This window comes from Mobula hypostoma, chromosome 28 (genome assembly GCF_963921235.1).
Source record: "Mobula hypostoma chromosome 28, sMobHyp1.1, whole genome shotgun sequence".
Lineage (NCBI taxonomy): Eukaryota > Metazoa > Chordata > Chondrichthyes > Myliobatiformes > Myliobatidae > Mobula > Mobula hypostoma.
This window is the reverse complement of record NC_086124.1, coordinates 19113289-19257467: the sequence shown is the minus strand read 5'-3', so window position 1 is coordinate 19257467 and position 144179 is coordinate 19113289. Positions and strand designations below refer to the sequence as shown.

Below are 144179 nucleotides of genomic sequence, written 5' to 3'. Positions count from 1 at the left end.
GAGCTAAAAGATAAGCTCTCCAATGAGCATTGCACACTCGCAAAATAACACTGAGAAAATGCGGGCCTCATACACATTCACAATTTTTTAAAATCTTCCATGGTGTTCCAGATTAGCTGTCCAAAACTACAGAGGTACGTTGTTCCGAAGATTCAGGGGAAAGTAGTCTTTGCACTTCAGTATTAAATGACTGCCCATTTATTTTGTAACTATATAGGCCTGTGTCTCCCTCCCTATTCGTGAAGTGATCTCATCCTCTATCTTGACAAGGGCACTTGGGCCTGTATATGCATGAATTAGATTATCACTTATACTTCGGAAATCAGATAAAAAGAAATCAAAATATCGAGCTTGATAGAACACACCCCAGATCTCAGAAACTAGTCCGTTAGACTTCTACAGATGCTGCTATATCCTTTTATTTTAGGAAAGGCGCCTTAAATCTGTTTTCGGAATCCCAAATGAGACCTCACCAGCAACCTGCAGAATTGCAACGAAATTCACAACGTGTCGATTCCCTACCTATTATTTGTTAGGAATCTGTATATAATTATATGATACGTGCAGTAGAACACCAGGACCTTCAGAATTTTATTCATTTCCTGTATTTTTACTCAGGGATTCAGAGGTCCCCAGTACCGAGCATATCTACAGAGGCCATTTCTCGAGAAGGCGACATTCATCGTCAGAGACCTGCCATGCCTTCATCTTATTGCTGTTATCAAGCAGGAAGTACTGGAGATTGATGACCTACGCATCAATGTTCAGCAACATATTCATTCATGATTCAAACAGGTTCTCGAAATGATTGAAAAAAGCATAATCATACGTTGGGAAGGATTTAGTGCAGCTTACACTAATGTTATACCTATTTATTTTGTGATGTCAATTATATATAATTTATTTTAATTTATGTTTATGGTGTTCGGCACGTCTGAATCTCGGGTATGTATGAGTTGGGCAATAAACCTGAAATTTAGATAAATACATGCTTTTGGTTTATCTTTTCAGAGTGTGAAACCCCACACTTCTCCGTAATATCACATTGTAGAATCATGATGTCACCACGACACGCTATTCCACTCATCTTTGCATTAACAGGAGACTTGGAACCAATTTAATTCGTCAACGTAATTCATGTAATTTGCTGCGAAGAACAGTCAGAGAGGTACTCCGACAATTAACACCATCCACACAAAAAAAGACGCAATATTCGCACCTTGTGTTTCGCTTCTGTAACCAGCTTTCAATCCTGACCATTTAAAATCCGAGAAGAACTCAAGATTTAATATGGGGTGAAGGTAAATTCGGTGATCAAAATAGTCCAAATTTCAGAAAAGTCCAAAAGGCAAAAAGTCCAATTTTCATGTTTCAAAGTTCAAAGTAAAATAGTGTCACCATACACTACCCTGAGATTAATTTCCTCTGTGCATTCACAGTAGATGCAATGTAAACTTAAAAAATCAATGCAATCTTTCACAAAACTATAAGCCGACAAACAACTAATATTCTACAGAGGCAAACTGTGCAGATAAAAATACTAAAAATAATAATAACAACACTTACCACAAGGATAAATTATAAATTACCTATCCAAATCTCGTCCTATTACTTGTTTACAAGCTATATGTACTTTTGTAACATCATGCATCTCGCAACTCGTCACCAATCACTTAAATACTGTAATCACAATATACTTACAGAATTGCTTACTCATTGCTTACAGAAGAACAGAGAAGATATCAAAAGGTATGAAAAATATGTAAAGAACAACTGAGAATAGATTTTAGGGGGAAAATCAGAAGTTTTTCATATTGTCATATTGACTGCCAACACCATTTGATTTTGTCCCAAACTCGGGGTTACTAGAAGTTCTTAATATATATAAACTACACCCAGTACTTGTGAAATTCCTACATTGTATGAAACATTAGCGTTGTATGATCAGCCTATCGATTAATAATCAAATTAGAAAGACCACCATTAGCAAAGTGAAGAGCGACACTTTTCAGATCAACTCTCTGAGCCCATTATCTTTTTGTCGAACTTTTAGGACTGTTCTTAAATTGACTGAATCGGACGAAATTAGAGTAGGATATGACAAATAACCAAAATAGTTATACGTTGACACACTGTTAGAAAAACTATTTTCGAAAGATATAAGCACGATGTTTGTACTAGATAAGTGCAGGACATGAAACAGAAAGAAAAGCATAGTAGATCAAGTAGAATTTAACATAGAACAGCAGGATACATACAACCGGTGGATGAATATGAAACATATATTTATTTGGGATATCAATAAGCAAAGAAAACAGATCATAGTGCGATAAATGGAAAACGTTTGACTGAATGTAATTCAAAGACTAAGAAAATCTGCCAAACAGAGCTCAATAGTAAAAGTAACGAAAAGTCGATAAACACTTTCATTATAACCAGAAGAGTGTGTTCTTTTGGTCCAATATCTTGGTCCGAAACCGATCCGGAAATTTACAAAGAAAATGAAGGACTGAAATGCACTCAGATTAACACTGCCTAGGAAAGCAGAAAGAACAAGAATAATTGGATTCGAAACCTAGACAAGAATCTGATTTGAATTCTAATTCTCTATTTTCATCAGCGAAAACACGATTCAGGACTCCATCATGATCATGAGGACACGTAGTCCCCTTTTATTGTCATTTAGTAATGCATGCATTAAGAAATGATAAAAACGTTTTTTCCCAGAATGATATCACAAAAACACATCACAAACCGACTTAAAAACTAACAAAAACTACATAATTATAACATATAGTTACAACAGTGCAAAGCAATACCGTAATTTGATAAGAACAGACCATGGCACGGTAAAAGTCTCAGAGTCTCTCGAAAGTCCCATCATCTCACGCAGACAGTAAACCTCCAGCGCCGCCAACTTGCCGATGCACCATCCAGGAAGCATCCGACCACAGTCTGACTCCGAGTCCGTCCGAAAAACTCCGAGCCTCCGACCACCTATTCGACACCGAGCGCAGAGCACCATCACTGCCGAGCGTTTCGACCCCGGCCGAGGATTTGGGGCCTTCGTCTCTGGAGATTCTCAATCGCACAGCAGCAGCGGCAGCGAAGCAGGCATTTCAGAAGTTTCTCCAGATGTTCCTCTGCACTTCACGGCCGTCCCCATCAAATCCGGATTGTGCACGGCACCCCCAGTTACACACATCGATATTCATTCTGAACGGCCGCGCGCGCTGCATCGCGCCGCCATCTTCTCCTCCCTCCTAATGAATGCAAACTTAAATGCAAACACAACAAAGAAATATGAAGTAATTCACATTATAGAAGTTAGCCAATGGAAGGGCACGCCCCTCCATGGAAGACACCCCCACGATGTGAGCAGACTCGATATCGATAAGGAAGTGTCGAAAGCCTGCCTCAGAGTTGAAGATCTCTTCGCAAAAATTGAGTGATTCCTTGTGGCAATGCAGAACCAGGTGATCAACACAAAAATAAATCAAAAGTGCATAAAAAAGAACCAACAAATTCAACACGATAAATGCAGAAAATTCTGCAAGGAACCAGAAACAATCCAGCACATTCCAGGATTCTGTAGCAGTTTAACTCAATGTGACTACTTGCACAGGCACGAAAAAATTTTAAAACGTCACTCGCTAAAAAAAATCCCCTAAAATGCAAACTCATAAAAGACATCAAGCCTTACTATAAATGCAAGTCTGAGCAAGTTTTAAAGTTAGAGCCTAACAAATTAAACTATGACAGATCCATTGTTGAAGATAGGACAATCCATTGTAACAGTCTAGATATGATTTTACAGGACAAACAAACATGAATAACTTACTCAATCGACATTTTGTTTATCCCTTCAATCTGCGGAAGGTAGTGGGAAGCATGTATGCTTGTTTGGATATAGAATAGAAGTTGCATTTATTTGCATTTTCTCTTATTTAGGCAACAACCTGAAAATGGTAAACACATACTTAGCTCCTTTTATCATTCCTCTCTGAATTTCCCCAATGTCCATCCATAGATGGTCGTGTTGCTGTAGGAACTTAGAAACATTAACATCAAACTCACTGTATGCTCGTGATCGGAGTATTCGAATTTCTCAACTACAGAAACCTTTCGATTATCACCGCCTGTACAGAGATTGTTAAATCAGACGCTTAGAGCAACTTGACAATAAAGGAGCTACGATGTTGTCAAACGTTGAAGCAAAAGGACTGCAATGGAAGGTGTAGTGGCCAGATGCCGTATGTGTAATTTACAAGTGGACCCAGCGTATATGAATACGAACGCTTGTCATCCTGAATACTCATCATCCAGAAGAGCGACGTGGTGGTCATGAAGCAGCATGAATATAACTCTGTGCGTATCAGTGTGTCTGTGCTTATGTATGCATCTCTGTGTGTGCATGTGTGTGTTTGTGTGTGTATCTGTGTGTGCATGTCTTGTCTTTGTTATGTAGCTTCTGGGCATTCATTCCACGCATTCGTACTTGTAATTTTGACCGTAAAATGTCAGCCATCTCCTGATTTTGTATTAATCCATAAATGCCCATATGGTCTACCACTCTGGAGAAAACAGTATCATTCTTAGCGTTCTGTCTTACTCACCAGCATACTCTTATCATCTTTGAAATAAGTGATCTCTGTATTTGAAGTCTGAGGATTATCTCGGTAAATGTCTGGACGTGAGTCAAATAGCAGTCCTAGTACTGCAGAGATTACAATGCCTTGCCAAATTCTCCAGCTCCCTGCTTGCTCATGGTGTAAGACTTAAAAGCTCCTGCAAAACTTCCGATTGTTTTACTTGCCATCCGATTGTCCCTCCTTGACAAAATTCGTCAAAGTGATTGTCGAGTTGAATGTCATATGTATTACGAAACTTACGTGCAGCAGAATCACAAGCGCATAGAGTATTGTACAGTATAACCGTAGTACCCGAATTTTGGGCCCCAGTGTTGGGCCAAACTTTTAAGTTACTCCAAGATCAATCTAACCATTACCTGCATCACACCACTCCTGTTTTCCTTCACCCTTGTGCCCAGCTGAAGGTTCCATCAATTTCCACAATGCATCTGCCTCTCACACCAAACGTGTCAAAACGTTACATTCTCCTACAACCCTCTGAATAAAAAAAAAATTCCTCTGATACATTCCCACAGATCCCAATACTTTGCAGCAATAACCCTAAAATTATGCCCCTTCGTGTTAGCCATGGCATCAAATACGTATCATTCGCACGGGAAATAAAACATAAATTACAGAAAAATTTGCAAGAGGGAACATAACTTGAGCAAATTTATGTTTCTTTCCACTGCAGCATTGTCAAAGTAGCTAGCTTATTGCCATAATGCAGTCATGGTTCGCTCAAGGATTAAAAGGGTGAAGGGAAATATCTCTTCTAGAAACGCAATTGCCAAAATTCAGCCTTCTTTACTCCTCTCCCGAAGTCAGCAGCAGATGAATATGTACTGAGAAATTCTACAAAAAAGGCGAAATATTATCGACAGTTGGAGTTGTCCTCTGTGTTTACCAACTAGGGTCATATTCGTAAATATATCCAGAGGAAGAGCAGGGCATCGATGCCCCAGTGCAAGTGTAAAGATCCCCTAACTGTCAGGGTCCGGTCTGTGAAGTCCGCATTCCGGTTCATGGTCCGGTCCGTGGACTCAGGACTCAGGGTCTTCCAGCTGTCCCTTGTTTTGGTTGAGTTAATCATAGGCACCTGATTCCCATCTTGAGGCTTGTAATATAAGTCGCCTTGGGGACGACTGTGGGCTGCTGGTTTTTCTTGTCAAGATTTCCTGGGAGCAACCTGCCAGTGGAAGGCTAGAGCGGCCAATTGCCATCTTTGGGCCGTGTGGGAGAACCATCACTTCATGGAGCCTTGCTGACGGTAGTCGGAGCTGTCTTTGCGGTAGGGATCCGGCTGTTTCCGTAGCCATTCGAGGCTGCTGGCCGTAACTGCAACTTGGAGCAACGCCGATGCAGAGATGAAACTGTCTGTCGTTCTTTTGTGTTTGTCTCTTCTTGTCCTCGCCTCCGTGGGGTAAGTCAGGCCGTTCTCCCGTTGCCCTGCGGGGGGACATGCCTTGTCTTGTCTTGTCTTTGCCTCTGTTGGGTAAGTCCGGCCGTTCTGCTGTTACCCGACGGATGGACGGCTGACTCCCGGCTTGTCTAAGTATAAGTCCCGGCTCTATGATTATGTTCTGTCCAGTCTCATGTTGGTGTCGTGTTAAAGGTGAGTCCCAGCTGTTCGAAGGATAAGTCCCGGCTCTATGTTGATGTACAGTTCCCAGTCTGTCTCCGAGTTATCAGCCTCCGCATTCCGAGCCTCAAGACCCCTCCAAGCTCAAGGTCACGACCCCAGTCTCAAGCCTCAAGACCAAGACCCCAGCCTGTAGCCCCAAGCCTCTAGACCCCAGCCCCGTCCTGTCCTGTAGTCATGTCATATCCTTGTCTGGTTCTGGGACCCGAGCCCGAGGCAAGACCCAGATTCTGGGTCCTTGCCCAGTCTCTAGCTCGGAGCACAAGCCCAGGCTCCTAGTGCATAGTTCCTTGTCCGGGTTCCCTGTCTTGTCCATGTCGAAGCCCAAGTCTGCCTTCTTGTCCCTGCTCCTTATCTGTATCCTGTGACGTCCCTACTTTAGTCAAGTCCTGTTCATAGTACTTCAGTGTTTGTGTCTTGCATTTGGGTCCGCCATCAATGCCCCCCATTGTGTCACTAACATGACAAAACTTTGAAATATAGCATTAAAATACGAGCGCGAGAATTCCTTTCGTGATTTGAGGCATCCGAAATTTTCCGAATCTCCTTCAATGCCATCCCTGAATAAGACAATTTTAACCCAAAGGTACATATGAGTAAAATTTTCTCCTTGTTTATCCAATAATATTATGTATAGACGGTTATTATGGATGCTTCTACCTGAAACAATGGATCTGTCGTAATACAATTTGAAGGACTCTATCTGTAGAAGAGGACTAGGATTGCATTTATAGTAAGGTATGATGTCTTTTATGAACTTGTACATTATAACATGATTTTAGTGAATGAAGTTTGCCACTTGATTGTGCCAGTGTACAAAATCAGATTGAGATAAACTGATTGAGATTGCTAAGGTGAGGCGCGAGCTGATATGCTACAGGTGGAAACAGTAGAGGTGGGGTCGGTATGCAGATTTTTTATAGATTGCTTTACTTATATATTGTGATGTGCAACAAAATTTCAAGACATTTTGCAGTGATAATAATCTTGATTCTCATTCTTATTAAGGGAGAGATCGATTCAATGTTGACTGGTAAGGTTAGGTTTGGGGTTGATGGTATACGTTGGTTATGAACAAAGGAAAATATCCGGACTTCCTGAACATGGATGTCTATTTCATCTGTCAAATATCAAACTTATAAAACGAGTGAAAATAAGGAAAACAAAACTGCCAGTAATTACAAAAATATGTCGACGATAAAGCACAACGAATAGCACCAAACTATTTCGAGTGTGAAATCCTGGCAGCTCGATCTGTCTCTTTCTTTACGTTGAAACCGATCATCCCGATTACCTTCAGGCACCGGAACCTATGATCTTTAATTCCTCACAATGTACACATTAATAGTACATATAAATTAGAATAGGATGCACCCCACAATGTAGTTATAATCATGACACAAAATAAACTGAGGTATCTACCTTAAATACAGTAGACGAACAACATATACACATTTACACATTTACTAAAGAAAATTGAATATTCCGGAAGGCACCATAGTGCCAAACCGATTACGGAATATAACGGGGAGTACATATTGAAGTGAAGCTACTCAGCGCAACGATGATTTGTGTATAAATGCACATGTGCATGGTGTGATTTTACAGCGCGCTCCCGTCGCTGGGGTGATTGGATACAGGACGAAGAGGCGAGAAAGCAGTGGAAGAAACTCAGTCATCATTCCTTGGCGGATATGACTCGATAGGCTTCATAGTCTACATCCGCATGTGTGTATCATTGATCCTTTCTGAGACAATCTACAGTCTCCTCGGCGACTTGTGAAACAATCAATTCTGACTCACAGTCTCTGTCGACTCCACTGTCGTATGCACAATAACATGATTATACAGGAACAATGAAAGACTTACTTGCAACAGGATCTTACAAACGCAGAATCGGAAAAACTGAATTCCGGGGGAAGAAACCTATATAAATTATAAAGAACTTTTACAGGAGCAAAATAGAAGTAGAGCAAGGAAATAACAAAACACATTTTAGTGGAAAAGGATCAAAGTCGTCATGGTTTTACAGCTATGTGGTGATAGTTGGCTTATAGGCCCAATGGTTGGAGCTTTCGGAAAGCATCAAATTGGATAAGTCACCGGGACCGGGTGTGATGTACCCTAGGCTACTGTGCGAAGAGAGGGAGGAGATTGCTGAGCCTATGGCGATGATATTTGCATCATCAATAGGGATGGGAGAGGTTCCGGAGGACCGGAGGGTTGCAGATGTTGTTCCCTTATTCAAGAAAGGGCGTAGACAGAGCCCAGGAAATTATAGACCAGTGAGTCTTACTTCAGTAGTTGGTAACTTGAAGGAGAATTTCCTAAGAGGCAGGATTTATGGACATTTGGAGGGGCATTGTATGATTAGGAATAGTCAGCATGGTTTTGTCAAAGGCAGGTCGTGCCTTACGAGCCTGATTGAATGTTTTGGGGATGTGACTAATCACATTGCTCAAGGCAGAGCAGTAGATGTAGTGTATATGGATTTCAGCAAGGCATTTGATAAGGTACCCCATTCAAGGCTTATTGAGAAAGTAAGGAGGCATGAGATCCAAGAGGACATTGCTCTGAGGATCCATAAATAGCTTGCCCTTAGAAGGCAAAGTGTGGTTGTAGACTTATTCTGCGTGGAGGTCGGTGACTAGTGGTGTGCCTCAGGGATCTGTTCTGGGACCCCTACTCTTCGGGATTTTTATAAGTGACCTGAATGAAGAAGTGGGGGGAGGGGTTAGTAAATTTGCTGATAATACCATGGTTGGGGGTGTTGTGGATAGTGTGTAGTGCTGTTAGGAGCTACAACGGAACATCAAAACGATGCCTTACTGGGCTGAGAAGTGGCAGGTGGAGTTCAACCCAGATAAGCGTAAGGTGGTTCGTTTTGGTAGGTCAAATATGTTGGTAGAATATAGTATTAATGTTAAGACTCTTGACAGTGTGGAAGATCAGAGGGATCTTGGCATCCGAGTCCATAGGACACTCAAAGCTGCTGCTCAGGTTGACTCTATGGTTCAGAAGGCATACGGTGCATTGGCCTTCATTAATCGTGGGGTTGAGTTTAAGAGCCGGGAGTTAATGTTGCAGCTATATAGGACCCTGGTTAGACTCCACTTGGAGTACTGTGCTAACTTCTGGTCGTCTCACACAAGAAGGATGTGGAAACCATAGAAAGGGTGCACACGAGATTTACAAGGTGTTGCCTGCTTTGCCGAGCACGCCTAGTGAGAACAGGTTGAGTGAACTCGACGTTTTCTCCTTGGTGCGACGGAGGATGAGAGGCAACCTGATAGAGGTGTACAAGATGATGAGAGGTATTGATCGTGTGGACAGTCAGCGGCTTTTTCCGAGGGCTGAAATGCCTAGCATGAGGTGCTTGGAAGTAGGTACAGAGGAGACTTTTTTAACGCAGAGAGTGGTGAGTGCGTGGGATGGGCTGCCGGCGACGGTGGTGGAGGCGGAAACTATCTTTTAAGATACTCCTGGATAGGTATATGGAGCTTAGAGAAATAAAGGGCTATGGGTAACCCTAGGTAATTTCTAAGGTAAGGACAAGTTCGGCACAGTTTTGTGGGCCGAATGGCCTATAGTATGCTGCAGGTTTTCTATGTTCTATGTTCGTTAAAGTCTGCTGCTGCAATAGAGACATGATCATATCCCATCTAGTTGGCGCAGGTGTGAAGCGCCTGTGGAGTTACAACATAATAAGCCGTGGGCGCCGGAATCGCCGCACATAGATCGAAAGGTTATGAGATTCCACGATAATCACTGGTCCTCTTTTATTGACATTAATTGTCGGAGCATCCCACACCGGCACTTGAACATAGGCAATAGGGAAAGACTTCGTGTTTTTCGCGACAGCTTGAGTTTGTTAATCTACTTACAAAGCTTAAGGATCACTTTGCTTGCGTACGTCACTACTTTCAGCAACTCCATCCTAAATTTACGCTGAGTCACTACATAAATACATGTGTTTGTACAAGTGTTAAGAAGTTGCAGCATCGTCGATGCGTGCTCCGCGATAAAACTCGGGTCAGATGTGGATGTATAAAAGGAATTGCCCGAAATACGCACATAACACTTATGCCCAAGATATGCTCCCCAGAACAGTATGAAGCTACAACTGATGCCGAAGAGCAAGATGACGGATCTCCTTCGGGTTTTCAGCTCTGCATCCTCGACGTTTTCACCATCTCTCCGGCCCCGGAGTGCCCGTCGCACTTTGCTGGCCGATAGAATGCGCCTGGCTGTCAGAATATTGAGCAATAAAATGAAAACAAAGGGGACACAAGGGGTTAATATGAAGTGCGACATTTCAAACGCGCCCCATGCAATGGAGTGCAAGAAGGTCTCGGAAGGTACACAATGCCAGGGAACGTTGTTAATGATGTAGCCATGTTCAAACAAGAAAAACCAAGGTGCGCTCTCCGCACAGCCCATCACACTCACTATCCCTATTGCCACTGCCGCCGTTCTCTCGGTGCAATATTTTCTCTTGAGTTTCTCACAACAAATGGCCACAAATCGATCTAATGTGAAGGCGACCGTCAGCCACACGGAGGTGAAATTGGTTGCAAATTCCGCCACGGTCAGGAAACTGCAGACCGGGGTAATGGACAGAAATGTATTTTGAAAATGAAACACTCGAGTCCATTTCAACACGGGATTCGATAGAACGACCAGGAGATCGGCCGCTGCCATTCCCATCAGATAGCGAGTGACACATCCTGAGAGACCGCACTTTCCCCGAGACAGGATCACAATCGCCGCCAGGTTCACTGCCAGAAAGAGAAAGGGAGCACATGATTTGCCGATCAGCACTTCAGAATAAGTAAGAGTGAGAAGTCCAGGACTGTTGAAAATGAATGAGAAGTTAAGCAAAACTGTAGACACTGAAAATAGAAAGATATCAACCGGAAATGTTGGAACTATGATGAGAATTTGAAAGAATAGGGGAGAAGAAATTAAATCAGCTGTCTTTAATAGTTATTGGAAGCAATAGTGTTCTGGTGATTCAGTATTACATGACCAACCGTTTATTTTGTAACAATATCGTATTGTTTGACTCCCTCTGACGTGAAATCATTCTATCCTCTATCTTGTCATTTAAGTCTGTATCTGTAGGAATTACATCAACACTTAGTCTTCTGAACTGACACCAAACTATCGAGCTTCCTTGATAGAACCTACCCCTGGTGCCGGAAAATAATTCTTCGGACTCGCACCAATGCTGTTCGATTAGATTAGATTATGAGGACACGCAGTCCTCTTTTATTGTTATTTAATAATACATGCATTAAGAAATGATACAATGTTTCTCCAGAATCATATCACAGAAACACATGACAAACCGACTGAAGAACTGAAAAAAACCGCATACTTATAACATACAGTTACAACAGTGCAAAGCAATACCGTAATTTGATAAGAACAGACCATAGCACGGTAAAAAGTCTCAAAGTCTCTCGGAAGTCCCATCATCTTACGCAGACAGTGAACCTCCAGCGCCGCAAACTTGCCGATGCAGCATCCTGGAAACAGCCGACCACAGTCCGTCTCCGAGTCCGTCCGAAAACTCCAAGCCTCCGACCAGCTCTCCGACACCGAGCACCGAGCACCATCTCTGCTGAGCGCTTCGATCCCGGCCCCAGCAACAGGCAATAGGCAAAGTCGAGGATCTGGGGCCTTCCCCTCCGGAGATTCTCGATCGCACAGTAGCAGCGGCAGCGAAGCTTCTCCAGGTGTTCGTCCGTGCTTCTCACGCCTGTCTCCACCAAATCAGGATTGTGCACGGCCCCTAGTTACACATACTATATCATTGGGAACGGCAGTGCGCGCTGCGTCGCTCCGCCATCTTCTCCTCCCTCCTCATTATATCCTTTGTTTTAAAAAAAAACTGGTGCTACAAAACGCTTAATGATTGACACCGCCGAGAGATTTATCTCCGTTTACCTGACACTCCAACGCAAGCCAGAACAGGATAGTAAATGGCCTCTATCCGGTTTATTAGTGGCAATACCATCCTCGCAAGAGGCAGCGGCTTTTGTGAAATGTAAACTGTAACGCCGACACGCAGTTTGATCGGACACATCATAAGCAGCACTGATTTATACAGAAAATCAAATCTCCCCTGACATGGTGACAAGTTTCATTTACATAATTAGTTGGGGTCTCCAAAACTAATGCATTATGTCAGCATCAGTGACCTAGGTGTAAGCAACATAGCTCTCCCATGCTATGCATATTATGAATATGACTGCACTTTGTAAACATGAAGTAAAGCTCCAACCGTGTTGAAAGATTTCGCTTTTGTTTGTTGAAGTGCTCTGCATATTCTCATCAGATGTTGATCTTTCCGTATGAATGATTTATATCTGTTGCCATAGCTAATAAGCAGGAGCATCGGTTCATAGTGATTGTGGACCGGGTGTGCTCTGCGAGTGATTCACGTGAAGTTGCTTTGTACGCAGAGAGTTTTCAGATAAGTGGAACAGTGTGAGAGATAGATAGATTCTGGAAAATTACATTTCAGAAACCTGCAGCTGAGCACGTGGATGAAGAAAAACGGGGAATGCTTTGGGGGAGATAAAGTTTAGATTGTTCTTGGAGTTGTCTAAAAGGTCGGCAAGCGTTATGGTTTGACAGGCCATAATTGTGCTGTATTGCACCAGGTTCTATGCGCCTGTGATGATGCTGCAAGTAAGTTTCTCATTGCCCCTGTGTATACATGCACATCTGCATATCGCCGTAAAATCGATATTGACTTATATATCGTTAGCAATGGAGGGGCACTTCTGGACATCAGCAAGCAAGGGAAACCCCGCGAGTATTGCAGGGAGTGTTTTTAGTTTTAAACCTTGAGCATATTGTTGGGGCTTTTGATCAGGTACTGCATTCTGTGCACTATCAGGACTGCAACTTGACTCACGTTCAAATATTTTCATAGATAATTTACAGAATTACCAAGGAAAGATATCCGAGCTCATTCATTGAAAGGAGATGAGAGCATAGAGTCAGAGAATAAGACACAGCGTTAAGAATTGCACTGTTTTCTTCAAAATAGGAGTCGACTTGGGAATTATAAGGATTAATAAAAAAAAACGGGGCATGTCTGCAGGTTCGATCAGTATTCATGTTTGCTGAAATTCAGCATTTATTGGTATATATTCCTCAACTTTCTGTCACGTTATTCAAAGATTCAGTGCATATCTTCCACTTTCCCCTCATTTCCCCTTGGCTTCCGGACTGCCATTCTATCGCGAAGAGTAGTCCATGAAATATGCAGAGCTGGCACAAAAGCAATCTTCACCTCACATGCAATCCCTTCAAAATGAGCGGAACCTATCATTCTCTTTCTCTTGACTACGGCGAATGCAAAACGCATCTCTTCCTTACTGAAATCTTCGCGATGAGGAACACTTCGATTCGAGCAACGCTTCGAAACGAGCGTGAGCACTGCGTTTACAGTGGAGTGTCTGGTCACTGTTGGACCTCTCTCACGCCGGTCAATCGACACTTACTGAATACAATTCACTGGCAAACTCATACCTATTTAGAATAACGAATTAGGATCTTGTACAAAGTATAAATCTTCATAAACTAAATTGGTGTGTGTATACACATACATGCATACCCCGTTGAAAGCGAATTTTACCCATACCCTGGCGTGCCACAGCTACCCATTTCGATGTCAGCGAACAATTGTCCCCCGTGTGACTGCTGTAGCAAAAGAAAGAGTTCGGCCGTTGCAACTGTAACTGCACCGAACAGATCATCTCCATCCGTGCCCTTTTTCAATCTCTCTCTGTCTCTCCCTGTCTCTCTCCCACCCCCCACCTCCTCCAATTTCTCTCTCTTTCTCTCTTACACACACACACACACTAACACAAACTTGTATTCTTGCTGTTCCATGAGCACCACTTCTGGGTGATGTGTATTCGAGATGACGTGTGTTCGTGTTCATGAACCACAGCCACTCCGGTATGTTGTCTATTACTACCCTGCGGATGCAGGGAACATGTTTGAAAAATGGTGCAGAATTTTCTGCTGACGTACTGTGCCGCGCTCACTGGGACCATCTTCAAGTTGCAATTATTTCTCCCTGTGAATTATTCAAACCTCTACTTAAATCAGTGGCCAAATAAATGGCAGTAATCATTGAGAGCGGTATAGTGCACAAAGCAAGGATGTAAATCGACGGATTTATAAGGCGTTGCTCCGAACACATTTGATATATTCGTATCGTTTTTGCCCATAGGTCGTATCTTAAAAAAAAGTGGTGTGCAGACAGGGAGATTCTTGTGGAAATACTCATGAATGAAGCCAGACCCGAAAGGCTTGACGTATGAGGAGTGTTTGATGTCTCTAGCCTGTACTCCATAGATTTCAGAATGATAAGGTTGTATCTCATTGCAACTGACCTTATTTACTCATTGTTTACCGGTAGGACTCGAATGGACACGGAGAGAATGTTTCTATTAGTTGGAGAGTCTAATATCGTTGAACCCAACCGCACAATAAGGTAACTTCACTGTCGAACAAAATTGAGTAGAATTCCTTTAGCCAGAAGGAGATGAACCAGTGGAATATGTTGCCAAATACGGTGTGTCGAAGCCAAGTCAGAGAGCTTAGAAAATTTGTGTGCTTGCAAAGACGAGCAAATTTCTAAAAGTGTACCGTGGTGAGCAGTCTGACTGTCATTAAATGGGGGATTAGACAGGATAATCGGTATGGACTAATTCTGCAAGTATACATCACTGATCCTATCAGAGACTATCTACAGTCCCCTGTAAATTCAATGTGGAGTCTATTGTCGGATGTAGAATAACATGTATGCACAGTTGGATTTAAAACTTCACTTGCAGCAGCATCTTAATAACAGAGAAGCGGAGAAGCAGAATTCCGAGAGAAGAAGCGTTATTTATAAATAATGCAAAATAATAACAGCAGAAAATAGAAATACAATAAAGGAAAAATAAACAGAATACATTTTAGTGTGCAAGTGATCAGAGTTGTCAGGTTTTGCTAATCTGCTGTGTTTAAGATTTTGATTTGTTCATGAACCGAATGGTGAAATCTGCTGGGGCAGAGCAACTGCACCCTCAACTCATACAGATTAAAGTCTTTCACGAGCCATGTGGCCCATCAGGCTGGTGCTTATGCCGGTTTCCGTGACTGAGAGTACGAGACTCCCGCCCCCCCCCCGCCCCCACCCTCCGGATAGGATGCTAGTTTATCGCGAGGTTAATCCCCAGCATTTTTTCCGGTACCCATTCTCAGCTGGGTAGACTGGAGCATTGTGTGATTACACGAGGAATTCTGCAGATGCTGGAAATTCAAGCAACACACATCAAATTTGCTGGTGAGCGCAGCAGGCCAGGCAGCATCTCTAGGGAGAGGTACAGTCGACTTTTCGGGCCGAGACCCTTCGTCAGGACTAACTGAAAGAAGAGCTAGTAAGCGATTTGAAAGTGGATCTCCCCCTCCCCCCCACTTTCAAATCTCTTACTATCTCTTCTTTCAGTTAGTCCTGACGAAGGGTCTCGGCCAGAAACGTCGACTGTACCTCTCCCTAGAGATGCTGCATTGTGTGGACGCTGTCCCGGCTGAGGCTCGAACCCACGACCTTCAGATCGCTAGTCCAACGCCCTAACCACTTGGCCATGCGCCACACCAACTCATACACAGTCACTGCATAACTCCGCGTGTTTGTGCAGGTACTGAGGAGTTGCAGCATCGTGGATAAATGTGCCATGATTGAACTCGGGACTGATATGGCCATATAAATGATATTGCCCGAAATGCGTACGTAAAACGTCTGCCCAGCAAGTGCACCCCAGAAATGTATGAAACGACCACTGATGCTGAAGACTAGATTGATGGATTTCCTTCGGTTTTTCAGCTCTACATCCTCGACTTTCACACAATAGCTCCGGCCCCGGAGGGTTCGCCTCAATCGGCTGGCCGATAGAATACACCTAGCTGTTAGAGCGTTGAGAAACAAAATGAGAACAAATAGAGCACAAGGTTTTAATAAGAAGTGCAACATTTCAAATGGTCTCAGACATAACATAATACCAAGGAACATTGTTAATAATATAGATATGTCCAAACAAGATAACCTAAAGTGCCCTCTATGCATTCACCGTTCACTCCGTGCAATATTATCTCCTCAGTTTCTCACAACAAATGGCTACAAATCGATCAAAGGTGAAGACGACCGGCAGCCAGATAGAAAGGAAGATGGCTGCATATTCCGCCACAGTCAAGGGCCTGCAGACAGCAGTAATGGACAGAAACGAATCTTTAAAATGAAACACTCGAGTCCGTTTCAACACGGGTTTTGATATTTTCCAGGAGATCTGCCGCTGCCGTTCCCATTGGGTAACGAGTGACACAGCTGGAGAGGCCGCACTTTCCCCGGGACAGAATCACAAGCGCCGCTAAGTTCATTTCAAGAAAGAGAAAAGGGATCAGAGGATTTCCCGAACAGCACTGAGTCAAAGAAACGTCCTCAGAAGTCCAGCATTGTTGCAAGTGAATAAAAATTTAAACAAAACTACAGAGACTGGAAATAGGAAATATAAACTAGAAGTATTGGAAGCAATCATTAAATCCCCAACACTTGCGGAAAGAGAAATAAAATTAGCCATCTTTAGCTCATCGCAAGTAACAGTAGAAGAAAATTAGAGCAGCAGTAGGCTACCGGAACGCTGCCGATCGTCGCACAATTTATTATGATCTTGGGTAACGCATGCTTTTTTAAAACACTCATTTCTCTGCTATGCAAATACCTTAAGTGTTTGAATGTTAAATATACCTGATCATTATCTTCGGCTCACTAGCAGGAATCACAGAGATTTTGGCAACTCAAACAAAATTAAAAATTTATTACAAAAGAGACAATCATTAAAACTATCCGATTCCTGACGAACTTGAGTCGCACACCATATACAGAAGAATTTCATTAGACAAGGAACCACAATGACCGAGCAAAGAGTGGTTGTAATGCTCCCACCCCGTGAAGTACACCCTGCTGCACGAAGAAATGCAAGACATTGAAAATACCGTGTTAATTAAATTACCTCAAGTTGAATGAAAGTGATAATTTCAAAGTGCTCCTGAAATCCAAATAAGACACCCAGACCCTAAGTCAAATAATTAGTGTTGAAAAATAAGCTCTCCAAAGTACATTGCATACTCGCAAGATAACACTGATAAAACACAGGCCACATACAAACACACAAAAATATCTTTTTTTATATAAAATGACCGCTGATTATTCCAGATTAGCTGTCCAACACCATGTCGGTACGGTGTTCCGAAGACTCAGGGCAAAATATTCTTTGCACTTCAGAATTAAATGACTGATTCGCTGAGAGGAACCAGAAACAGTCCAGCGCCTTCCAGAACCTGCAATAGTTTAAGTCCCACACATCAAAGTTGCTGGTGAACGCAGCAGGCCAGGCAGCATCTCTAGGAAGAGGTACAGTCGACGTTTCGGGCCGAGACCCTTCGTCAGGACCAACTGAAGGAAGAGCTGGTAAGAGATTTGAAAGTGGGAGAGGGAGGGGGAGATCCGAAATGATAGGAGAAGACAGGAGGGGGAGGGATGGAGCCAAGAGCTGGACAGGTGATTGGCAAAAGGGATATGAAAAGATCATGGGACAGGAGGCCCAGGGAGAAAGAAAGGGGGAGGGGTTAAACCCAGAGGATGGGCAAGGGGTATAGTGAGAGGGACAGAGGGGGAAAAAGGAGAGAGGGAAAGAGAAAGAATGTGTGTATATAAATAAATAACAGATGGGGTACAACGGGGAGGTGGGGCATTAGTGGAAGTTTGAGAAGTCAACGTTCATGCCATGAGGTTGGAGGCTACCCAGACGGAATATAAGGTGTTGTTCCTCCAACCTGAGTGTGGCTTCATCTTGACAGTAGAGGAGGCCGTGGATAGACAAATCAGAATGGGAATGGGACGTGGAATTAAAATGTGTGGCCACTGGGAGATCCTGCTTTCTCTGGCGGACAGAGCATAGATGTTCAGCGAAACGATCTCCCAGTCTGCGTCGGGTCTCGCCAATATATAGAAGGCCACATCGGGAGCACCGGACGCAGTATATCACCCCAGCCGACTCACAGGTGAAGTGTCGCCTCACCTGGAAGGACTGTCTGGGGCCCTAAATGGTGGTAAGGAAGGAAGTGTAAGGGCATGTGTACCACTTGTTCTGCTTATAAGGATAAGTCCGTCTGATTACTTACACAGGCACAATAAAGTGTCAATCATCATTCACTAAAATATTGCCTTAAAATGCAAACCAAGCCTTACTAGAAATTCAAGTCTGAGCCAGTTATAAAGTTAGAGCCTCACAAATTAAACTACGACTGATCCATTGTTGAAGATAATGTCTAGACATGATATTACAGGATAAACAAACAAGAACAACTTACACAATCGATAACTTGCTTATTCATTCAGTCTGGGGAAGGTAGTGGGAAATAGTTGGAAAACATCTGGTATGTATGTTTCGATATAGAGAAGAAGCAGAATTCATTTGCACCTTCTCTTATTTGGACAGCAACCTGAGAATGGCAAACACATACTATGCTCCATTTATCAGTTCCTCTCTGAATTTCTCCCGTGTCAGTCCATAGATGCACGTGTTGCTGTGGGAACTTTGAAATATTAGCATCAAACTCAATTTTGCTAGTTATCGGAGTATTCGAATTTCTCAACTACGGAAAGTTTTTGATGGTCACTGCTTGTTCGGAGATTGTTAACTCAGAAACTGAAAGCAAGTTGACTATAAAGAAGTTACAATGTTGCCAAACGTTAAAGCAAAAGGTCTGAAATGGAAGGTGTAGTTGTAAGATGCCGAACGTGTAATCTACAGGATGAGCCAAGATATATGAACACGAACATTTGTCATCTGGAATACCTTTTATCCAGAAGAGCGACATCATGAAGCAGCATGAATATCACTCTGTGCGTGTGAGTGTGTGTGACTGTGTGTGTGACTGTGTGTGAGTGTGTGTGTGTGTGTGTGTCTGTGTTTGTGTGTGTGTGTGTGTGTGTGTGTGTGTGTGTGTGTGTCTGTCTGTCTGTCTGTCTGTGTTTGTGTGTGTGTGTATCTGTGTGTGTTTGTGTGTGTGTGTCTGTGTGTATATGTCTTCTCTCTGCTATGTAGTTTCTGGCCATTCATTCCACGGATACGTACTTGTGCTTTTGACCGTAAACTCTTCCGACATGTCCTGATTTTGTATTAATCCATATAATGCCCATATCGTCTACCACTCTGGAGAAAACAGTATGATTCTTAGCGGTATGTCTTACTCCCTACCATATGTTATCGTCTTTGATATATGTCATCTCTGCTAATTACTTCTGAGCATTATCTCGGTAAACGTCCGAACGTGAGTCAAATAGCCGTCCCAGTACTGCAGCGATTGCAATGCCTTGCCAAGTGCTCCAGCTCCCTGCTTGCCCATAGTGTAAGGCTTACAAGCTCCTGTAATATTTGCGATTCTCTTACTTGCCATCCGATTGGCCTTCCTTGCTAACAATTTGAGTATATTGTCATATGCATTGAGAACTTTACTTACAGCTGTATCACAGGCGCATAGAATATTGTACAATACAACGTAGTGCTTGCATTTCGGACCATAATGTTGTGCCGAACTTTTAAACTACTCCAAGGTCAATCTAACCATTGTCTGCACCATACCACTCCAGTTTTCTTTCATCCGTGTGCCCAGCTGAGGGTTCCATCAATTTCGACGATGCATCTGCCTCTCACGCCAACTATGGCAATTCGTTACATTCACCTACTTCTCTCTGGTTTAAAAGAACTCTGATACACCCCACAGGCCTCCACACTCTGCAGCAAAAACCTTCAAATTATGTCCCTTCGAGTTAGCCGAATACATATCAAATACACATCATTCACACGGGAAATAGAACATAAATTACAGAAAAATATTCAAGAGGGAACATAATTTGAGCAAGGTTATGCTTCTTTCCACTGCGGCATGGTGAAAGTGGCTATCGTATCACAATGCTCATGTATAAAATAGTTGAACGGAAATACCCCTTCTCGAAACGCAATTGCCAAAATCAGCATTATTTACTCCTTTCCCAGAATCAGCAGCAGATGAATATATGCTGAAAAGTTCTACAAACAAAGGTGAAATATTTTGGACGGTTGGAGTTGTCCACTGTATTTACCAACTAGAGTCATATTCGTGAATATGTGTAGCATGTTGAAGATATGCTATTTCCACAAGGGTCACTGATGCTGACATAATCTGTTTGTTTAGGAGACGTAACAAATTAAGTTAATGAATATTATCACCATGTCAGTGAAGATTAGATTTTCTTGTGTATATCAGGGCTGCTTATGATGTATCAAATCAAACTGCATGTCGGGCTACGGTTTACAGTTAACAGAAGTTGTTGCCTCCGATCAGGATGTCATATCTTCTAATGCACCGGATAGAGGCCATTTACTATCCCGTTCTAGCCTGCGTTGGAGTGCCAGGTAAAAGGAGATAAAGCTCTCAGAGGTTTCAATCACTAAGCGCTCTGCAGTTCTGCAACTAGAAATGTTTCCCTCGCTGCTTCATTTCTAAATTCGGCACTTCAAATTCAACCGGAGAATGGCAGAATCTTAAACACCATCTATCGTTCAGTCCAGTAGGATTACAGTGCTGTATCTGATAAATTCAATAGTTTTTGCACATCGGTCTATTTTGATCACCGAATTTACTTTCACCCCGTATCAATTCTTGTTTGTTGAGTTCGTCTAGGATTTAAAATGCTCAGGATTGAAAGCTGGTTACGGAAGCGAAACACTAAGTGGGAAACATGGTAGTTTTTGTGTGGATGGTGCTAATTAGTGGTGTACCTCTCTGACTGTTCTTCGCACCAAATTGTTCAGTGTTTACATGAATTACCTAGACGAATTAAATGGATTCCAAGTGTCCTTATAATGCGAAGATGTATAGAATAATGGTGACGACATCATGATTCTATAATGTGATATTGCGGGGAAGTGTGGGGTTTCGCACTCTGGTAAGATAAACCAAAAGCGGATTGTTATCCAAATTTCGAATTTATTGCCCGTCTCATACATACCCGAGATATAACCGCGATTTTTATTTACACCACAAAATAAATAAAATTAATAGGTATAACATTAGTGTAAGCTGCGGTAAGTACTTTCTAAAGTAAGATTATGCTTTTTCGATCATTTCGAGAACCTGTCTGCATTACGAATGAAGATCTTTCTGAATCATAATGTGTAAATCATCAATCTCCAGTACTGTACTTGCTTGATAATAGCAATAAGATGAAGGCATGGCGGGTCTCTGATGATGAATGTCGCCTTCCTGAGAAATCGCCTCTGCGTGGATATGCTCGATACTGGGGACCTCTGAATCCCTGATGACGAGTAAAAGGAGTAAATAAGTAAAATTCTGAAGCTCCAAGAGCTCTGCCGCGCGCATCATATAATTTTACACGTATTCTTAACAAATAATAGGAAGGGAAACGAAATGTTGTACACGGGTTGTTTATGGGAGATTCTGTTGCAGATGTACGGGCTGCTGGTGAGGATACACTTGGAATCGCGTGAACAATTTTAAGGAGCCTTTTCTAAAATAAAAGGACATAGCAGCATCTGTGGAAGTCTAAAGATCTAGTTTCTGCGATCTGGGGTACGTTATATCAAGGAAGCTCTATAATTTAATCTGTTTTATCTGAGTTCCGAAGTGATGATCTAATTCATGCATATACAGGCGCAAGTGACCTTGACGAGATAGAGGATGAGATGATTTCACCTATGGATACAAAATAAGCGGCCAGTTATTTATTACTAAAGTACAGAGATTATTTTGCCCTGATCTTCCAGAACACCGTACTACTATTGTGTTGGACAGCTAATCTGTAATAAACACGGGTCGATTTTTTTTTAAAGATTTTTGTGTCAGTTTGTAAGTGGCCTGTATTTCTCATTATTTCTTGTGAGTATGCAATGTACAATCTTCTAGCTCTAATTATTTGTCTTCGGACTAGTTTGATTTTTCTCTTTGTTTTGCCGGTATCTTATTTGAATTTTAGGATGTCTTTGAATTCATCAGTTTTATTCCACTAGGGATAATTTAATTAGCAAGTTATGTTCCATGTCTTGCATTCCTTCGTGCAGCAGGGTGTATTTCAGGGGGGTGGGAGCTTTGCTCGGTCGTTGTGATTCCCTTTCTGATGAAGCTCAGACCGAATTCTTCTGTGCATTCTGAGAGATTCAAGTTCGTCTGTTTTCTGTTAGTTTTTATGGTTTTTATGGTAATAAATCTTTAATTTTGTTTCAGTTGCCAAAGTCTCTGCGATCCCTGCCAGGGACCCTTATATATTCATCCCGTATATTTAACGTTCATATCCATAAGTATTTGCATAGCAGAGAAATTAGTGTTTAAAAAAGCAGAGAACAGCGTGCATCAGCCAAGATCATAACGAGTTGCGGGACGATCGCCAGCATTCTGGTAGCCTACTGCTGCTCTAATTCTCTTCTACTGTTGCTTCCGATGAGTGCTAAAGACTGCAAATTTCATTTCTCTTCCACTGGTCTTGGAGATCTAATCTTTGTTTCCCCATACTTCCGGTTTATATTTCCTGTTCCCAGTCTCTACAGTTTTGTTTAAATTGTTATTCATTTGCAACAATGTTGGAATTCGGAGGACGTTGCTTTGGCTCAGTGCTGATCAGCAAATCTCCGATCCTTTTTCTCTTTCTTGTAGTGAACTTGGCGGCGATTGTGATTCTGTCCCGGGGGAAATGCGGCCTCTCCAGCTGTGTCACTCGCTACTTGGTGGGAATGGCAGCGGCCGATCTCCTGGTCGTTATATCGAATCCAGTGCTGAAGTGGACTCGTGTGTTTCATTTTAAAGATTCGTTTCTGTCCATTACTCCCGTCTGCCGGCTCTTGACCGTGGCGGAATATGCAAGCAACTTCCTTTCTGTCTGGCTGACGGTCGCCTTCACCTTTGATCGATTTGTGGCCATTTGTTGTGAGAAACTGAAGAGAAAATATTGCACCGAGAGAACGGCGAATGTGGTCGTAGGGATAGTGTGTGTTCTGGGCTCTGCCGAGAGCGCACCTTGGTTTTACTTGTTTGAACATATCTACATCATTAAGAATGCTCCCTGGCATTGTGCACTGTCTGAGACCTTCTTGGCCTCCATTGCATGGGGCGCATTTGAAATGTTGCATTTTATATTAACCCCTTGTGCTCCATTTGTTTTTATTTTGTTGCTCAACGCTCTAACAGCCAGGCGTATTCTATCGGCCAGCCGACTGAGGCGGGCGCTCCGGGCCCGGAGCCATTGTGAGAATGTCGAGGACGCAGAGCTGAAAAACCGAAGGAAATCCATCATCTTACTCTTCAGCATCAGTGGTAGCTTCATACTGTTCTGGGGGGCGCATGTTGGGCAGAGGTTTTACGTACGCATTTCGGGCAATGTCGTTTATATGGCCACATCAGACCCCCGTTTCATCCCGGCACATTTGTCCACCATGCTGCAACTCCTCAGTACCTGCACAAACACGTGGATTTATGCAGTGACTCAGCGTGAGTTCAGGATGCAGCTGCTCTGCGCAGTGATGTACCCAGGCAAAGTAATCTTTCAGTTATGTAAGTAACTTAACAATATCAAACCGCCGTCACAACCATTGTTCTTGCCTCTGTGTGAAGTCTTCTTAGAAGTAAAGTCAATGCGACAAGACCACTGATTACCGTCGATCGTCTATCCGAGGCAATTCCGGTGCTCCCGGCAGATTATACTGGACTTTACCTCCCACAGTCCGTTCACTCATGCTTCCTCGAGATGGGATCTGATCGTGCCAAAATACCAGCAGCAGATTTTACTCTTCAACCATTCGGTTCATGAATCAATCATCAAAACCGCCAGCACTGCAGATTAGCAAAATTGCCGATCTGATCGCTTGCCAATGAAATGTATTTTGTTTGTTTTTCCTTTGTTCTGTTTCTATTTTGTTCTGGTAAAAGTTTTCCATTATTTATTTGTAACATTTTTCTCCCGGAATTCTGCCTCTCCGCTGCTCTGTTATTAAGATGCTGCTGCAAGTGAAGTTTTAAATCCAACTGTGTATACATGTCATTCTGTATCCGACAATAGCCTCTAGATTGACTGAGAGTCAGTACGGATTATTTCACAGGAGACTGTAGATTTTGTCTCAGATACGGTGACTGATGTATACGTGCAGAATTACTACATGACGGCTATCGAGTCTGATCCGCCATTCAATGATAGTCAGACTACAGTTTTAGAAATTTGCTAGTCTTTGCTGGCACATAAAATTTCCTGAAATTCTCTGACTTGGCTTCGACACCCCGTATTAGGCAACATATTCCACTGATTCATCTCCGTCTGGCTGAAGGAATTCTACTCACTTTTGTTTGACAGTGAAGTCCCTTTATTGTGCGGCTGGGTTCAGGGATATTAAACTCTCCAACTAATAGAAAAATTCTTTCCACGTCCATTCTAGTCCTACCAGTAAACAATGAGTATATCTGGTCAATTGCAATGAGATACATTGTCATACATTATCCAGAACGAGGGGTCACAGTCTGAGGATAAAGGGGAAGCCATTTAGGACCGAGATGAGGAAAAACTTCTTCACACAGAGAGTGGTGAATCTGTGGAATTCTTTGCCACAGGAAACAGCTGAGGCCAGTTCATTGGTTATATTTAAGACGGAGTTAGATATGGCCCTTGTGGCTAAAGGGATCGGGGTTATGGAGAGAAGGCGGGTACAGGGTTCTGAGTTGGATGATCAGCCATGATCGTACTGAATGGCGGTGCAGGCTCGAAGGGCCGAATGGCCTACTCCTGCACCTATTTTCTATGTTTCTATGTTTCTGAAATCTGTGGCGTACAGGCTAGAGACATCAAACGTTCCCTATATGTCAAGCCTTTCGTGGCAGGCTTCATTCATGAGTATTTCTACAAGACTCTCTGGCTGCAGAACATTTTATAAAATAAAGGCGAAAACATTCCAAATGTGGTCGGACCAATGCCTTATAAACCCACAGAAGTACATCCTTGTTTTCTACACTATTCCTCTCTAAATGAGCTCTATCATTTATTTGGCCATTGGTTTAAGTAGAGGTTTGAATAATTCACAGGGAGAAATAATTGTAACCTGGAGATGGTACCACTGAGCACCGTACAGTTTGTTAGCAGAAAGTTCTGCCCCAATTCTCAAGCACGTTCCCTGCTTCAGGACTGAGGATGTAGAATGGAGGCGCCTGTTTCCATCTGCCCATTAACCCCTACCTCTCCTATCCCGCCTCATCTCACCAATCATGTCTTTATACTAGTGATCTCCAAAACTGTAACAAAAGTCAAATGTGTTTAATTCCGATAAAGATACTCCAATTCGGTATCGGCGCCATCGGTTTTAGGCACATCCAAGCAGGCATTTAGCAAATAAACGCTCATCTGGCCTCCACACAACAACGCTGATTTTCGCACAAATTCTCCGATAACATATTTTATCTGTATATCAGTTTTCTGCCTGGCATCATGTGAATATTCCTCCTTTTCAAATCAGAGGCATAAGGCAGAATATACACTAAGTGGACTCTCTATTCCCTTACACCTGTACATTACCTTGTAAAAGCAAATACCTGTGTTCTTTAGCATTGTATCCGTACCTGTGTAGAGATCTACTCACTGTCCACTTTATTAAGTACCATAAGACCATAAGACGATAAGATATAGGGGCAGAAATTTGTTAATTGGCCCATTGAATTTGCTTTGTCATTTCATCACGGCTGATCCATTTCCCTCTTAGTCCCAATCTCTTGCCTTCTCCCCGTATCTCTTCACGCCCTGAGCAGTTAAGAATATAGTCATAGTCATAGTCATACTTTATTGATCCCAGGGGGAAACTGGTTTTCGTTACAGTTGCACCATAAATAATAAATAGAATAGAACCATAAACAGTTAAATAGTAATATGTAAATTATGCCAGTAAATTATGAAATAAGTCCAGGACCAGCCTATTGGCTCAGGGTGTCTGACCCTCCAAGGGAGGAGTTGTAAAGTTTGATGGCCACAGGCAGGAATGACTTCCTATGACGCTCTGTGTTGCATCTCGGTGGAATGAGTCTCTGGCTGAAAATACTCCTGTGCCCACCCAGTACATTATGTAGTGGATGGGAGACATTGACCAAGATGGCATGCAACTTGGACAGCATCCTCTTTTCAGACACCGCCGTGAGAGAGTCTAGTTCCATCCCCACAACATCACTGGCCTTTCGAATAAGTTTGTTGATTCTGTTGGTGTCTGCCACCCTCAGCCTGCTGCCCCAGCACACAACAGCAAGCATGATAGCACTGGCCACCACAGACTCGTAGAACATCCTCAGCATCGTCCGGCAGATGTTAAAGGACCTCAGTCCCCTCAGGAAATAGAGACGGCTCCGACCCTTCTTGTAGAGAGCCTCAGTGTTCTTTGACCAGTCCAGTTTATTGTCAATTCGTATCCCCAGGTATTTGTAATCCTCTACCATGTCCACACTGACCCGCTGGATGGAAACAGGGGTCACCGGTATCTTACCTCTCCTCAGGTCTACCACCAGCTCCTTAGTCTTTTTCACATTAATCTGCAGATAATTCTGCTCACACCATGTGTGAATATCAAATTCTGCCTTAAATATACACAAAGGCTTTGCCTCCACAGCCGCCTGTGACAACAGTTTCCACAGATTCACCAATCCCTGGTTAAAGAAAATCTTCCTCATCTCAATCCTAAAGGACGCTCGTCTTTTCTGGTCCTAGACAATCCCACCATGGGAAATATCATCTCCACGTCCCTCCCATCGCCGCCTTGCAATATCTGATAGGTTTCAATTCGGTCACCCTTTAACCATCTAAATTCTCGAGAATACAGTCCCAGAACCATCCAACACGCTTCCTATCACAAGCCGTACAATCCTTGAATCATTTTCATGAACCTCCTCTCTAGTGTCGGCACATCTTTTCTAGGATAAGGGGCCCAAAACTGCTCATAATAAGACCTCACCAGTGCTTAAAAGGCCCCAACATTACATCCTTGTTTAAATATTCTCGTCCTCTTGAAATGAACGCCAACATCACATTCAGCTTCCGCACCACTGACTCAGCCTGCAAATTAGCCTTTAGGGAATGCTACTCAATGACTCGCTAGATCCTTGGCGCATCACAGTTTTTGAATTTTCCCTCCATTTAGAACATATGACTCCGTTTCATTTATTCTACCAAAGTGCATGACCGTGAACTTCCATCTGCCACTTATTTACCCACTCTCCTAATCTAAGTCCTTCTGTCGCCTCTCCACTTCCTCAAAAGCACTTCCCTCTCCACCTATCTTTGCTACAAACGTTGCAACAAAACTGTTACAGACGAGACCCTCCCAACCATACCCGCTTCCGAGATCTAAGCGCTCTTACTCTCCGGAGTACGGATAGCTGGCGTGGCCACTTTAAGTGCTTAGGACGCTGCCGATAATTAATAGTCATGCTTTGAGCCCCTAGAATTGAGTATTTAAGGAAAACATGAACATATTTTCAGTGCTCAATCGTAGGCCTACCCGTGATTTTCTGTAGCATTTAACCTCTGATCAGTTTCTCAATCCCGTTTGAGAACGTGTCGCGATCCCAGCCTCGAATACTCCAACATTTGGGTCCAGGTCATCCTCGTCCAGGACTCTCGTTACAGCACGATTGAGCCAACTTGCACCTAGCGGGGTATCAGAGTCTATCCTCTGCTGTGATCAGCAGCAGCGAGGATATTTCCAGACAAAGCCTGAAGATTCACGACCTCCAAGTAGCCATCAGTCAACTTTTGCAAGGAGGAAGCGGGAGTCGCTGGGGTGAAACAGTCGGTCCCGGTCTGCAGCCCGCACATTATCTAAACCCGGAGAGATTCGACGGTAACCCGGACTCTTGCCGCGGCTTCCTCATCAGTGCTCGTTGGCATTTGAACTTCAGCCGTCCCGGTTCTCTTCGGAGTGCGGATAAGTGGCCTTCTTTATCTCTCTCCTGAGTGAAAGAGACTTGGCCTGTGCCACCGCGCAGATGGCATCTGCAGATGGAATTCATGCGCGGATTCGGAGGAGTTCACCGACACCATGAGGAAGGTGTTTCATCACGCTGCCGGAGACAGCTGAGCCGCAGACTACCTGATGAAGATTTGACAAGGGACGGTCAGCGGCCGATTACGCGTTCGAAGTTCGGACCTTGGCCCAGGAGAGCGGTTGGAACGGCGAGCCCTTAGACACGCTATACTGCCACGAAGTGAACACGAGACGAAATGAAGGATGCCCTCGCCTTGCACGAGCCAGCAGAGGACGGAGAGATTCTCATTCATCTCGGTAATCGTCTGGCGGGGCGAAAGTGGGACCATTTCAGGAAGTTGAAGGTTTGGAGATCTCTTCCCAGTTACAGAGCCTAGTAACACAGTACGAGACATAATAAAAGACCAACAAATTCAAGGCTCTATTCTCTGCTTTAGAAGACCTTCACTTTACAGATGCCCTCGCATTACTATCACATACATACGAGCACGCGCAAGGGAAAAATGAGCGCCTACTTCCGGGACAGACGCAGAGTCAGCCAGATAAATACTTACAGCATGACCCTCAGTGTAGCCTCTTCCTCCCGCCAAGGCATATGATACCCGCTTACTCAGCACCAGCAGATTCACCAACCTGGGTAGCATCATTCGGTAGTATGGTGAGCCCAAGGATGACATCCAGTGCAGACTCGGCAAAGCTGGAAAAGTCTTTAGATCAATGAGCAGCAAACGGAGGTCGACAGAGTACAGCGCCCACACCAAGGTCAAGCTCTACCAGAGCTGTGTACTGTCCATACACTTGTACGGGTCAGAATACTACCGCATAACAGAGAATGACCTTATTCTGCACCATGAGCCTCCGAAAGATCCTTCTTATTTTCTGGCCAGGAAAGATTTCCAACTATGTCCCGTTCTTCAGTTTCACCAAGAGAACGTGGACACAATCATGCGGGAACGTTGGAGATGGATTGTGCATTTGATGAGAAGAGATGTCAAGTCCATCAGCAAGAAAATATATCATTGGATCCCTGAAAGGCGGAGGAAATACGGGAGACCAAAGACAACTTGGCGACGTAGCAGAGAGTCAGACATGAGTACCCTGAGCCAAATCTGAAGTACAAAAGAGAAGACGGCCAAATACAGACAGAGATGAAGGAACTTTAGAGCTGCCCTGAAATTCCGCAGCATAACAAGCCCGAAATAACTAAGGCGAGCAATGCAGAAAATACCACCAGAAACTAGAAACACACCAGCACTTTACAGGACCCTGAAGCAGTTTAACTCCATCTGATTACTTACACAGGCACAATCAAGTGGCAAACGTAATTGACTAAGGTTCTACTTTAAAATACAAACACATAGAAGATACCAAAGTCATTACCGAACAGTATTAAACAATGAGGCTTACATAACAATATTTATGTATATTTTCGGAGAACCATAATACTAAACACCACTCCGATAGTGCGAAAATTCGTAGCAATTGAGAAATTAGTATGCTCGGCTAAGGCCGCTCCTCAGGTTTTACCAGCTTGAGCCCCTCGATTTTTAGGTTCTGCCTTCTAGTTCTGGATACCGCTACCAAAGGAAATATCCTCTCCATATCCACACTACCAAGTCCTTTCAACATTCGGATAGTCCACTAGAATATTCCGAAAGTTCCTAGCAATTGACAAATGAGCATTGCTATGCCAGAACCCACGTTTTACCAACTTGGGCTGAGGAAATAAGAAGGAGGAGGAGGAGGAGGAAGAGTCGACAGCAGATGGACCAACAGATGATGATAAATGTAGAAAGTGCCAAGAAAGACCAGAAACAATCCCACACTCCACAGCATCCTGTAGCCGTTTAACTCAATCTGATTACTTAGACAGACACAATCTGGCAAGAATCATTTGCCAAAGTCTTCCTTTAAATTACAAACCTATAAAAGATATCATACCTTACTATTAATACAAGCTGATCCAGTTTTACAGTCAGGATCCCTCAGATTATACTACGTCTGATCCATTATTACGAAAGAGCAGACTATAATAACCGTCAGAGAATAATAATACAGGATAAATCAGCAAGGACAACTTACTTCATAGATATAGTCATTCCAAACAACACACATAGCATAAAGAACTCAATGTTCTCGATGTATTCAAACCCGTCAGGGACCATATTTTCCATGTTCCCTTTAAGTCACTAATACTCCCTTCTATTTCCCTTTAAAACTACTGGGGCCATATGTCCCGAGCTTTCTTTAAAATCAGCAGGACCCCGTATCTCCCTCCCTTTAAACTCGCCGGTGGACTTTTCCCACTCCCTTCAAATCCGGTAGTGACCAGTTTCGCGCTCCCTTTAAACTCAATGAGCCCCTGGTTCCCGTTGCCTTTGGAATCGCGGACATTCTGTTTCCCATACAATTTTAACCCACTTGGTGGCCATTTCCTAAACTCCTTTCAAACTCAACACTGATCAGTTTCCCACTTCCTCTGAAGTCACATGGTCCCCGATTCAAACGTTCCCACGGTGTCCACGATTCCCATCATCTTTAACGCAACCGGGTGTCTTGGCAAATATTAGTGTACACTACTACAAGGAGTGATTGATAAGTTCATGGCCTAAGGTGGAAGGAGTCAATTTTAGAAGAACTAGCACATTTATTTTTACCATAGAAACTACAGCACAGAAACAGGCCCTTTGGCTCTTCTTGGCTGTGCCGAACCATTTTCTGCCTAGTCCCGCTGACCTGCACACGGACCATATCCCTCCATACACCTCCCATCCATGTATCTGTCCAATTTATTCTTAAATGTTAAAAAAGATCCCGCATTTACCACCTCGTCTGGCAGCTCATTCCATACTCCCACCACTCTCTGTGTGAAGAAGCCCCCACTAATGTTCCCTTTAAACTTTTCCCCCCTCACCCTTAACCCATGTCCTCTGGTTTTTTTTTCTCCCCTTGCCTCAGTGGAAAAAGCCTGCTTGCATTCACTCTATCTATACCCATCATAATTTTATATACCTCTATCAAATCTCCCCTCATTCTTCTATGCTCCAGGGAATAAAGTCCTAACCTGTTCAACCTTTCTCTGTAACTGAGTTTCTCAAGTCCCGGCAACATCCTTGTAAACCTTCTCTGCACTCTTTCAACCTTATTTATGTACTTCCTGTAATTTGGTGACCAAAACTGAACACAATACTCCAGATTCGGCCTCACCAATGCCTTATATAACCTCATCATAACATTCCAGCTCTTATACTCAATACTTCGATTAATAAAGGCCAATGTACCAAAAGCTCTCTTTACGACCCTATCTACCTGTGACGACACTTTTAGGGAATTTTGTATCTGTATTCCCAGATCCCTCTGTTCCACTACACTCCTCAGTGCCTTACCATTAACCCTGTATGTTCTACCTTGGTTTGTCCTTCCAACGTGCAATACCTCACACTTGTCAGTATTAAACTCCATCTACCATTTTTCAGCCCATTTTTCCAGCTGGTCCAAGTCCCTCTGCAGGCTCTGAAAACCTTCCTCACTGTCTACTACACCTCCAATCTTTGTATCATCAGGAAACTTGCTGATCCAATTTACCACATTATCATCCAGATCATTGATATAGATGACAAATAACAATGGACCTAGCACTGATCCCTGTGGCACACCACTAGTCACAGGCCTCTACTCAGAGAAGCAATTCTCTACCACCATTCTCTGGCTTCTTCCATCGAGCCAATGTCTAATCCAATTTACCACCTCTCCATGTATACCTAGCGACTGAATTTTGCTAACTAACCCCCCATGCGGGACCTTGTCAAAGGCCTTACTGAAGTCCATGTAGACAATATCCACTGCCTTCCCTTCATCCACTTTCCTGTTAACCTCCTCGAAATACTCCAACAGATTGTTCAAACATGACCTACCACGCACAAAGCCATGTTGACTCTCCCTAATAAGCCCCTGTCTATCCAAACGCTTGTAGATTCTGTCTCTTAGTACTCCCTCCAATAACTTACCTACTACTGACGTTAAACTCACCGGCCTATGATTTCCCGGATTACTTTTCGATCCTTTTTTAAACAACGGAACAACATGAGCCACTCTCCAATCCTCCGGCACTTCAGCCGTAGACAGCGACATTTTAAATATTTCTGCCAGGGCCCCCGCAATTTCAACACTAGTCTCCTTCAAGGTCCGAGGGAACACCCTGTCAGGTCCCGGGGATTTATCCAGCGGTCGTGGAGCATACGGAAACCTTCTTTGTAGAAGTCAGCAAGGATGATTGATAGGTTCGTGGCATAAGGTGGAAGGAGATGAGTTATTAGCTTCAAAGTTTCTGCATAATCACTCAAAGAGCTGAACTGCACGTGCATGTAACGAGAGCTGTATAACTCATCTCCTTCCACCTTGGGCCACTAACTTATCAATCACCCCTGCTGTGGACCACTTTCTGGAGGTCCAAGACGCCGACTTCTACAAAGAATGTATCCGTATGCTCCACGAGCGCTGGACTAAGTGTGTAAACGTAGGAGGGGACTATGTTGAAAATTAAATGTGCAAGATTTTCTAAAACTGACTCCTTCTACCTTAAGACACGAACATATCAATCACTCCTCGTATATAAAGTCTCAGTAAAATGAATTCAAATTCCGCCCAGCGATAATCGAGAAATCAGTTCGCCCGGCACTACTAACGTTCTAATGTTATATAATCGGGAGTTTTACTGTTCTGTTATCCGGCTCGTATATTTACTTAAGAAATGCATCTAACGATTACTGAAATGTAGTGTGCTTCCTGGTGATTTTGAACACACTTATATCTTTCGATTCGATTCTGTCCACAATTTCGGAATTAAAATGCTGTGGGACTATATTCTCGTGAAAGTCAACGGCCCCAGTGTCGTGGCACATGGAGGAGCTCAGGTATATGACGGTCCTTTCGTTGCTGAGGTGCAGGAGAGTGTCGATCAGAAATCGGAAGTGTCGCCGGTAGTAGACGACTCCCGAACCCAGGATGACGTCATAGTCCGACGTAAAGTTCCCGTGGTCTTCACCCCACTGGAGGGCGGAGACCTTCGATCGCTGCATCATGGTCGACGGGATGTTCTTCGCAACGTTTTCCTCCACCTGATTCAGAACCATGGGTAGATCTGTCAAGGTCACGTCGCCCCCTGCGGAATGAATCGTCAGACAAAATCACACCTGTGTATTCATTACACCTGCAGAAAAGAAGGAGGCTTTGTTGGTCAAGGCAAGACATCTAGCAAGTGCATGAATTGCTGTGGCCATATTTACCATACATGGCTTTGCATGCCATTCATATACACTCCGTGGCCACTTTATTAGGTACCTCTTGCTGAGTGAAAGTCCGTGGTCTGGGAATCTCATTGAAACCTATTGAATGTTCAAGGGCCCGGACAGAGGTGATGGGAAAGAAGATGACCCTGTGGTGGGGAGTCTAGGACCAGAGGCCTCAGAATACAGGGACGTCCATTTACAACAGTGAAGAGGAGAAGTTTTTTCAGCCAGATCATTGGTTGTATGGCGGAGGATAACTTCTTCATCAGCCGGGAGTGAAAGGTTACGGGAAGGAAGGAGGACTGGGTTAGAGAGAAAAATGGATCTACCATGAAGAATCAGAATCAGGTTTATTATCACCGGCATGCATCGCGAAATTTGTTAACTTAGCAGCAGCAGTTCAATGTAATAATAATAATAATAATAATAATAATAATAACAAATATATAAGTAAATCAATTACAGTATAAGTACATTGAATAGATTTAAATCGTGCAAAAAACGGAAATAAGATATATTAAAAGTGTGAGGTAGTGTCCAAGGGTTCGATGTCCACTGGAGAATCGGATGGCAGAGGGGAAGAAGCTGTTGCTGAATCGCTGCGTATGTGTCTTCAGGCTTCTGATGGCAACAGTGAGAAAAGCGCATGCCCTGGGTGCTGGAGGTCCTTACATAGAACATAGAACAGTACAGCACAGTACAGGCCATTCGGCCCACAATGTTGAGCCGACCCTTAAATCCTGCCTCCCATATAATCCCCCACCTTAAATTCCTCCATATACCTGTCTGGTAGTCTCTTAAATTTCACTAGTGTATCTGCCTCCACCACTGACCCAGGCAGTGCATTCCACGCACCAACACTCTCTGAGTAAAAAACTTTGCTCTAATATCCCCCTTGAACTTCCCAACCCTTACCTTAAAGTCATGTCATCTTGTATTGAGCAGCGGTGCCCTGGGGAAGAGGCGCTGGCTGTCCACTCTATCTATTCCTCTTACTATCTTGTATACCTCTATCATGTCTCCTCTCATTCTCCTTCTTTCCAGAGAGTAAAGCCCTAACTCCCTTCATCTCTGATCATAATTTATACTCTCTAAACCCAGCAGCATCCTGATAAATCTCCACTGTACCCTTTCCAACGCTTCCACATCCTTCCGAAAGTGAGGCGACCAGAACTGGACTCAGTACTCCAAGTGTGGCCGAACCAGAGTTTTATAGAGCTGCATCATTACCCCCGACTCTTAAACTCTATCCCTCGACTTGTGAAAGCTAACACTCCATAAGCTTTCTCAACTACCCTATCTACCTGTGAGGCATCCTTAATAATGGACGCTGCCTTTCTGAGACACCGCTCCTCGAAGATATCCTGGGTACTTTGTAGGCTAATACCAAAGATGGAGCCGACTAAATTTACTGCCCTCTGCAGTTTCTGTTCAGGACCGAAATTCTGAGGCATATCCTATGCGCCAAATGGACTAATGCTACTCTTATGTCTTATGGTTTTAAAGTTTTCTGGATATTAATGATAACTTTCATGAGCCACCGCCACTTGAAGATCTCCTCGATAGCGGATAGTTTCTAGTTCTCATTGAACTGGCTGAATTTACAACTCTGCACAATCTATTGTGAGCCTGTTCATCGGTGCCTTCAGGGCCATGCTGTAATGCACCGGTTAGAATGCTCCCCGGCGTTTTTAAGAGCACGGTGGAGATAATTGCGAGCGTCTTTGCTGACGTACCAAACCTCCTCAACCTCTCAACAACATAGCCTTTGTATCTTCGGTATGATGGGAGAGGGGATAAGGGAGAGTGGTTTTGGATGGGTGGGGTCTTTAATTTTGTTGGCAGCTATATAAAGACAGTGAGAAGTGCAGACAGAATCCACGGAGAAGACGCTGGTTTGCTTGATGTCTGCACATGTCCACAACGCTCTAAGATTTCTTACGGCTTCGTACAGATCATTAGAAATACCCAGCCTCGATCAGACTACATAGGGTGCTTTCTATAGCGCACAGATGAACATTGATGACTGTAAAAGGGACAATCTTTATGAATTATGATGACTCCATATACCAACTTTTTTATGGTGGACTGCGGTAAATGGATGCTAGTTTGAGGGATTATGTTCTTCTCGAAGCAGTGGCATTTAATTCGAGGTGTGATTAGCCTTCTGTGGTGAAGTTGGGAAAACTAACATAGATTGAAGAAACCATCTAAAACACCAGGGCGTTTAATCGCATGTCCCGCCCTGAAACTGAAGTCGCTCCATTCGCGTGCGAATGCTTGCGAATGTTTTACTCACCCAGCAGAACGGCAAGAATCCCCACGAACCCCGTGCCAGATCCCAGCTCGATCACCTTCTTCCCAGAAAAATTCAGCCCCGCTTTTTCAAAATACCTGCAAAGAGCGAGTCCCTGGAAGAGAACAGGAGGTCAAACTTTACTCCTGGAAATGATTTGTCCCAAATCTGAGAAACATAGAATACAGAACGGTAGAGCACGGGAACTTGCTATTCGACCCATAGTATGTGTGCCGACCATAACGCCAAATTAACCTGCACAACTTCTGGGATATGGACCCTATAACGTTCTTACCGCGTCTGTTAATCTGCCTTTTTAAATGCTTCTCAGACGTTGCAAGTTTAAGAAACGTCTGATGGCTCTCAGCCTGTATACGCTAGAAGACTGAGTTGGATTCTCATTGAAATCTACCGAATATTCAAAGGCCTTGTTAGTGTGTACGTGCAGAGGACATTTCTTCTACTAGGGGAGTCTGGGATCAAAGGGCACAGCTTCATAATAAAGGGAATTCCATACAGAGATAAGGAGGAGTTTCCTAAATCGGGGGTGCTGAATCTGTGCAATTCATTGCCAAAGACTGCTGTGGAGACCATAGTTATTTGAAATATTTGGGGCGTAGGTTGATAAGTTCTTGATTACTAAGAGCGTCAAATGTTTCGGGAGAAAGGCAGGAAAATGGGCTGAGAGAGGTAATAAATCAGTCCTGATAGAATGGCTTAATTCTGCTCCTGTGTCTTATGGTCCAAGTTTGTAAGCCCTGAGCTACAGGGAAGGGCAGATCTTAGGTAAATAAGCACCCAAAGGATAACAGGTGCAAGGTGCCAATCCTAAATTGCAAGCAGGATACGGATATTAGTGAAGGACGTTTTTCAGATGAGGGAAAGGAGTTTTAAGCTGGATGCGGGAATTAAGTTTTTTTTCGTGGAGAGAATGGTTGACATATGGATCCCATATGTAATGGATATAATAACTATTTCTTAAACTCTTTTAGACAGAAACGATGTGCAAGGAATGGAAGAATACATACCTATCTGAGAAAATAAGGTTAATGTAGATGCTCAGAAAGGTCCGCATGAAAACGATAGGTTGAATGGCCCATTACGTTTCATTGACTGTGAGGTGGCATAATTCCTGATGCCTTCGGCATTTTGAATATTGGGCGCGTTGCTAAGGCGTTTGCACTTCACCTTTTTTTATCATAGTTAATTTAAGTCTCAAAGCACGGAATCAAGGAGCCCGCCCGCCCTCAACCCACTTCTCAAACTTTTGCTGATTGGAGCATTACCGGTGCTCTGTCTGGGTCCCACCCTAACACCCGTTTGAAACGGAGCCCACTGCCACGGCAAAATGGGGTGAAGGAACGTGAGAGCTCCAAATTGCGCCCGCGCGTCTCGTTGCCAGGATGACGCCAGGTAGAGATCCCACGGTGCAAACGGAAATAATGTGCCATTCATAAGAACATTAAGAAATGGGAGCAGCAGTGGGCCAATTAGTCCCTCGAGTTTGCTCAGCCATACAATAAGTTCATTGCTGACAGACTGTGGACCCAGCTCCACCAGCCGGACTTCTCCCGATAATTCTTAATTCCCCTGCTGTGGAAATGTTTCTTCGTTATACTTAATGAGACGGGGTCTACAGCTTCCGTGGGTAAATATTCCTACAGGTTTACTACAGGTTGTCTGGTAAAAAAGTTTCTCCTCAGCTGCGTCCTAAACGTTTGTTATTTATGTATTTTATGGCGTAATAGTCCTTTCAGTGCATCGATAATATGACTATCTCAGAACAATCGCCCATCAGTCCCGCTGTCCCGGTTATATTGCCCGTAGCCCATTATCTCCGCTGTCGCCCAGATTCTGCTCCGCGCCAGGGACAGCTGACAGTCGCCAAATCACGTCATAAAGTCCATCACTTTGGGTTATGGGGGAAATTTCTTTCCGGGTACGCTACCTTCTGGCAAATATCAGAGTACTGGAGGTACAGAAACCTAAAGTCCCATACTACCAGGTTCAAAAGCATCTACTGCCTTCAACCTTTTGGTTCTTGGACCAAGCGAAACAGCAGCATTCATGACAGTTTAACAACACTCCGGCCACTTTGCATTAAGATTGAATTTCTTTTCTTTTGTTCTAATTCTGTTATTTTTTCTTTAAAGTGTGTATCACTTGTTAATTTGTGCTTTTGTTGTGATTTTTTTATACTATGTTATGTTGCTGAGAAATCAGTGCAAGTAAATTTTCCATTGCACTTTTGGATATGACAATAAATTCGACTTTGACTTTGACTTTGAATATGGGCAGGTGAAAGACAAGGTGCTGTTCACAAAAACTCATGCATGGTATTGTTATAGTAATGCAGACAGATTGTACCCCTTGTGGTCGCTACGGTACAGGAACAATGTGGTCGCAATAAGTTTTAGAGGACATAGTTATGCAGCGAGTTTGGAGAGGCTGAATTTATTCTTAACCGAACGTCGGGAAATGCAAGTTCAACATACAAGGGTTTATAAAATTCTGTGAGGCATAATAAGGGCAGATAAGCAGAATCGTTTATTCGTTTCAGAGATCTTTGAGTTGCAGTGCGCTGAGTTCAGAGGACAGGGAGAAATGCACAGGAGATCTGAATTTTTGTTTGTACAAAGGGTGGAGGTAATTTGGAGCCGGAGGTGGCAGAGGTGTCTGCAATAACGTTTAAAATGTGGTTGAACAAATACTTAGTCGGGAAAGGAGTAGATGGGTGTGGGACTGATTCTCACAAGTGGGATTCGCATGAATCGGAGAAGTGGTCGGCATGGATGGCGTGGGTGATGAAGATAATTTCTGTGCTGTGCGATTCCATCATAGATTCAAAGAGGAGACGGATCCATCATCGTCGTGACGGGCGGCACGATGTGAGCACGCGTGGTCGGTGAAGGGATCAACCAAATGATGAGATATAGAGGAGGCCGCAGCGGTGCGCCATATAGGAAGAATGGCAAGTGAATTCCTGCTTTATCCGGAAACACTGTTCGTGCCCCTAGATGATGACGGCTAGGATGTCAAACGTGTTTGAATATGAGGCGTGATGAACACGGAGAGGCGGGATGGGGCAGAAAGCTTGTCTTCAAAGGCGAGGCATTGAGTTTCGGCAGTGTGACGGTATGCTGCAGTTGTGCACTTGGAGTATTGTTACAAAAAATATATATAAGATTAAACTGGAGAAGTGTAGTGAAGATTTACAGATATGTTGCCTGGACTGAGAGTCTTGCTGTCTAAGGAAAAGCCAGGTGGTTTAACCCAAGCAGAGTCAAAGAGGTTAAAGGGTGATATGGAGGCTTATGGAGACGGGAGATGCTGGGTTTATTCTTAACAGAACGTGGGAATATGAAGGGTAAATTGGCAGGGGTTTATGAGGCGCATAACAAGGGCAGATAAGCGGAATCGTTTATTCCGGGCCGTGTTCTTTCAATTGGAATGCACTAGGTTTAGAAGAGAGGGGAGACATGCAACGAAGATTTCTTAAGTTTTTCGTACAGAGGGTGGACGTTATGGGTTAAGGGTGAGGGGGGGGAGTTTAAAGGGAACATCGGGGGGTGCTTCTTCACACAGAGAGTGGTGGGAGTATGGAATGAGCTGCCAGACGAGGTGGTAAATGCGGGTTCTTTTTTAATATTTAAGAATAAATTGGACAGATACATGGATGGGAGGTGTATGGAGGGATATGGTCCGTGTGCAGGTCAGTGGGACTAGGCAGAAAATGGTTCGGCACAGCCAAGAAGGGCCAAAGGGCCTGTTTCTGTGCTGTAGTTTCTTTGGTTTCTATGGTTTCTATGGTTATCTGGAACAAGTTACCAGAGGAGGTGGTGAATTTACGTTTAAAAGGTGACTGAACAAGAAGTGGAGTAATCGGTATAGGCGGGATTAGTAATCATACTCGGCGTGGATGACTTAGGTGGTGAGAGTTAATTTCTGTGCTGTGCGATAATATGATAGATTCAAAGTGGGAGACGGATCCATTGTCATAGTGACGGGCAAGAGGGTGTGAGCATGCGTGCTCGATGAACCGATCGACCAATTGGCGAGGTGGAGAGTAGGCCGCAGCCTGAAGACGGAATAGTCCGTGCGTGAGATAGGAAGCATTGCTAGTGAACCCCTACTTCGGCCGGAAAGACGGTTTGTGTCCCTACATGGTGACATGGGAACAGCAGACAGGAAAGGTTCGATTGTAAGAGAAAGCGCTGAAAGGCGGAGGTATGGTAGCAGGTATTGGATGGGTGCTGGCGATGGAAGAGAAGACGGTAAGCGGATAAAACGCGGATCAACGGGGTCGACTGCTACGCCGTTTCCCTGTCGGCCAGTGGTTCCACGCGCGACGCCCCGCTATCGAATGCAAGCGTTAGAACTCACGGTCGGCCAGATCACGGCTGGTATGTCGAGGTTTTTCAAGTGCTGAATGATTTTGAGGTCGTGGCCACAAAACGTGAAACGCCTCTCTTGATTTTGGAAGACCACTTCGGTTTCGGGTCCTTTGGTCCCCTCGGTCGTTTGTTCCTCCTGCATTTTGGCCCCGGTTGCACGCGGTTCGATACTTGTCACACTTCCAGTCGGTCCGCTGGTGACTTGTTTCGGCGGCCACTGATATGAGTCTCAGATTCGGCGTTGCATGCAGGTTATCGCTCTGACCTACAGTGCACAGAAAACAATGACAACATATGAGGGAGAAACACTCCAAAGATTCTTTGGGTTCCTCACTTTTCTCCTTCCTACATTATGTCATTTTGAATACTAGGCGCGATGCATACAGAGAGACAGGGTAGGGAAGAAGGTTTGTCTTCAAAGACAAGGGCATTGAGTTTCGGAATTAGGATGTCGTGTTCCAATGTGCAAGCCGTTAGTTAGGGCGCGCTTGGAGTATTGTTTGCTTCTCCTTGTCGCTAGTCTACAGAAGAGATGCGATTAAACTGGAGAGGCTGCAGGAGAGATTTACAGAAATGTTGTCTAGCCTAGGCGCCTTGCGTTCTAGGGGTAGTCCAGGAGGGTCCCCCCACCCCGCACCCTTGGAATCAATAAGGTTGATAGGTTATATTACGGAGGCTTATACAATTATGCTGGGCATGAATGGGGTGATAGTCACAGTCCTTATCCCTGGGTAGGTAACGATAAGAGGGAATTGATGGGAAATTTTCACAGACGGGGACCGATGGGTCCATGGAAAGTGCGGCTAGATTATGTTGTAGACGTTGGGAAAAATGAAGCATTTGAAGGACATTCAGACGTGGATAGAAAAATAATTCTCACAAAATGCTGGAGGAACTCATTAGTTCAGCCAGCATCTTTGGAGAGGAATGAAGAGCCAACGTTTCTTACCGAGACCCTTCATCAGGACTGGAAAGGAATGGAAAAGAAGCCAAAATAAGGAGTTGGCGCGAGGATAGGAAAGGAGTACAAGCTAGCAGGCGACAGGTGAAACGAGGCGAGTTGGAAGGTAGGTGGGTGGGAGCGAGAGGATTAGGAGAGAAGCTGAGAAGGGATAGGTGATAAGGGTGTAGGATGGAAGAAGAGTGAATCGGATAAGTCAGGTGAGCAGAAGGAACCCATACTGGGCAATGGAAGAAGAGAGGAGGGTGGGGAGGGTGGGGGAAGTTGAAGAAATTGTTGCTCATGCCTTCAGTTTGGGTGCCACCCAGTCAGAATATGCCGTGTTGTTCCTCTACCCTTAAAGTGGCAATGGAGGAGGACATGGACCAATATGTCGGAATAGGAATGGCAGTGGAATTAAAATGGTAGGCCACCAGGAATTTCTGCATCTTGCAGAGCTGTTCATGGATATGTAGGAATATGGGCCAAAGAGTAAGTAGACATAGACGAGTTGAATCTCAACCCATTTTTTTTTTCAGTACTGCGCAACTCTTTGAATCAGTGACTATTAGATGGTCTGGCTATCTGTAAAATGAAGGAAAAAAAACACAGTAGGTAAAGTGGCATCTGTGAAAAGCTAAGAACAATTAATTTAATCTTTAAAGACTTCTTTCTGAATCTGGGGTCCAATTGTAAACCAGAATAGAACTCTGGCGAGGAAGAAGGTGAATGGGCAGGTGTAGTACATTCTTGTAAATCGTTTCTGCGCCATCTCTACTCATAATCCTTAGTATAGTTTACCGACCAGAACAGCGTAAAAATAAGTGTAAGCGGAAGAATTAGAGGTAGTTGCTGCCCAGAGGACTCACCGGAATCCTGCGCTGCTCCCTAAGCTTCCGGTGGAGCTCTCCTGAGCTATTGACTTCCAGAGCACTCTCTCCCATTAGAGAGTCGTCTCCAGTTATAACCAGCAGCAATTTCCTCACATTGCAACATCCTAACATTTCTCCTACCAGTACACAGTTGCACGTTCTGCTGCCTGTGCGCTGCTACATGGACGTCCTGTACCTTCTGTATCGAAAGGGGTAGAGATAACAAGGTTAGATACAGTGCGTGACGTACCCGAGCCCTTTCTCAGTCTAATGCCGATTGTGAAATCTGTCGTCCGCAAAGCAAATACACCGAGAGATTTCTTCTATGGAATAAGTTTCATCAGAGCGCATTTTGATCTGACAGTGATTCCTCCTGCTGCCTCAAATTTCTAGCGTTCAGAGTTCGATTCCAAACTCCGGCGCCACCCGCTTAGAAGTTGTGTGGTTTTCCGCAAAAAGGAGCAATAGGTATTCAATGGGCCATAAGACATAGAAGCAGGATTAGACCATTCGGCTCTGCTCCACTATTCAATCATGACGGGCTTAATATCTCTCGCAACTCCTTTCTCCTGTCTTCTCCCCGTAACCTTTGACGCCCTTACTAATCAAGAACCTATTAATCTCTGCTTCAAATATACTCAACGCCTTAACCTCCAAAACCGTCTATGGCAATGGATTCCATAGATTCATCACCAGCTGGTAAAAGAAATTTCTCATCATCTCTGTTCTGAAGGAACGTGTTTCCATTCTAAGGCTGTGCCCTCTGGTACTGGACTCCACCACTGTAGGAAATATCTTCACGTCGACTCTATCTAGGCCATTCAGTATTCCATAGGTTGCAATGACATCACTCTCACCCTCTCATTCTTTTAAGCTCCAGCAAGTATAGGCCCAGAGCCATCAAAAGCTTTCCATAAGTTAATCCTTTGATTGTCTGAATCATTCTTCTGAACCCTCTCCAGACTCTCTACAATGCCAGCTCGTTCTTCCTTAGATAAATGGCTCCAAATTACTCACAATACTCCAAGTACTGTCTCACCAATACCTCGGCATTGATGGTCGAACAGCAGCTGTAAGGGGGAAAGAAGTTGTCGACTTTTCTTATAAAGCCCCTGCATAAGGATTCCTTGCTCCCTCACCCAGCCTATAAATGCGGTTCGACGCGCTAAGTTCCTCCACTAGATTGTTTCTTGCTCCAAATTTCAACATCTGAAGCCTCTTGCTTCTCAACCCGCGATAGATTGCTTAACACAGTTCCCCCTTTCGGTTAAATTCGTCTTACTCACAGTAATTACCTACCTAAGTCCATCACCCCTAAAGGGACAGAGGCCATCGGCAGTAGTTCGTCAGAATCCTCTGTCCTGGGCCAAACATTCACGTTGCCTCCAGGAGTAGCCCGCTTCTAGGCGAAGGTCCTTCATCGCCCGGGGAGGCCCTGTTAGCGTTTACCTAGCACTGAGTTTTTACTTGATGGATTTGTTAGCCCCATGCCCAACCCTCCTCCTTTCGAATCCAATCTTGGGACCGTCCATGGCGGAGTTGATTAAATTCATCAAGAGTGATTAAAAGAAGATGGCGGCGCGACGCAGCGCACGCGGCCTTTCCGAATGAATATCGATATGTGTAATTAGGGGTGCCGTGCACATTCTGGATTTGATGGGGACAGCCGTGAGAAGCGCAGAGGAATATCTGGAGTAACTTCTGAAATGCCTGTTTCGCTGCCGCTGTTACTGTGCGATCGAGAATCACCGGGGACGAAGGCCCCAAATCCTCGGCTTTGCGTATCGCCTGTTGCCGGGGCCAGGGTCGGGGTCGAAACGCTCGGCAGAGATGGTGCTCGGTGCTCGGTGTCGAATAGGTAGTCGGAGGCTCGGAGTTTTTCGGACGGACTCGGAGTCGGACTGTGGTTGGATGCTTCCAGGATGAGTTTTACCGTCTGCGTGAGATGATGGGACTTCCGAGAGACTCTGAGACTTTTACTGTGCCATGGTCTGTTCTTATCAAATTACGGTATTGCTTTGCACTGTTGTAACCATATGTTATAATTATGTGGTCTTTGTTAGTTTTTAGGTCGGTTTGTCATGTGTTTTCGTGATATCATTCTGGAAAAATATTTTTATCATTTCTTAATGCATGCATTACTAAATGACAATAAAAGGGGACTGCGTGTCAAATCATAAATTTATAGAATATTATCGGAGAGGTTTATTAATTTATGAATGACAGATGTCATGTTCTTGAGTCAGAACATTCGATTAATTTTTTCAGTAACCTTAAAGCGTGTTAACGAGTACTACAGTTGACATTCATGTCGGTAGCGGCTGCTGAGGGTGGATAATCACATTCAACAGTCATGTTTTTGTTTTATCTATACACCAGCTCCTTACTTTAATAACATTGTCACACCGCGGAGATAAAGACGTCCTTTAAATATATTCCATCCTACAGTCTGTATAACAAGGGCCCCATAGCGCCATACTATAATAATCTCAAACAAAAATTATCTTGAATTTTTGGTCATTGTTTTCAGCATCTGTAGTCCCATAGTGTCCCCCAGGGTGTTCGTGTTTCCTCTCATATCCCAAAATTTGCAAATCGGGGACGAATTGGCCGTAGTAAGCTTTGTTCGAAGCTTGGAGATATGGATCGACACGAAATACTCTAACTTCTACAGGTGCACTGTCGAAAGCATGCTGTCTGGATGCATCGGGACAGGGTGTGGCAATTTCAACGCACGGGAACGCAACAGGCTGTAAAGGTAGTGGACGCAGCCCGGACAACCAAAGCCCTTGTACGGAAGAGCCTACAAAATGTAGTGGGTACAGCCCAGTCCATCATGGGCAAAGCCCTCCCCACCATTGAGCAGATCTACACTGGACATTATCACAGGACATTATCGATCATCAAAGACCACCAATATTAAGGCGATGCTCTCTTCTCGCTGATGCCATCGGGAAGAAGGATAAGGAGCTTTAGGAACCAGACCAACAGGTTCAGGAGCAGTTATTACCCCTCAACTATCAGAATCTTTAACCGGTGGTGATAACTTCACTCAAATCACTCACTCCATCATTGAACTGGACATACTTTCAAGGACTCTTCATCTCAGGATCTCCAAAATTATGGTTTGCTTTTTGATGATTGATATGCTTTCAGAGAGTTGTGAACTTAGTCAACTCCTCCACCCTGAGTGCGCTCCATCGAGAGCACGCGCCTCCATAGTATCCAGGACATCTTCAAGAAGCGATGGGTCTAAAACGCTGCTTCCATCATTAAGGACTCTCACCAGCCAGGTCATGTCCTGTTCTCTTTGCTACCATCAGGAAGGAGATGCAGAAGCGTGAAGGCACACATTCAACGATTCAGGGACAGTCTCCTCCCCAGTAGGGCTATATTGGCACCGGAAGAGTGGCGACCCCCAGCACAATTATTTGATTTGAGGCAAACAATGCATTTCTCTGTAGGTTTCTATATTTCGACATTGATGAGACAAATCAGGCGAATCTCGCTAATCTATTCTCCATTCTAAGAGCTATCCCTTCTGGCGAATCCCTTCTGCCCTCTCTTTAATACTGCGGACCTGCCCGAAACTTGAGGCCAGGACTGTACACAATATTTCAACTCCAAAGAACTTCAGTGACTGAGCCTCATGGATTTGATACACAATGAGATACGTAAACTAAAACTGTTTTGCACAAGTTACTACGTAGACTTTTCGAGGAAATTGGAAATGTATGTTGTATTGCTCTGGAATTACGGATTTAGATTCTGTGCACGTTTTGTTATGCAACTGCATGTAACTTCCCAGGCAAGTTGCACAACCAAATAACTGATTGCAAAGTATTCAGGACGAAGGCCTACATGAAAGAAAGTTGTTTAGAATATGTAGGATGCTGGAGGGGTAGTATCGGGGAACAAAGAAATGGCGGACGAACTGAATGAGTATTTTGCATCAGTTCTCACTGTGGAAGACACAAGCAGTAGGTTGGAATTTCCAGACCGTCAAGGTCAAAAGTGTGTGAACTTGTCATTTCTCGGGAGAAAGGTCTTGGGAAACTAAAAGGTCTGAATGTGGATAAGTCAACTGGATCAGATTGGACCAGGGTTCTGAAGGAGATGGCTGAAGAGATTGTGGAGGCATTAGTAGTGATCTTTCAAGAATTAGTAGATTCTGAGTTCATAGGAGGTTCATGAAAATGATTCTAGGATTGAATGGCTTATCACATGAAGAACGTGCGATGGTTCTGTCTGTGTTCACTAGCATTCAGAAGAATGCAGGGTAACCTAATTGAAACCTATCGAATGCTGAAAGGCCTTTCCGGAGTAGATGTGGAGAAAATGTTCCCTACACTGGGAGAGTCTAGAACCAGAGGACACAGCCTCATAATAGAGGGGCCTCTATTTAGAACGGAAGTGAGGAGGATTTCCTTCGGCCAGAGAGTGGTGAATCTGCGGAATTCGTTACTACAGACGGCCGTGGAGGTCAAGTCTTTACGTATATTTGAGATTGATCGATTCTTGACTGTCAGGGCAGGAAGGGATACAAGGAGAATGCAGGAGATTGGGACTAAGAGGGGAAATGGATAAACCATGATGAAATGCGGAGCAGAGTCGATGGGCCAAATAGCCTAATTCTGCCCCATACCCTACGGTGTTAAGTTACCACATAGAAGTTTTGAGGAAAGTGGCAATGTATTATTTTCGCTCTGGAAGCACCACGTGTTATTTTTGTTTTACACCTGCAGATAACTTCAAAGAGTTCAGAATCAGAATCAGAACCAGGTTTATTATCACCGGCATGTGCCATGAAATTCGTTAACTTAGCAACAGCAATTCAATGCAATGCATAGTCCAGCAGAGAAAGAGGGGGAAATGATAATAAATAAAATAAAACATAATAAATAAACAAGTAAATCAATTACATATATTGAATAGATTATTTAAAAATGTGCAAAACCTTACGTTAGCAATATTACTGTGTTGATGGGAAGAGCAGTATAAATCATTAGGAGAGTCATCTAAAGTCTGCTCGCATTGGGGTTATATATTCAATCCATTTATTTCCAGATTTTTTTTTTATTTTCTTTTGGAAAATAGAGAATTAACACAAGTAAAGGAAAAAATTTGGGAAAGGGATAAAAAATGATAAAATTAAGTAAATAACTACATAGGGATTGGATAATTATGTCTGGGGGAAGGAGCAAGCATGAACAAATTAGGATATAAACACCTACAATGGTTGTTACATAGGCTTACATACAACATTTTGGAACAGTAGAAATGGTCCAGAAGAGATATATGGAAACTATTATTACTATTTTTCTTAACAACTAATACCATTACTTAGCCTAATAGATTAGAATTACCACTGTACATAATTATCTATTTAAGTGTTTAAATTCCTTTTATATCATCTCAATGTGTACTTAAGAATGTAAAAATAATTATAGTTTTATACATATAAAAAAATGGAAAAGGTTATCCGTGTGAAAAAAGTACATGATACTTGTGAATTCATCCAAATAAAAATAAAATTAAAAAAAAAAGAAAAAAACCAGAAATACTGTATATTTAAAAAGTGAGGTAGTGTCCAAAGCTTCAATGTCCATTTAGGAATCGGATGGCAGAGAGGAAGAAGCTGTTCCCGAATCGCTGAGTGTGTGCCTTCAGGCTTCTGCTGCACATTCGAACAATTGATTCCAAAACACTCGACAGCATGACATACATAAAATAAAACTGTTTCACGCAAATTGCCACATATGTTTTGAGGAAATTAGAAATGTATGATCTTTGTGTTGCTCAGTGACTTAGATCGCCATGCTGATACAATGACAACCGTTCCTGGATCCTCTCGCTGTCGAAATGCCATCTCCCCTGCATCTGACCTTGATAGCAGGCAAGTCAGAGATAATACGTCAAAATAGATCTAGACTGACGCAAGTACTCTCCAAAAATGTAACACTCCTTCTTGAACATCCAGATTCTGAGAGTGCAAGAAGTACTGGGAGTTGTTCCACGACTTCAGAAGCCGGGAAATAGATGTCATGATGTTGCAATGTGAAGGAGTTGCGGCCGGCTGAAAGTGGAGCCGACAATGAGTGGCAGAACGCTGAAGGATTTGGACTATCAGCTTCACTGAGCAACGGCGAGGGCGTAAGTTTACGAACTGCTGTCTTATGTTGGCGGATTCCTTCGGTGCAGATCGCTTGCCAACGCCTCACCCCGAGTGGGGACCCGGCATGAACGCTTCTACTTTCCTGTCTTCTGTATCCTCCCTCCCTTCGTCTGGACAGAAGGTCAGATCGGAAAGACAAAAAGAGAGTGACAGAGGGGTTTAACGTATTTTATTTTTATTTATTTATACATACATACTGAGCAGAGCGCCCTTTCAGTTCAACCAGTCGCATCGCCCAGTAAGCCACCTATTTAACCCTAGACAGGTCACAGGATAATTTTACAATTACCAACTAACCGGTAACTGGCATGTCTTTGAATTGTGGGGAGAAATCAGAGCACCCGGAGAAAACTTACGCGGTTCACGAGGAGAACGTACAAAATCCCCACCGAAGGCGCGGGAATTGAACTCCAACTCAGGAACGCCCCGAGCTGTAAAAGCTTCGAGCTGTCTGCTGCACTGCCATGGCGCCCTTACAGGTGCAAATAGGACTAGTGTAGATCTTCGTTGCAGGGGAAATGGCCAAAGGGCTTGTTTCTGCGCTGCACAGTTCCATATTTCTCTGACTCAGGGCAGAGACATAGTTGTACACTGAGAAGCAAAGAGTGAAAATGAGGTTAATCAATCTCTCTCTCTCTCTCTCTCTCTCTTTCTCTCTCTCTCTCTCTCTCTTTCTCTCTCATACACACACGCATTCGCGCGCTCACACTACCGCTTTCTCACATACACATGCACACGTTCACTCCCTCTCTCACACACACACGCGTGCATTCTTTACTTCGCTCTTGCACCCACGTTGACCAGTTCCAACTCCCTCGATCACCTATTCTCTCGTCATCTCCCACTCTATCCTTTCTTCTCCTTGTATCGCTCGCCCTCACTCATGCTCGCACACACCAAATGTTCTCTCTATTAACTTATCCTGTCTGTCATTCGCTGTTTCTCACAGTCTCTCTCACCCGCACACAACGTACTCACTCACTGTATTTCTCGTACACTCAGTCTCCATTATGTGGCCGTTTCCTGCCACTTCCTCCTGTCGCGTCCGGATTCATCCCAACCTAAGCAACCCCGCCAGAATCATCTCAGCACGGACTGCACAATGTCTATTCCTCTGCCCCTCCAGGACCAAGAAAATCGCGCTGCAATACCGACGAAAAGAGGGGTTGAAAATGTGTGCCAGGAGAGACACCTAGACATTGGAGAATCGTCATCAGGTCAGGAGAAGAATAAGGAAATGGAAACGGGACAGAAGAGGGACGACCCAACCGGATCCAAACACAAGCAAGAAAGCAAAAACCGGACAGAGCATTACCAGTTCTGCGGACACGATTTGGCGATTACCCGGGACCTGACCAACGACATTGGTCTCTCTTCCTACATATGGGATGTCTATGTCCTGGATTTTTCCGGTTGTTTGACAGAGCGCGCCCAAATCCCGAGACCCTCTCTTCTACGGATAGACGGCGCAGTTAGTGCAACGCCAGCAAATCGCAAGCCGGTGTTCAATTCCTGCAGCTGTCTGTAAGGAGACATTCCAAAGTATTGCGCTTAAGCTTAGGGTTAGTGAGTTGTGGGTATGCTATGCTGTCGTCTGATGCGTTCCGACACTTGCAGGATGTTCTCCGTTAGACATTGAACTACAAATATGTTGATTGTTGACGCAAACGACGCATTTCATAGCAGTTGCAACTTTATAAAATTCTGGGTCGGCTACATTTGGAGTAAAGCGAACTGTTCGGAGGCTTCGGAGAAGGTGGGGCAGAGGTTTACTAAGATGCTCTCAGATTCAGTGGGCATGAGGCTGGATGCCTGATTTAGAGGGCATGTGCTATCACGTCAGGCTGGATAAACTTGGATTGTTTTCTCTGTCGCGCCGAAGGCTGAGGGAGTTCTGATATTACAAGATTATGAATATCTGTTTCCCAGGGTTGAAATGTCTAATATCAGGGGCCACGCAGCGAAGGTGATACGGTGTTAGGTTGATGGAGGATGTGAGGGGTATTTTGTTTACGCAGACAGTCGTGGATTCCTGGAATGCGCTGGCTGCTGTGGGGTGGTGGAGGCATATACATTAGAGGCTTTCGTTTCCATAGCACATGGATGTTAGGAAGATGGAGGGATAGGGACATGGTGTAAATAGGAGGGACTAATCTTTGGGTGTTTTTGATTAGCTTTGTAGCTGGTTCGGCACAAAATTGTGGGCCAAATGGCCTGTCCCTGTGCTGAACTGTTCTGTGCTCTATGTTCTACATTCTACAACAAAAACACCACATAGATTCCGGGGGTGGAGGGTATACCTTGACACTTTCTTCAAAGATACTATGTGGAACCATTCTATAAACAGCTTTATTTGGTGTGTTTCATGCTGCTGAGTGTTTCAAATGAGAGTATCTATTTCTGTTCTGCTTTAAGATGGCATTCCCTTTATCCGTGATTTTAACTCCTTCCAATAGGTTGAGCAACCTGTTATTTTTTGCTTGTCCATTTCAGCAGGTCAGGCAGCATCTATGGAAAGAAATGGGCAGTCGACGTTTCGGACCGAAACACGTCATCAGGATTGGAAGGAAGAGGGAAAGGAGCCAGAGGAAGGAAAAAAGGGAAGGGAAAGGAGTACAAGCTGGGATGTGATTGGTGAAGCCAGGAGGGTGGGGCAGGGTGGGTGAAGTCAGAAACTAGGAGGTGACGGTTGAAAAAGATAAAGAGCTGATAGGTGAAGAACGTGTACCATGGGAGAAAGAGAAAGAGGAACTCGGGGGAGGATCGACAGAGGAAGGTAAAAGGTGGGAATTATTACCGGAAATTAGAAAAATCATTGTTCATGCTATCAGGTTGGAAGCTACCTAGAGGGAATAGGAGGTGGCTAAAGAGATTGTGGAGGCGTTGGTAATGATCTTTCAAGAAGCAGTAGATTTTGGCATGGTTCCAGAGGACTGGAAAATTGAAAATGCTACTTCACTATTTAAGAACAGAGGGAGGCAGAGGAAATGAAGTTATAAGCTATTTATTCTGACAATGGTTGGGAAGATGTTGGACTCGATTGTTAAGGATGTGGTACATGGAGGCATGTGATACGATAGGCCGTAATCAGCATGGTTTCCTTATGGGAAAATATTGCCCGATAAATCTGTTGAAATTTTTTGAAGAGGGGTGGCACAGTAGCGTAGTGGTTAGTACAACACTTTACAGTGCAGGCGAGCCGGATTCAATTCCCGCCTCTACCTGTAAGGAGTTTGTATGTTCTCCTCCAGATGCTCTGATTTCCTCCCACAGCCCAAAGACATACCGGTTGACAGGTTAATTGGTCTTTCCAAATTGTCCCGTGATTATGCTGGGAATCAATGTGGAGGTTCCTGGGCGGCATGTTTCGAAGAACTGGAATAGTGTATTCCGCACTGTATCTTAACAAATTAAATAACTAAACAAATAAATAAATAAACGCAGGATAGACAAAGAAAAATCGCTGGATGTTGTGTACTTGGATTTTCACAAGGCCTTTGACAAGTTGTCGCACATGAGACTACATAACAAGATAACAGCCATGGTACTGTATTACAGGAAAGATACTCGCATGGATAGAGCATTGGCTGACTGGCAGAAAGCAAGGAGTGGGAAGAAAGGGAGCCTTTTCTGGTTAGCTGCCGGTGACTAGTACTGTTACACAGGGGTCTGCGTTGAGACAACATCTTACTACATTATATGTTAATAACTTGGATGACGCAATTGATGGTCTTTGGCCAAGTTTGTAGGCGATATGAAGATAGGTGGAGGAACAGATAACGTTGAAGAAGCAAAAGAGCAACAGGAGAACTTAGACAGATTAGGAGAATGAGCAAATAAGGAGCAGATGTAATACAGAGACGGAAAGTGCACCGTCATGCATTCCAGAAGAAGAAATAAAAGCGTAGAGTATTTTCTAAAAGAAGAGAAAATTCAAAAATCGGAGGTGCACAGGGACTCCCAAGTCGTGGTGCTACGGGTACGGATCTCACAGCCCACTTGGGTCGGAGGGGCACTGTACAGACGAGCACTGCACCAGTTGCCGCTATCTCCCACGTTTGCAGGCGAGTGCCCGGGTTGCAGCTTAGCTCTTTCCGGTCCACCCTTCCTATGTGTGGATTCTACAGGATTCTGTAAAGGTTCGGTTACAGGTTGAGTCGGTGGTGATGAAGGCAAATATATTTATTTAGATACAACACAGAGTAAGTCCTTTCGGCGCTTCGAGCCACGCTGTCCTGCAATCCCCGATGCACTGCGAGCCTAATCATGGGACAATTAACAATGACCAATTAACCTACCAACCGGTATGTCTTTAGACTGTGGGAGGAAGCTGGAGGACCCAGAACGTACAAACCTCTTACAGGCAGCGACGGGAATTGAACCCAGATTAACTGTGCTGTGAAGCGTTGTGCTGACCACTACACTACCGTGTGAAGACGTAATGTTGAGTCTTTATCAGGCAGTGGTGAGGCATCACTTGCAGGACTGTAAGCAGTGTTGGACCTATTATCTAAGAAAGGATGTGCTGGTATGCGATAGGGTTCAAAGGAGGTTCACCAAAATGATTCCAGGAATGAAAGGCGTGTCGTGCGAGGAGCGATTAGTGACTCTGGGGCTGTATTCACTGGAATTCAGAAGAATGCGAGGGATCTCATTGAACGCTGTCGAATTTTGAAAGACCCCGATAGAAATGATGTGGAAAGGATGTTTCCCATGGAGAGGAGACTAGCCCGAGAGGATACAGCTTCAGAATGGAGGGGCGTCCTTTTAGAAAGGAGTTGAAAAGGATTTTTTTTTTTGGCCAGAGAGTGGTGAATCTGTGGAAATCGTTGCTACAGGCGATTGTCGAAGCCGTTATTGGGTATACATACAAATATAGAAAAGAAAGAATACTTCCGGCACAATACAGACCCCTTCGGCCCACAAAGCTGTGCCGAACATGTCCTTGCCTTAGAAATTACCCAGGGTTACCCATAGCCCTCTATTTTTCTAAGCTCCATGTACCTAACCAGGAGTCTCTTAAAAGACCCTATCATATCCGCCTCCACCACCGTACCACTCTCTGCGTAAAAGACTTACCCCTGACATCTCCTCTGTACCTGCTTCCTGCTAGCCATTTCAGGACTGGGAAAAAGCCTCTGACTATCCATACGATCAATGCCTCTCATCATCTTATACACCTCTAACAGGTCACCTCTCATCCTCCGCCGCTCCATGAAGAAAAGGCCGAGTTCACTCAACCTATTATCATGAGGCATGCTCCCCAATCCAGGCAACATCTTTGTAAGTCTCCTCTGCACCCGTTCTATGGTTTCCACATCCTTCCTGTAGTGAGCCTACCAGAACTGAACACAGTACTCCGTGGGGTCTGACCAGGGTCCTATATATCTGCAACATTTCCTCTCGGCTCCTAAACTCAATCCCACGATTGATGAAGGGCAATGCACTGTATGCCTTCTTAACCACAGAGTCAACCTGCGCAGCAGCTTCGGGTGTCCTATGGACTCGGACCCCAAAATCCCTCTGATCCTCCACACTGCCAAGAGTCTTGCCATTAATACTATATTCTGTCATCATACTTGAACCAAAATGAACCACCTCATACTTATCTGGGTTGAACTACATCTGCCACTTCTCAGCCCAGTTTTGCATCCTATAAGAGTCTCTCTGTAACCTCTGACAGCCCTCCACACTACCCACAATACCCTCAGCCTTTCTGTCATCAGCAAATTTACTAACCCATCCCTCCACTTCTTCATCCAGGTCATTTATAAAAATCACGAAAAGTAAGGGACCCAAAACAGATCTCTGAGGCACTCCACTGGTCATCGACCTCTATGCAGAATAGGACCCGTCTACAACCACTCTTTGCCTTCTGTGGACAAGCCAGTTCTGGATCCACAAATCAATGCCCCCTTGGAACGTAACTTTCTCAATAAGCCTGGCATGGGGTACCTTATCAAATGCCTCGCTGAAATCCATATACACTGCATCTACTGCTCTACCTTCATCAATGTGTTTAGTCACATCCCCAAAAAATTCAAACAGGCTCGTAAGGCACGACCTGCCCTTGACAAAGCCATGCTGACTATACCTAATCATATTATACCTCTCCAAATGCTCATAAATCGTGCCTCTCAGGATCTTCTCCATCAACTTACCAACCAGTGATCTATAATTTCCTGGGCTATCTCTACTCCCTTTCTTGAATAAGGGAACAACATCCGCAAACCTTCAATCCTCCGGAACCTCTCCTGTCCCCATTGATGATGGTAAAATCATCGCCAGAAGCCCAGCAATCTCCTTCCTCGCCTCCCACAGTAGCCTAGGGTTCATCTCGTCCGGTCCCGGTGACTTAGTCAACTTGATGCTTTCCAAAAGTTCCAGCTCATCCTCTTTCTTAATATCTACATGATCAAGCTTTTCTGTCCACTGTAAGTCATCCCTACAATCACCAAGATCCTTTTCCGTAGTGAATACTGAATCACAGTATTCATTAAGTACTTCCGCTATCTCCTTCGGTTCCATACACACTTTTTCCACTGTCGCACGTGATTGGTCCTATTCTCTCAAGTCTTATCCATTTGGTCTTCAATTGTTTGTAGAATGTCTTGGGGTTTCCCTTAATCCTGTCCTCCAGGGCCCCTTCTGGCTCTCCTAATTTCATTCTTAAACTCCTTCCTCTTAGCCTTATAATCTTCTAGATCTCTACCATTACCTAAGTTTTTGAACCTTTCGTAAGCTTTTCTTTTCTTCTTGACTAGATTCACAACAATCTTTGTACACCACGGTTCCTGTACCCTACCATCTTCTCCCTGTCTCATTGGAAAGTACCTATGCAGAACTCCACGCAAATATCCCCTGAACATTTGCCACATTGCTTCCGTGCATTTCCATGCGAACATCTGTTCCCAGTTTATGCTTTGAAATATGATGCCTGATAGCCTCATATTTCCCCTTATTCCAATTAAACGCTTTCCTAACTTGTCTGCTCCTATCCCTCTCTAATGCTATGGTAAAGGAGTTAGAATTGTGATCGCTATCTCCAAAATGCTTTCCCACTGAGAGATCTGACACCTGACCAGGATCCTTTCCCAATACCATATCAAGTACAGCCTCTCCTCTTGTAGACTTATCTACATATTGTGGCAAGAAACCTTCCTGAACACACCTAGAAAACTCCACCCCATCTAAACCCTTGTTCTAAGGAGATGCCAATCGATATTTGGGAAATTAAAATCTCCCTCCACGACAACCCTGTTATTATCACGCCTTTCCAGAATCTGAATCCCTATCTGTTCCCCGATATCCCTGTTACTATTGGGTGGTCTATAAAAAACACCCAGTAGAGTTATTGACCCCTTCCTGTTCCTAACATCTACCCACAGAGACTCCGTAGTCAATCCCTCCATGACTTCCTCCTTTTCTGCAGCCGTGACACTATCTCTGATCAACAGTGTCACGCCCCCTCCTATTTTGCCTCCTTCCCTGTCCTTCCTGAAACATCCAAAGCCTGGCACTCAAGGTAACCATTCCTGCCCCTGAGCCATCCAAGTCTCTGTAATGGCCACAATATCATAGCCCCAAGTGCTGATCCACGCTCTAAGCTCATCCGCTTTGTTCATAATACACCTTGCATTAAAATAGATACATCTCAAACGATCGGTCTGAGCGCGACCCTTCTCTATCACCTGCCTATCCTCCCTCTCGCACGGTCTCCAAGCTTTCTCTATTTGTGAGCCAACCGCCTCTTCATCTCTTCTGTTCTGTTCCCACTCCCCAGCAATTCTAGTTTAAACTCTCCCCAATAAGGAAGATGATTCATGATTAGTCAGGGCATGAAGGGTTACATGGAGAAGGCAGGAGACCTGGGGCTGAGAGGGAAATAAATCACCTATGACGAAGTGGTAAAGCAGACTCGATGGGCCAGATAACTTAATTCCGCTCTTAGGTCTTATGGTCTTAAGGAGATTCGACACGGATTGACGGATTGAGGGTCGCTTCGTCGAGTACATTCGCTCCATCCGTCACAAAAAAACTGGCTTTTCCGGTGGCCGTCCATTTTAATTCCATCTCCCATTTCCATTCCGACATGTTGGTCCACAGCTTCTTCGGATGCTAGAATAAAGTCTGTTTCAGATTGGTTGAGAAGCGCCTCATATTCCGTTTGTGTAGCCTCCGCCATAACGGCGTAAACATCCGTTTCGCTAACGTCCAGTAATTACTAACTCCCCGCCATCTCATTTTCCATTCTGTGATCTAGCTCCCCTCCTACATTTTCTCTTCTCGTCTGCCTATCACCTCCCTCTTCCTTCACTTTCCTTCATTTTCTGCCATGATCCACTCTCCTCTCCTAGTAGATGTCATCTTCTTCAGCCCTTTAGCTTGTCCCTCTATCACCTCCCAGCGTCTTACTTCATCCCCTCTACCTCAGCCACCCCATCTCCTGTTTTCACCAATCACATGCCACCTTGTGCTCCTCCCCCTCCCACCAACAGCCACATCCTACTACATTCAGGCTGCTTCTTCCTTCTTTGAAGTACTGCGGAAGGGTTTCGGCCTGATACGTTGGCTGTTGATTACCCTCCATAGATGCTGTCTGGCCCGACGTGTTCCTCCAGCGTCTTGTGTCTGCCATTCCTTTTCTCTCCCGCACCTGTTCCGGAGATGTGTCAATGCAGCCAAGCTGATGCTCTGAATTTAATTTAACCGGCCGTCGTCCTCTGTCGGTATTCTGAGAAGGAGAAGCCTAATTTCACTGGAAAGAAGATAATACAACAGGGCTCCTGCACTGGGATGGTGGGAATTCTCGCCATCTTGCTGGGTAGGTACGTTCTCACAAAGTACAAACTCGCAGAATGTGTGAATCGCGAAATTCCGGCAGTCGCGGGACTTTAGCAATTGGATTCACTTTCTCCCGACGCACTTTCCATTCTCTTGTCTTTCAAGTCACTTTCTACATTTTACCTGCCATCATCAGCCGTTCGGTTCCAGGTCAGGGTGCACTGGCCGTTCTTATGAAGGTTTATTTTTTGCATGAAAACATTCTCTCTCTCTCTCTCTCTCTCTCTCTCTCTCTCTCTCTCTCTCTCTCTCTCACTTTCTCTCTCTCTCTCATACATACACACACACTATCGCTCTCATTCTCTCTCTCATACTCTCTGTCACTCACTCTCTCTCTCTTACACACTCACACTCTCTTTCACATACTCTCTCTCTCTCTCTCTCTCTCTCTTACACTCACAGCGACAACCCACAGGGGGCGGTGAAGAACGAATATGTAACGTAAATGCCCTGGTCGGTCGAGACGTGGAATATAAAACCCGAGCCGAGCGGAGACTGCAGATACTGGAGTTCTGGATCTCACGGTGACATGACTGTCCACAGCCTCCTCTCCTGCCAAGTTGTAGCTAGGCGCACATTATAGAAGCAACAGCTCAGATTCCTCCTTGGAAGTCTCTGATTTCACCCTCTGATTCTCCTCCTTCGCTTTACTCCATTTCCCTCTCCGACCAGCTTCATCCTTCAGACATTTGTCTCTTCCATCTACCATCTCCCAGCTAACATTTCCCTTTTATACCCTCCACCCTCCTGCCTGCTGCCTCAGCTGGACTCGCCGATCATCTGCCAGCTCATTCTCCTCCCTTTTCACTCCCTTCCTAAGCCTTTTTTATTCTCTCTTCTGCTTCCTTCTTTTTCAATCCTGATGAAGAATCTCATCCAGAGGTGTCGACGATTCATTTCCCTGCATAGATGCTGCCTGACCTGCTGAGTTTGTCCAACATCTTGTATGTGTTGGCCATTATATTGCATGTTTCCGAAGAACTGATCGGGAGGCACTTCCAGGACTTTCTGTAGTTATGATTGTCACGCTGTAGAAAGACTGGAAAGAGTGCAAAACAGGTCCTTCAAGGTGTTACCTGGTTTGTAAGGCCTTATTTATGGGGAGAGATTAATTACGCTGGTCTTGTCTCAATGGTCCAAGATTTTGGAATGAATGCCCTTTCCGGTAGAAGTGTAAAGAGAACGAAACAGGTGTTGCTCCGGGTCCGATGCAGAATAAAAATAAATAAAAGTAAAAAGAAAACTCACGAAAATAAAGAATACGATAATAGAATAACACTATTAATATAAATACACTAGATAGCTTATATACATAGATTGGTTGTGTGTCCATAAAGTGACGATAGGAACGGTCTGGTGGTCCGGATGCGGATGCTACGTAGCCTCCTCCCTGATGGGAGTTGGGCAAACCGACCGTATGTGGGGTGGGTGGGATCCTTCATGATGCTATTGGCCTTTTTCCCATACCTCTCTGTATTTATATCCATGATGGTGTCAGTGATGCGTCGGGTAGTTTTGACTACCCGTTGTACAGCCTTCCTGTCTGGAGCATGAGGATGAGGGTAACCATAAGACCACAAGACATAGGAGTAGAATTACGCCATTCGACTCATCGAGTCTGCTCCACAATTTCATCATGGCTGATCTATTTCCTTATTAAACCCATTCTCCTGCTTTTTCAATATGAACGTATATAAAATTGGGTGAGGCATTATTTGTGAGTACTGTCAGGATTGGACGTCCTGAATTATATGGAAAGACCGGACAGTCTGGGACTAGTGGCTGTTTTCCAGTCCGAAAGGGGCTGATGCGTGATCTTAAAAAGGTTTAAAATTCATGAGAAGCAAATATGAGATAAATTATCACTGTCTATTTTTTCTACTCGGGGTAAATGAACCTAAAATTAAAGGTCGTGGGTTCAAGATGAGAAAGAAAATATTTCAAGCGGACCTGAGGGACAACTGGTTCGTACAAAGTGTGGTGGATATCAGCAGTATGTTCACGGGGTTGGAGTTGGAGTGTCTAAAATTACAAGGCACACAATTAAGATGAGGAGGGAATAAGTTAAAGGGGACCCGAGGTGACAGGTTTTTCCGGACAGCGGTTGGTGTGTATGTGGAGAGAGCAGAGGAAGTGGTAGAAGTGGATACAATTACAACGTTAAAAACACAGTTGTACGGGTATATGGATAGTAAATTGAAAGGGAGATGGACTAAACGGGAGAACATGGGAGCTAGGGTAGATTGGCACGGCAGTGCAGTGGTTAGCACAACGCTTTACACTACCAGCGACCCGGGTTCAATTCCTGCAGCTGTCTGTAAGGAATTTCTTCCGGATGCTCCGGTTCCTCCTACAATGCAATAACGTGCTGGTTGGTAAGTTAATTGGTCACCGTAAATTGTCCTCTGATTCGGCTAGGATTAAATCAAGGAATTGCTGGGCTCCGAATGACCTATTCGGCGGTGCATCTCAATAAATAACAATTAACAGATAAATATTGGTCTCCGTATCCAATACATGAGGGCACAGGTTGATGGTGAGGGGATATGAGTGATTAACATCTGAAATTCCTTACTAGAGGGGGTGATGGTAAAGGATACAAACTCTATGTTGAGACACTTGAGTAGTCGAGAAAGACTAATGCATACAAATTGCTGGAGGAAATCAGCAGGTCAGGCAGTATCTATGGAGGGGAAGAAACAGTCAATATTTCAGGCTGAGACTTCCTCGGGAAGGAGAAGAAGCCCTCACCTGACTATCACTTCCCTCCGCTGCCTCTCCTCCCCTTTCTCCCATGGTCCACATTCTTCTCCTATCGGATTCCTTCTTCAGTCCTTTGCCTTTTTCACCTATCACCTCGTAGTTTCGCCTTTCATGCCCACCCAACTACCTTCTCCCTCATCTGATTTCACCTATCATGTAGCTTGTACTCTTCCCTCTCCAACCCCGCCCACCTCCCCCCCCCCCCACCTGCCTGCTTTCTTATTCTGGCTTATTCGCCATTCGCCAACGTTACACTGAATCTCCAGAATCTCTTGTATTTAATGTTGGGAGCGTTACGGTCCTCGATGCAGGGAAACAGGGTGAGTGTAGATGTGCAACGCGAACGATACGGTCATGGCGGAGACGTTTCACTGCATTGCCATCCCATCTGCCTTCCGCTTGTCAGGCGGAGATGTCACCCTGACCGACCTCCCTCCTACGCTGAGTCCGATCGAACACAACGTCGCCAGCAACGTGCCCACGCCCGCGCGGCCCCGGTCGAGGGCCGCCGCACTCTCGTAGGGCAAGGACCAGCTTCTGTTCCCCTCCGACTACGACGTCATCCTGGGCTCGGACATCACCTATGCCCACTGTGAATACCAGCTGCTGATCGACACCCTCCTCCACCTGAGCAACCCTGGCATCACCATACACCTCAGCAGCAAGAGGCGCGATCGGCTTCCGCGATGAGCTCGTCCTGGAACATTTCAACTCAGAAGCTGTTTATCGAGTGCCCGAGAAATGCACCAACATGTTCAAACTTACCAAGAAAGATCCTATGGAAGGTTATGTAGGAGGGAAGGGTTAGTTTGATCTTAAAGTAGGTTAAAGGTCGGCACAATATCGTGGGCTGAAGGCCCTGTGCTGTGCTGTAATGTTCCATCTTCTATGTTCTATGATCTATGCTCTATATTCTATCGAGTGAGGGTTGGCGTGCTGTGATAGGTGGGGATGAGGATAGTGAGTGGGGGGGTGGTAGACTGAATTTAGTGTGCATGGTATTATGAACATTATCATTGTGTGAAAAAGAGACCATGGGCTTTTATACAAAAAAAAACCTGGTCACTTTCTGGACGAGAGGCCAGGCCAAATGAGTGCAACAGGGATTGGCGCTAGAGTCCCAAGTGTTTAAAATATGCATCACTCTTTTCGGTGAGGTGATTATGTGCAATGCATAATGTTCATGAATGACAGAACTAGACGCTCATGGAGTGTGAGGAGGATGCTGAGAGCTAAAGGGGAATATGGGAAGGCTGTATGCAAGGGCATATGGCAGAAGGAATATAATGTGAAACCGAGGTCGTTAACGTTGGTTTCAAAGATAAAGCCATTTTTTAAACAATGAGAGATTCAAGGGTAGTATATATTATACATAGTATATACTTGGTATAAGTATATATACCAAATATACATACACTAATGCAGCGGTCCCCAACCACCGGGCCGCGAACCGGTACCGGTCCGCAAAGTTTGTGCTACCGGGCCGCGAGGAAACGATATGATTTGGCGATATGAGTCAGCTGCGCCTTTCCTCATTCCCTGTCAAGCCCACTGTTGAGCTTGAACGCACGCGAGGTCATTACCCACGCATCATCCATGTCAGCGCGGGAAGGAGATCATTCTCCTCGAGCTTGCAAATGACGGTGGGCTGAAAAGCATGTTTGACATAACATCTCTGCCAGCATTCTGGATCAAAGTCAAGGCTAAAGATCCTGAAATAGCCACGAAAGCACTGAAACGTTGCTTCCATTTCCAACATTTTTCTGCGGAGCGGAGTTTTCTGCAATGAATGCAATGGAAACTAATTGCGAAATAGACTGGACATAAGGAACCCCCTTCGAGTATGAGTATCGCTATCTCCCGTCACCCCTCGATAGGACCGTCTTGTTGCAGGAAAACAAGCCCAGGGCTCCCACTGATTCAGCGATATTGGTGGGTTGCAATGATTTTATATGTTCATACGAGGAAAATATGCGCTGTGTGTTTAATATCCAAACGTTACTTAAAATGTTATGATGCTATTGACTTACTTATATAACCATATAACAATTACAGCACGGAAACAGGCTATCTCTGCCCTTCTAGTTCGTGCCGAATGCTACTCTCACCTAGTCCCACTGACCTGCACTCAGCCCACAACCCTCCATTCCTTTCCTGTCCATTTACCTATCCATTTTTTCTTTAAATGTTAAATATCGAACTTGCTTCTGCCACTTCTACTGGAAGTTCGTTCAACACTTAACTCAAGCTCCCCTGATAATTGACTTATCACTATATTCATGCGAGGAAAATATGCGCTGTGTGTTTAATATTAAATTCGTTAGATAATCCCTTTTAGAAACGAAATTGAGTGTATTAGCCACTTATCACTTATATCTCGGTCGTGATTAACACCCCCCCCCCCCGAACAGAATCGCCAAAAACGATTTTCAGGGAGGAAAAAAAATCAGCAAGCACACGCATGCGCTGGTCACTGGTGCCCGCGCAAGGCTTCATGGTCGTGGTAGTCTTTCTACAACGTATTTGACTGCTACTCTTGTCCGTTGGCAACCCTACCCCCACCCGGTCGGCCGGTCCGCAGTGCAAAAAAGGTTGGGGATCCCTGCACTAATATATATAGCATATATACTAAATATAGTCATAGTCATAGAAAAGTACAGCACAGAAGCGGGCCCTTCGGTCCATCTAGCCCGTGCCGAAACATTTAAACTGCCTACTCCCATCAACCTGCACCCCGACCATAGCCCTCCATACCCCATGTACCTATCCAAACTTCTCTTAAACGTTGAAATCGAGCTCCAATGCACCTATTGTGCTGGCAACTCGTTCCACAGCCTCACGACCCTCTCAGTCAAGAAGTTCCCCTTCATTTTCCCTTTAAACTTTTCACCTTTCACCCTTAACCCACGACCTCTTGTTGTAGTCTCAGCCAACCTGATTGCAAAAAGCCTGCTTGCATTTACCCAAGCTATACTGTATATAGTGTGTGCCTTTCTAACTGGTGATATATATATTTTTCAGTGCTGTGTGTACATGTAGATATATACAGTAAATAACGTGTATTTCTGTATTTACATCGTTTTGTCTTCCGTTGGTTGTTTGTCTGTGTTTGTGCGTAGGTTTTCATTTATTTGATTGTATTTCTTTGTTCTACCATGAATGCCTACAAGAAAATGAATCTAAATGCAAACCACTGCATACGTACTTCGATAATAAAGTTACTTTGAACTTTGAACTTTAAAATTCGAATGCATTGCTACCATAGGGTCACACAAGACGGAGAGTTATGTGTGCCGAACATCAAAGCAATCAACAGAAATGGTGGCGGGGGAGGAATTTCGGTTCAACGTGTTTCTCCCAACCAACAAGTAGAGATAGTGTCCTTGGAAATGGGCAGAGACCCGGAGAAGTTGGATTATAGAGTCAGAGATCCATAGGGCACAGAAACAGGTCCTCCGGCCCAAATGGTCCATGTCACTCAAAGTGTCTATCCAAGCCTGTCCTAGATAGGTAGGTAGAGAGATAGATAGATAAAGCGAACATGGAATAGCGAAATAGTGTCCATAGGTCCATGGACAATTTACAAATCTGATGGCCAATGGGAAGAAGCTGTTCCTAAAACTTTGATCCATAGTTCCTAAAACTTTGATCCTTGCAGAGAAATTTAGGCCAGTTAGAAGAGTGGGCTGAAAGATGGCAGATGGAGTTTAATGCTGATAAATGTGAGGTGCTACATTTAAGTAGGACTAATCAAAATAGGACATACATGGTAAATGGTAGGGCATTGAAGAATGCAGTAGAACAGAGGGATCTAGGAATAATGGTGCATAGTTCCCTGAAGGTGGAATCTCATGTGGATAGGGTGGTGAAGAAAGCTTTTGGTATGCTGGCCTTTATAAATCAGAGCATTGAGTATAGGAGTTGGGATGTAATGTTAAAATTGTATAAGGCATTAGTAAGGCCAAATTTGGGGTATTGTGTACAGTTCTGGTCACCGAATTACAGGAAAGATGTCAACAAAATAGAGAGAGTACAGAGAAGATTTACTAGAATGTTACCTGGGTTTCAGCATCTAAGTTACAGAGAAAGGTTGAATAAGTTAAGTCTTTATTCTTTGGAGCGTAGAAGGTTCCGGGGCAGGCGGGGGGAACTTGATAGAGGTATTTAAAATTATGAGGGGGATTGATAGAGTTGACGTGGTTAGACTTTATCCATCGAGTGTAGGGGAGATTCAAACAAGAGGACATGATTTGAGAGTCAGGGGGCAAAAGTTTAGGGGTAACATGAGGGGAAACTTCTTTACTCAGAGAGTGGTAGCTGTGTGGAACGAGCTTCCAGCAGAAGTGGTAGAGGCAAGTTCGATATTGTCATTTAAAGTAAAATTAGATAGCTATATGGACAGGAAAGGAATGGAGGGTTATGGGCTGAGTGCAGGTTGGTGGGACTAGGTGAAAGTAAGCGTTCGGCACGGACTAGAAGGGCCGAGATGGCCCGTTTCCGTGCTGTTATTGTTATATGGTTACAGTCTTCTGCCTTCTCTGCCTCCTCCCTAGTGGTAGTATTGATGTGAGGGCACTCCCAGGGTGGGACCTTCCTAAGACATCGCTTTTAGAAATTGTGGTCCATGGTGGAGAGGGTTGTGCCAGTGATGCAGTGGGCTGCGTTTTCAACCCTCTGCGCCTCGTTTCGATCCTGTCTGTGCGCTGGAGCCTCCATACCAGACGGTGATGCGACAAGTCTCTGCGGTTGCATGCGGAGTTCAGAATTTCATCAATAATTCACTGACTTTTGTATTATTTGATTCTTTTCGTTCATCTCTGCGGGAGTCGTCTCTAATGAGACTGACAAATGAGACTTCCGATTGTTTACTCCCTTCCACGGATACTGCCTGGCTTTATTACGACACGCACCAGACGGTTCTAACCATCCTCGCCTAGGTCTCTAGTAACAGACCTGATGAGTTCGTCCAGCATTGTGTTCGTGTCATATCGTCCGCTCTCCGTGCAACTGTGTATTCCAAGTTACCGTTCATTCTTTTGTCGTAACTTGGGTTATATCGCATTCAGATCCCCTGAGCGTCTGCTATAATCCAATATGCATTCGTTTGTCTCTGCTCCAGTTAACTATAGAGTCTGAACGTAATACAGCGCGGATGTATTGAATGTATGGAATGGACTTGTGACAGCTCGCTCCATATACGCATCAGCATCAACATGAAAAAGTTACCCCTCAAGTCCCTTTTATATCTTGCTCCTCTCACTGTGCGCCCAAGTTTTGGACCACCATAGGCGGGAGAAAATACTGCTACCACACGCCCTATCTAAACATTTAAACACTTCTGTAAGGCTGCCCTTCATCTTCCTACGCTCCCAGGAAACAGATCTATCCTTGCCAATGTCTCCTTATAGGTTATCTGCTTCTCTACCGTAGTAGAATGACCAAAACTGTACAAAGTTCTCTAGGAGCATCTTTGCCAACAATTTGTGCAGATGCAACTGAATGTCCCAACTCCCGTACTCAATGCTCTAATCTAGGAGATGCTTGTACTATAAGTGACCTTTAAGCCACCTCTACTATTGGCCAAACTTGCCCCATTTTCCTGTAATTCCCAGAGATTCCTTCTTCATTATTTGGTGGCGACGGTACGAGGTGAATTACCACTGTCTACCGTGAAGCATGGTCCGATCAGCAATGAACATTTAGGTGTAATAAACATCTCAGGCAGTTCAGCTGGGACACGCTCAAGAAGAACTAGAAATTCCATCTTGAGTCAAACATCGCGTGTTCTCGTTTCTGTATAGCGTTCCTCTGAATGGGAAGCAAAATTTTAAGCTACAAACTTTAAATTGGATGAATGAGCCTGGTGCAAGACTTCGACGAGATCTTTCCCTCCACGATCCTGCTTGAGCAGCTGAGTTTTTGAATTGTCAATGTGAACATAAAAGAGACTGCAGCTGCAGCTGCTCAGCACCCCGTACTTTTCTCATTACTACCATCAGGGAGCCTTAAGACCAACACTAAAAGTTTTAGGAACAGCCTCTACCTATCTGTCTGTCTACCTAGCTAGCTGTCTGTCTACTTTTGCGGAGCTTTGCGGAGCAGGTTCGATGGGCCGAATGGCCTACTTCTGCTGCTATATCTTATCGTTTACTTGGATGGTCGCTGAGCAACAATGGGCCACTTTGAACTATTTATTTGTTTATTCACTTATTTACTTACTTGTCCTCACCAACTACCTCAAGAGCCTTTGCATCAACACATCATTCTCTCCACTTTCCACAGGGCTCACTCCCTCCGTGATTCTCTTGTCCATTGAACCCTCCTCACTAATCTCCCTCCCGGCACTTATCCCTACGAGTGGACTAAAGTGCTATACCGGCCCGTTCACCTCTTCCCTCGCCTTTGATTCAGGGCCCCAAACTCTCGTTCCAGATGAGGCAACGCTTCACCTGCAAATCTGCCCGGGTCGGCTGTTGTGGCGGGCGCTTACGATGCGAACTCCTGTACATTGGTGAGACCCATCATAAATTGGGGGATCCCCTTCGTCGTGCTCCTCTGCTCCAGCTGCCAGAAGCAGAACTTCCCAATTGCCAAATGTTTTAATTCCGATTCCCATTCCAACTTGTCAGTCCATGGCCTCCTCTAATGCCACGCCGAGGCCACGTGTGGTGGTGCAAAGATCTTATCTCCCGTTTAGGTAGCCTCCAACCTGATGGCATGAAAATCGATCTCTCCTTCGCACCCTCTCCCCTTTTCTTCTATTCCCCGCTCTGATCTCTTACCTCTTCTTACCAGCCTATCACGTCCCCCGGTGCCTCTTCTCCTTCCTCTTCTCCTTTGTTCCACTCTCTTCTCTTATCAGATTCCTTCCTCTCCAGTATTTTACCTCTCCTCCCAATCTGGCTTCACCTATCACGTTTCTATCTCCTTCCTCTGCTCCCTCGTCCCCCCCACCCCACGGTATTATGGATGCTGCCTGACCTGAGGCACTGAAGGTCTCAGGTCCTCGTCCCGAAACGTCGACTACTTCTTTTCGTTACCACTGATGCTGCCCGACCTGCGTGTGTTACTTTAGATTTCCAGCATCTGCAGAATTTCTCGTTTTTATTACTTACTTATTTGTCGCTTTGTTAATTTATTTATCCATCCATTTGTTTACTTGTTTTCTTATTTATTCCTTTACTTGTTTATGTATTTATTTACTTACTTCTTACTTATGTATACATTCATTTGTTTATCTGTTTGCTCGTCTATCTACATCTATACCTAGCAAGGAAGATAGATAGATGGATTTATAGATAGGTAGATGAATAGGTGGACAGATAGATAGATGGATTCATGGTAGGCGCTTTGATGGACAGACAGACAGACAGACGGGGTAGATATTTCGACAGATAGATAGATAGGTGCGTAAGTATGTTTATCTACTTTTTAATGAGCAAAGATTCAGAGATTCCAAGATTCCAAAGTGCATTTATGATCAAAGAATGAATGCAGTATACAACCCTGAGATTCGTCTTCCCAGAGACAGCCACGAAACGACACCAAATATGGAACCCGTTCAAAGAAACACATCAAATCTCCATTGCGCAAAAAAAGGACCATAACACGCAAATGGTAAAAAAAAACACGAGCGAAAAACACAATATAAAAGATCAAACCACAAAGTTACTGAAATAGTCCAGGTGTGCTTAGTTTAATTCAGTTCCGTTCAATTTAGCTTTGTGTCGTTCGTTGATTGCAGTCCTGCGGAATCAGTCCGTGCGGATCAAAATCGCACAAAGTGGCAATAAAAAGGTGTGAGCAGAAACACATCATAGCATGAATTACAGCGTTTATTCTTATTTGCTTTTTGTAACATGGTAGTATTTTTGTCTTACTTTGTGACGCTGCCACAAAACTGCAGATTTCACGGCATCTGACTTTGCTAATAATCCTGATTCCGATTCCGATTCGGATTCTGAACTCCAGATTCCGGATCAACATTCCGGAGGAATTTGGCAGATCGTGTATGCGGGTGACGCCAGGAGGCCGCACTGTAGTGTATCCAGCTGCCAGGAGCTGGAACTGCAGTCGGATGCCCAAAAGTGCCGCTGCACTGGAGGTACAAGGCAACACACACAAAACGCTGGAGGAACTCAGCAGTTCAGACAGCATCTATGGAACAGAATAAACAGTCGACTATTCGGGCCGAGACCCTTCATCAGGACATCTTGGATACGGACAGTTGATGCAGCACTGGAATGTGTTGGCGACTGGTGACGCCACGGTGTAGTTATACCCGGCTGCCAGCAGACAGTGATAAAGTCGAATTCGTAGTCGTAAGTACAAATACATGTATATATAGGTGCAATTTTAAAAAACTGACTGGAGTATCACAGGCACATAGCATCAGAGACGCAGAATTCACAAAAAGAACATAAATTTTCAAATATGGACATAATTTTCTCAGTAAAATACAATTGTGATTTCTAAATGGACATTGAATCCATGAACACCACCACAATATTTATTTTTCAACTACCTATTTTAAATTGTATTAGCTAAATAATAGACTATATATATATATTCAGGGTTATTTCTCTATATTTCTTTATCACGTATATCATTACTCTGGGGCTACAAAATTAACGTCACCACATATGCCAGTAATATCAAACTCGAATTAGGACAAAACCAGCGTCCGTTTCTATGCAAAGGGGTCATGGTGTTCCAAAACTTTAGAAATAAGTATTTGGTGAGTTGAAAGGTCTTTGGTCAAATCGTCGACTGTTTTTTTCTCCTCCGTAGATACTGCCGTGATATCTTTGGCAGAGTCCACTGTAACTTCTTATTTTTCTACGCATTCGAATTGCCGTACAGAGCATGGTGCAAATACTCAAGATAGATTTCAACAGTAAATCTGTGGAGTTTTATTGCAGAAAGTGCGTAGAGGTTGTTACCTAATGTAGGACCAGAGAGGGGACTAGGACAGAGTGAGTATGATGGAGGGAGATGGGGTTGAGAGCGATGGGAAATAACAGAGAAAAATGGGGGACGGTGTTAACAGAGGGGCGATGACTGAGGATCGGGGGAGGCAAGGCCAACAAGGGAAGGGATCGCAGGGAGGAAGCGGTGCAAAAGAGATGAGACATGGCGGAGAAGAGCCCAGGCTGAGACGGGATTCGGAAGGTATAACGTGTTTGGTAGAGTTGGAAGAAGGAGTCAGGCACAAAAGATGAGTTAGGGCGCCTTCTTGGGATTACATGAAAGCAACTTCCATCATCAAGAACCTCCACCCTCCAAAATATGCTCCTTCTCGCTGCTGCTTCTTCGGGAAGGGCGTACGGGAGCCTTAGGTCGCACATCACCAGGGTCAGAAACAGTCAGGCTCCTAAACCAGCATGGATAACTTCTCTTAACTCAACATTGATCTGATGCCACAAGCTACGAACATGATTTCGCGGACTCTACAATTCACGTTCACAGTTTGTCACCGCGGTTCGGATATGGCCCAAGTGCGGAGTGAGCGACACTGAAGCAGGTCGATATTTCACGGACTTTAATACGAACAGTGTTAAAGGGAAAATAAAACAATAAACGCTAGGCCAAACGAAGCCGTTGACTAAAACTCTCAAAGGAAAACGAAGCCTACACTGCGGTTGAAAAGAACATCTAAACATTAAACGGATACCGCTAGTCTTCAGAGTCAGTTGATTTGAAAGTCCAATATCTCAGGGAAAGGCCGAATGCAAAACAGCAGCGAAGCGTTGCTGTGCTCTGTCCAAGTCTCGACAAGCACTACGACGGCAAGAATGGAGTTAAATAGTCATAGTCATAGTCATACTTTATTGATCTCGGGGGAAATTGGTTTTCGTTACAGTTGCACCATAAATAATAAATAGTAATAGAACCATAAATACTTAAATAGTAATATGTAAATTATGCCAGTAAATTATGAAATAAGTCCAGGACCAGCCTATTGGCTCAGGGTGTCTGACCCTCCAAGGGAGGAGTTGTAAAGTTTGATGGCCACAGGCAGGAATGACTTCCTATGACGCTCTGTGTTGCATTTCGGTGGAATAAGTCTCTGGCTGAATGTACTCCTGTGCCCACCCAGTACATTATGTAGTGGATGGGAGCCATTGTCCAAGACGGCACGCAACTTAGACAGCATCCTCTTTTCAGACACCACCGTCAGAGAGTCCAGTTCCATCCCCACAACATCACTGGCCTTACGAATGAGTTTGTTGATTCTGTTGGTGTCTGCTACCCTCAGCCTGCTGCCCCAGCACACAACAGCAAACATGATAGCACTGGCCACCGCAGACTACACTATACCACCACACAAATACTATCACGATTAAATAATAATTACCTGACACGTGCAGATTCACAAGCGCAATTTCCGTATCTACTGCGCTGCCGAATCCGTGGTTGTGACGCGGTATTTATTTATTTATCTGTTTGTTTGTTTTTACATTTGCACAGTCTGTCTTCGTTCGAACATAGTTTCTATCGTATTTCTTTGATCTTCTGTGAATGCAAGAAAATGAATCTCTGGGTAGTTTACGTTAACATCTGTGGACTTTGATGATATTCTTTTGAATTTTGAAGTTCAGAATCCTGAGTCAGATAAGGGAAAGTGGGGAAGAGTTCAGAGGTGGTGAGGGAGTGAATATGAGGGGTAAGACAGGGTCCAGGAGCGACAGCGAGGAGCCAAGAGGGGAGAAGGGAGAGGCAGGAGGCAGAAAGGGGTTGGGGCACCACGGTAGCGTACCGGTTAGCGCAACGCTATGACAACTCAGGGCGTCGGTGTTCAGAGTACAATTCCGTTCTCCTCTGAAAGAACTTTTGTACATTCTTCCCGTGTGCGTGTGGATTACATCTGGGTGACCCGGTTTCCCCCCAAAGGCGTTCCGGTTAGTTGGTTAATTGGTCAATGTAAATTGTCCTTTGATTGGGCTGGGTAAAATCGGGGGGTTGCTGAGCTGCGACGCTCGGTGAGCCTGAGGTGCCTGTTCCGCGCTGTGTCTCTAAATTTAAAAAAAAGAGAGCCGGTGAGGTGAAAGACCGACTTAGAAGTGAGAGACGAGGGGGAGTGTTCAGAGGTGACGTAGGGAATTGAAACATAGGAGAGGGAAAGAAAGTAAGATGTGAGAGAGGGCTCAAAAGAGAGGAAGACCAGGGGCCGGACAGTGGAATCAAAGATGAGAGTGGCGACACGGATGAGAGAGACGGGAAGATAGGGTGCAAGAGGCGAGAGGGGGACATGGTGCGAGAGGGGATGCGGGATTCAGAGACTGGTCGGGGTGACAGAAGATCAGGAAAAGAGAGGGCCTGGGTGAGGGGGTCCGGATGGGAAAGTGAGAGGGTATTCGGGGTATGAGGGAGGAGGTCCGGATGGGAGAGTGAGAGGGAATTCGGGGTTGCAAAAGGTGGTCGGGGTGCAAGAGTTGTCGAGGAATAGAGGGAATATTCTGCTGAAAGGCGGGGCAGGGGGGTCAGGGTCCAGAAAGCGCGTCAGGTCTGGGAGAGAGGCTCAGGGGTAAAAGGGAAGGTGTAGGGTGAGAGAGGGTTAGAGTCTGAGATGGATATTTGAACGAGTATATGGATTGGTATGATTTAGAACAGAGAAAAAGTCCAACGACAAAAAAAAACTCAACGATCCAGGGCTTTAATTTCTTTGGAGCCAACAAAATTAAAACCTGACTTCAGAGAGATATATACAAGATGATAAGAAGAATGATTAGAGTGGACGTCCCGTTCCTTGTTCCCAGGGCAGCATTGGCTCACACGGGAGGGCATAATTTTAAGGTAATTCGACGAAAATATAGGGAATAGGAGACGTCAGAGGTACGGTATTGTACAAAAGTTTTAGTCACATACATTTAGCCGCGGTGCCACGGTATTGTATTTGAAAACGTGGAGCGGAGAGCGGGTTTGTAAATCTGGATGGTGGAATTAGCGAGAGATGTGGAACAGGGGACAGAGAAGAGATGCTAGGGGCAGGGGGTGGCGCCGGTGCAGACACACCCGGCCCTAAGACACCGGGCAAGGCTATATGATTCCAAACAAATGGTTTATTGATCATTACAGATACTACTCTGGTGCTTCCCACTCCCTCCTCTGTCCCTTCCCTTCTCCCAAAAAATGATTCCCCCCACCCATGCCTCCTTCGCACTCTCGGTCCACAATAGACACCCATTTATCTGTTTTACCATCGCTCACATATTTCATGAAATGTGTTTCCTCTTTTGCAGCAGCACAGAAAATTTCGATAGTACTGTACTGTGTAAAAGTCTGAGGCTCCCTAGCGATATATATGCGTTTATGACTTGTGAACAGTACTGTGGGTGTTTTACACAAAGTTGTAGGTGGGTGGAACTCGTTGCCAGAGGTGCTCATGGAGGCAAATATATCAGGGACACACACAAAATGTTGGAGGGAGTCATCAGGTCAAGAAAATCGATGGAAGTGAATAGAGAGTCGAGCCGAGACCCTTCTCCAGTGCTGGAAAGGAATGGGGAAGGCGCCGGAATAAAAAGGTGGGGGAGAAGTAGAAGGATAGCGAGCAGGTGATGGGTGAAGTCAGGTGGGTGGGAACGCTAAAGGGCTGGAGGAGAAGGAATCTGATAGGAGGGGAGTGTGGACCTTAGGAGAAGAGGAAGGAGGAGAGATACAGGGGGATGTGATTGGGAAGTGAAAAGAGGTCAAGAGGCCAGAGTGGGGAATAGAAGAGCATAGGGGCAGGGAAGGAAGGAGTAATCGCTATTCAGTCTGGGGCTACCCAGGCGGAATATAAGGTATGCTCCTCCACCTTAAGGGCGACCTCGCGCTGGCACAAGACAAGGCAATGGGGCAACATGTCGGGACGGGAAAAGGAATCAGAAATAAGATGTTGGGCTACCACTTTTGGCAGATGAAGCGGAGGTCCTCGATCTTAGATAGGTACGTGGATGAAAGAAAAATAGAGGGGTATGTGGGAGGGAGGCATTTGATTGATTGGTGTGGGGTTAAAGGTCGCCACAATATTATGAGGCAAAGGGCATGCACTGTATTGTTCTATGTTCCACGAACAAGGATTGGAAGGGTTTAGAGGCATAAGAGCCAAGTGTAGCTTAGGTGGGAATTATGGCCAGCAAGGACAAATTGGCGACATGGCAGCATAGCGGTTAGCGCACCGCTTTACAGCGCCAAATACCTGCGTTCATTTGCCGCCGCTGTCTGTAAGGAGCTTGGACATTCGCCCCGTGACCTCGTACGTTTCCTCAGGGTGCACCAACGATCATGTCTGCGTGCTTTTTGAGTTGCTGTCGCATTATTGTCTGGTAAGATTTTTTTCATTAACGAGCAGGTGTACCTAATAAATTGGCTACTAAGTACACGTCGGCCATGATGGAATGGCGGAGCAGGCTGGATAGGCAGGGTGGCCGAATTCCGCTCCTCTGCCTTATGGTCTTACTTTTGTGCTTTGATTTATTTTTTCTGAGAGTGCGATTGCATGAAGGCGATGGGCAGAATGGACACAGGGGCAAAGCGGGAGGAAGAAGGGCGTGTCCTCACAATTCGGGTCTTTCGTTAGGTGTTGTGCTCCCTTCAGCAGCAACACGCCACCCCCACCCCCGCCCACACCATCCCACTCCTCTGGAGTAGATCCAGCCTCCCCTCTGTGTGGAGCAGTCCGCCAAGACTCGAAAACAACTGGGGCTTTGTCAAGAACGGTGACAGCCGGCGCGCTGTCTCGGGGGGAAGAGACAGTCAGAGGGAGGTTGGCGGGGGTGGGGTGGAGTTGGTGTGGTAGAATGAGTATCAATAGGATACAGGGAGGTACTGAGGTCTTGGTCGCCCCCATCCTCCGGCGGTGTCCCTGTCTCCTCTGCTCTCCGCTGGAGCCATGGACGGGGAGCTGGCTTACACGCCCTCTCTCTGGGCTCTCGCCCTCCACCAGCTGCCGCGTTACAACCTGCGACTGCAGCGGGTCGACGGGCTCTTCGCTCCTCGTGACTGGGAATACCAGCAGGTAGGAGGAAGGAAAGGAGGGAGCGACGGCGGGAGGGGTGAATGACATCCCCTCATCCCGAGATGGAGGAGGAGGAGGACGGAGTCGGGGAGCAAGGAGGGAGGTGCTCCGGCTGAGTCCTACACTCTATTCGACACTCCACCACACTCCTCATCGCCTCTAATCCTGCCCGTCCTCTATCCCCCGTTAATCTACTCCCTCCCTCTCCACGCCTCCGCACCCTCTCCTCCACTCGATACAGATCCCCAACCCCTCCCTTCCCCATCCTTCCACACTCCTCCAACCTCCAGTCCTCCCCACCTCACACCCACTGATTTACCACCTGCTCCACCCTCAGCTCCTCCACACTACTCTCCCCTTCATCCCTCTCCCTACTACGCACCTCCCTCTCCCCTGCCCTCCACCCTTGCTTCTCCCCTCCCGAACCCCTCCGTTTCCCCTCCCACTCGCATTCCCCTAATCTCTACACTCCTCTCTCCGACAACTCCTTTTCATTCCCCTCCGCCCTCCTCCTCAAGTCCGCTCCCCTCCAGCCTCCTCACCCACGGATCCTTCCACAAACTTCCCTCCTTCTCTGACCCCTCTAGCCCCAGCCCCCACTTTCTCCTCCCAGCAGACGAGGGAGCAGTGTCTGCACCAGCAGCAGCTACGGGGTCGCAATGGCGGGAATCCCAGGGCACTGGAATCTCCGTGAATAACACCACCAGGGTAGAGGGGATACTGGGATGAGCGGGGGAAATCCCAGCAGGGTACAGAGCTGTTGGGATTCTTGGGGATAATCCCAGCAGGCTGGATACTCGAGGTGATTTCAGCAGGGTACAGGGAGACTGGAATCTCCGAAAAAAAATCCCAGCAGGCGATAGGGCTACTGAGATTTCTGGAAGTAATCCCAGCAGGGTACGTGGAGACTGGAAACTCTAAGAATCTTCCCAATAGAGTACAATAACCCTAGAAATAATCCCAGCAGTCTGTATGGAGACTGGAATCTTCAGCAATAATCCCAACACTGTACAAGGATATAGGGATCTCCGGCAATAATCCCATCAATTATAAAGAGAAATGGGGTCTCCAGGAATAAATCTGGCAGGGAACAGGGAAAGAGGGCTCTTCGGAAATAATCCCGTCAAGGTACGAGCATCTCTGAAAATAACACCAGCAGGTACAGGGACACAGATATCTCCGGATAGACCGTTCCCTGGGCTAGATCATTCCCCATCCGCCTGTTGCAGCCCCGGACGCTCATCCCTGAACGAAGAGGTCACAGGGCGACTGCCCAGACTCCTTACAGTGTCGGGACAGCAGTGTGCTCTCCAGAGAAGTCCGCTCTCCCCCATACGGATCCGTGTATTTGGCGGGGACCAGAATGAGCCTTTGGGTTTGGAAGGTGCAGCCTGAACGGCCAGCAGGGGGTGCACTTTCTGCGTCCCACGCTCCACCACTCCCGTCCGCATGCCACACTCTCGTCTTCCGTTGCTCATCCCCTCCACTCCCTGTCCACTTCACACAACTCACCCTCCTCATCTCTACAACCCTTCCTCTGTGCCCCTCCACAATTTATCCTACCCCCTTTACACAATTCTGTCCTTCATCGACCCTCCTCCAGACGCCTCCTTCCTTCCTCCATCCTCTTCCTTCCTTCCCCTCCACACTCCCTCATCCTTTCCACCTCCGTCATCTCTTCCCCTCAACCCCTACCCTCCAGATCGCTCCCTACTCCCCTCCCCCTGCATCTACTTTCCCCAGAACCCTCCCTCCTCTGCTTCCCTCCACACTCCCACATTCCGTCATCCTCCAGGACCCTCTCCTCCGCTCGTCTCCACACTTCTCAGTCCTCCACTACCACTCCCTCCAAATTTGTCTCCATGCACCCTGCCCCTCCACACTCACCCTCCTTCCTCGTCCACTGCGTACCACTCCACCCCCTCCCCTTCCCCGTCTACTCCTCTCTGCCTCGCCCTCGCGCTCTCTTGTGTTTCCCAACTCCTTCCCTCCCTCTCACTCTGTCTCACAATCTAACACACTCCCTCTCACAGGCGATCGTCTCTATTCCTCTCGCCTTCTCTCCTTTCCTCTCCTTCCTCGCGCTCACTCGCTCCCCATTGCTCTACTTGCCCTCCCTTGTTCTATTCTTGTCTCCCGCTCCCACTCTCTCTTCTTCCCTGTCTCTCACACTCTTCATCGTCCTTGTGCGCTCTCTCTCTCTCTTTCCCTCAACTCTCCCCTTTGATCTCGCATCTTCTCTCGTTAATTCAGTTCATCTCTACACCCTTCCCTGCTCTCCTTACCTCTGAACCCCGCAGACCTTCGTGGTGCTGGCTGCCGTGACTGCCGCGGGCCTGGGCCTGAACCTACTGTGGCTACTACTTGTTGTTTCCCGCCGCTGCCGTCGGGACCCTAGAGAGGAGGAGGACTCTCGCCCCGGCGAGCTCTGTTGTCCGTCATGGGGATGCGTCACAGCCGTCGTCGTCTGCTGGTGAGTGAGATGGACAAGTCCCCGGCCTGTGCTTCCTCCAATCCCTCCTCTTCCCCCACCCACCACTCACAATCACCCACCTACCTACACACTGATGCACACAATCACACACAAAGACACCCACAGACAGTCGCTGTCTCACACAGTCTCACTTACCGTCACACAGCACCCTGAGACACAAGTACACACCTGGCGTACACAGAGTGAGACCTATACACCTACAGACAGACAGACAGACAGACACACACACACACACACACACACACACACACACACACACACGAAGTAAATTTATTATGAATATACATATATGTCACCATATTATGAGCTTCATTTTCTGACGGGCATACGCAATAAATCCAATAACCATAATAGTATCAATGAAAGACTATGACAACAGGGCGGGTTACAAAAGACAGCAGACTGCACAAAAACAAAAAGAAAGATTAAAATAAATAATAATTAATAAATAATCAATAAAATTCGAGCTCATGAGGTGAAGAGTCCTTGAAATTGAGTCCATTGGTTCTGAGAACAGTTCAGTGATGGGACAAATGAAGTTGAGTGAAGTTATCCCATTTGGTTCAAGAGCCTGATGGTTGAGGGGTAGTAACTGTTCCTGAACTTAGTGGTCTGAGTGCTGAAGCTGCCGTACCTTTTCCTGAAGGTGGGAGGGGGGTGTAAGGTCCCTGATGATGAAGGCTGCTTTCCTGCAACAACGTTCTGTGTAGATATGCTCCATGGTGTTGAGAGTTTACCCATGATGGACAGGAAAATCCTTGTAGGATGCTCCATTCAAGGGTAATGGTGTCTCCACACCAGGCTGTGACGGAGCCAGTCAATATACTCTCCACTATACATCAATAGAAGATTGCAAAGTTGAAAATGCAATGCCGAATCTTCACAAACTCTAAAGGAAGTAGCTTTCTTCGTAATTGCACTGATGTGCTAAGCCTAGGGTAGATCCTCTGAAACCATGCCACTGAGGAATTTAAAGTTGCAGACCTTCCCCGCCTCCGATCCTCTGATGCAGACTGACTCATTAATCAGTTCCTTGGTCTTGCTGACACTGAGTAAGAGGTTGCTTTGCGGCACTATTTGGCTAGATTTTCAATCTCTCTCATATACGCTGATTCATCGCCATCTTTCAGCCTGCAACTGTGGTGTAGTCAGCAAACTTAAGTATGGCATTAGAACTGTGCTTAGCCGCACATTCCTGAGTGTAGCGAGTAGAGCACATAGCCTTGTGGTGCATCTGTGCTGATGGAGATTGTGGAGGAGATATCACTGCCAATCCAAAATGACTGGAGTATGCAAGTGAGGAAATCGAGGATCCATTTGCACAAGGAGGTATTGAGGCCAGGGTCCTGAAGTTAATGGATTACTCTTCAGGTTGATAGTATTGAATGCAGAAATGTATTTTGATAAACTGCATCCTGATGTATGCACCTTTGTTGTCCAGATGTTCCAGGGTTGAGCGAAGAGCCAATGAAATGGCTTCTGCTGTGGACCTGTTGTGCCGGTAATCAATCTAAGTTGCTTCTCAAGCAGGAGCTGATATGCTTCATTCCCATCCTCCCAAAACACTTCATCACTGTGGATGTAAGTGCTACTGGATGATAGTCATTGTTGCAGGAGAAAACTCCAGTTGGTAGGCACAGGTCTTTAGTCTTCAGCCGGGTACCCCATCGGAACAGAATGCCTTTCCTGGGTTCACCCTCCTGAAGGCTGCTCACACGTCTGCCTCAGAGACAGAAATCACAGGATCATTGGGGGCTGTGAGAGCTTCTGATGATTCCTCCATGTTTTGACAGTCAAAGTGAGCACAGAAGGCATTGAGCTCATCTGGAATCGAAAGACTGTTGTCGCCTATGTTGCATCATTTAACTTTATAAGAGGAGACATGATTCAGGCCCTGCCACAGCAGTCGACCACCCTTTGTTGATTGAAGTTTAGTCTGGAACTTCCACTTTGCCCATGAGATGGTTTTCCAGAGATCGTACCTGGGCCTTGTGTAACTCTCTTGGTCACCAGACCTCTCTGATTACATCAGATTGTGGAACTCATGGTTCATCTAGGGCTTCTGGTTGGGGAAGACTGAATAATTCTCTCTTTTGTTGGTTTTTAAAACCTTCCCAATCCTCTGGCTTCCTGTTAGATGTTTGTTGTGCTGTATGCCCTCTCCCTTGTTTTATGCTGTCTTTCACTTCCTTTGTCAACCATGGTTGTCTCATTCTCCCTTTAGGATACTCCTTCATTGGGATGAACCGATCCTGCATCTTTTGACTTACCCCCAGAAAGTCCAGCCATTACAAGGAAGAATACAATGAGAACAAAATTCCACTGTAGTGCAAAGAGGCCTCCGTGTTGCTATACTAAGATAGAGATTGAAGTTGTGCTGGTTGGTTCAAGAGCTGAATGGTTGATGTTCCTGAACCTGTTGGCATGGGAACGCAGGCTTCTGTACGTCCTGCTTCTGTACTTGCCTTCAAAACCATGGCATGACCCTGATGGTGCAGGTCTCTGATGGTGGACATTGCATGTTTGGGACAATCTCTCCAGTAGATACTGTCGGTAATGACTGCAGGAGGCAGCGTCTGTGGTCGTATCTACAGAAGACATTACCTCAGGAGGGTGGGAAGAAATGTGGTCGCAGTGTAGTGGGCAGAGTCTGCTGCTCTCGTATGTTCTGAATCGGAATTGCCATACCAGACCATGATACAACTTGTCAGGGTACTTCCAATCATACTTCATTGTAATTGCCCAAAGTCTCATCTGGACCAGACTCCTAAACACTGTAGTTAGGACACGAGAACTGGCAAGAAGGTAGGGATTATGTAGCAACATCGCTATGCGACCCAAACCACACTTCCACTGCCTGCAAGGTGCAAAGATCAGATCCCCAAACCGCGCGCTTGCCTAAAGAAAATCCCCGTTGTGCCTTCCAGCGCCGGCATTGGGATTGGCTTCTACGGGAACGGCGAGGTCAATGATGGGATGGGCCAGGCCACGCGATCACTGGTGGCGGTGAACCGCACCTTGGCAACCATGGAGTTCCTGGTGAGAGTGGTAAATGACCCGCAGCGGGTGGCGTCTCTGCGTGAGGGAAGGGGAGTTTTATTTATGGGGTAGATGGGAAGACGGGTGGAGACAGCAGGGTCGGAGTATAGGAAAAGGGTGGGTGGGTAGGGTTTGTGACAGGGAGGCGAGGCGGTCAGAGACACAGATGGAGAGTGGGGTCATAGACGGGACGTCACAGACACAAGAGCATCAGGTCCCAGGGAGATGGCAGGGTCATATAAATCAGGGAGGGACACAGAGAGCGTTGGGACAGTCAGGGTCACCGAGAGGGACAGAGAAGGCTGGGTCATGAAAAAGGTTATCAGAGAGCGAGGGGGTGGGATTACACTGGGAGGGGTCACAGAGAGAGAGAGATATGGGCCATAAAGTTGGTGGGTGGGGGTGGGTGGCCAAACAGTGTAGAGGGAGGGCTCCGACAGACGCCAGGGTCATGTTAAAATGGATGAGCCACATAGACAGTGAGGGAAGGTCACAAAGTAAGAGCCTGAGGTCAGAGAGAGGGTGGGGGTCAGGGGGTCACACAAAGAGGGCAGGGTCAAAGAGAACGGGGTGGGAATTCAAAAGGTTGATGTCACAGAGTGCAGGCGGGGCACAGGGAGTAAAATCACAGTGAGGTAGGTTCGGTTCAAAGTGAGGGCGGGGTCAGGAGGAGATTGATGTCACAGCGAAAGAGGCCGGAGTCACATGGGAGGGGGTCACGGGAAGAGAGAGCAGTCTGGTTACAGGAGTTTTTGTAACAGGGAGAGGGCGTGGCACAGGAGAGAAAGTGGCGTGGTTAACAGTGCGTAGCCAGGGAGGGAGCGAGATCAAAGAGAGTGGGGTCAGAATTAGAGAAATTGATATCACAGTGGTTGGGGTCACAGAAAGATTAATGTCATACTGAGAGGATGGGTTCACAGGAAGAGGGTGCTGTCGCAAAGTGGGTGCTGTCACCGAGAGGGGACGGAACGAGAAGTGACTGAAGGCGTGGCCAGAGAGAGTTTGAGTCATGTGTTGGAGTGCACCGAGAGGGCAATAAACGGATGGGTCGGGAGGACAGGTAAGGGTGTGGGACATGGGGAAGTGCAGAGGGTCCCGGAGAAGGTGGCGGTAATGGGGCTGTAGATACAGGGAGAGGCTGGCTGGAATCCTGGGAAAGATATTTGTTGGTGGAGGAATCGCAGTACCATCTCTAACCCTATCTCTGTCTCCTTTCCTCTCCCCGACATCCAAAACCCCATCCCACCCAATCGCCTTCACCAGGTGTCCAACTCTTCGGCCACCCTTAGGCAAGTGGTGCGGGAGGACCTGACCCACCTGGAAGAGATCTTTTCTGAGAAGCCGGAGTTTCTCCTGCCGACCCGCAATGGCCGGAGGCAGGTCGAGGCCCTGCTCGCCCACCTCCACAGCCTGGTCTTCTGGAGAGATCTGGGCTTCCGAATCCTGGAACTGGCCGAGTGGGGTGACCGTGTCGAGAGAGCCAGGTAGGGGTCGTCCACACCAAAGTGGGCCCTTCGACCCAACTTGTCCATGCTGAGTGAGGAGCCCGCCTGATCTAGTCCTACTTGCCTGACCTTTGCACAATATCCCTCTAAGCTCTTCTCATCCATGCATCTGTCCTAAATGCTGCTAATGTGCCTGCCTCGACAATTTCCTCCAGAAGCTCTTACCACATACCGTCCAAGAGGGAAAAACTTAATCCCCGTTTAAGCCTCTGCCTTCTCGTCTTTAACGTGATCCCTCCAGTTTTCTACTCCCCCACCCTGGGGGGAAAGTCTGTGGCTGCCCACTTCATCGATGCTCCTTGTGGCTTTGTAAACTTCTTTCAGGTTACTCTTCAGGCTTCAAGAAGAAACTGTCCCATCCCTATCCATCGTGAACTAACATCTCCAGTTCTCCATACGTGTCCATAAATCTTTTCTGCGCCATGTCCAAGTTTCATAACTTCACAACGTCCTTGCTGCAGCAGGACGGCCTCACCAACGTCTTCTACATCTGTGGCATCATGTCCCATCCGCTGCGCTCAAGGTCAGGTTCACGTTCAAGTGTACTGCGTTCTGCCGTACACATGTATATAACTAAACGGAACAACGTTCCTCTGGGACCAACGTGCAAGACAAGGTAAATATATCACAAACAGCACATAAAGTAATATTAACACAATAATACTGAAAATATTATTGTCAATAACAATGGCAGATAAAAAATATTCTGTAGACGTGCAAGTTGAAATAATACAACATATAGTTAAATATACAACTGTATAGGAAGGCTAACATCTCAAGTCAAGAATCAGCTGTATATCTGCACCTAAGGGACAAGGGACATTCCTTTGATGATAACAATGTGCACATTTTGGACAGGGAAGACAGGTGGCTTGAAAGTGGGGTTAAAGAAGTTATCTTTGTCAAAATGGAAAACCCATCCCTGAACAGAGGGGGTAGGGTATGACAACACCTGTCAGCTACTTACAGTGCAGTCCTAACATCTCTACCCCAGTGTCTCCACCCCTCCATTCACGCAAAGGTAATACTAATGAGCCTCTCATTCCCTCTACGACTCGTAGTGGCCCTCAGATGATTGCTATACCTTTAAACAACTCAGAGTTTATAAGCAGGAAAACTGCCCACCGTGCATCTGAACTGAAGTAGCCTCTCGTTTGAGTAGGCAAACATCTTCCAGAACACAGCAAGTCCAGTTGCCTTGATTTACTACTGCTTAATATACAATTAGCTGGATGACTGAGAACCTTCATAGACATACAAAACTGTATAACTACTAACGCCATTGTTATAGATAATGCCTGTTAGTCGGAGGCTGGGTGTTCAAAAGTCTCATAGCTCAGCAGTCTCAGAAGCTCCATGCCGTGAAGCATGAAGGCAAGCATGCCAAAGGCCTTCTTCCCCACCCTGTCTACCCACGTCATCACTTTCAGGGAACAGCGCCTCTGTGGATCACCCCCCCAGCTCAATACTCTTTCCGCTGAGAGAAAACAAGTGCATCTGCTGGAGGGTATTTCCGCCTGTCAGCCGGTTATAAGACAACACGCTTCACACAAAGCATGCAGCAGATGTGGCAGCATCTAAGAAGAGAGGGAGATAGAGAGAGAGAGAGAGAGAGAGAGAGAGAGAGAGAGAGGAAGGGAGGGACAGATGCAGAGGGAGGGAGAAAAACAATTGATGCTTCAAGTGGATGGGCCTTTCCCAGAACATCAAACCAGAAAGCAAATTAATCTCGTCAGCAGGGTTGCATTGAAACATGTGACCCTGATATCCAACATAGAAAATAGAACAATAGAGCCCAATAGTCATCCCTCACCGTCAACGTTCAAGGTACATTCATTATCAAAGTATGTATACTATATGCAACTTCGAGATTCGTCTCCTTGTAGGCAGCCCAAAACAAAGAATCACAATACATCCCGTAAAAATAAGATCATCAAACACCCAATGTGTGGGTGGGGAACAAATCGTGCAAACAATAAAAGTAAGCAAACGACATTCAGAACTGAAATTGACGAAAGTGAGCCCACAAGCACGAAGTCAGGTATCACTGAAGCCGATCCAGGAGTCCGTTAATTGCAGTTCAGCACAAAGACAGGTAAACCTCCCGGAGCAGTGGGCTGAACGCTCGCCCCCGTCCATCGTCTCCAATATTACTTGTTATTGTCAGGTAACATGCCAGTGAATCTCCTCTGCACTCTACGGTATAGTGTTGGGAACTGCACACAATACTCCAAATACCGTCTAGCCAATGTCAGAATCAGATTTTATTAATACTGATATATGGCATGAAGCAAATTAATCTGAAGTCACGGGGTTGTAGCGTATAATCTTGATATACACTCAGTGGGCACTTTATTAGGTACACACGTACATCTGCTTGTTAACAGAAATATCTCATCAGCCAGTCATGTGGCAGCAACTCAATGCATGAAGTCATGCAGACCTGGTCTGGCAGTTCAGCTGTTGATCACAGCAAACATCAGTATGCGGAAGAAATGTGATTTAAGTGACTTTGATCGTGAAATGATGCTTGATGCTAGAGTGGTTTGAATATCTCAGAAACTGCTGATTTCCTGCTATTTTCATGCACAACAGTCTGGAGTGTACAAGGAATGGTGCGGGAAAAAAAAACGAAAACAAAATCCAGTGAGGGAGGTCAGAGACCAGACTGATTCGAGCTGACAGGAGGGGGAGAGTAATTCAAATAATCACACGTTACAACAGCAGTGTGCAAAATAGCATCTCTAAATGCACAACACATCGAACCTTAAAGTGGATGGGCAACAGCAGCAGAAGACAACAAACATACACTGAATGACAACTTTATTAGATACAGGGCGTACCTAATAAAGTGGCTGCTGTAGAACACAGAACATAGAACAGTACAGCACATGATTATGCCCTCAATCCCTCTCCAGCACTAAAGACCTCCAATGCAGGTAACATCTCAGTGAATCTCTTCTGCATTTCATCCACAATACTGCACACAATACTTGAAGTGCCGTCTAGTCAATGTCAGTTTCTGATTCTATTATCACTGGCACTTGTTGTGAAATGGGTTGTTTTGCAGCAGCAGTGGGATATATAAAATAAGTTGTAATTAGAAATATATTAAAAACAAGTTAGTGCAAAAAGAGAGCAAAATTTGTAAGGTGGTGTTCATGAGTTCATTGTCCATTCAGAAATTTAATGGTGGAGGGAAAGAAGCTGTAACTAAAGCATTATGTGTGTCTCTTCAGGCCTCTCCTACCTCCTCACTGATGGTAGTCATGAGAAGAGGGCATGTCCTGATTCGTGGGGATACTTAATGATAGATGCCACCTTTTTGAGGCATTGCATTGTGATGGTGTCCTCCATGCTGGGGAGGCTAATGCGCATCACAAACAAGAGGAAATCCACAGGTGCTGGAAATCCAAGCAACGCACTCAAACTGCTGGAAGAACTCAGCCGGCCAGGCAGCATCTATGGTAAAAAGTACAGTCGACGTTTCAGGCCAAAACCCCGACTATACTTTTTTCCCATAGATGCTGCCTGGTCTGAGTTCTTCCAGCTTTTTGTGTGTGTTGCTAGGTGAATCCACGTGATGGAGGTGGCTGAGTTTACGACCCTCTGCCGTTTGTTCTTGATTCTGTGCAGTGGCCCCTCTGTACGAAACGGTGATGCAACCAGTTAGAATGCTCTCCACAGCACATTTGTTTTTGTAAATTTCCTAGCTCTGATATTTTACATTCCAACGTATGGCGGCAAATATGCCACGTGCCTTCCTCACCACCCCACCTACTCGTGTTTGCCTTTTCAGGGAGCTATGGACTTGAACACAGAACACACAGCACAAGAACAAGCCCTTCGGCCCACGATGTTGTCCCGAGCTAAATTAGTAACCAAATATCCAATTCAACGAATCTCCTTCCATTTCCTGCACATCTACAGCTACTTCAATGCCTCCATCGTCTACCTCCACTGCTACCCAAGGCAGCACAATCCGAGCACCAACCCACCCCTCCCCCCCAGCTCTCCATGAAAGAGTTCCTTTCATCAGGACTTCATTCATGAAACGTTGACTGTTTATTTCTCTCTGTAGATGCTGTTTATTGGGCCTTTCATACAGAAGGCCATGGGCAGTGAGATCTTTAGGGGAAGGGAGTCAGGATTAAAGTAACAGGAAACTGGAGCCAGTCCTGTGTACGGTACACGGGTGCGCTACAAAGTGAGCAGAGACTGACGAGATTCTGCAGATACTGTACACCTAGAGCAATACACAAAAACACATGGAAAATGTTGGAGGAACACAGCAGGTCAGGCAGGAAGGGAAATAGTCGGCGTTTCAGCTGAAGTCAAAGCAAGAAGTTGAGTGAGGGAGGAGTATAACCAGACAGGTGATAGGATTGACCGGATGAGTAGAGGGTCCCTTATTTTGGCCTCTGGCCTTTGCCCTGTTCCTGTCCAGTCCTGATGAAGGGTCCTGGCGTGAAACACCGACAGTTCATTTCCCTCCTGGCCTGCTGAATTCCACCAGAATTTTGTTGCGTTGGAAGGAGTGATCACCCAGCCCCGTGTCTGGTTTCCCCGGTGTCCGGGAGGCCACACAGTGAACAACCGAATCATACAACATTAGACTGGACACAGTACAGGGGAATCGCTGCGTCACTTGGAAAAGCTGTTTGGGTTCTGGGATGGTGGGAAGGGAAGACGTGAACGGACAGGTAATGCATGGCCCTCTCTGCCCAGTGATCCATACTGCTTCCCTCCTAATCTTATTTCCTCTCCTGGCCTGTCTCACCGCAACCCACCCTCCTCTTATCCCCACTCTCCTCCTCAACCTGTCCTCTCTGCTCTGTCTCTCTCTCCTTCTCCCTTACCTCATCTTATACCCTCTTCCCCTTCGCCATTCACTCCCTCTCTGCCCTCTACTGCCTCACTCTCCACCCCTCTCTCTTTGCCCCCTCTCCCTCTTTCTGTCTCGCCCTCCCCGATCCACTCTCCTCTCTCCCAAGCACCTCTCCATGCCCTATCTCTCTCTCCCATCCTTTCTCGCTCAGGCCTTCTCTCCCCTGTTCCCCTTTCTCCCTGACCTTCTCTCCTTCACTCCCCACCTTCTTCCTCTCTCATCCATCTTTTCCTCCTCCTCTTTCTCCGCCCTGTCACTCCTTTCCCGCCCTTCTCCCCTGACGTCACTGCCTCGGGTTCTCACCCTCCCTCGTTCTCTCTCCTCCCCGCTCAGATGGGCCTCCTACCTCGTGATCCTGCTCTACGAAACCCTCCTGTGCCTTGGAACACTGTTGGCCCTCGCCAGTCTCGCCCGCTGCCCGCTGATCTGGTGAGTGTAGACCCGGGGGCATTGTCTGAGCAGGCTGGGGACGAGAGAAGCTTGGCCTCAGAACTGAGTCGGGGTGGTGAATCATGGAGCAATGGACAGCTGGGGCCCAGACAAAGTCATAACCATCCCCTCTCTCTCACACATCTCTCCCTCCTTCTCTTCCTCTCTATCTTCTCTCCCGCTGTCGCCATCTCACCTTCCCTGCATCATGCTATTCATTCCTCTCTCTCTTTCCCTTTCTGCCCTTGCCTTTCCTCCATTTTTCCTTCTCCTCTCTCTCTCTCTCTCTCTCTCTCTCTCCCTCCCTCCCTCCCTCCCTCATCTTCTCTCTCACCTGTCACACTTGGCCCAGCCTCCTGGACGCGTCAGCCCAGGACCCTCGGATTGACGGCAGACATGACCCGTTGACTCGGTCTTTTCTCCCCAGGCTTACCATTCTGGCCGTGATGGCCCTGCTCCTGAGCTGGCTGGGCCTCGGCGTGGACTTCGCCGCTGCTCTGGTGAGTGTCTCTGAGCCCAGCGCACATCGCAGGGCAACGGGCTCTGGTCTCCAACCCCACCACCCACCCATGCACCCATCCCGTCACCGCCAGGCCCTCATGGGCCCAGTTATGGAGCGGGCACAGACACTAAGATGATCCTGAGGTTCCAGAGTTGACGGGATGGTGTGGATCGTAGATGGGACAATCTGCCTCTGCCCCCCAAACGCCCTCCCACTCATTGCTCATCACCTTCCTCAGCACCATCTACTTACACTGCCAACTCCTCTGATTCAGGAGCATAAACCTCCAATAATTCCCTAACCGCTACAATAGGAGCCCGTCTCCCATTTCCTTTTCACCCACTGGACCCTGTTTTTAAATACACCGGGACCCCGTTTCCCATTCCCTTTATACCCATTGAAACCCCGTTTCCCATTCCCTTAATACCCACTGAGACCCCGTTTCCCATTCTCTTTATACCCATTGAGACCCCATTTCCCATTTCCTTTATACCCACTGAGACCCCATTTCCCATTCCCTTTATACCCACTGAGACCCCGTTTCCCATTCCCTTTATATCCACTGAGACCCCATTTCCCATTCCCTTTATACCCACTGAGACCCCGTTTCCCATTCCCTTTATACCCATTGAGACCCCGTTTCCCATTCCCTTTATACCCATTGAGACCCCGTTTCCCATTCCCTTTATACCCATTGAGACTCAGTGTCCCATTCCCTTAATACCCATTGAGACCCCATTTCCCATTCCCTTTATACCCACTGAGACCCCGTTTCCCATTCCCTTTATACCCATTGAGACCCCGTTTCCCATTCCCTTTATACCCACTGAGACCCAGTGTCCCATTCCCTTAATACCCATTGAAACCCCATTTCCCATCCCCTTTATACCCACTGAGACCCCGTTTCCCATTCCCTTTATATCCACTGAGACCCCGTTTCCCATTCCCTTTATACCCATTGAAACCCCGTTTCCCATTCCCTTTATACCCATTGAAACCCCGTTTCCCATTCCCTTAATACCCATTGAGACCCCGTTTCCCATTCCCTTTATACCCATTGAGACCCCATTTCCCATTCCCTTTATACTCACTGAGACCCAGTGTCCCATTCCCTTAATACCCATTGAAACCCCGTTTCCCATTCCCTTTATACCCATTGAAACCCCGTTTCCCATTCCCTTTATACCCACTGAGACGCCGTTTCCCATTCCCTTTATACCCATTGAGACCCCGTTTCCCATTCCCTTTATACCCATTGAAACCCTGTTTCCCATTCCCTTTATACCCATTGAGACCCCGTTTCCCATTCCCTTAATACCCATTGAGACCCCGTTTCCCATTCCCTTAATACCCATTGAGACCCCGTTTCCCATTCCCTTTATACCCATTGAGACCCCGTTTCCAACTCCCTGTGAACCTACCGGGAACCCAGTTTCCGCTTCTTATAAATTGACCAGGACCCAATTTCCCACTTCCTTTAAGCAACCGGTGCCCTTTCCCTGCTCTCTTCAAACACACTGGGGCTCTGTTTCCCAAACCCTTTAAACCTACCGGGGCCCATTTTCCTGCTGTCTATAAACTTGTCTGGGCGAATTCTCTCGCTGCTGTCACTCCTGTTTCCAACTCCCTTTTTCCAACACGCACACACACACTCACATGCAGACAGAACAAGAATTCTTAAGCCTCAGACTCCGGCCTGTGTTTCTCCAGAAGTGTGAATTCCTGGCGAGGTAACAAGCCTCGTAGTGGGAGGTGGGTGGATTAGTCTCGTTCGCCGGGCCAAGGAGGGTTTGGTCTCTGTTCACCCTCACTTCACTCTGTCCCACAGGCACTGAGTGACTTCTGCGTCCAACCGGAAGTATACATCCTCAACACCAGTCAGTGGGACCAGGTCCTGAGCTCAGGTGAGGGGAGGGGAGGGGGAACGGGTGGAGGAGGGTCGGGGGAGGATGGAGAGAGAGCGGAGGAGGGAGAGTAGTGGGAAGGAGAAATGGTTGAACAGGAGAGAGAGGGATGGAGGAGGCACGGAAGTGAAACTGAGTGAGACGGCCGTAGTGGGGGTTAATGGGGAAGAAAGAGGAGGGGGAGGGAGGAGATGGAGGAAGTGGAAGTGAAGGATGGTGCGGCATGGTTATTGGGAAGAGGGAGGGGAATAAAGGGGAAGGGTGTGGAAGTGAGAGGAGCAAAAGAGAGTGGGAGAGGAGGGATGGGATGTATTCAACGCCCTCCCTACCCAGCCAAGCACCTTACCATATAGACAATAGACAATAGGTGCAGGAGTAGGCCATTCGGCCCTTTGAGCCAGCACCGCCATTCACTGTGATCATGGCTGATCATCCACAATCAGTATCCAGTTCCTGCCCTATCCCCATAACCTTTGATTCCGCTATCTTTAAGAGCTCTATCGATCTCTTTTTTGAACGCATCCAGAGACTTGGCCTCCACAGCCTTCTGGGGCAGAGCATTCCATATATTCACCACTCTCTGGGTGAAAAAGTTTTTCCTCAACTCCGTTCTAAAAGGCCTACCCCTTATTCTTAAACTGTGGCCTCTGGTTCTGGACTCACCCATCAGCGGGAACAAGGTTCCTGCCTCCAGCGTGTTCAATCCCTTAATAATCTTATATGTTTCAATAAGATCCCCTCTCAGCCTTCTAAATTCCAGAGTATACAAGCCCAGTCACTCCAATCTTTCGACATATGACAATCCCGCCATCCCGGGAATTAACAAGACTCTATAGATGCTGGAAATGTTGAGCAACACACACAAAATGCTGGAGGAACTCAGCAGGTCAGGCTGCATCTATGGAAATGAATAAGCAGTCAACGTTTCGGTTTGAGACCTTTCATTGGGACCTTATCTTGCCGTGTCCTTCCTCACCCACCACCCACCCACCCACTGCCACATGTTCCCAACCTTCCTCTCTGCATGCTCTTGCCTGATCAAATCTTGGAGAGCCTGCATACCTACCATCTCTGCCACGTCTCTCCCTCTCTTCATCTCTTCTCCTCTCTCTCTTTCTCTCTCCCTATCTCTCTTCATCCATCTCTCCATCTCTTTCGCTACCCCTCCCTTCCTCCCTCTCTCACTATCTGCCCACGCTCTCTCTGTCAATGCTGACTGACCCGGTGAGTAGCTCAGTATACTTTTCTAGTGTGTGAGGTTCCTGGTATTGGGGGAACAGGAAAAATCACTCTTGTGTTTATTTGCAGATATCTTGGAATATTATGTCAGCTGTGATGGAAAAACTCCGAACCCCTTTCAGCAGGTCTGTCGTCTGAACCGCCCCCTCCCCCCACCCGCTCATCCCATCTATTGGGTCACCTGAATCCTGACCCTCCCAGGCTACTGAATCACCTGAGCCCCTCCTCTCCCAACCTACTGGGCCTCAATCCAATGCCTCCTCCTCCACCCTACTGCATCCTCACCTAACCTTACTTCTCACACTACCATAAAACTAAGACATAGGAGCATAATTTGGCCATTCGGCTCATCGAGTCTGCTCCAATTTTCGATCATGGCTAATTTATTTTCCCTCTCATTGCTCTTCCCTGCCATCACCCCATAACACTTGACACCCTTAACCAAGAAGTTATCAACCTCCGTTTTAAATATACCCAATGACTTGGTTGTCTGTGGCAATGAATTTCCCAACCCATCACTCGCACCTCAATAATTTCTCATTTATCCTATCTGCTCCCACCCTACTAAGTCACTTAATTTACCCACCCTCCCCACTCCATTGAATCTCTGCCTAATTCCACCCCTACCATCCTATTGGGTCCATGGGATGCCCACTTACTCCCCACCAGATTCCTGTCTCTCCCTCCCACTGGGGCTCCACCTCTCCAGCTCCATTCAGTCCCCATCTCACCCCACCTCTCCCACATCGTCGAATCCGCACCTAAACCCACCTCTTCAACCCTTTTGGATTCTCGCCTCTTCCAACCCCACTTCTCTAATTGGGTCCCCATCTCACAGCCTGTATCTCATCTCATTGGCTCTCCACCTACCCAATCCCCTAGATGATCTGGGATCCCAGCTCCCCCACCTAAGCCATACCCCTATCCATGGGCAATCCCTTATACCTATGTCTTCTGGCCCATCCCTCAACCTGATCCTTTGACTCACTAACTGACCCCACCCCTCGCACCCCATTGTTTCGGCCACTGACCACATATGTTCTCATCCAACCAATGCAGAGCCTGACGCTGTCTCACAGGGCAATGAGTGACATCCACCAGAAGCTCCTGTCCCTACTGCGAGGGTCTGCGGCTGAGCTGCCGTCCGCACAGGTAAGAGCTTGTGGGATCTGGACCAAGGACACTTGAGATAACACACTGTGCAATGGACCAACCCTAGAGGACACTGGATCACAGAAACTGGACACAGGAGCAAAGATAACAGAGACTGGGCCAATTACATTGGGAACTGAGCAGAATAAGGATACTCGAGTCTGGATAATGAGTCTAGGAACCTAACCAAGGATATGCAGCACTGGACACTAGGCAATGGGCCAAGGACACTTGAATTCAGAAAATGGGCATTGGTCAAAGCAGACAGGACACTGCGCCATGGATGCTGGGCACTGGGCACTAGACAAGGACATTGGATGACGAAGAGTACGATTAGGCACTGGACACTGGGCACCGGGTACTAGGTACTAAACCAAAAATACTGGGCACTGGACCAAAGGCAACAGACTCTGGACCATGGAGGCTGGGCACTGGATCAGACAACGGACCAAGGACACTGGACTCTGGACACTGGTCCATGGATGCTGGGCACTGGGTACTAGGACAATAACATTGGACCAGTTAAACGGGATCAAGGACACCGGGGTGAGGACACTGCACATGGTCAAGATCATGGAACCAAGAACACTGGATCCTGGATCAAGTTCATTGGACTACAAACACTGGGCACCAGACCAATGACACACCACCAAGGGCACTTGGCCCCGGAACAAAGACACTGGGCCAACAACGCTGGACAGTGGATACTAGGCATTGGACACTGGGGCAAGGAGACTGCAAACTTGGCCAAGCACACTGGACCAAAAACATTTGTACACCAAACCATGGGCTTGAGGCAAACAACAAAGGACACGGGGTCCAAAAGGGAGATGGTTGGAGGTTTCATGTGTCGGGTGTCATTCACTCCCTCACTTCTTCAGCCATTTCCTCCTTTACTCTTCTCTCTCTCCCTCCTTCTCTCCCTCCCTCCCTCTCCCTGCTCCTCTCTCTTCCTCTCTCTCTCAAATACTTGGTCCATCATTCCTCCCTCAGTCACAGTGTTGGGGTGTTGGTGAGCCAGCGGTTGGGTCATGCCTTTGATTCTGGACAGGACAGTCAGGACAGTCACCACGTCCCTCACCCTATGCTGACCCTCTCCACCCACAGCCCAGGCTGCTCTCCGTTCTCCAGGCCCTTAATACCAGCGAGGGGATGTTCCACCACCTCACCGTCCGCCTCCACTGCCTCGGCCTGCACAAGGTGAGAGGAGACGGGGGGAGGGTGGGATCAGGGTCTGGCTGGGGTTGGGGTTGCAAAGGTGACAGACAGTGTCAGGGGTCAGAGAGGTGAGCGACAGTGTGGGGTCTGGAGTCAGGGAGGTTGGAGACAGAGTCAGGGGTCAGGGAGGCGGGAGATTGGGTCAGCAGTCAGCAACGTGGGAGATGAAGTCAGGATTCAGGGAGATGGCAGGGGGTGTCAGGGGTCAGGAAGCTGGTAGACAGGTCAGGGTTGTGAAAGACGGAGTCAGGGGTCCAATTTGTGGGTCAGGTAGAGGGATAAGGGCAAGGGTCAGGTAGGGGAGATGAAGTCAGGGGTCAGATAGGGGTAGGGTCAAGGATCAGGGATTGAGGAGGTGGCAAAGGTCAGGGAGGTTGGAGATGGGGGTGAGGTCAGGTGTCCGAGTGTGGGAGTCAAGGTAAAGAATCAGGCGGTGGGAGGGAGTGTCCTGTTCCATGTGATGCCAAGCGCCAGGGAGGTGGGTGACAATGTCAAGTCACTGGTGGGCTCAAACGTCAAGGTTTGGGATGGTGGGAGACAGGCAAGGTGGGGGATGGAGTCATGTACCGAGTGGGGTCAAGATTCAGGGAAGTGGTTGGGATCAGAGGTCAGGGAGGTGGAAGACAGGTTCAGGGATCAGGGAGGAAGGTAATGGGGTCAGGATTCAGGGATCGGGGAGGTGGGAGACGGGGGTCATGTACCTGATGGAGTCAGGGATCAGGGGGTAAGGATGTGCGAGATCAGGCTGGGTACAGGGTGGGGCCAGGAATCGGGAAGTTTATGTTAGGGTCAGGTGTCAGGGAGGTGGGACCAGGTACAAAGTAGGTCAGGGGTCATGAAGTGGGCGATGGGGTCAAGGGTCAGGAGGTGGGAGTCGAGTTCAGGGATAGCGGAGGTCAAGTCAGAGCGGGGTTGGGGGAGTGGATGGGCCAGGGTTGGTGGTGTGGTCTCAAGGAGCGAGGCCTGCTGTGTGTCTGTCGGGCGTTGGGGCAGGTTGGGATTGAGAGGAGTGGGAAGCTTCGGTTGGGTTGGGAGAAAGTAGGGGCTTGAGGGGAGTGTGTGGGGGATCTGGAGAGGGTGCGCCTGGGATCAAAAGTCATGTAGACTGGTGGGGACATGAGTTAGAGGGAGTCAGGAGTCGGGAGTTTGGGGAACAGGAAACAAGATTCAAGGATATGTCCTCACCAAATCATCCCCTTTTTCTCCTGACCCTCTCTCTTGCCTCCGCTCCCACTCTCTTGCCCATCCTCTCACCACGTCCCTCTCCTCCTCTTCTCTCCGACCCCTCCTCTGCTACCCTTCCACTCGTATCTTCTGCTTCTCTCTCTCCTACCACCTCTCTTTCCTCCCCATTCTCTCTCATCCCTATTTCTCTCCCTCCTTGCTCCATCTCTCCACCCCCTCTCCTCCCTCCCTCTACTTCTTTCCACCCCATGCTCCGCCCTCCTCTCTCTGTTCCCCCTGTCTCCACCCCTCCCTTACCCCGATTTCTTCCCCTCCTCCCATCTCTCTCTATCCTCTCCCTCTCTCCTCCCAATCGCTTCCCATTCCCTGCCCCTCTCACCACCCTCCCCATTCCAACCCCTCTCTTACCCCTTCTCCCCAATTTCATCCCTTCCTCCCACCTCTCACACTTCCACTCTTCCCCCTCCTTCCCGTCTCTTCCTCGTCTCCCCTCGCCCTCACCCCTGCACACCCCACCCTGCAGCATCTCCAGGACCTGTGGACCGGTTTGTGCTGGGATGGACTGGAGGGGTCCCTGGGGCTCTCTGTCCTCTCCCTCGTCAGCGTCGCCACCTTCTCATCCCTGGCTACCTGTCTGGCTCAAGTCTGGGCACTTTCCGTGGCCGCCCGGTGAGTCCAGAGTCTGCTGAAGGCGCAGATGAGGTGGGGTTGGGGGGGGGCTGAGAGAGATAAGGAGGGGATAGGGAAAGATGGGAGGAGGGGAAGTAATCGGGGGGAGAGAGCAGGTGCAGGGAAGTTAGAGAGGAAGGAGACTCGGAGGAGAGGGAACGGGGCAGGAGGACGGGGGGAGAAGTTGGGGAGATGGGCAGTGGGGTGGGGAGGGAAGGCTACAACAGAAACATTGGAGTGGAGGTTTGAGGCTGGGAGAGTTAGGAAGGAGGAAAGATGGAAAGGGAGTGGGGAGGGAGGACAGAGGGCAACAATGGTTGAGTGAGGACATTGAGTTTAGAGGGAGAGAGCGGGCAGATAAGTTGGAAGGATGGAGAGAAAAGGATGAGCAAAGGAGGGGCAGAGGGCAGGGATGGACGGAGAAGATAGAAGCGTGGGGAGGAAGTGAGGAAGATGGAAGGGAGGTGAGGGTTGGGGAGGGAGGGAGTAGTTAAGGTTTGAAGTATGGAGGGAAGGGTTGGAGAGGAGTAGATAAGGGAGCAGGGAGAGAGTTTGGAGGGATGGAGCAGGGGGAGGGAAGGGGAGGCAGATGGAGGAGAGGAAGGGATGGGTGAGAGCTTGGAAGGATGGAGGGAATGTTCAGGGAGGGACGGGTGGGTGTGATGAGGGAATATGGAAGGAGAGTCACGGAGGGAGGGGTGGGTCATGGAGGGAGGAGAGGGTTGGGTTGGAGGGGACAGTCATGGAGGGACAGGAGGGTGTGTGGAGAGAATTTGAAGAGAGGGTCAGGGAGTGAGGAGAGATGCTGGGGGTAGGGGATGTTTGGGGAAGAAGGGGAAGCGGAGGTAGGAGAAATGGAGGAGTCGTGGACAGGTGGGGAGGGAGGGAAGGATTGTGGAGATTGAAGAGTGGAGGGGAGGGTCAGTGAGGGTAGTGGGAGGGTGTGAGGAGAGAGGCTGGAGGGAGGGAGGGGAGAGTCTAGGAGAGCCCGGTGTGGTCAGGAGAGAGGCGAGGTTTGGACAGGAGGAGGAAGCTCTTGGGATGGTGGGGGATTGTGTGGAGAGAAATGGAGATGGTCCAGTGTGGATCAGGTTTCTAGCGGGAGGGGAGCAGGAATGTGGCAGTATGGAGCAGCTAACCCACCCTCCCCAACAAACTTTCCATCTTTCCCTGCCTCCCACCGCCCTTTCCCTCCCTCACTCCACCTTTCCCTTCCTCCCCATTTTTCCCTCCTCCTCTTTCCCCCTCCTTTCCACCCCCACTTTCTGTCCCTCATTGCCCTCCTCATTCCCTTCATCCCCACTTTTTCCTCTCCTTTTCTCTTCTCCCCTTTTCCTTTCCTCCCTTTTTTCTTCCCCCTTTTCCTTCCCTTTCCGCTTATCCCTCCCCAATTCCCTTCCCCCAACTTTCCCTCCCCTATCCTTCCCATCCTCCCTCCCTTCAACTGCTTTCCCCTCTTGCTTCCCCTTTCCTTTCCTGCCCCATCTTTCTCACCCTTCCCACGCCCCCTCGTCCATCTTGCCTCTACCCATCCCCCAGGGACTCTGCGACGGAGGAGGAGCCGGAGGAGCCCGAGGAGCTGGAGGGCGAGGACGTCTTCAGGCCTCCGGAGTGGAAACAGTTGCCGCGCTACCTCAGCCGGCCCCGCCTCCACACCTTCTCCAGTTACGGCCGGTCCAGCCTCAGGGCCCCGACGCCCACCCGTCCGTGGACACCCACCCTCCACTACATGTAGCTCCTGGCCCGGGGACGGGGAGAGGGGGTGCCATAGCCGGGAAGAAGTGATGGGGCCTTCCCCACCCAGCCCAGGACCGGGAGACAGGCCGTCTTTTGTAAATGGAACCTTCTGAATCCATAAACCAGGTTCAAGGCAACACTGCAGGAACACGATCATCCCTTGCTGCTCCTGTTCCTTTGTCAGGCTTTTCTACACGTGCACACGCGCACAGAAACACAGGTGGACATAGTCAGAATGACATGGATGCAACACACACACAGCAGAACTACACTAACATGGTTAATGTCATGCCACTACAGCTCTGGGCATCAGAGATTGGAGTTCAATTCTGGTGCCCTCTGTAAGAAAGTTTTAGATTCTTCATGTGACTCTCCCCCGCTCCACCCATGAGCTTCCTCTGAGTGCTCTGGCTTCCAGCCACAGTCCAAAGAGTTATCTGTCAGTAGGTTAATTGGCCATTTTAAATTGTCCTGTGTCTGCATAACTGAATAAATAAACACAATCATAATCATGCACGCACACCGACATACAGCAACACAGTCATGCACAGACATTCACTCACACACACAGATAGACACAGACACAGATGCACACACATACAGATATATACACAGTCACAAGCCCAACACATAGAGAATACACACACACACACACACACACACACACGTATCTCTGGGACAGACGTGAACTGGTTTGGGTCCCACTGAGCAGCGAGACTCACTGCCCAGATGTCTGGGCAACGTGCCATCAGTCTGCCAGTAGCTGCTGCGAACCATCCCCAGGGCAAAATGGTGAATGTGGGCTCATTGTCCAACCCCCTGGACTTGCAATATTCCTGAGCCCAAAATCATGGACAGCCAGTGGGATGCAGAGCTGGGTGCCGGAAGGTGGGGTGGGCAACAGTCAATGGGCAGTCAGTGATGGATGAAGGAAGTCACTGGGGCAGTTGTTTTTGGCCCTTGTTAGTGACTGAACATTAGTTCACCATCCCGGAGTGGAGCATCATATTAGTCTAAACCTGTGCCACACAGTGCTCCCTTCTCACTAACCTTCTCTCCTCACTGCTCCCTCCTCTCCACCACCACTGCCCTTTCTACTCAACGACCCTCTGACAGTTCTCTCTCCTCTCCTCTCCCCACTCCCACAGCACTCTCCCCTCTCTACCCCTCCCACAGCACTCTCTCCTCACCGCCCCTCCCACAGCACTCTCTCCTCACTACCCCTCCCACAGCACTCTCTCCTCACCACCCCTCCCACAGCACTCTCTCCTCACCACCCCTCCCACAGCACTCTCCCCTCTCTACCCCTCCCACAGCACTCCCTCCTCACCGCCCCTCCCACAGCACTCTCTCCTCACCACCCCTCCCACAGCACTCTCCCCTCTCTACCCCTCCCACAGCACTCTCCCCTCTCTACCCCTCCCACAGCACTCCCTCCTCACCGCCCCTCCCACAGCACTCTCTCCTCACCACCCCTCCCACAGCACTCTCTCCTGTCTGCCCCTCCCACAGCACTCTCCCCTACCGCCCCTCCCACAGCACTCTTTCCTGTCTACCCCTCCCACAGCACTCTCCCCTCTCTACCCCTCCCACAGCACTCTCCCCTCTCCACCCCTCCCACAGCACTCTCCCCTACCGCCCCTCCCACAGCACTCTTTCCTGTCTACCCCTCCCACAGCACTCTCCCCTCTCTACCCCTCCCACAGCACTCTCCCCTCTCCACCCCTCCCACAGCACTCTCTCCTCACTACCCCTCCCACAGCACTCTCTCCTCACCACCCCTCCCACAGCACTCTCTCCTCACCACCCCTCCCACAGCACTCTCCCCTCTCTACCCCTCCCACAGCACTCCCTCCTCACCGCCCCTCCCACAGCACTCTCTCCTCACCACCCCTCCCACAGCACTCTCCCCTCTCTACCCCTCCCACAGCACTCTCCCCTCTCTACCCCTCCCACAGCACTCCCTCCTCACCGCCCCTCCCACAGCACTCTCCCCTACCGCCCCTCCCACAGCACTCTTTCCTGTCTACCCCTCCCACAGCACTCTCCCCTCTCTACCCCTCCCACAGCACTCTCCCCTCTCCACCCCTCCCACAGCGCTATCTCCTCTCTGCCCCCCCACAGAACACTCTCTTCTCCACCCCTCCCACAGCTCTACCTCCTCTCCATCCCTCACACAGAACTACTTCCTCACTGCCCCTCCCGCAGCTTGCTCTCCAGCCAGATCTTATCGTCCATCAGGGTACTGAAACTCAAGGAGAACGCTGAGCTGTATTTGCAGGGAAAGTGCAGTTGAAGTAATCGATAAACTGCGAGGGCCATAGGTTGAGAGATCAAGTGTTCATCGTTCGAGGGCCTGGTAAAGCAGGATAGAAGCTGTCTCTGAGCCTGGTGGTACATGGTCCCAACCTTTGACCTCCAGAACCAGAACCAGCTTTTATATCACCATCATATGTCGTGAAATTTGTTTGTTTTGCAGCAGCAATACATTGCATACGTAATAATAAAATACTATAAATCACAATAAGAAATAAGTGGCGCAGAAGAATATTGAGCTAGTGTTCATGGGTTCATTGTCCAATCAGAAATTTGATGGCAGTGGGGAAAAAGCTGTTCCTAAAGTTCCTTCAGGCTCCTGTACCTCCTCCCTGATGGTAGCAATGAGAAGAGAGCATGTCCAGGGTGCTGGGGGTCCTAAATGATGGATGCCGCCGTTTTCGAGGCATCGTCTTTTGACGCTGGGGAGGCAAGTGCCCATGATGGGGCTGGCTGAGTTTGCAAGTTGCCTTCAAAAATCCTGAGCAGTGCCCCCCCCCCCACCGCCCCCACACACACCATTCATCTCCTTTTACCCATCCACGGCTGCTCTCGTTTCTTCCCACGTTCACGCTGACATACGGGATCAGGGGGTTTATTCACTGCTGCGAATTGTATGGACGCGTGGGTATAATCTTGGGGGGGGGAGGTGGATCAAAAAGCCCACAGGCTCTGCCACTCTAAACTGAGTCACACAGAGACAGTAGCTAAGAGAGATGAAAGATTTTGGGCCCCGTATCTAAGAAAAGATGCACTGGCATTGCAAGGGTTCCAGATGTGGTTCACATGAATTATTCCAAGAATTAACGAGTTAATGTATGAGGACCGTTTGATGGCCCTGTACCTGCTAGAGTTTAGAAGAATGAAGGGCAGTGGTCTCATCAAAAACTATTGAATATTGAAAGGCCTGGATGAGTGGATGTGGACACAATGCTTCCTATCGTGGATGAGTCCAGGACCAGAGGGCACAGCCTCAGGATGGAAGGGCTTCCCATTAGAACAGAGTTGAGGAGGAATTTCTTTAGCCAGGTGGTGGTGAATCAGTCGAATTCATTGCCACGGATGGTTGCGGAGGCTAAATCATGGGGTATTCAAAGTGGAGGTTGAGAGGTTCTGGATTAGAAAGGGCGTCAAAGGTTACGGGGAGAAGATACAAGAATGGGGTTGAAAGGGATAATAAATCAGCCATGATGGAATGGCTGAGAAGACTCAAATGGCCTAATTCTGCTCCTGCATCTTATGATTTTATGGTCTAATTCAACACAACAGGTCGCCTGGAGAATGGATTTCTCTTCACCCCTCACTCTATAGGGGTGGATTGTACTTGTTAAACACAAAGGCAACAATAAACTGTTGACTGGAGTTTCACTTTCCGTCATTACCTGCTTTGGGAAGATGGGGCTCATCAGCCGTGGTTGGCAATGGTCACGTACCCCGTGACGGGTTTAAAGAACCAGCAGAAATGGAAAACACCTTGGCATCCAGTATTGCTATTAACTAGTGGTATTTATTAGTAACCACGCAATACGGTAAAATAAATGCAGATAAATCAAACAGATTAGCATTGATTATGTATCAGTAAGTATATCAGTAAGTGTAGAAATATATGAAAACCAAGCTTCTTCAAGTCTAGGGGTAAATAGATACAATGATGAGTAAAGTTCAGTTCAGTTCATGGTATTAAGTTGATGAGTGATGGAGAGAGAAAGAAAGAGATTTGAGTCTTCAGGTGAGCTATCGCTGTCGATCTTCCCGTTGTCCTCCGAAGTCACCGACCGTGACCACAACAAAGGGGACCGTTCTTCTGTGGTGGAGCTATCAACCCAGGCGAGGGTTGGACATACAAATAACTCCCCACCGGTCACGCCCTGTTCACACTGCGAGAGCCACTGATCAATCCGCGTGATTGATCCTCCAAAACCCACTTTTTCTGTGGGCACAACAAAGTTCATTCAGTGTCCAAAACTATGTGTCTCAGGGCTATCATCTGATCTTCTATATATCTCCCCATACTGAGTAGCAACTGTCACTCCAACAACTCCTCCCTTCTCTCTCTGTAAGAATACAGAAACTGAAACCAGTATCCTTGCAGAAATATGAACATACTGTGAGCAGTCTTCACCTCTCTCTCTCTTAAAAACAAGATGTCGGTGCTAAACACCCTCTCGCTCTTTTCAAAAGCACAGTTCATAGGGGTAATCGAGCACAGTTAATTGGGGAAATTCAGGCCCCTGTCACACAACTCACCTAGGAAAAGGAAAGCTCTGATCTCAAACCTCTGATACCTTGTGGCTTTACCGTCACATGGGGGGGGGTTACAGTAAACCCTGGGGGAAAAATCTAGAGCCGAGTTTCCTAGGGCGGTGCTACATTGAGTTTAACGCTGACTGGCATAACCCGCAATGCCAAACTGTATTGGTCTCTGCTGTTCCTTTGGATTCATCAGCTGCATGGAGAGGGGGAGATTGCTACATGGGCAACAGCCTGGCCTCTATATCGTACTGCCCAGGATTGTGTATCACATAGACAGCTGGAATACAACATTACTGTTCGACCCTGACCAACAGAGGGCCTCATCTCAATTACCTGCTTCAACACTGAGACTGTAGTCAGATGACATTGCAGAATTAGATTAGATTAGATTATGAGGACACGCAGTCCCCTTTTGTTGTCATTTAGTAATGCATGCATTAAGAAATGATACAATATTCCTCCAGTGTGATATCACAGAAACACAGGACAAACCAAGACTGAAAAACTAACAAAAACCATATAATTATAACATATAGTTACAACAGTGCAACAATACCACAACTTGATGAAGAACAGGCCATGACACAGTAAAAAAGTTCAAAGTCTCTTGAAAGTCCCACATCTCACGCAGACGGGAGAAGGAAGAAGACTCTCCCGGCCATGCCCGACCACAGTCCGGCTCTGAGTCGTCCGAAAACTTCGAGCTCCGATCAGCCTTCCGACACCGAGTACCAAGCACCATCTCTTCCCAACGCTTCAACCTCAGCCTCGGTCACCAGCAGCAGGCAAAGCCGGGGATTTTGTGGCCTTACCTCCGGAGATTCTCGATCACACAGTAGCAGCGGCAGCGAACCGGACATTTCAGAAATTTCTCCAGATGTTCCTCTGTGCTTTCACATCTGTCTCCATCAAATCAGAATTGTCCACGGCCCATATTTAACAAAAACGATATCATTTCACCGGAGAGCTGTGCGTGCTGTGTCGCGTAGCCATCTTCTCCTCCCTCCTAGTGAGGATTATATCCTTATAATGCAGAAACATCCTTTTAAATATTCAATTCATAGATTCATACAGCGCAGAAGTAGGCCCTTCAACACATTTGCTTCTCAGGCTTTATACACAGTTTTTCATAAATTCTAGTATATTTCATTATTTTTCTGTATACGTGTGCAAGAAAATGTTTCTCACATTGGTGTATAGTAACATATTTGATAATAAATTTTACTTTCCTTTTATTTTCTAGACAATGCCCAACTGATCTGCCTTATCCCATTAGCCTGCACCAGAACCATAACCCTCCAAACCTCTTTCATCCATGTACCTATGCAAACTTCTTTTAAAGGTTACAATTGAACCCACATTCACCACTTCTGCTGAAGGCACTTTCCACACGTATCACCTTTTAAATAAAGAAGCTCCCTCTCAGAGTCCTCTTGAATATTTCACCTTTAACTCTTAATCTACAAACTCTAGTTCTGTTCTCACCCAATATCAGCAGAAACAAGGGAGGGAGGAGAAGATGGCGGCGCAATGCAGCACGCGCAGCCGTTCCGAATGATATCGTATTTGTGAAGTAGGATGCCGTGCACAATCCTGATTTGATGGAGTCAGCCGTGAGAAGCACGGAGGAACACCTGGAGAAACTTCTGAAATGCCCGCTTCGCTGCCGCTGCTACTATGCAATCCAGAATCTCCGGAGGGGAAGGCCCCAAATCCTCGGCTTTGCCTATTGCCGGGGCTGGGGTCGAAGCGCTCGGCAGAGATGGTGCTCGGTGCTCGGTGTCGGAGAGCTGGTCGGAGGCTCAGAGTTTTCAGACGGACTCGGAGTCGGACTGTGGTCGGATGCTTCCAGGATGCTGCATCGGCAAGTTGGCGACGCTGGAGGTTCACCGTCTGCGTGAGATGATGGGACTTTCGAGAGACTTTGAGACTTTTACCGTGCCATGGTCTGTTCTTATCAAATTATAGTATTGCTTTGCACTGTTGTAACTAAATGTTATAATTATGTGGGTTTTTTTTCAGTTTTTAAGTCAGTTTGTCATGCCTTTCTGTGATATCATTCTGAAAGAACATTGTATCATTTCTTAATGCATGCATTACTAAATGACAATAGAAGAGGACTGCGTGTCCTCGATCTAATCTAAAAAACCCACCATTAATACCCCTCATAATCTTGCATGGCTTATCAAATCTTCCCTCATCTAAAGCTTTGACAAACTTCTATAGATGTGTAGTGGAGAGTATATTGACTGGTTGCATCACACCCTGGTACGGATACACCGATGCCCTTGAATGGAAAATCCTACAGGAAGTACTGGATACAGCTCAGTCCATTGTGGACCCCCTTCCCACCACCCAGTGCATTTACACGGAATGTTGTAGCAGGAAAAGCAGCATCCATCATCGGGGTCAACTCTGTTCTCGCTGCTGCCAGCAGGAAGAACGTACAGGAGCCCCAGGACTCGCACCACCAGGTTCCGACACAGTTACTACCCTTCAACCATCTGGCTCTTGAACTAGAGAGGATAACTTCACCCGGCTTCACTTGTCAGATCATTGAAATGTTCCCACAAGTTATGGACTCACTTTCAAGAACTTTTAATCTCAGGTTTCCGATATTTGTTGCTTATTTATTAATTACTATTACAGTATTTCTTTTTGTATTTGCACAGCTGGTGAGGGCTTTCATTGATTTTATTATGGTTATTATCCTGTTATAGATTTAGTGAGTAAGCCCGCAAGAAACTGAATCTAGGGATTGTATATGGTGACACATATGTGCTTTGATAATAAATTAACTTTGAATTTTGAAAACACGCACAAAATGCTGGAAGAACATGAAGGGTTTGGCAGTATCTGTGGAAGGAAATGAACAGGCAATATCTCAGACTGAAACCTCTTTGCCGGGACAATGATTCACGAGTCTTCAAGCAGCGCCTCGACCCGAAATGTCGACTGTTCATTTTTCTCCGTAGATTCCGCCTGATCTGCTGAGTTCCTCCAGCATTTTGTGCACCACCCCTGCCCCAACTCCTCGTTCATCCGCACTAGAGATCTCATCGCTGGGAGTTCGCTGATTGCTGTTCATCTGTGCTGTGCTCTACATGTATTTCTGAATCATATTTTGTTAATTTACTTATGTTAGTATTCTGTTTTATATGCAGTGTGTGATATACAGCTTATGGATTAGTTAATGGATGCACCGTGGTCCAGAGGAACGTAGTTTCGTTTGTTTGTTTGTTTATATGTACGCTCAGACAACGATAAACTTGAACTTCAACATGCAGCCTCTTGACTTGGTGCCGGTGGGTAAGCCCCCGTTTCTCCATACAACACATACCCCCCCACCTCCCCCACAACTGCCCTCTACCCCAACTGCGTTTCGTCCTGCCCTGGCCCTCCCGATCTTCCCAAGGCCATTCCCTCTGGGCAAACACGAGGAAATCTGCAAATGCTGGAAATACAAACAACACACACAAAATGCCGGTGAACTCAGCAGGCCAGGCAGCATCTATAGGAAGAGGTACAGTCGAGGTTGGGTCTCGGCCCGAAACGTCGACTGTACCTCTTCCTATAGATGCTGCCTGGCCTGCTGCTTTCACCATTCCCTCTGGGGGTCAGTCCCTCCATCAACTCAGCTCTGACTCCCTTTGGTACAGCACAGAGGTCCCAGGGCGACCCTGGCCACCATTAGTGGTAGAAGAGGATTCTTCTTCTTCCTCCTCCATTTCCAGCTGTTTAGACGCAACTAGGTGTATTACAGCCCTCCGCAGGATGTATAATTAATTATAGAACTTCAAGGAACTCAGATTCTCGAATACAACCTAGTCTCACGTATAAACTGAATGATAGACTCTTCAATCAGATGTTGATTCTCTTGATGGACAAACAAAGATTGAACAGAAAACCAAAATAAATTTAAGCCAGATAGCATCTTGAACAGCATGCTTCGTTCAAATTTGTATCGATCACCGCTCAGCAAAACATGCTGGACTGTCTCTGGACTACCACAGTCATTTAATCCAGTAGGATGTTTTCCTATTATCTTTAAATAATAGTTTAGTCCACAATGCCCCAACCTAAGTCTTGTTAATTTCACCATATTTCTACGACTTAAAAGGTAACAGTCTGAGACCTTTTTAACTAGTGGGTGACTAGAAAAATAATGCCTGCCCCTTAATTCATTTTTCCAATCCTCCTACCACTTCTTCGCTATACGTTTTTTAATCCTACCTCTCAATTCTGCTCTGCCTAGGCGAACTCTAATTTCTACTTGCCTGCTTTGTAAGGAAGACTTTGCAATGCCATCCACAATTTCATTTCCCTCCACCCCAGCAAGCCCAGGTATCCATGAAAATCTAACTGCACAACCCATCTTCCCTACTCTAAACAACACTAAGAGAATCTCAATAACAATGTCAGGACAAGCTTTTGATTTACTCCCTTTTATAACCTCTAAGGCAGCAGCAGAATCCAAACATATGATAACCCTACGTGGTCGAGAGTCTTCTATCCACCATAAGGCCCAGAGGATTGCTAATAATTCTGTTGCAAAGACAAAAACACCATCTGAAACCCGGTGACCAATCTTAACTCCAAGTTGAGACACATACATCCCAAATCCTGCCCTACTGCTCTCTGGGTCCACTGAGCATCAGTAAAAATCTTCAGATAAGATCCCCATTTATTATTTAAATATTCATTTGTGATCAACGCTGATGAAATTGCACTGCTTCCTTGAAGCTGAAAAAGGAGGAATAGGTCTACTTCTGGTTCTGGAAAGAACCAAAAAGGGATGGGTGGTAAGCAAATTTGGACAACTATGTCTTCCTCAGTCAGTTTCAATTTCACAGCCTAGTTATTAACGAAATCTAAAAATGGGTATCTTTTAATTTTACTTTGGCGCTCCGACTTCCCCTGCAAAAGACACTTTGATGGACAGCTGTGATTGAATCCATTTAGTTTTACCCAATACTGCAGGCCCAACTGAATTCGTCTTAAATGCAGGGCATTTCTCCCATCTCCGCACATAATGCCGGGACTGATGTTGTTCTAAAAGCTCCACAACAGAGTCTAAGTGCTTTGGACTAAACAGTGTCTAGTTTTCCAAGCACTGCCGTAGCAGCGGAAACATAAACAATACAACCATAATCCAGAACTGATCTAATCATAGCTAGATATATTAAATACATAGTTTCCCGCCCTGCTCCCCAGTCACATCCAGCAATACTTCTCATAACATTTAAAACTTTCTCACACTTTCCAATTGTTTTATCTATATGAACCCTCCAAGTAAGTCTTTCATCAAACCAGACACCTAAAAACTTGAATACCTTGACTCTTTCTAGTGGACAATCATATAGACACAATTCACAATCAGGAATCTTTCTTCTAAAGCCAAAAATTATGTACTTTGACTTAGAAGCAGAAATCCTGAAACCCCATTTATTAGCCCAGTTTTCAACTGATCTTAAAGCCTTTTGTACCGGCCTTAATATATACTTGATGTTTCTTCCTCTTTTCCATATTGCACCATCATCTGCAAACAATGATTTGCCATATCCTGTCCCTACCTTATCAAAGATATCATTTCTCATGACATTAAAAAGAACTGGACTAATGACACTTCCTTGAGGGGTACCATTACCTATTTTAACTGACTTGGAGCTTGTTCCACCTACTCTTACTTGAATTGTCCTTTCCTTAAGGAAATCTTTGATCAAATTAAACATTCTACCTCTAATTCCCGCATCATAGAGTTTAATTATTAAGCCATCCTTCCATAGTGAGTCATATGCTCTTTCAATATCTAAAAATACACTTAACCATTACTTCTCTATTTTGAAACACTTTTTTAATATCATGATCTAAAAGGGCAACAGATTCCATTGTTGATCTTCCAGTTCTAAAACCATTTTGATAGGCAGCAAAATGTCCCTTATTTTCCAAAAAATAAACAGGTCTGTTGGTGACCATTCGTTCCATAGTTTTACAAAGCACTGACGTTAAGGCTATAGGCCGATACGAACTAGGACTAGACGCGTCCTTACCTGGCTTTAAAACTGGAACTACCACTGCATGCTTCCATTCTACTGGTAATTTTCCTTCTTTCCACACTGAGTTAAACAATGCTAGAATTTCTATTAATACAGAGTCATCTAAATGCTTAAGCAATGCATAACACAGTCCATCCCTACCAGAAGTGTTTGAACCTGATTGGACAGCTTCCTGCAATTCCTGAAGGCAGAAAAACAAATTTATGGAGCTATTATCATCCAAACTCCTGTCCAATTTCCAACTTTTCTTTAACATAATTTCCTTTCTCAAATCACCTAACTCTCCAGAACTGTGTAATGCCTGGAACACCTCTACAAACATATCAGCCTTTTCCTTATTGGTTACAGCTTCAATATCTCCATCCAGCAAAGCTGGGATAGATGGTTTCCAATATATCCCTGACATTCTGTGAATGATCGTCCATAGCTGCTTTATAGGTGTCTCAGGGCCAAAAATCTTCTCCAACTATCCCTCTTTGCATTTTTACTGACTCTCCTTGCTACTGCTCTTTCCTTTTTCTACTCCATAACATTATCTAACACTGGGTACTTTCTTAATTTCCTGTAAGGTCTATTTCTGTTTCTTATTGCTATATCACAATTTTTATTCCACCATGGAACTAATGCTCAAGCCTTAAGTACATTCCGTAACGGAATAGTCAACTGAGCAACTTTATGAATTATAGAACAGAGGGATTCATTCCAATCGTCTATGGAGCCCTCGCTATTAATCTCTTCTATTATATCCACAGCTTTCTCCTGGTACTCATCCCAATGGGCCAAAGAAAAATTATACCTAGCAGACCACTCCTCAACTTCTACTAACAAATTTCTACCAAATTGACATAATATAGGATAGAGATCACTTCCTAGTGTGTACCTGTCCATAACATCCCATTCCCCAACCCTACCTAAGTTTGAGAAAGTGATAGATAAGTCTAAGTGACTACAAGTATTCTTTACAATATTAAATCTTGTAGGCCTTCCGTCATTTAGCAGAACCATGTTGTATTTATCTAGAAACTCCTCTATTACCACTCCATTACTATCTTTACTTTCACTACCCCATATAGGACTATGGACATTGAAATCTCCAACCCAGATTACTGGGGATCTTCCCTTATTCATAATTTCATCCAAATCTTGTAATATCATATTACCTGGATTATAAAAGTTAATCAAAGTTATTTGACCACGAGAGCTCCAAACCTCCACAGCCACAATTTCAAGGTTAGATTTAATATCAAGTCTTCTAAACTGGAGTCCAGTTTTTATGAAAGTTGCACACCCTCCACCAGATTTACCTGTTCTCTCAGCTCTCAAACTATCATATCCAGGGATCACAAAATCTAAATGAGGCTTTAACCATGTCTCCTGTATACAGATCAAATCAGGCTTGTCTTTAAACGTTCCAACAAATCTTTTTAATTTTTGACCATTTGCAGATGAACTTCTTGCATTCCATTGTAATATTAAAAACATCGAAATACTAATTATTGGCCTCTTCATCCACATAAAGCTCCTCCGTACTCTCTGATCCCGACAACTGGGAAGTATTCAGCGATTGTTTGTCTATCATGTACTCATGTAATTTATCTGGCAAAATATGTTTTATATCAAGGAATCTCTCTGCAGCTCCAACAACAACTTTTATCATATCCAATCTCTTGGCTGTAGTTTTAGCCCCGACCAGTACATCAACAACAAACACCAAAAAAGACTCCAGTCATCAACAACATGCCTGAAGGAACCATAGTTGGAGAACTCTGAATGAACTGACTCCCCATCATTCCAATCTTTTCTTTACTTATCCTTTGCTCTCTATCAGCTTTCTTTACTGCTTCAGCATATGATATTTTTTGTTGGATACTAACATCCTGAACCTGCTTTGCCTTACTAAAATACTCACATCCTCTGAACGCCACTGTATGGTTCCCTCCACAGTTACCGCATTTAGGCACCGCTGCCTTACATGCTTTAATATCATGATCCTCTCCACATTTTATACATCTTCTTTTACCTCGACATGAACCACAACATGTCCAAATCTCTGGGAATCATAACGGCGTAAGGGAGGCCTAATGTATTCTCTAACTTGATAAGACATGCACCCAAGATAGACTCTAGTTGGAAGAACATCACCTGCAAAACCCAGAACAGGGGAATCCCAATTACCACTTTCTCTCAATTTTAATCGTTTGGCTTCAATCACTCGACCACCTCTAATATTGTCCAAAATTTCCTTTTCAGTCATGCCAGACCAAATACCATACACTACCCCCTTAACTCTCTTCCTTTCTTTCAGAGTAATACACTCCACTTTCACAACCAATTTTCCCACCATTTTAGCACTGTTATATTGGTCAATATCTTTGCAACAAATTTTCAGCAATCCATTAGACAAAATCTTGGCCTGGAATCTTTTACCTATTTGGTTCTCTAATACTGCTGGCCACTTTCAAAGGATTAAGGGTTCGAAATCCTCCTTCTCCTTCCTGCTGACCTTTAATTTTATACAGAACTATAAATTCCTCCAATTCACACATTATCCTCGATTTGTTGTCCCCCATTACTTCAGGTCTTTCACTTGATGCACCCCTTTTTTGGCTACCCTTACTTCTGGAGTATTCCATGATCTCCCCCTCCTTACTCCCTTCTCCCTCCCCTTCCTCCCTCCTCCCTCCCTTCCTCCCCCCTCCCTACCTCCATCCTTCTCCCTCCCCCTCCCTTCTCCCTCCCCTCCCTCCCTCCTCCCTCCTCCCTTCCTCCCTCCTCCCTTCCCCCTCCCTTCTCTTCTCCCTCCCTCCTCCCCTCCCTTCTCCCTTCTTCCTCCCCTACCTCCCTTCTTTCTCCCTCCCTCCTCCCTTCCTCCCTCCTCCCTCCTTCCTTCTCCTCCCTCCTTCCTTCTCCCTCCCTCCTCCCTTCTCCCCCCTCCCCTCTCCTCTCCCCACTCCCCCCTCCTCCCCCTTCCCCTCCCCCTCCCCCTTCCGCTCCTCCCCCCTCTCTCCTCCCCCCTCTCCCTCTCCCCCCTCTCCCCTCCCCCCCTCCTCCCCCCTCCCCCTCTCCTCCCCCCTCCTCTCCCCCTCCCCCCTCTCCCCTCCCCCTCCCCCCTCCTCCCCCCTCTCCACCTCCCCCTCTCCCCCTCCCCCTCTCCCCTCTCCCCCTCCTCTCTTCCCCCTTCCCCTCCTCTCCTCCCCCTCCTCCTCCCCCTCCTCCTCCCCCCTCCTCCCCTCTCCCCCTCCCCTCCCCCTCCCTCCCACCCTCTCCCCTCCCTCCCCCCTCCCCCCTCCCCTCCCTCCTCCCCCTCCCTCCCCCCTCACTCCTCCCCTCCTCCCTCCCCCCTCACTCCTCCCCTCCTCCCTCCCCCCTCACTCCTCCCCTCCCCCCTCACTCCTCCCCCCTCCTCCCCTCCTCTTCCCCCCTCCTCCCTCCTCCCTCCTCCCCCTCCCTCCTCCCCCCTCCTCCCCCCTCCTCCCTCCTCCCTCCTCCCCCTCCCTCCTCCCCCCTCCTCCCCCCTCCCCTCCTCCCCCTCCTCCCCCCTCCCCTCCTCCCCCTCCCCCCTCCTAACCTCCTCCTCCCCCTCCTCCCCTCCTCCTCCCCCCCCCTCCCTCCTCCCCCCTCCCCCCTCCTCCCCCCCTCCCCCCTCCCCCCTCCCCCTCCCCCTCCCCCTCCCCCTCCCCCCTCCCCCTCCCCCTCCCCCCTCCCCCCTCCTCCTCCCCCCTCCCCCCTCCTCCTCCCCCTCCCCCCTCCCCCCTCCTCCTCCATCCCCCTCCTCCTCCCTCCTCCTCCTCCCTCCTCCTCCTCCCTCCCTCCTCCCCCCTCCCTCCTCCTCCCCCTCCCTCCTCCTCCCCCCCTCCTCCTCCCTCCCCCCTCCTCCTCCCTCCCCCTCCCCCTCCTCCTCCCTCCCCCCTCCCCCCTCCTCCTCCCTCCCCCTCCCCCCTCCTCCTCCCTCCCCCCTCCCCCTCCTCCTCCCTCCCCCCTCCCCCCTCCTCCTCCCTCCCCCCTCCTCCTCCCTCCCCCTCCTCCTCCCTCCTCCTCCTCCTCCCCCTCCTCCTCCCCCCTCCTCCTCCCTCCTCCTCCCCCCTCCTCCTCCCTCCTCCTCCCCCCCTCCTACTCCCTCCTCCCCCCTCCTCCTCCCCCACCCTCCTCCTCCCTCCTCCTCCCCCTCCCTCCTCCTCCCCCTCCCTCCTCCTCCTCCCCCTCCCCTCCCTCCTCCTCCTCCCCCTCCCCTCCCTCCTCCTCCCCCTCCCCTCCCCCTCCCCTCCCTCCTCCCCCTCCCCTCCCTCCTCCCCCCTCCTCCTCCCTCCCCCCTCCTCCTCCCTCCCCCCTCCCCCCTCCTCCTCCCTCCCCCCTCCTCCTCCCTCCCCCCTCCTCCCTCCTCCCCTCCCCCTCCCCTCTCCCTCCTCCCCTCTCCCTCCTCCCCTCTCCTCCCCTCCCCCTCCTCCCCTCTCCCTCCCCCCTCCCCTCCCCCCTCCCCCTCCTCCCCTCCCCCTCCCCCCTCTCCTCCCCTCCCCCTCCTCCCCTCCCCCTCCTCCCCTCCTCCTCCTCCTCCCCCTCCTCCCCTCCCCCTCCTCCCCTCCCCCCCTCCCCCTCCTCCCCTCCCCCCTCCCCCTCCTCCCCTCCCCCCTCCCCCTCCTCCCCCCCCCTCCCCCTCCTCCCCTCCCCCTCCTCCCCTCCTCCCCCTCCCCCCTCCTCCCCTCCTCCCCTCCCCCCTCCCCCCTCCCCCTCCTCCCCTCCCCTCTCCCCCTCCTCCCCTCCCCTCTCCCCTCCTCCCCCTCCCCCTCCTCCCCCCTCCCCCTCCTCCCCCTCCCCCTCCTCCCCTCCCCCTCCTCCCCTCCTCCCCTCCCCTCCTCCCCTCCCCCCTCCCCCCTCCCCTCCCCCTCTCCCCTCCTCCCCTCCCCCTCCCCTCCCCCCCTCCCCCCTCCCCCTCCCCTCCCCTCCCCTCTCCCCCTCCCCTCCCCCTCCCCTCCCCCTCCCCTCTCCCCCTCCCCCCTCCCCCTCCTCCCCCCTCCCCCCTCCCCTCCTCCCCCCTCCCCCTCCCCTCCTCCCCCCTCCCCCCTCCCCTCCTCCCCCCTCCCCCCTCCCCTCCTCCCCCCCCCCCCTCCCCTCCTCCCCCCCCCCCCCTCCCCTACCCCCCTCCCCCTCCTCCCCTACCCCCCTCCCCCTCCTCCCCTACCCCCCTCCCCCTCCTCCCCTCCCCCTCCTCCCCTCCCCCTCCTCCTCCTCCCCTCCCCCTCCTCCTCCCCCCTCCCCTCCTCCCCCCTCCCCCTCCTCCCCCCTCCCCCTCCTCCCCCCCCCCCCCCCCCCCCCTCCCCCTCCTCCCCCTCCCCCCTCCCCCTCCCCCCCCCCCCCCCTCCCCCTCCCCCCTCCCCCTCCCCCCCTCCCCCTCCTCCCCCTCCCCCCCTCCTCCCCTACCCCCCTCCCCCTCCCCCCTCCCCCCTCCCCCTCCTCCCCTACCCCCCTCCCCCTCCTCCCCTCCCCCTCCTCCCCTCCCCCTCCTCCTCCTCCCCTCCCCCTCCTCCTCCCCCCTCCCCTCCTCCCCCCCCTCCCCCTCCTCCCCCCCCTCCCCCTCCTCCCCCCCTCCCCCCCCCCCCCCCCCCCCCTCCCTCCCCCTCCCCCCCTCCCCCCCTCCCCCTCCCCCCTCCCCCTCCTCCCCCTCCCCCCCCTCCCCCCCCCCCTCCCCCTCCTCCCCCTCCTCCCCCTCCTCCCCCCCCCCCCCCTCCCCCTCCTCCCCCTCCTCCCCCTCCTCCCCCCCCTCCCCCTCCTCCCCCTCCTCCCCCTCCTCCCCCTCCTCCCCCCTACAAGCAAACCCTTTCCAAACTACTAGGTTCCTCCATACCAAAGTCCCCACCCACTCAATCCCCTAGAAAAGGATTGGTCCGTTGGATCGCAGAAGTACGGGGTGAGGGACTCTCATTGGTCATAGGAATGACTCGCGGACGTGAAACTCTGTCTCTTATTGGTCCTGTGTTCGGAGGAATGCGCCTCTCATTGGATCGCTGTTGAGAACAGAGACATTCCGAATGTGGGGTTGGTGCCGGCTTTCCGTTGGACAGTGAAGTAAGCTCGCGCATGGACCAGACCGGGGACAATCGTTCATTGGGTGAGAGAAGGCACCCCTGCGCCCTCCGTTCCAATTAGAGGCAAGATTATGTGAGCGTCCTCGTGATTGACGGAGCATAGAGAGCTTCCATTGGTTGTTAATGGTCACTTCCGCCGTTAGGGGATGGGACGGGAGGAGGGGGCGGGGCTTCCTCTTTGGTTGCTGCGCCGCCATTTTGTCAATCGGCTGAAGAGTGAACGGCCGGAGCGAGGGAAGGAGGAAAGGGAAAAAGGAGAGGGAAAACAGAACAGGGAGACAAGGAAGGAAGACAGGCAGATATAGAACGAGAGAAGTGAAAAAGGAAGGGGTGCAAATCAAGAACAGAAAGAGAGGGTGAAGAAAGGAAGGGAAAGTGGGGGAGGGGAAAGGGGATTGGAAGGGAAAGTGGTGAAGATAGGAAGGGGGGAGAGGGTTAGAGAGAGTAAGGAGGGTGAGAGGTGGGGAGGACGAGGGAGGTAGTGAAAGGAAGAGGGAGAAAAATAAAGAGCGAGGATAGAGGGGGGAAAGCTGAGGCACAGAGAGGGAGAGGGAGAGGGGTGGAGCCCTGCGTAAAGGACCAGGGAGAAGGAAAGAAGCGTCCGGGGAGATAGTGGAAGGGGCGGGGGGAGGGTGCAAGATCAGGGGAGAGTTAGGGTACAGACAGCGGGAGAGAAAAGAGGGGCCAGCAGGGTAAAAGAGAAAACAGGGCCCAGCAGGGAGGGAGAAAAGAGGGGCCAGCGGGAGGGGGGGGCGATAAGAGGGGTTAGCTGGGAGAGGGAGAAAGGAGAGGCCAGCAGGGAGAGAGAAGAGGGACCAGCAGAGAGAGAAGAGGGGCTAACAGGAAGGTTAGCAAAGTCCCACGGGGCTGGTAGGCTGTGAGTGATACTGCTCAGAGGGAGGGGGAGTCATCTCGCAGGAAAATCTCAAGGAGTAGTGTGTTGAGACACGGCGAATTTGAGTTTCTCGTCACAGGTGAGCAAAAGGGTGGGGAGAGAGGAAGTGTAGGGGTTTACAGCAGTGGGGTTGGAGGTTAATTGCGCCTACTTGTTTGTGAGAAAGAGAGTGCTATCCTGGGGATTTGGATTGTCTTTGGGGCAGGGAAGTGAGTTATTGCATTCCAGGTTATCACTGACATATCATGAAATTTGTTGTAAGACAGCAGCACAGTTCAAAAACTGTAAGTTGAAATGAATAATATGCATAAGTAGTGCAAATAGACTGCAAAATAGTTAAGTAGTGTTTATGGATTCATGGACTGTTCAGAAATCTGATGGTGAAGGGAATAAGCTGTACCTGGAACAGTGAATATGGATCTTCAGGCTCCTGTGCCTCCTCTGTGATGATAGTAAGAAGAGAGTGTAAACTGGATGATGTTCTGACCGATGGCTTAGAGGCGGGTGTAGAGGATGTGCTGGGGGCTGAGAAAGGATCAGGACTCCCTGCAACTGGGGATTGTTTCGGGAAGGGTGTCTGACAGCATGGTGGGGGATATTGTGCCTTCTTGATTGTAAGGGAGGGTCAACACTGCCTTGGGAGTGGAGTTGGCATTGGGGCAATGAGAGAGGTTGGGGTGGGGAAGACTGTGCCCACTTGGTGCTGAGCAGGCTAGCACTACTCCAGGATTGGAGGTATGGGATCGGGCTGGGAGTGCATACGCACCGATGAGACTGGTGTTAACGTTGAATTCCTCTTTTCCTTCCCGCATACACCCCCCACCCTTCAGGTGTCGGTGGGGGCGCTACCTCCAGAGGCTGCGGACGGGAGCCCACAGCCCGGAGATATGGCGGCTCTCCCGCAGCAACAGCAGCAGCAGCAGCAGCAGTCTGGTCAGAGCCAAGCGTGGATTGGGACCCAGGCAGCGCAGGCTGCCCAGTGGTAAGAACCCTGCACCCCTTCTCCCCACCGTGAATCCCCCACAGTAGCATAGTATTAGCACAATGTTTTAGAGTTCCAGCGACCTGGGTTCAATTCCTGCCGCTGCCTGTAAGGAGTTCATACGAAGCTCTTACCCAGTCTGGCAGTCCTCATCTTGATGCTTCTGTACCTCCTTCCTGACAGTAGCAGGTCAAAGAGATTGTGGATCTAGGAATAATGGTGCATAGTTCCCTGAAGGTGGAATCTCATGTGGATAGGGTGGTGAAGAAAGCTTTTGGTATGCTGGCCTTTATTAATCAGAGCATTGAGTATAGGAGTTGGGATGTAATGTTGAAATTGTATAAAGCATTGGTAAGGCCAAATTTGGAGTATTGTGTACAGTTCTGCTCACCGAATTATAGGAAAGATGTCAATAAAATTGAGAGAGTACAGAGGAGGTTTACTAAAATGTTACCTGGGTTTCATCTCCTAAATTACAGAGAAAGGTTGAAGAGAGTAGGTCTTTATTCTTTGAAGCATAGAAGGTTGAGGGGGGGCTTGATAGAGGTGTTTAAAATTATGAGGGGGATTGATAGAGTTGACGTGGATAGGCTTTTTCCATTGAGAGTGGGGGAGATTCAAATAAGAGGACATGAGTTGAGAGTTAAAGGACAAAAGTTCAGGGGTAACATGAGGGGGAACTTCTTTACTCAGAGGGTGGTAGCTGTGTGGAACGAGCTTCCAGCAGAAATGGTTGAGGCAGGTTCGATGTTGTCATTTAAAGTTAAATTGAATAGATATATGGACAGGAAAGGAATGGAGGGTTATGAGCTGAGTGTGGGTCGGTGGGACTAGATGAGAGTAAGAGTTTGGCACGGACTAGAAGGGCCGAGATGGCCTGTTTCCGTGCTGTAATTGTTATATGGTTATAAGGGACCCTCAGCAATGCAGTTTTTACTATCCTCTGTGCAGTCTTGTATTCCGATGCCTTGCAAGCTCTCTATCACACAATGATGCAGCTCCTGTAGAATGTTGTTAGAATGAGGCCGTGAGTCTTGCACGCCTCAGCCTCCTCAGAAAGTGTAGGCGCTGCTGTGCCTTGCCTAGTAGGGAGATGTTTTGGGTCCAGGTTAGATTGTCTGTTATATGTACAGGTACATAAAGGAATTGGGTCGACGGTACAAAAACCTGAAAGCATGGGCCACCAGGCTAAAGGACAGCTTCTACCCCACTATTAAAAGACTTGAACAGTACCCTAATATGAAAGATCAGTATCCAGTTTATTATCACTAGCGTTTATTTATTTATTGAGATGTGACACAGAATAGACCCTTTGAGCTGCGCCACTCAGCAATCCCCCAGTTTAATCCTGGCCTAATCACGGGACACTTGACAATGACCAACTAACATACCAACTAAATAAATGTCTTTGGACTGTGGGAGGGAACAGGAGCACCTGGAAGAAACCCACAGGAAGACCGTACACACTTTACAGACAGTGGCAGGAATTAAACCCAGGTCACCGGTACTTTAAAGGTGTTGTGCTAACCATTACATTACTATGCCGGCATGTGTTGTAAAATTTGTTGTTTAGCTGCGGCAGTGCAGTATTTAAAATATATGAAAAAATAAATAGTGGAAAAGACAAATACTGAGGTAATATTCATTGATTATTGAAAGATCTGATGGCAGAGGGCAACAAGCTGATCCTCAGTCTTTGAGTGTGAGTCTTCAGACTCCTGTACCCTCCCCACCCTGATAGTATTAACAAGAAACAGGCATCTTACATGATGCAAGGCAAATTGGATCTCAATCTGCTCGGAATGGGTCCCAGATGCCCTCCCCACCTCAGCAGGAAGATTTGGGAGGTTTGGTAACATCACTTGGAAGCTAGGGTGCAGAGATGGTGTTTTAATCCAGAGATGTGTAATGATTTGGAGATAAAAGTTAACAAGCCATCTTGCGGTCCTGAGGAAAGATCTCAGCCCAGAACATCAAATGTTCATTCTCCTCCATGGATACTGTCTGACCTGCTGAGTTTCTTCAGCATCTTGTGTGTGTTGTTCAAGATATCCAGCAGCTGTAGAATCACTTGTCTCAGCGCGGATATTGTCCTGGATATATGCATAAATCAGTACAGCACAGATTCATGCCCTGCAGCCCAACCAGTCCCTGCCAGTTGTTCCTGTGTTCTGCCCATATCTTTCCATTTACCCATCCAGTTGTATGTTGGGTGCCTTTCAAATCTTTCCCCTCTAACCCAAGATCTACAACCTTTTGATTTGGGATTTTCCCCTCCCCCACCCTTTGACCACCTAATTATTGGCTCTTTCAGGAGTACAGATGCAAGAGGAAACTATGCAGTGAGCAACAGAAAAGAAATCTCCCACATAGGAAACATCCTCTCCAAATCTACTCTATATCGAGGCCTTTCAAGCTCCCCTTCTGCCTCACCCTCTCCCCATTCTTCTGAATTCCTGTGAGTATAGGCCCGGAGCCATCAAACACTCCTCAGATGACAAGCCTTTAGATCCGGGAATCATTGTCATGAACTTCCTTTGAGCTCTCTCCAACATAAGCACATCCTTTCTCAGATAAGGGGCCCAAAACTGCTCACAATCCTCCAAGTGAAGCCTCATCAGTGCTTTAACATTACATCCTTGCTTTTATATTCTAGCCCTTTCAAAATGAATGCTAACATCGCATTTTCCGTCCTCGCCATTGACTCAACATACAAATCAACCTTCAGGGAATCCTGCACCAGGTCTCCCAAGTCCCTTTACACCTCAGATTTTTGAATTTTCCCTCTATAAAGAAAATATGTCTTTGCATATTAGTCACTTCCCAGGGCAGAAATGGTTAATACGCGAGGAAACTATGGGGGGGGTGATATCGGCGGTAGTTATTTTACACTGTTGCGGGTGGTAGAGGCAGATACATTAGGAACATCTAAGAGGTTCTTTAATGGGCATGTGAATGTATAGAAAACTAGAGAGCTATGTAGGAGGGGAGGGTTAGATTGATCTGGAGTAGGTTAAAGTGTAAAATGCCAGTACAGTTTGATGTTCCATGTATATCCAGCCTGAGCCTTTCAGGGGGAGGGGTGGGAGGGTGTTGTAAAAGACGGTAACTGCATTGTTCCTTATGCTTTGCGGCCCTGTCCCTGACACTGCTTCCGTCTCCTCAGGGCTCAGCAGTACAGCACCGGTGGTGCTGCCGAGGGTTCAGTCAAGCAGGAGAATCCGGAGTGGGAGAAGGCCAGGCAGGCCCTGGCCAACATTCACAAAGCCAGCACTTCCTCGACCTCCGGGGCGCAGACCACCAGCCAGGTAATGGACCAGGTGTGGGGGGCAGAGGGGCGGTAGGGGTGATGGTGATGGTAGCAGCATCAGGAGAGGGAGACGAGGGTTGGGGGCAGCTTCAGTGTAACAGCTGGCAGCAGAAGACCTGTGATGTGGAGCAAGATCTGAGTGCAGAGGGTGGGGAGAGTGTTTAAAGTGCAGATTTGGAAGGGGTATCAAAGTAATAGGGGCAGAAGAGAGAAAGAGAGAGGGTGGCTTGAGTGGGAAGGACAGGAGTGGCAACAGCGTGTTGGGGAAAGGATTAGAGAGGCAGATGGCGAGTGGGAGGGTGGGGTGGTTACAGATGGGTGAAGGATAATAGGGGGCTTGGAGGCGGAGAGAGGGGGGTGACGGGTTGGAGGGGGGACAGAGGGGTGCAGGAGTTTGTGGAAGGTGTAGGGTTGGAGAAGGCAGTGGGGTGTGTTTTGGAGAGGGGCTGTTGGGTAGGAGGAATGGTGAGAAGGGATAGGGAAGGAGCTGTTAGATGTGGGAAAACAGACATTGCAGGGAGAGCAGGAGAGACACAGGTTGTAGGAAGAGAGGGAGAGGTTTAGTGCTGAGTGGCCGAGAGGTATCAACTCTTCACCGGACCCTCCCTCCTTGTTACTACACTCTCCTTTCTCCCTCCTGTCTGTGACCTTGACGAACCTACTGATCTGTCCCTCTCCTCTGGTCGTAGAGCTCTCAGTATCTCCAGCAGAGCGATAGTGCCGCAGTGCAGCAGTATTATCAGCAATGGTACCAACAGTACAACTACAACTACTCCTACCCTTACTACAGCCCCTACCAAATGGTGAGTTCCTTCGTACCTCGCCCCCGCTGGTGCTGCTCCGTCAGTCGGGTCACTAATCGATTTATTGTTCTCAACTGTACTGAGGTAGGCCACCTTTCGTTAATCAGTTTACTATTATCAAGTGTACTGAGGTACAGCAAGAAGTTCATTTTGCATGCCCTCCAGTTCATTTTGTACCTACGTAGGTCGGGGTTGTACAGAAGGAAACGGGTATTATATGTGGTATATATATAATGGTTTGCAGAGAAAGTGCCGTGTAGGCTTGTGGAAAAAGGCCACAACGAGATGAGTGGTGAGATCAGAAGGTCACCTTTAACATTTAAGAGATTGATTCCAGAGTCATAGAACAGTGAGGTAGATCCGGACCTTGAGCCGTGATGTGTGTTGTCTGGTTTCTGTACCTTCTTGCCAGATGGGCAGGAGGAGAGGAGAGAATTGGTATTTCTATTGGTTTACGGTGTAACGCCTGCCTTGCGTACTATTTATGCAGTTCAAATCATTACACAATGCATGAGCTGGAACATAGAACAATAACAATGCAGACTAAAACGAAAAAGTGCAGTGCAAGATCATAATGAGGTAGATTGTGAGGGCAAGAGTCCATCTTATTGTACAAGAGGTACTTTTAAGAATCTGCTGACTGGGATGGAAACTGGGGTATCTCAGTCTACTGGAGATACTAAGAACTCGGTGGGGGGGGCAGAGAAGCAGATCAGTAGACTTATCAAGGTCACAGGCAGGAGGACGGGGTGAGTGAGGGTCGGAGATATCCCTCGATGCTGTCAGAGGATGGTGCTGGAGCAGGGTTCCATTGCCCCGGTTTGTAAATCTGGACTATAATTCCAGTTTATGATGTGTTCTAGTTCTGGTCGCTCCTTTTTGTTGCTACTTTTGGGCAATTTTTGAATTGGGACAACTTGTAGATAATGAACACAGAGCCAAACTGAAATATGCCTTTTGAATTTTATATTCTGCATTTCCACTTGTTTATTTTGCTGCGGTTTGTATTTTTTTTAGAATGGCAGGAGGTTTTGATATTTTGCTTTGAAGGGGTTGGTTCCACAGTTTTTGTTTGGTGACTATCTGTGGGAAGATAAATTTCAGGGTTGAATGCTGCATATATATTTTAAGTTGATGCTTACAGAAGCCTGAAAGCACATTACACCAGGCTTCAAGGACTATCCTACTTGACTATCCTCAAGTGCGACAGTCATTGAGGCTAGTGGTACGTGCTTTCAGGCTTTTGTATCTTCTGCTTAATGGGAGAGAGGAGACGAGAGAATGTGTGGGGTAGATAGGGTCTTTGATTATGCTGACTGCTTTACCAAGGCAATGAGAAGTATAGACAGCCCACATAGGAGAGGCTGGTCCTTGTGATGTACTGAGCTGTGTTCCTTGCAGTCACGAGCAGAGCAGTTGCCATACCAAGCTGCTATGCAACCAGAGAGAATGCTGTCTCTGGCTTCATCACTAAAAATTGGTAAGAGTCAACAGCGATGTAGAAAATCTATTTAGCCTCCAGAGGAAGAAGAGGCACTTATGAGCTTTTGTGGCTGTGACACCAATATGGTTGGACTAGGGCAGGCTGTTGGTGATGTTCACACCTAGGATCAACCCTCTCAACTTCAACATTTGATGTAGACAGGACCTCTCTGGTCAATGACCAGGTCTGTTGCTGTCCCTGAGGGAAAGGTTAGTATGACACCATGTCACTGAGCTCTCTTTCTCCTTCCTGAACTCTGACATTGTTACTTGAGAAGGAGTCAGAGCAAAATCTGGCCAATAATAAGAAGTGTACAGGGAGTTAGAGTAGGGCTAAATGTCTGGGGTGCGAGTGGTCCTTGGTTACATTGGCTGCTTTCCTGCGGCACCAGGAAGACCCGACAGAACCAACTGGTTTGGATGCAGGGATCAGTGATGCCTTGCTCAGCTCCTGCAGATCCGCACATCACTCCCCACCCCAAGTGCAGGCTGCAATTCCGGAACGGACTGTTTTCCACCTCCGGTTTGGTCCTCTACAATAGCTCCCAGTGCAGGCCTAGAATTCTCCAGCTGAAATCTGGTGCAGGCCAGCCCAGCTCCTCCCCATTCAGTCAGAATCCGAATCGTGTTTATTGTCGCTGACATATTGAACTCGACAACACAGTACGGGCCCTTTTGGCCCACCATGTTGTGCCGACCATATAACCTTCTTCAATATCAGTATAACCCTTCACTCCCTCATAGGCAGATAGATGAAAGAAAAACTGAGCTATCTAAGAGTCTCTTAAATGTTTACCACCAGCCCCTGCAGTGCTTTCCAGTCTCTGTACAAAAAAATAATCTACCTCTGACATCCTCTGTATCCTTCCCTTCAATCACCTTAAAAAGTACGTTCTTTCATATTAGTCATTCTCACCCTGGAGGAAAAAGGAGCTATGTCGTGAAATTTGTTGCTCTGTGACAGCAGTACTGTTAAGATAATACTGTGCGTTACAAAAAGTAAATGACTACAAGGTGTAAAAGAAGAATAGCTGGGTAGTGGACTTCTTAAGAAATATAATAGAGAATCTCTGATGGTGTCACATTTCTGAGTGGTGCATGAAGCTAGGAATGCTTTATCTTCTCTCTTCACTTTCTCTTGTGGTCCACTCTTGTCAGATTCCTGCTTCTCCAGCCCTTTACCTTTCCCACCCACCTGGCTCCACCTATCATCTTCTAGCCAGTGACCTTCCCCTCACACCCACCTCTTTATTCTGGCATCGTCCCCCTTCCTTCTCAGTCCTGAAGTAAGTTCTCAGCCCAAAATGTCAGCATTCATTTCCATAGATTCTGCCTGACCTGCTAAGTTCCTCAGCATTTTGTATATTACCTTGTTATAGAGTCCTAGAAAAGTACAGCACAGAAACAGGTCCTTTGGCCCATCTAGTCCATGCCAAGCCATTTAAAAGGCCTACTCCCAATTACCTGCACTGGGACCACACCCCTATCATCCATTACTTACTGCCTATTCTGCCGCTGTTGTTAAGGGTATGAAGGTCCTCCTCCTTTGTCTCTCCATGGCCACTCAGATGCAGAAGGATTCTTCATTGCTGTTTCCATAACAGTTTTGTTTTAACTGTCAGGGTTGTTACCCCTGAGCTAAACAGGTGAACCTGGAGGGCCGGTGGGCCACGCTTAACCTATCCTCTACCCTTTGACAGTTTTGGCAAGGGTGTCTCTACCGAGAGCCAAAGCACAAAGCCCTGACTCCAGCCAACACAGCCCTCCGGATCATTGAGGCAAGCAGGCTTCCAAACCCTACGAAGAAGTTGTGGCCCTCCTGGAGGCCTACTACCCGTATACCTCTCCAAACTTCTCAAATGTTGAAATTGAGCGGGCATACACCACTTGCATTTACAGCTTGTTGTACACTCTCACTATCCTTGTGAGAGCTTTCCCTTATATGTTTCAGCTTTCACCATGACCTCTAGTTGCAGTCTCACCCAACCTCTGGGGAAAAAAAAGCCTGCTTGCATTTACCCTATCTATAGGCTTCATAATTTTGTATACCTCTACCAAATCTCCCCTCAATCTTCTATGTTCTAAGGAACAAAGTCCTCCATTACTTTGTTCATTTGTGCTGTTTATTTAGCTTTGTAACTCTAGTAAATATACACTTCTACGGCTGCTTGTTCATGCAGGTATGTAATCAGTCAATCATTCGGCAGCCACAGTGGCCTCTTGTGCTCAGGCTGCCGTAATGGATGGGGAGTGGACCAATGCTGGTCTTGGTTGCAAAAGAGCAGCCTGTGATAGCGAAGGTTGGGAGCTCAGAGGGGGCAGTTGGGTGGGGAGGATTGTGTGGTACCCTGGAGAACATTTCACCTTTTGCTGTCCTCTTTCTCCCAGAACGTTTACCAGGGATACCAGGGTCAGTATAGTGTGCCAGGCTACCAGGTGGCCCAAGGGCAGCAGAGCTCCCAGCACGGCGGCAGTCATGCCCAGGTGAGACTACTGGTTGGGTGGGGAGACTCGGAGTGAACGGCTGTCTGAGGGGACAGTGAGGTTCCCCTTGTTATCTCTCCCTTCCGTGGTTCCCACTGTCAGTCAGTTCCCTCCCTCCCAACGCCCCTCCTCCCCTCCACAGTCACCTCCCTCTCCTCCTTCCCCTCTCACCTCTGTCGCTCCACCCCTCTCCACGGTCTCCTCAACCTGCCTCTCTCCCCAGGGCACCCTCAATCGCCCCCACCCACTTTCCCTGAAGTGCCTCCGATCTCCTCGCACCCCCCCGGTGCCCCCAGTCTGACTGACACCCTTCTCCCTCCCATCTTCCTACAGCCTCCTGTGCCTGGCCTAGAGGACAGCGGCTCCTACACCAGCACTCCAGCTCAGGAACCGTCGGGCCCCCAGAGCCAGCAGGGACCCAAGCACGGCAGCTCCACGCAGGCCCAGGCCCAGGTCCCGGCCTCACAGCAGCAGAGTCAGTCCCAGGCCGGGGGCCAGGGTGCCTGCTACACCGACAGCGGCAGCAAGGCCAAGAAAGGACAGCCGCTGTGGCACCGCATGAAGCGTGAGTCCAATGTACTGGGGTTGGGGGGGGCGGGTGGGCATGACGGTGTAAGGCTGATGCATCAGGTGAACAGGAAAGGAAGACAGGAGGGGGAGGCAAGGCATGGGTTAGTCAGGCAGTGGGCAACGAGAGGTAGTTTGGGTGAGCAATGAGACTGGATAGTAGGGAGTTGAGACAGCAGAGGTACGGGTGGAAAAGGGACAACAGTGGCTGTGGTACAGATAAAGTGCCATTCTAGTGCATGGGTAGGGGTGGTGGAGCAGAAGGGGAGTTCGGGGTGGCTGGGGTGAGGGATGAGACAGGGAGGGTGACAGCTGCTGTGGCACCAGAGAAAGTGCAAGTCTGGCAGGTTAGGAGGGGTGGTGGGATGCGTTGGTGGGTTCTCTGACCCTATGTGATACGTCTGACATACTCTGTCTGTCTGCCACTCTCTCGCTTTCTCCTTCTCTCTCTTCCTATCTTGCTGTCTTTTTTTTCTCTTTTTCTCTGTCTGGCTGTTCTTCCTCCTGCCTCTTCCTCATTGCAGAGGCTCCTGGCTCCGGGGCGGTGAAGTTCAACCTGTCGCCTCGTCCATATGTGGTGAGCGGGCAGAGCCTGACCAGTGCTGAGCAGAAGAGCCACAAGTTCCCCGAGAGGTACCAGAGTCCCAGGTACCAAGGGAGAATGGGGAACCGGGGTGGAGGGAGGCTGGAGTGGCAGAACCCTGTGTCACGGGGGGAGGTGGGTTGTAGAGCTTTGGGTCCCCGGGTGCAAAGGGGTGATGTGGAGGCCAAGGGGTAGATCCCCTGAACGAGGGAGTGGCAGGTGTCTATGGGTCACTGCTTCCTGCCATTCATATCCATCCCCATGTCCCTGAATGTCTACCCACATCACCACTCACCAGCCTCCCACCCTATTGACACCACATATCTACTCATTCTGTCCAACCGCTGACATTCCCCCCTCTAACCCATCCTCTCTCCCTTACTGCTGGCCCCTATCACTTGACTTTCCCTCGCCCGCCCACCACTGACCCATGTTCCTGGCCCCCATTAGTCATCTCTTCCCCCACCGTCCCAGCACTAGCCCCTCCCTCCTTCTGCGCTAATTGTCCTCTCCCTACCCCACGCTGACTGCCTCTTTCTGCCAGCACTGACTCTCCTCTCTCCACCCAGTGTGTCCCCCACAAAGCCAGATGACTGGCCCCAGGCCATGAAGGAGTACGTGCAGCGCTGCTTCACGGCCTGTGAGACCGAGGCCGACAAAGACCGCACTGAGAAGCTGCTCAAGGATGTGCTGCAGGCCCGGCTCCAGGACGGCTCTGCCTACACCATCGACTGGAGCAGCGAGCCCCTCCCTGAGTGAGTCCTAGCCTGGGGTGGGGGGGGGTGGTTGAGTGAAGGTATTCAAGTCCCCAGTGTGGGGAATGGAAGGGAAATGGACCTTCGCGGGGGGGATTTGAGCCTTTCATGTTGGGGAACAGAGCAGTGTGCACCCTTTAAATGGGGGGAAGTGTACGGCAATGAATCATCATGGGAGGGAAATGGGGCCCTTTGAATCAAGGTGACTGGAGGAAATAGACCTTTGGGGGGGTGCAGACCCTTTGTGTGGGGGGGGCGGGAGGGAGATGTGCCCTTTGTGGGAAGGAGAAGCGGGAGGGAGACAGTCCCTTTGTGTGAGGGAAAAGTGAGGGAGATGGGCCCTTTGTGTGAAGGGAATCATGAAGGAAATGGATGCTTTGAAGTAAATGAGAGGGGACCAACGCTTTGAGTCAGGAAGATTGGGAGGGGATTAATGCCTTGAATCAGACCATTGGGATCGAGACGGACACTTTGAGTCAGGGGAACAGGGGAGGGTGGACACTTCAAGACAAAGGAATGAGAGGGAGATGGGCACCGTCGCATGTTCGGCGGGGAGTGTTGACCTTTGTCATGGAAGGGGTGGGGGTGACCTTTTAGCCTGTGTCAAGGAAGCGAGGGGGGATGGACCGCATGCCCATTTCATGGGGGCTGGTATGGGACAGAACCTTCCAGTCTGTTCGGGGAACAGGAGTTAGATGGTACTTCGAACCAATGCTGGGAAAGCAGTGAGGGGACCTTTCAGTCATGGTCAAATCGAGTGGGGTGGATCTTCATGTCCATGACAAAAGAGTGAGGTGGAGAGCAGATTGGAGGAGGATTGGGGAGGGGTCAGAAAGGAGAAAAGATTGTCGAGTGGGGAGAGGGACAGGGTAGAGCTGTCTCTGCTGGTGAAATATCAGGGGTCCTCTGTTGCCTGGGGAGGGGTGCTCTTGTATGCTTTTCTGCTTACCCCACCCCCTATTTCTCAGCCTCTCCAAGGAGGAGACCAAGAGCCCATCGAAGAAGAACAGGTGGGAGCTGGGAGGGTCAGCATCCCATCGGGGAGGCCTGTCCTCCAGCCCGTCCCAACGAGGTAACGCTGGGGCCCCATCCCCCGTCCCTGGAAGCCAGCGCAGCGGAGGAGGTGGGGGAGGCCAGAGGTCACGGGGCAGCAGCCACCCCACCCGCTTCGGCTATCGCAACGTCTTCACACGGGACTCCAGCTCCTCATCCAGCGCCGGCTCCCGCTCTGGCTCCTCCAGCCGCTCCCGATCTGTATCCCGGTCCCCGCATCGGAGGCATCGTAGGAGGTGAGGCTCACCAGACATCCTCCCTCCCTTGCTTCATCCCACCTTCCCCCACACCTCTCCATTGCCTAATGCACTTCTCTGTCACTCCTTCCCGGTGCATCCCTCATCCTCAACCTCTGTCTCTCTCTACCTCTCGCCAGCGGCAGTGGCTCCAGCTCGGACTCAGGGAGCAGCTCGTACTCAAGCAGTGAGAACCGGGCCGGGGGCCGCAGGCCCCTCCCCAAGGGCCGGGGGCGGGGGCGGACAGACCGGACGCGGGGACGTGGCCGGATGCAGCGCAACCGCAGGTGAGCGTCTTAGCTGGAGTTGTGGGCAGTGACGATCGGGAAACTCCTGGTCAGCGAGTGTAATCATAGGTCAAAACTTAGGATCTGATAGCTCCAACACCAAATTACGTGCCTCCCCTTCCCCCATCAATTTCCCCTGAGCACCTCACCTGTTCCCCTCCAGGAGATAAAGGAGGCATATATATTTATTTATAAGGTGCAGTGCAGAATCGGCCATGCTGCCCAGCAACCCTCAATTTATCCCTAGCCTGAATCATAAATCGGGTTTGATACCACCGGTATATGTCGTGAAATTTGTGGCAACGTAATACCAGAATACATAATAATAGGAGAAAATGAACTACAGGGAATGTATTTATATGTTAAATAAGTGCAAAAATAGAAATAAAAAAGTAGTGAGGTCGTGTTCTTGAGTTTAATCTCCATTCAGTAATCTGATGGCAGGGTGGAAGAAGCTGTTCCTGAATCATTGAGTGTGTGCCTTTAGGGTTTCTGTGCCTCCTTCCTTATAGTAGTAATGAGAAGAGGGCATGACCTGGGCGATGGGGGCCCTTAATGATATATCCCACAGTTTTGAGGCATTGCTCCTTGAAGATGTCCTGGATTCTGCAGAAGCTAGTGCCCATAATGGAGCTAAGTTAACAATTCTGCTGCTTATTTCAGTTCTGTGCTAGCCTCCCCCACCCCAAACCAGACTGTGATGGCAACCGGTTAGATTGCTCTCCACAGGACAATTTACAATAACCAATTAACCTACCATGCAGTATGTCTTTAGACCATGGGAGGAAACCAGAGCACCCAGAGAAAACCTACGCGTAGTCTCCTTAGGGGTGATGTTGCAATTGAACTCCCGACACCTTGAACTGTAATAGTGTCACGCTACATTAGCTTTTTATTCAAGTCACTGAATTCAGGAGTTGGAAATTTATGTTGCAGCTTTATTAAAAATTCTGCTTCAGCTGCATCTGGAGCATTGCTTTTGTTGTGGGAAGGATTTGGGGCTTTGAAGAGGGTGCAGAAGAGACTGATCAGGATGCTTCTTGGATTAGAGAGTATAAACTCTGAGGAATGGTAAAGAAGGCATATAGCATGCTCGCCTTTATGAGGCATTAAGTTCAAGAGTCAGCAGGTTATGTTGCAACTTTATTAAACTGGTTAAGCTACATTTGGAGTGTTGCATTGTCTTCTGCTCACCTCGTTTTCAGAAAGGTGTGAGGGCTTTGCAGAAGTTTCAGAAAGTGAGGAATTGGGGATATGAAGGTTATTTTCAAGCTATGTAACCTCTGGCTAAAAGAATAATTGGACTGGATAGGAATTTTTGAACTGAAGTAAACTCTGCCTTCAGCAGTCAGCTAAGACAGGCTCATACCAGTTCTCCCCAGCTTACAGAGAGTCATTGAGAGATTGCGTACATTGTACTCTTGTTTGAGTAGGGGGAGGTGGGCTCACCGATAAGGACAGGAATGAACATCCATCTGTAATTAAGTTTGGGGCCTAGCAAAGGGAATAATTGATAAGGACTGGACAGCACATCCATCTGTAATTAAGCCTTGATCTAGCGGACTCTCTTATCTGTAACTAAGTTTTGCACAAACAGACTCGGTGAGCATACCAGTTCAAATAACATCTTGCAACAGTAATGTATGGGGTTTACTATGTATAAATATACGGCTGTAACCTGAGGAGAAGGCCCACTTGTGGGATGGTGGCAGTACTTACTTGTCTTCCCTTTGACAATTGGGTCTCAAACTCCTGCAGGAGGGTGCACAATAACTATAAGAAGCTGGTCTCCCGCGTTTTATTCAAATTCGACTTTAACATTTGGCGTCACAAACAGGATCCCAATAAAGGGAGTGCCAAGCAGACGGGCTGAGTAAGCGGCTGGACCACTCTGGGGACTGCGGAGACTGACTGGGCGCCCAATAGGTATTTTACCTTTTGTTGCTCTCCGTTAGTTCCCTTGGAGGCACAGTCCCTCGCCTGAGGCTGATTGCATAACCTTGATGGGAACGGGAAAGAATCTGCTGGGAGACTCATATAAGGTAGACAAATTTTATTAATTGAGAAGGAGGTGGGAGGGAACGTCGACTCAGACCACGAGAGGCCTGCGTCGGGCATTTTCATGCCTTACAAGGCACAGATTGGAAGTCTGTGGGGCACCACTCCTCATACAGACACTAGAGCAATGTGTGATTAAGTCCTTTGCTCAAGGACACAAACACACTGCCGCAGCTGAGGCTCGAACTAGCGACCTTCAAGTCACTAGACGAATGCCTTAACCACTTGGCCACGTTCCCAGCACGTGGAGGTGGTACCGGGTTAATTTATTAATGAGTAGAAGGTGCCAAGGCGGATAAATTTGATTTATTAATTGAGCACGAGGCTTTGTGCTGGGTAAATTTCTTAGAGAACATGGGTCAATTGCAGTCAATTGATACGAGTGGGCCAGGAACAGCCCTACACAATATGTGTGAGAGTGTTCCAGACAAAGAAAAGGATTTGCGAATGTTGAGTGCAGCGCTGAATAAGAAATTGGGGAACAAAATGTGGCCACCAGGGGGAACCTGGGATATTACTTCATGTGAACAAGCAGTGAATTTGATATGGAAAAAGTACCATGGAAAGAAGGGAAATTGTTGATAAAGGAATGGAAGGAAAAGGCAGATGTAAAGTGGAACATTATTAACAAGTTGGAGGCATAATGCGTGTGACGAAGAGATAGAGGTATGTACTGCAGAAGGAATGCCAAAAGGTTGGGAGGCGCTAAAGGCGGAGTGTGAATGGTGGATCTGCGCCGAAAACGAGAGCAGGAAAAACAACATAGGCAAACCAAGGCTGAACTAGATAGGAGAGAGGGGCAGGAACGTCAGTTTAGAGATCGAACTAATAGGGAAACAAGGGGTCCCAAGCCCATGTCTGGCTTACCAACCCTGTTTGAGGACAGTGACTGTGATGAGGATTGGGCACCCGCCGTACCCCCCCCCACACCTTACCAGGGGCCAAGTGCACCCAGTGCTCCCGAACCCCAATCCTCCCAGTATTCAGATACAGTGGCCGCTCGGGTAAAAAGCGGCAGCAGGGAAGGGGAGGCCCCCTCTCCCTTGAAATCCATAAAGGGAATACTGAGGATTGTTCCAGGACGGGGAGGGAAGAATCCAATAAAACCCCAGAGTTAACTGATCCACCAAGACAATTGCCCATCTGAATGCTGCCCATTCCATGAGCAGCGGAGTAGTAAAGGCCCCCGTTACTGTAACTTTCAGGGAGGGGAAGATGCATTTTTTCTAGGAAAAATGTATCACCTATACCACTGCAGACCCTCCCCGACCAGTAAATGGCACCCACTGGATGTGTGGAAATGGGGCCTATATATGGCTCCCAAGGGAAACTGCCAGCAGATGGGACCCACAAACTCCCAGCAAAGGGTGGACTGGCAGTTGTTACCTATTTAGTACCCCATCTGAGAGTCATGGCCCAGCTGAAGGATCACCCCCATTGGAACAGGCTGCGGAGAGGTTTAACTGAGACTGAGTGATTTTGGATGATTGCTTTTCCCTCCTATGGAGTAACCAGGAATTCGCGAGAGATAATCAATTTGGCTGCAGCACTTGAGGCCAACAATACTGGAGGGGCCCTAACAGAAACACAGGCCCAAGTAACAGAAATCTCCACTGAAATGATTGCAATCTGGCAAACAGTCCTACAGAACCGGATGGCCCTTGATTTCATTCTGGCAGAAAAAGGAGGAACAATACGCCATTATAGGGAAAGAACGCTGTACCAACATACCCGATGAATCTAGTAACACACTGTCCCTTTCTGAGCATATAACCCAGGAAGTACAAAAGATTTGTAATGTAGAACGGAGGTTGCATGGGTTTGGCAGCGGGACAGGATGGTGGTCATTTGGGAGGTTCTTCGGGAATATCGGTGGTATGCTGTTGCATTATGGAAGTATTGTACTTGCTATAATTGCTGTCATTCTTGCGTTGCTACGCTTGTGGCCACTGGTGGCTGGCTGCTTCAGCCGTGGGATCCGATTGCAACCCTTGGGTTCATGAAATGATAAAAAAGGAGGGAATGAGGAATTGGGGATATAAAAAATTATCTTGAACCTATGTAACCTCTGGCTAAAAGAATAATTGGACTGGATAGGAATTTTTGAACTGAAATAAACTCTGCCTTCTGCAGTCAGCTAAGACAGGCTCATACCAATTCTCTCTGGCCTACAGAGAGACATTGAGAGATTGCTAACATTGTACATTGTGCTCTCCTTTGAGTAGGGGGAGGTGGGCTCACCGATAAGGACAGGAATGAACATCCATTTGTAATTAAGTTGGGGCCTAGCAAAGGGAATAACTGATAAGGACTGGACAGCATATCCATCTGTAATTAAGCCTTGATCTAGTGAACTCTTATCTGCAACTAAGTTTTGCACAAACAGACTTGGTGGGTGTACCAGTTCAAATAACATCTTGCAACAGTAATGTATGGGGCCTTACTATGTATAAATATACGGCTGTAACCTGAGGGAGAAGGTCCACTTGTCTTCCCTTTGACAATTGGCTCTCAAACTCCTGCAGGAGGGTGCGCAATAAACTGTGGTAGCTATAAGAAGCTGGTCTCCTGTGTTTTATTCAGATTCGACTTTAACAAAAGGGTTTACCAGGGAACTGCCTGGATTAGAGGTTCATTCATTATGTATTGTAGACAATCATAGTCTTTCCACGACCATGATTGTTCTTGCCAAATTTTTCTATAAAGTGGTTTGCCATTGTCTGCCTGACCTCAGTGGTTGCATAACCAGGACTTGTGATGTGCACCAGCGAAATTGTACAGTGCAATACGAAATAATTTTTTTTTAACCTGAATTTCAATAAGAAATATAAGTAGTGCAAAAAGTAAAATAAATAGGTAGTGTACGTGGGTCATTGTCCATTCAGAGATCTACGGACAGAGGGGAAGAAGCTGTTCCTAAAATGTTGATTACTGTCTTCAGACTCCTGTGTCTCCCCCCCCCCCCCGATGGTAGCAGTTAGAAGGAGGCACTCACCTACTATTGGAAATACCCCTAACATCGCTTCCATATCCAGTCTATGTAGGCTTTTCAGTATTTGGTTGGTTTCAGTGATGTCCCCCTCCATTCTTCTAAACTCCAGTGAGTACAGGCTCAGAGCCATCTAACACTTCTCATACTTTTCAATCCCTGGATCACTGCTAGGCTAGGATCACTGCAGACCAATAGGCTGGTCCTGGACTTATTTCTTGGCATAATTTACGTACTACTATTTAATTATTTATGGTGCAACTGTAACAAAAACCAATTTCCCTCGGGATCAATAAAGTATGACTATGAACCTTCTCTGAACCCTCTCCAATGTCAGCACCTCCTTTCTTAAATAAAGGGCCCAAAACTGTTCACAATACCAAATGTGGTCTGACCAGTGGCTTATTAACCCCTAGGGACTTTGAGGTGACGCCAGCAGGAGGCAGAAAGGGGCGGCGGATGAAGCGGCAGGGTCAGTTGCCCCTGGAGGACCCGGATAAGGAATTCAAGAAGCAGAAGCGGGCAGCCCGCTTCCAGCAGGGGCAGCCAGCCAGGCGACTGAGGACTGCACCCCTGGTGCTGCAGGTCAACAACACCATTGATGGCAGCACCGAGCCCCTGGACTGGGAGCACATCAAGATTGTGGGCACCAGCCAGGAGATCACCAAGCACTACCTGCGGCTCACCTGCGCCCCGGACCCCTCCACTGTCCGGCCTGTCTCCGTGAGTTTTCTGCGCTCTCCCTCCATCCCCTTCCCTGCCCCACCCCACCATGCTCGTCTCATTCTCCCCCTCCCTCCTGCCCATCTCACGACTACTCCACAAATCCCCCTGGTGTTCAGCTAGCTCAACCCCATCCATGCTCTTTGGCTCCCCCCACCCCCGCCTGCCTTGCTCTCCTCACCTCCGCTCCCCCTTGCCCACCAGAGCTACCTGTCCCTCCCACCCACTCATGTTCCCTTCCCCCTCTGTGTGACACCCCATACCAATCACAGTGCCTGTCTCTTGCTCTCTCCCTCCTCCACCTCTCCACCCAGGTCCTAAAGAAGTCGCTGGCCATGGTGAAGACCCACTGGACAGCAAACCAGGACTATGCCTTCGCCTGCGAGCAGCTCAAATCCCTGAGGCAGGACTTGACGGTGAGTTAGCTATGTGTGAGTATGTCTGTGTCAGTAAGCAAGCCTGAGGTGGAGTTTACCATGAGCATGATGTAGGTATATGGGGAGGAGTAGTGTGTGTGAGAGCAGCACTTCTATTTCCTCTTGCACTATCTCAAGTCCCTATACCTCTTTCCTTGCCTTACTCTGCCCTGTGGCTCATCTGGCAAGGGTGCAGGAAAGGTTCAGATGGACATTGCGTACATTAGATGGTTTGAACTATATTATGGGAGATTGGATAAGGTGGTTCTGTTCTCTCCGGAGGACAGTAGGGTGAACGATGAATAGACAGAGGTTTACGAAACTATGAAAGACAAATAGTGTCTTGTTTCCCAACACTAGGCCACCCGGGTCTAAAGTCAGAGGTTGAGTTTAAAGGGGGTACATTTTTCAAGCATTGGTATCTGGAATGAGCAGCCAGGAGAAGTGGTGCAGGCAGGAACAGTAACAATATTTACATGACATCTGCAAAGGTGTTTGAGTGAGCAGAATGTAGAGCAGGGTTCCCAATCTTTTTTATACCATGGACCCCTACCATTAACCAAGGGGTCCATGGACCCTGGCTTGGGAACCCCTAGTTTAGAGGAGAATTTCTTCTAGCTTTATCTTTTTTTAAATTTTGTCACATGTGCACCAAAGCATAGAGTGAAAAGAGTTGTTTGCTACAACTACTTCCAGAACTCAGGGGGTATGGAGGGACGTCAGGTTGAGGGTGTTGAAAGTCCCCCAACCTGTTCTTCCTCAACTGACCAGCATTGTGAGAACTTTAGAAGAAGAATTGTGGAGATTCATGAAGCTGGAAAGGACTACAGAAGCATTTCTAAAGATCTGAGTGTTCATCAGTCCACAGTAAGAGATTGTCTGCAATTGGAGGAAATTCAGTACTGTTGCTACTCTCCGTAGGACTGGCTGTCTTGCACAGATCACACCAAGAGCACAATGTGCAATGCTGAAGGAGATGAAAAAGAACCCGCAGGTAACAGCAAAAGACCTGCAGAAATTTCTGGAACTTGCTGAAGTCTCTGTTCATGTGTCCACTATGAGAAAGGCACTGAACAAGAATGGTGTTCATGGAAAGACACTACAGAGGAAACCACTACTCTCCAAAGCAAACATTGCTGCATTTCTCAAATTTACAGAAGATTACCTGGATGTTCCATGATGCTTCAGGGACAACGTTCTGTGGACAGATGAGACAAAAGTTGAACTTTTTGGCAGAAATGCACACTGCTATGTTTGGAGGAAAAAGGGCACTGCAGACCAACATCAAAACCTCATCCCAACTGTGAAGCATGGTGGAAGGAACATCGTGATTTGGTGCCTTGGAGCCTGGACAGCTTGCAATCGTTGAATGAATTCAAAATTGTATCAAGACATTTTACAAGCTATAATGTCAGGATAGCAGTCCATCACCTGAATCTTGGATGATGCAACAAGACAGCGATCTGAAGCACAAGGGTAAATCAATAGCAGAATGGTTTAAAAAGAAGAAAATTGGTGTTTTGGAATGACCAAGTCAGAGTTCAGGCCTTAACCCAATTGAGGTGGGGGGGGGGTACAGAGTGTCTCAGAAGAGGCAAGTTTTGAATGTACACAAGGGCGGTAGTTGTGGAAAAATTAAATACTAGAGGGCAAAGTGGTGGGGGAGTGTTGTTATTTTCACAGACTAGTGGCTGCCAGGGGATGTGGTGGAGGCAGATTCAGTAGCAACATTCAGGCACCATTTATATAGAGGCATGAATGGCTAGGGAGTGGAGAGATGCAGACAGTGACCACAGAACTCAAGGACAACAACTGCCCTGCTGTTTTAAGACTATTAAACAGTTCTCTAGAACGATAAAGTGTGCTCTTGGCCTCACAGTCTACCTCATTATGACCTTGTACCTTATTGTTTTCCTTGCACTATACTTTCTCTTTATCCTGCATTCTGTTATTGTTTTACCTTGTTATGCATTGTGTAAGGAACTGATCTGTATGAAAAGTAAGATTACAGAGAAGTACAAACTTTTCTCTGTACCTCAGTACATAAACCATTAATAAACCAAAATCAATACCATCGCAGTCGGCACAGGCAAGGTGGGCCGAAGGGCCTGTTCCTGCTGATCTACATTCTCTGAACGGTGGAGCTGGTTTCTGACCAGGAATGACTGTCCTCTTCCTCCCACAGGTACAGGGCGTACGGACAGAGTTCACTGTGGAGGTGTACGAGACGCATGCACGGATAGCTCTGGAGAAGGTGAGCAGGGGTTGGGCTCGTGGAGAAGGAGGTGGTGTTCTGGGGGCGATGCGGATTCTGACATCCCGAGTGCGGTCCCCTCCTGGCAAGCGGTGGGGGCGTGGTGGTTGAGGTTGGGATTAGAGGGTGAGGATAGCATTGGTTGCCTCTCCCAGTAAACAGAGAGGGACGAGCTCTCCTCTGCGACCTCCACATGCTCCCATCAGAGTGCTGTTGGGGAGGGAGCACCGAGGTTCAGACTGGCAAGATGTTGCCAAGTTGGGATGTGGGTCTCCCTCCCACACAGAGAGGACATCTTCAAAAGGCAGTGCCTCAAGAAGTTGGCATCCCTCACCATCCAGGGCAAGGCCTCTTCCCATACTACTATCGGGGAGGAGGTACATGAGGCTGAAGACCCACGCTGAACGTTTTAGGAGCAACTTCTTCCCCTTTGCCATTAGGTTTCTGAAAGGTCCATGACACTACCTTACTATTCTTTTTTCACGCTATCTGTTATTTACTTTTTGTTGCTTTTTATTGTGATTTATAAACATTTTTGTCTTGCACTGGACTTGTACCGCAAAACAACACATTTGACATGTCAGCGGTAATAAATCTGATTCTTTCTCTGGATCCTTACCGTCACTCTGGCAGTCCTCCATCCTCATCGCCCTTCCTGCAGTGGTCTCTCCCTACTGCCCTTTCTGCACTGTAACCACCTCACCGCCCTTCGAGAGTAAGTGAGTAGATAGTGCAAAAGAGGAATATTAGGCTATAAGACGTAGGAACAGGAATAGGCCATTCGGCCTGTCGAGTCTTTTCTGCCATTTCATCATGGCTGATCCATTTTCCTCTCAGCCACATTCTCCTGCCTTGTTCCTTAACCTTTCACATCCTGACTAATCAAGACGCTGTCAACCTCTGCCTTAAATGCCACCCAATGACCTGGCCCCCCATGGCCACCTGTGACGGTGAATTCCACAGATTCACCACCCTTCGGCTAACAAAATTCATCTTCATCTTCCTCAACTTTCGATAGGTTTCAATGAGATTTACCCACCGCCCCCCCCCCATCTCATTCCTCTAAGTTTCAGCAAGTACATGTCCAGAGCCATCAGTTGCTCCTCGTATGGTAAGCTGATAAGCCTTTCATCCCTGGAATCATTCTTGTGGGTATCCTTCTAACTTTTGGGAACTATTTATCCTCATTTGTTTAATACCAAGGTAGGCCCTTTAGCCATTTATGGCCATGCAGCCCCATCAACATCCATCAATCTGAACCCACAGCACCAGGTTTCACAGGGCTGACTCCAGAGCAAGGTGCTTCTCTCCGCTCTTTGACCACCACGCCCTTCTCTCTCTCCCCGCAGGGTGACCACGAGGAGTTCAACCAGTGTCAGGCGCAGCTCAAGTCTCTGTATGCCGAGAGCCTGCCAGGAAACGTGGGCGAGTTCACCGCCTACCGGATCCTCTACTACATCTTCACCCAGAACTCAGGAGGTACAGATGGGAAAGGATGTTCAGATAGCCACTGCCTGTTCCTCCCAGATGACTGGAACCACTTCCCAAAACTCTCCATCATTTCTTCCCTCGACTCAATGACCAGACCCTCTCCCTCTTCCTTCTTGCTCACCTGTCTACTCCTTCCCCCATCATTAAACCACCTTGACCATCTTTTCTCTTCCTCATTGACCCATCACCACCTCCTGTCTTTAAACCCCGCCCTCACCACCATCACTAACTACTTTCCTTCACCGGCCCCTCTCACTCACCTTCCCTCGCTAGACCCCTCTGTCTCACTCAGCTTCTCTCACTACCCCTCTCCATCTCCTTCCCTTCTTCCCTCAGTGGCCCGTCATTAATACCTACCTCTGTCTCTCTCTCTCTTTCTCACACCTGCAGATATAACTACAGAGCTAGCCTTCCTGAGCCGGGAGCTGAAAGAAGACGCATGCGTGGCCCATGCCCTTGGACTCCGGGCCGCCTGGGCCCTCTCCAACTACCACCGCTTCTTCCGCTTGTACCGGGAATCCCCCCGCATGTCCGGCTACCTGATCGAGAAGTTTGTGGAGCGCGAGAGGAAGCAGGCCCTCAAGGCTATGCTCAAAACGTACGTCCCCCTCCAGGCCACAGGGGTGGGGCCTCGGACCCCCATCCCCCAGACCCTTCCCCGTATCACCCAGTCAAGGCCCAGGGAGGATGGGAATCCCAACCCCCCCCCACGAGCAGAGTCTCACCCAGATTGAGGGGGTTTGGGATCCTTTAAGCTTTAAGCCTTGAGTGCGTTTTGGAATGGGTGGTCCCTTCTTCAGAGTGAGAGACGTGGGTAGAGGAAGGGAGAGCGGGACAAGTAGACCCTTGTGTCTATCTGTAGTGCAGGAGATCCCAACCTGTGGTTCACGGGCCCTTCAGTTAACGGTATAGATTCATGGAATAAAAAGGGTTGAGAACCCCTGCTGTAGTGGGAAAGTGTGATCTGACCCTTCCCTAGAGCAAGGGGCACAGGGGCACTTGGTGTCTGTTGTGGGGCAACCTAAAGTGGGACAGTGTGGAGAAGGACCCCCTTCCACTAAGTGAGGGACACAGGGAGACCCTGGTGTCTAATCTGGGACACCCTACAGTAATGGAGTGTTCGGAAGAACTCGCCAGAGTGTGGAATGCAAGGTTAGGAGGGGAGTGTGGCGAAGGACCCCCTTCCATAGAGTGAGGGACACAGGGAAACCCTGGTGTCTAATCTGGGACACCCTATAGTAAGGGAGTGTTCGGAAGAACTTGCCAGAGTGTGGGATGCAAGGTTAGGAGGGGATGGTGGAATAGGTACCTGGTATGGGGGACCTTCGCCCCAAACTGAGAATATGTAGGATTGGATTAGACTGTTCCCATAGTGTGGAACAGTGGGGAGAGACCCTGGTGTCTTGTCTGGGACCCTCCTGTCATGAGCGAGTTTTGGGGCGGACTCTTCTCAGATTTAGGGACAAGGGAAGGAGTCTGGTGCCTGACGTGGGACCCCTTAGAGTGATTGTGTGAACAGACCCCTCCCCGGAGTGAGTGACAGGAGAGAGACCCTTTTGTCTGGCTTTGTGCGCACTGTAATGAGGGTGTGTGGAGATGGATCCCTCTCCACGGTGAGGGATGTGAACAGGGTCCCGGATTTCTATTCTGGTCACCAGATTGGGGAGGGAAGGGTGATCCTGAGTGTGGAAGCATGGAGCATTATATACACAGCCACCCTCCCCTCCCTGAATATGGATAGAAAAATGTCCCAGACGTGGAGGGTCGTCCCAGAGGGTCTCAGCTAGCACAGGGAAGAAGGATAATTAGCCACTCCTGTCAGTTCTTCAACCCCCATATGAAGTTTCATTGGAGTTGCAGGATAGGGGCAGATTGCCCATGGTGTCAAGTGGGCGTGTTGGTGGGGGTTGAGGCAAAGCAGGGAGCTAGGGTCTCACAGGTTGTCTCATGCACGGGTAAGTATTGCCAGAAAGGGAGCCGACCTGCCCTATGCAGGGCGAGGGTGAAGCTGCCCACCTCCTACCCTGCCACTTAGCCACAGGGCGCTGGCTGGCTAAGCAGGCGCTGCCCCACCCCCATAACAGGGAGAGTCCTCTATCCCCCTATTGTCGTGGCGAGTTAGGCTCGGGGCGCCGATTCCTGTAAAGTGAAGCATACCTTACCGCATTGTCAATGTTGCTGACTAACCTTTTGTTTTGCCCGCCTCTCTCTCTTCCTTTCTTTCGTTCTTTCTTCCCTTCTTTCTCTCTTAATATCTTTCTCTGTTCCTCAATCTCCATCTCCCTCCCCCTCACCTTCTGCCCAACCGTTCTTTCTCTCTGCTTCTTCCCCTCTCGCCCTCTGCTTCTTCCCCCCTCTCTCTGCTTCTTCCCCCCTCTGTCTCTCTGCTTCTTCCCCCCTCGCCCTCTGCTTCTTCCCCCCTCGCCCTCTGCTTCTTCCCCCCTCTCTCCCTCTGCTTCTTCCCCCCTCTCTCCCTCTGCTTCTTCCCCCTCTCTCTCTGCTTCTTCCCCCCTCTGTCTCTCTCTCTCTCTCTCTCTCTCTCTGCTTCTTCCTCTCTCTCTCTCTGCTTCTTCTCCCCCCTCTCTTCTTCCCCCTCTCTCTCTCTGCTTCTTCCCCCTCTCTCTCTCTGCTTCTTCCCCTCTCTCTCTCTGCTTCTTCCCCTCTCTCTCTGTTTCTTCCCCCCCTCTGTTTCTTCCCCCCCTGTTTCTTCCCCCCTCCCTCTCTCTGCTTCTTCCCCCCTCCCTCTCTCTGCTTCTTCCCCCCTCTCTCTGTTCCCCCGTTTCTTCCCCCGTTTCTTCCCCCGTTTCTTCCCCCGTTTCTTCCCCCCGTTTCTTCCCCCCGTTTCTTCCCCCCGTTTCTTCCCCCCGTTTCTCCCCCCGTTTCTTCCCCCTCTCTGCTTCTTCCCCCCTCTCTGCTTCCCCTCTCTCTCTCTCTGCTTCCCCTCTCTCTCTCTCTGCTTCCCCTCTCTCTCTGCTTCCCCTCTCTCTCTCTCCTTCCCCTCTCTCTCTCCTTCCCCTCTCTCTCTCTCTCTCTCTCTGCTTCCCCTCTCTCTCTCTGCTTCCCCTCTCTCTCTCTGCTTCCCCTCTCTCTCTCTCTGCTTCCCCTCTCTCTCTCTCCTTCCCACTCTCTCTCTCTCTCTCTCTCTCTCTCTCTCTCTGTCTCTCTGTCTCCCATCCCTTCCAGTTATCGGCCAGTGTTGCCTGTCTCCTATGTGCAGTCCGAGCTGGCCTTCGATAGCGAGAGCGATTGCCGACAGTTCCTGGGCTCTGTCGCCCTCACCTACCTGGGAGCCGACACCACCAAGATCGATTGCAAGCAGAGTGCACTTCAGCTGGCGAATTTCTGAAGCCCAATCCCAGCCCTGCCATTCTGCCCTTTTTGCTCCAGTCCTGATGCCCCTCGACACTGCCAGCGGGTTATAAAGTTGTGTGGCTGAGGCATTCGTCCCAGTCCATTCTGATTTTCTTCCCCTAGATTTGAAAGGATCTTTTTATATGCACATGTGAGGATACGTTGCACCTCCTGTTTTCCACATGCACGTACCTATCCCTCTTCAACTCGCAGTGAGCGTGCCAACTTCGATCTGCACTCCTCCCACCCCTCCCCTCCCCCTCCCCCTCCCAAGGAACAGAGAGCTACTTCCATCTGCTCTCTCTCCCCCCACCAGTTTCTCAATACTCCACACCCACTCCCTGCACACTGCCCTCCCCCAACTCCCTCCAACAACTCCGCAGTCCGGCGTCTGACCGGTAACCCTGCTGACAGTGATGTGGGTGCAACTTTCCAGAGGTCAATCTTTGCGATTTAAGTGTACATAATGTGTATATTTAAGGTTTGCATTAACTTGCAAGGATTTGTACAGAACTGGACTGCCACGATTGTTTGGAAAGAGCACTGAGATACATATATTTTTCCTCTTTCAAACCCTCTTTTTTAAGTAATTGTGTCAAATTTGTTTAAAAAGAAGTTTATGTGTATATATTTTTGTACCTGTTTACGCTGTGAGACTAACAATATTTCAGTTTTCTCTCTCTCTTTCTCATCCCTAACCCCACACCCCCTCCCCTCCCCTCTCCGGCCAGCCTGAGGGAGCCACTGCACTGCCAAGCAAACGCTAAGACTCAAACGCAAAACCTCTCAGTCCACGGCCCGGTGAGGGGAGAGAGAAAGAGAAGCAAGCAAGCAAGAAGGCGGTGCCTCATGCAGACCTCTGCAGCAAGTCTCCGAGGAATGGACTGTGTCACCTCCCCACCCCTAGCACCGCCCCTGGCCATCCCAACACTGTTTAGCTGCATGTTGTCCAAGAAGGGAGTACATGTTCTCTTTTTAATTCAGCCAGCCAGTGGGAGAGCGTTTGTGGAGGATACGACAACGGAAGAAAAGCAAACACATGCACACACAATGTGTGCCAAAGGACTTGTTGCCACGGCAGAGAAAAAAGAGAGAGAGAGAGAGGCAGGAGACCAGGAAATGTGCGTGAGCAGTGGCGCCTCGAAGCCGCCCTTTGTCAGAGCCGCTGCACCCTGTGGTCGGCAGGCTTCGCTTCCTTTCCAGGTATCAGCAGGTCGAGGGTTTCGCCAGGCGCCGGGGATCTTGCAGTCGTCTTTGCGGTTTTTGCTGTTTGCGTTTTCTCCCTCTTCCCTCCCCAGTTTCTCCCCCTCCCTCCCTTTCTGTTCTCTGCTCTCCCTTCCCCCTTTAGTAATGTAATCTCCCTCCTTGCCGATGTGATTTATTTGTTCCCAGTTTAAGTTAATTTCTCCCCTCCTCCTCTACCCTCACCCTCCACCCCATCTACCTTTGTCTGTTTTACAGAACGAATAATGTTTTCACTTTCTGTCAGTGTTTAAATATAATAAAAGGAAATCCTTCTTGACACTGGTTCTCTCTGTTCCAAGCTCAGTGAGAGAAGCGAGGGTGTTGGCGTAACAAATAGAGCAAATTTAGGGGTTGTACTGCGGTGATTCCAATCCCTGCCCAGGCACAGAGAGGCTGAAGGAATTCCCAATAGAGGTTTACCTGGCTGATGTTGTTCATGTCAGTACAGAGGTTTAGCAGGGTGCTGCCTGTATCAGAGAGTATTGCTTACAAAGGGGATTGGACAGTTTTGGGTGAGGGGTAGAACCTTGAGGGGGAGGGGACTGAAAAGTCAAGTGAATAGGATAACAGAGGATTGCACCGTGAGTGTCTCCCTCCGTGAAATCCTTTACCAGATAGTCTGTGTGAGGGACATTCTTATCTATAAGTATATGTGTATGAAGTAGATGCAGAGTTACAGCCTGATAGCAGCAAAATGAAGGTGGTTAAAATAGTTTGCCGAGTTTTAGGGGTTGTACTGCGGTGATTCCAATCCCTGCCCAGGCACAGAGAGGCTGAAGGAATTCCCAATAGAGGTTTAACTGGCTGATGATGATCAGGTCAGTACAAAGGTTTAGCAGGATGCTGCCTGGATCAGAGAGTATTGGTTACAAGGGGGTTTGGGCAGTTTTGGAAACTGAGGGGGTACATCTTTTGTGGGGGGGGGGAGGGAAGGGAATCATGTTTTGTGAATTGTAGAAGTGCCCAAGAAATGGATGGCACTGTAGCTTAGTTTACAGTACAGGTGACCCAGGTTCGATTCCCGCTACTGCTTGTAAGGAGTTTGTATGTTCTCCCCGTAACTGCGTGGGTTTCTTTTGGGTGCTCTGGTTTCCTCCCACAGTCCAAAGACATGCCAGTTAGATTAATTGGTCATTGTAAACTGTTCTATGATTAGGCTCAGATTAAATTGGGGGGGGGGGTTGTTGGGTAGCTTGGAGGGCCTATTCAGTGCTGTATCTCAGTAAAGTAAATAAAAGTGCACTGTGACTCCAAAGGGAAACAACAGCTTCCTGCCTGGACAGTTGTGTCTTGTGATTTTTTTTAAGCGATGCTAAAGTAGATTGGCAGGGCAGTAGACATTATCAACATCATCTTTTAACAAGGACAGTGACAAAGAGTGTCTTCACTAGTAGACCAGTCCAGAAGGGAGATTACAAGGGATTCAGGACGAGCTGGCGAATTAGATGCAAAATTGGCTTGGTAGAAGGAGACAAAGGAGCATAGAATGGACAGACTGGAGTGTTGGATGCTGAGGGGAGACCTGATGGAAGTGTAGTTTTGTGTGTGGGAAATTGTGTCTTGTGAATGAATTGTAAGGGTGACCAAGATTGACAGAGACATTACATACATGAACTTTAGCAAGGACCTTGACAGGATTCCTCAATCAGATTTAATATATCTGCCATATGTTGCGAAATTTGTTATTTTGCAGTAGCAGTAGTGAATTACATAAACAGAACTATAAATTACAGTAAGAAAATATATAAATTAATATAAATCATGCAAAAAAAGTTAATCTACATAGGTTCATTGTCCATTCAGAAATCTGATGGCAAAAAGGAAGAAGCTATTCCTGAAACATTGAGTGTGTGTTCTTAGGTACCATTTCCTTCACGGTAGTAATGAAAAGATGGCATATCCTGGGTGATGAAGGTTCTTAATGATGAAATGAATGCAGGCAACACACACAAAATGCTGGTGGAATGCAGCAGGCCAGGCAGCATCTCTAGGAAGAGGTACAGTCGACGTTTCAGGCCGGGCCTTCATCAGGACTAACTGAAAGAGACAGAGATTTGAAAGTGGGAGGGGGAGATCCAAAATGATATTAGACAGGAAGGGGGAAGGATGGAGCCAAGAGCTGGAAAGTTGATTGGCAAAAGGGATACAAGGCTGGAGAAGGGACAGGATCATGGGACGGGAAGCCGAGAGAGAAAGAAAGGGGGGGGGAGGGGAGCCCAGAGGAAGATGGAGAGCAGGCAAGGAAGTTGGGGGGTGAGGGATCATAAATAAATAAGGGATAGGATAAGAAGTGGAGGAGGGACATTAACAGAAGTTAGAGATGTCAGTGTTCATGCCACCAGGTTGGAGGCTACCCAAACGGAATATAAGGTTTTGTTCCTCCAACCTGAGTGTGGCTTCATCTTGAAAGAAGAGGAGGCTGTGGATAGACGTATCAGAATGGGAATGGGACGTGGAATTAAAATATGCGGCCACTGGGAGATCCTGCTTTCTTTGGGAGACAGAGTGTAGGTGTTCAGCGAAAGGGTCTCTCAGTCTGTGTCGGGTCTTGCCAATGTATAGAAGGCTGCACCGGACGCAGTACATCACCCCAGCAGACTCACAGGTGAAGTGTCGCCTCACCTGGAAGGACTGTCTGGGGCTCTGAATGGTGGTGAGGGCATGTGTAGCACTTGTTCCACTTACAAGGATAAGTTTCAGGAGGGAGATCATTGGGAAGGGATGGGGGGGATGGGGGAACGAATGGTCAAGGGAGTCACGTAGGGAGCGATGCCTGTGGAAAGCAGAAAGGGGTTGGGGGGGGAGATGTGCTTGGAGGTGGCGGAAGTTACGGAGAATTATATGTTGGACCCGGAGGCTGGCGGAGTGGTGGGAGGATGGAGTATATGATAGTGGAGGAAGGGAAGCCCCTTTCTTTAAAAGGGGAAGACATCTCCTTCGCCCTGGAATGAAAAGCCTCATCCTGAGAGCAGAAACGGAGGAATTGCAAGAAGGGAATGAATGCAGCCTTCTTTTTGAGGCATCACCTTTGAAAATGCCCTCAATGCTGGGGAGACTAGTGCTGATGATGGAGCTGGCTGAGTTTGCAACTTTCTGCACTTGTTCGGGTCCTGTGTAGTCTCTCTACCCCCTGGGAACCAGAGATCTATCTAATGTGGTCTTTTTGCTGTACAATGTAGAAAACAGTACAGCAGGAACAGGCCATTTGCCCACAATGTGCCATGCAGCTAAAAGCAAATCAAAAACATCCAAACACTAATCCCTCCTACCTACACTATGTCCATACCCCTCCATCTTCCGTACATCCATGTGCCTATCCAAATGTCTCTTAAAAGCCTCTAATGTATTTGCCTGTACCACCAGACCAGGCAGCACATTCCAGGCTTCCATAACTCTGAGTAACGAAAAACACCTTCTGGCTCTCTAATTAGGCCATGGATTTCGAAATGCTCATAGATCCTATCCCAAAGAATTTTATCCAGCAATTTCCTTCAACTGACGTGAGACTCACTGGTCTATAGTTCCAAAGATTTTCCCTTGTTCCCTTCTTAATGGTAAAAAGTTAGCCTCTT

General features: G+C 47.6%; 3 protein-coding genes and 2 pseudogenes across 5 annotated transcripts; 4 read left to right on the top strand and 1 right to left on the bottom strand.

The window, feature by feature from the left end:
* Positions 1–33166: 33166 nt before the first annotated feature.
* LOC134339064 (EEF1A lysine methyltransferase 3-like) lies at positions 33167–40523 on the bottom strand. The gene is made up of 3 exons (XM_063035345.1): positions 40371–40523; positions 35991–36102; positions 33167–33564 (listed from the first exon to the last, which is right to left on the bottom strand). The coding sequence occupies exons 1-3, from the start codon at positions 40521–40523 to the stop codon at positions 33167–33169; spliced, it is 663 nt and encodes a 220-aa protein (XP_062891415.1).
* Positions 40524–49470: 8947 nt separating this feature from the next.
* Positions 49471–86336, top strand: LOC134338740 (uncharacterized; annotated as a pseudogene).
* Positions 86337–90059: 3723 nt separating this feature from the next.
* Positions 90060–95936, top strand: LOC134338739 (protein tweety homolog 1-A-like). Its single transcript, XM_063034780.1, has 5 exons — positions 90060–90102; positions 91037–91129; positions 92237–92329; positions 94056–94201; positions 95741–95936. The coding sequence occupies exons 2-5, from the start codon at positions 91061–91063 to the stop codon at positions 95934–95936; spliced, it is 504 nt and encodes a 167-aa protein (XP_062890850.1). The 5' UTR covers positions 90060–90102; positions 91037–91060.
* Positions 95937–109600: 13664 nt separating this feature from the next.
* On the top strand, positions 109601–112569 carry LOC134338737 (basic proline-rich protein-like; annotated as a pseudogene).
* Positions 112570–113364: 795 nt separating this feature from the next.
* Positions 113365–140961, top strand: leng8 (leukocyte receptor cluster (LRC) member 8). Of its 3 annotated transcripts, XM_063035452.1 has the most exons (16): positions 113368–113617; positions 114369–114520; positions 117687–117828; positions 118520–118633; positions 122504–122599; positions 122933–123164; positions 123691–123814; positions 124319–124504; positions 125473–125793; positions 125934–126080; positions 131544–131850; positions 132165–132266; positions 134452–134520; positions 135870–135999; positions 136402–136609; positions 139195–140959. In XM_063035452.1, exons 2-16 carry the CDS (start codon positions 114426–114428, stop codon positions 139355–139357), a joined length of 2436 nt encoding a protein of 811 aa, XP_062891522.1. In that variant the 5' UTR covers positions 113368–113617; positions 114369–114425; the 3' UTR covers positions 139358–140959. The 3 variants fall into 3 exon arrangements, with proteins under 3 accessions (XP_062891523.1, XP_062891524.1, XP_062891522.1); XM_063035453.1 differs by lacking the exon at positions 122504–122599 and having other exon boundaries at positions 113365–113617; positions 139195–140961; XM_063035454.1 differs by lacking the exon at positions 125473–125793 and having other exon boundaries at positions 113366–113617; positions 139195–140961.
* The last annotated feature ends 3218 nt before the right edge of the window (positions 140962–144179 follow it).

Bases quoted from the DNA above. Each gene is read 5' to 3' on its own strand.
- LOC134339064 (XM_063035345.1), bottom strand. From the start codon at position 40,523: ATGCAGGAGGAACAAACGACCGAGGGGACCAAAGGACCCGAAACCGAA. The intron at 36,103-40,370 runs GTGAGTTCTAAC...GTTCTCTTCCAG, and splicing joins CAGCCGTGATCTGGCCGACC to GGACTCGCTCTTTGCAGGTA. The intron at 33,565-35,990 runs GTGAGTAAAACA...TTCATTCCGCAG, and splicing joins GATTCTTGCCGTTCTGCTGG to GGGGCGACGTGACCTTGACA.
- LOC134338739 (XM_063034780.1), top strand. From the start codon at position 91,061: ATGAGTGACATCCACCAGAAGCTCCTGTCCCTACTGCGAGGGTCTGCG. The intron at 91,130-92,236 runs GTAAGAGCTTGT...CTCCACCCACAG, and splicing joins CTGAGCTGCCGTCCGCACAG to CCCAGGCTGCTCTCCGTTCT. The intron at 92,330-94,055 runs GTGAGAGGAGAC...CCCACCCTGCAG, and splicing joins ACTGCCTCGGCCTGCACAAG to CATCTCCAGGACCTGTGGAC.
- leng8 (XM_063035452.1), top strand. From the start codon at position 114,426: ATGGCGGCTCTCCCGCAGCAACAGCAGCAGCAGCAGCAGCAGTCTGGT. The intron at 123,815-124,318 runs GTACCAAGGGAG...CTCTCCACCCAG, and splicing joins GAGAGGTACCAGAGTCCCAG to TGTGTCCCCCACAAAGCCAG. The intron at 136,610-139,194 runs GTACGTCCCCCT...CATCCCTTCCAG, and splicing joins CTCAAGGCTATGCTCAAAAC to TTATCGGCCAGTGTTGCCTG.